Below are 123,811 nucleotides of genomic sequence, written 5' to 3'. Positions count from 1 at the left end.
CTGTGTTCTCTTTGTTAAATGTGAGCCAATAGTTTCAACTATAGTAGAGAGAAGGATTTACTTAAGAGGACAAATAACAAGGCAAAAATCACTGGGAGACATTTTAGAAGCTTCCCATAACATCTAACTTGAATCTGGCAGTTGTCTTCCTGAAATATCCAAAATTTCACAACTTATTGCTTGTATTATAATTGCCTATAATGGGGAAGAGTAGAAAAAAAAAATGAAGCACTAATTTAAGCTCTCAGAATTACTTCAGTGGACAAGGTATTGAGAGAAAAACATCTTAAAACATCATTTAAATATGACTATTGTGCCAAGCTGTTAGTATCTTTGAAATTTTTGTTTTCTTTGGCTGTCAGACCTCATAAAGAGTTGATTTATCTGTGTATTCTGTTCTGCTCAACTCAAACTTGTCAGTGGAAGTGCTAATTGCTTTTGCAGTCTTTGTCTATTTATGTCAGCTTGCATTGCTCTTAATTATCACTCCACATTACTGAGGCAATGCTGTGAATCTTTCCAGGAAAAGGATCATCTACCCTGCAGAGTTTAAAATTCTTGGCTGTAGTTTACAAAAACGTCCAGTTACTACTAACAGATTGGTTTAGGGACATGGCAGTGTTTATCATCACAAACTAGAAAAACTTACTTCAATTGCCCATTCCCCACTTTGTTTTTCTTTGAGAAATCCAGACTTTAATGGATGATGTTTACAATAACATGTTTTTATGAAATATATGTATTATCGGTATATATGAGAATTGAAATAGTTAAAAATTTAAAATGTAAACAAACTAAAGCATTTATTATGTAATTGAAGCAATTTTTTGTAACTAGTGAGATGAAGTGAATTTTAGTTTTTGTTTTTTGTCGTCTTTGAAACACTGGACTCTATGCTGTATTTTCTTTTGTGAGCTGGAATGATTTTCCTTCATATGTTAACTGGTGATAGGAAGTTTCCTTTCACATTTAAAAATTATATGTGATACAAATATTTAATGGAGCAGCTGTATTTGAGTGTGATTGGTACATAGTTGTGGAACACAGTCCCAATTGATACATATGCAAAACATTCCTATACCTAAGGCTCAGACAACATTGCAGGGGATGGGGTGCAGATAGATCCTACGAGCCAGGAAATCAGGGAGTTTGTTGTGAGATTGTGTCTCCTAGTAGTGTCAGAAGCTCTACCCATAAAGCCTCACCAGCATGACTGCCTAAACATGAACTAAAAAGGCCAACACCAATAGATGTGCCACAGTAGACAGGGAAAACTGTTGACGCCTCAACACTACACAAGAACTATAGGCAACTAAAGGATGTTAAGAGGGGTAGAAAGTCTTCTCCAGGGAAGAGCACACCAATACCTTATCTAATACCAGATGGTCATCCATGAAAACATAATGAAAACATATACATTACTACTCTATATGAGTAGTATATAGACTGTGAGCATGTCGTAATTTTGAATATTATATGCATATAACAATGTAAAGATACCATGGATTTGAAAGAGCAAGGAGGGGTATATAGGAGGGTTTGGAGGAAGGAAAATTACATTATCTCATCATAGAAAAATGAGTGTATTTGGTGTTGTGTCCTATAAATTTTGCTCTCTGGAAATGGAGACAGTAGGTCAAGAATTTGAGATCAGGCGCTGGAGAGTTGGCTTGGTGGTTGAAAACACCTACTGCTTCATTTGGTTCCCAGAACCCATATGAAAGATCACAACTGTCTGTTAATTCCAGTTCCATGGATTCTGATGCTGTTTTCTGGCCTCTGCAGGCACTGCATATACATGGTGCATGTAAATACATGCAGGCAAATAAAAACACTGATATATTTAAGAATAAATGAATAAAAACATCAACCCTTAAGACCAACTTGGACTATATAGCAAGTTTCAGGCCAACCCTGTCACAGATGAAAAAGAAAGTTTAGATGATCCACTGTTCATATTATTTTACCTTTAAAAATTAAGCTATGTATCATGGCCTACACCTTCAATCGAAGTACTTAGGAATCTTAAGTTGAAGGATCATGAATTTGAGGCCAGCCTTATCTACCTAGTTAGACTTTTTCTTAAATGAAAAAACTAGAGCTGAGGATGTAGCTCAGTTGGTAGAGCATCTGTCATGCTCGAAGCACCTGTACCCATTATGCAGCACAGTGTAGAAATGAGCATTATCTAAAAACAGGAACTTGGAAGGTAGAGTCTGGAGGATCAAAAGTTCAGGATCACCTTCAGCTCATAGCAAGTTCAAGCCAGTCTGGAACTGTCCCATGCCTCCCCACCCAAAATCAAAGTAACTGTCACCCAAAATATCTACATGTATCTAGTCATAGTTTGAGATTTGTTAACACAAAAGTTATTCTCTGTCTTTCAGTCATCTGTTACTGCACTAAAGCTATTCCAAGGGGTTAGGGGGATGATTTCGTCTGTAAAGTGCTTTCTGTGCTAGCATGAGGACCTGAGTTTGATCTAGAACCCACGTTAAAAAAAAAAAAATGTGCTAGACATGGTGGTGCAAGCCTGTAATCAAGCAATGATGTAGTGGATACAGGAGGATCCCTGAGGCTTGCTGGTTAGCCAGTATAGCTGAACTGGAGAACAAATGAAGATAGCCAGCATCCACCTTTGTCTCCACATGCACGAATGTATATGTGTATCCTGCCACTTCTACAGTTGTTTGTTTTCCATCACTGCAACAAATTTGAGACAACTTATAAACAGAAATAGTTTATTAGTGCTCAAGATTTGGAGATTTTGGTTCATTGTGAGTTGGCTTTCTTCTTTTTCTTCTCTCTCTCTCTCTCTCTCTCTCTCTCTCTCTCTCTCTCTCTCTCTCTCTCTCTCTCTCTCTAGGCTTCTGGTGAGACCGTTCATTGTGGCAGTGTGGCAAAGCCATTTACCTCATGGGTGGTGAGAGAAAGAGAGGGAGGAAGGAGCCAGAATCCCCAAATCCTCTTCAAGGACATGCCTGAAATCACCTAAGACTCTTCACTAGCCCCATCTCGTAAAGCCACTATCTTCTTGTAGTGCCAGCTGCCAGGACTTTATTACATGGATCTTTGTGGGAGACGCTGTGGTACTTGTTTTAGAGCCAGTACTCTGTGAAGGCTCTCCTACTACCCCACCCAGATCAGATAATGAATGCATATTATGTTTTGCTGAGACTGAGAGCCTTTGACAAGAAGAGCTGTGTAGTACTATTGCACAAATTTAATCCATGCAAGCACAGGAAATAGTTGTAAGTTGGTAGTATCCAAATTTTCTTGGTACTTAATCTACATTCAGCTCACTGTTGTTGGTGTACTTCCCATCTTTTGTGACAAGAGGGAAAGCAAGAGAGAGAGGTTGTGACCAGAGAAGGAAGCCTATAATGTAGAGGTCAAAATTGCAAGAAGAATTTTAAGTATGAATGGCAAGTGTATGAAGAACTGAAGATGTTTATAAATGTCTTAAATAAGAACCAGAACTTTGGATAGGAACTTGACACAAAAGGAAAAAATGGGGCCTTTTGTCCAAAAAAGGATTAGGAATTTTAAGGCAGCTGGGCTTGGTGGTGCTAGCCTTTAGTCCCAGCACTTCTGAGGCAGGGGCAGGGTCTCTGTGGATTCTAGGCTAACCCTGTCTTCATACTGAGACACTGTCTCAAAACCAAAACCAAAACCAGAATTTCAAAGCAGTAATATCAAGACTTCAAAATAAAGACCTAAGAAGACATAGAAGACACAATTACACAGGTTATGCAACCTGTGTGGAAAAGATTAACAAGGGGGAATGAAAGGTTGGAAAGTGACTTGAAGCATTTATCTAAATAGTTTTATTATCAATAAAATCTTGGGTCAGTTATTGGGGTAAAAACCAGATAGATCAAGAAAATAGTGGAGGAGCAATCAGCTGATACTCTCTTCTCCATGCGTCTCAGATTGTTAAGGCCCACAAATCATTCCCAGCCCCTCTACTCTTCTAGGTGCCTCTATTGTATTATAACCCGAGTCCTCTAAAATCTCTATGGCTAATTCTGGTCAGCTAGACCAGACTCCACCCCATCTCATGTGCTATGTAGAAGATTGACATGATTTTTAGTGTAAGAGACTGTCAACTAGATGGAGTCACTTTCTCAGAGGGAGTGAATGTTGATCCAAGTGAGGAAGCCAAAGAAAAACACCAGGAACAGATTGCCAAGAGACCTCAGCGTCCTCGCTGAGAACTTCTGAGTCCAGTCAAATATAAGAGCCTTGAAGAGTAAAAAAATTATCAGATCATGGAAGAAAAAAAAAACGTGGTTTTTAAAGTTTAGAAACACAGCTATAAAAATGCATAGATTTGAATATGAAGGATTGCCATGAGTTTTGCAGGACACAACTGTTTCTATTCAACCAATATTTGTTGAGAGCCTGATAGATTCAGTAGACCTTCTCTTTAAGGTGGGAATTACTTGAGCTCACTTTATTTTTGGACATGGCATGCTTATCATTACCTGTGATAGGGAAGGATAGGGAGCAGAATTGGCAGAACCTGAGAAGCAGAACTGAGAGGCAGGTTCAACAAAGCCCAAGAATCATTGGTAGACAAGCTCTTAATGTCTTTGTGCTTGACTGTGGCTCATACTACGAATAAAAAAGTGAAGGACATGAGTGCCTAGGGTTCTCCATAGTTTTTAGTCCTAATAATGTGGGAAAAACATTTTGTACTAGTGAGATATGCATAATTATGAAAAAAAGCAGATCTTTGCCACTCACTGTTTTTAAGGAAACATTTTTAAGAGTAATTAATGAGTCAAAGTCTTAAAAAGCTTGAAGAGATTCCAGGAAATTATGATAATACATTATGTTTGGCACGATAAGGTAATGGGATCCATTTGTACTCCCTGACAAGGGATTACATCTATGTCATTCTCTGTTGTATTTGTATTTGAGAAAAGGGGGTTTCAGAACCCCACAAAGTGCCTGACTTGCACTGTTTTTGAGTGGGATTGCACCTTGCAGCCTTCCTGCTCTGAGGTAGTGGAGTCATAATTGCATTCTGCAGTCAGCCTGCTCCTGAGGCCAGCAATGGGATAGTTGCTTCTTGAAAGTTGGAGATGATAGCTAGAGGAGGTATGAATGTATAGGTTAAAGATTTATGTTTTGAAAACCAATCAGAATTTACTGATCTAAGGAAATGTTGACCATAAAAGTGTCATGAGATTGCAAATATATTCCAAGGGTACAATACTTGTTCAACATTTAATTGCAAACCCCTTTTTGGATAATCCCTTCAGTTGGCTTTTCTAGAGTGTTGTTAGTGAGAAATTAGCTTGAGAATTCTCCACATCAGCTTCTGTATTCACTCTAGCCCTATATTCTCTAGGATTTTTATTATGTAGTCATGTTGGATTTTGCCAATGGCTTCTTCCGTCTATTGAAACTATCATGTGATTGTCTTCTCTTAAATCCATTTATGTTTTTCATTACATTTATTGGCTTGTCTATGTGAAACCATTCCTACATTTCAGGGATAAAGCAACTTGGTAATAGTAGATAATGTTTTGGTGTATGTCTGTACTTTGTTAGCAAGTATTTTATTGAGCATATTTGAGTCTAGTTCATCAGAGACAATTGGCCTGTGGTTTTCTTTTTGTTCTTTCTTCACCTGGTTTTGGTAGTAGAGTGATACTGACTTCATGTGAGTTTTGGAGTGTTCCTTTTTTTCTGTTTTGTTTTGGTTTTTGTTTATTTTTTAATAGTTTATGAGGAGTTGGCTGAAGTCTTCTTTGAGGCATAAAGTAGAATTCTGCTGGCCTATCTGGGTCTGGACCTTTTGTAGCTAGAAGCCTTTTTATTACTATTTCAATCTCTTCATTTATTTTGGATCTATTTAGGTTGACTTCTTTTTGGTTTTGATGGTTTGAATCTAGAAATTTGTTTTAAGTTTTCCAACATAATTGGATACAGGTTTTTAAAGTACTCCCTTAAATTATTCTGAATTTCTTTGGTATCTGTTGTAATGTTTTCTTGTCCATTTCTGATTCTGTTAATTTGGCTCCTCTATTCTTCTTGGTTAGTTGGGTGAAGGGTCTGTCAATCCTGTTCATCTTCTTCAAGAACCAGGCCCTTTGATTTGTTGATTCTTTGTATTAATTTTCTGGTTTGTTCTATTTCATTAATTTATTTTCTAATTTTTATTATTTCTTGTCATCGACTGTGTTTGGATTTGGTTTGTTCTTGTTTTTGTAATTTTTTGAGTCATATCAAAGTCATTTACTTGTGATTTCTGATTTTTTTAATGTAATCATGTAGCACTATAAATTTTCTTGTAGGAGTGTGTTTGTGTCCTAGAGGTTTTGTTGTATTATCTTTTCATTTTCATTTATTTCTAGGAATTTTTTTATTTCTTGATTTTTCTTTGATCCATTCAGTAATGAGTTGCTTAATTTACTTGAGGTTGTGTATTTACTAGAGATTTATTTGCTGTCAGTTTTGTTTTATTGCATTGCAACCAGAAAAAATAAACAGTATTTCAGTCTTTTGGAATTTGTAAAGATTTGTTTTGTATCCCAGGATGTGGTGTTTTTAAGAAAAGCTTCAGTGTGTTGCTAGCTATTCTTTGACCTTTGGGTGGAATATTTTGTAGATATCTGTTCAGTACATCTGATGTACCATGTCAATGAATTCTAATGTTTATTTTTTGTCTTGAAGACCTGTCTATTACAGAAGGTGGGGTATTGAAATCCCTACTAATAATGTGTTGGTATTAATCTGTTTTTTAAAATCCAATAGTACATTTTAAATGAAATTGTACCAGAGTTTGGTGCATATATATTTGTTAGTAATCTCTTCTTAATTAACTGCTACCTTGTTTAGAATGAAGTGTCCCTTTTATTTCTTCTGATTAGTTTTAGTTTGAAGCCGATTGTTGTGTATTAAGATAGGGATGCCTGCTTGCTTCCTGATCCCATTTGATTGGAGTACTTTTGCCCTTCTTTTACTATAAGGTGATACCTATCTTTAGAGCCAAAATGCATTTCTTAGAGAATTTTCTTTCTTGATCCATTCAGTCAGCCTGTGTCTTTTGATTGGGAAATTGAGGCTTTAGATATTTAAAGTTATTGGTGAAATGTTTGTGTGTTCAATGCAGTAATCATGTTGCTGATTTTGAGTGGCATAATTTGTGCACCTAGTGATACCTTATGCTTTAATAAATATGTTCTTGTATTTCTTTCACAGTCTCTTGGCTGTGCTCATTGTTCTCTTCAGCCCAAGATATTGCTTCCTGTATTTTATTTATTTATTTATTTATTTATTTACTTATTTATTTATTTCAAGACAGGGTTTCTTTGTGTAGCTTTGGAGCCTATCCTGGCACTCGCTCTGGAGACCAGGCTGGCCTCGAACTCACAGATCCACCTGCCTCTGCCTCCCAAGTGCTGGGATTAAAGGCATGCACCACCAACACCCAACCGCTTCCTGTATTTTCTTTAGATTTGATTTGTTGGGTGTAATTTTTATTTAAGGCTGTTTTTTTTCATGGAATGTTATATCACTTTATTTCTCCTTCAATTGTGGCAAATAGTTTTGCTGGTTATATTAGTCTAGACTGGTCTTCATGGTCTTTTAGGACTTAGAATGCATTGCTCCAGGCTCTTTGAGATTTCAAGGTTTTCATTGAGAGACCAGCTGTTATTCTGATGAATTTTTCTTTTATATGAGATTTGTATGTTTTTCTCTTGCAGCTTTCAGTACACTTTCTTTGTTCTATATACTTAAGTGTTTTAACTCTGATAGGCTGTGAAGATTTTTTTTCTTATCTTATTTGGCTCTGTGTGTGCTTATTGTTTCTGTATAGGTATGTCCGTCCTTAGTTTGGGGAAGTTTTATTCTATGATCTAGTTTAAGATCTTGAAATTCTTCTCCCTCATCTGTACCTATAATTTGAAAGTTTGGTCTTTTCATGATGTCCCACATTTCCTGAATGTTCCTTTCTTGTGTTTTTAAAATTTGTTATATTGTAGTTTATTTGGTCTTGATACTCTTTGAATCCTGGTGTTCTGTCTTTTGCTTGATGCATTCTACTTGTAAGGCTTACCTTTGTGCTTTCTTGTTATTGGGCTCTCAGATTGAGAGTGACATTGCCCACATTATGTAGTGGGAAGAGTACTTGTTAATTCATCTAGTAATTCTCATTATAATGTAATTTTATGTATTATCACAGTATTCTGTGGACATGGTATGCACTTCAGAGAGCACCCAAGGCTAAGGACTGGAACAACCTAGGAATGCAGATATCACTCACCCCTTGTCATTCTCAGGTAAGATCTCACTGAATAGTATGGGCTAGTTCTAACTCAAGACCCTCCTGCGTCAGCCTGCCAGGTGCTGGAATGAAAGACATGCATCCTCATACCCAATACTGTAATTTCTTATTTATTTTTTCTTGTTATAACTTAGCTCTCATGAGTAAAAAATGAGAAAAGCATGTTTTTGATTTTAAAAAGCCTCATTAGAATAAGAATCCCCTTGTTAATCCCAAACACACACTTTAATTCCTTTCTTGCAATACAGTTATCTCACAATTTTTGGTTGAGTCTATCAGTGTTTTAATTATGATCACTATGTAGTGGTTCATAGCTGAGCTATACAATAAGCTGCAAAAATACTTTTATATAGTTATTCTTTTTTTTTTTTTCCTGAGACAGGGTTTCTCTGTATTGTTTTAGAGCCTGTCCTGGAACTTGCTTTGTAGACCAGGCTGACTTCTAACTCAGAGATCGCCTGCCTCTGCCTCACCTACAATTTACTATTTTTATTTTAAAATTATATTTATTTAAAATTCTTGTGAGTGCATGTTGTGTATGTGTGGGTACACGTGTATCACAGTATGTATGTGGCAAATTGGCTTGTGGAAGTCGATTATCTCCTACCATGTGGGTCTCAGGTATTGAACTCAGGTTGTCAGGCTTGTAGTCCAAGTACCATTGTGCACTGAGCCATTTCACAGATCTTACACGTTAAAGCTTATTTAGCACTAATCCTCCAAACTTTCTGACAAAACAGCAAATCCTTTCCAGTTTCAATGTCTGCCTTTTTTTTTTTTTTTTTTTTTCATTCTTTTGAGCCATCAGTCTAGTCAGCAGTGTTCTCCAATTCTGGGGAATTGAAATTTTTTCACTATTTCTTCCTGTCATTTCTCTCTTTCTAGAACCAGTTGTTGTCAGGTGTTAGTTATACTTCATATCCTTGGTTTTTCTTCTGCACTGTGGTATAAATGTTTACAAAGTGGAGTCAGAAATAGATTGATAACAAGTAGTTTATTAGGGAAAAGTACTCACCCAAGGGAGCCAGTGACCAGGTTTGCACCAGAGCAGGACAGACCCTGAAATGCTTTCTAGTCAGCTCAGCCAGGCGAAAGAGAGCCTCATGAGTGCCTCCCTCCTTCTTAAACCTTTGTTACATAACTCTGATCACGCCCAAGTGGGTATGGTCAGTGGTACCTGTAATCAGGATTTCTCCCTACGTTTTGGAACACTGTGTTAACTTAGATTTCACTTTCCATGTGTTAGACTTCTAAAGGGTCTATTATTCTCTATTCAGGGATATTTCTTAGCATATCATTCTTATTGTATAGGTATGGCCTTTTCCTTATTTTCCTAAGGGCTTTAGTAATAAGTTCATAATTAAATATACTTTGTATTGTATAATGCATCTCCTTTTCCCCACTTATTTTTGTGCAAACGTGGTGGGGGGAATTAAGTCAATTGAGCTTTCTGGGGCTGGGGAAAATTCTAGTAGTCTATATTCTCTGAATTAGCAAATATTGAACCATTTTCCTATGGGGAATACAGGGCTGGGTTCCTCTGGGCCTTAGCTCTGTTTTGTTCTTTAGTGTGGATTTGTTTTCAATTAGTATGCTAGGTAGCAGTGGGACTTTTTTTTATCTAGGAACAAGTGATCTTCATTTCTGGGAATTATATTAGTTCTCTCATGATCTTTCCATTACCTAAATAGTGCACAACCTAGTGTGTTTTGAGTATGTTTCCATTAAAAAATCCTTATTTGTAGTATATTGTTGATTTATCAACACTGAACTCAAGGCTAAATACTATAATTCATGCCTGGATGAACCTTTGTCTAACATCTGCTTCATAAAGACATCCCATAGACTTGTGAATGGTACCTAGCTCGCCAAACTATGCATGTGGTCATTTAAAACATCTACAAATAACCGAAAATACTGTATTCACTTGAGAGTTTACAAATAAATAGTAACAAGTAGGCAAATTTAGAAATAAAAGCCATGAAAAATTATGGTCAGTTGTGCCAAATGGTGTCACAGATTTCTGAACAATGTGGAATTATGCAACATAATTATGCTTATTTTCCATTGATATTCTTTAGATACTTGTAGGCCTCAGCATTCTTGTTTAACAATTTATCTGGCACTTTTTCGTGTCCTACTTTTTTGAAAAAATACATTTAAAGTTTTAATTAAAATATGGTTGTAATACTTTCTCCCTTACCTCTCTTCCCTCCAACCCTTCCCATATTCCTTCTCTAAAACTCTTATCTCCCTACTCCCTCTCAAATTGATGGCCTCATTTTGATTATTATTGTTACATATAATATAAATACATAAACACAGCCTGCTGAGTCTGTTTAGTGTGACCTGTGTGTATATAATTTCAGGGCTGGCCGCTTTGTACAGGATAACTGATGAGGCTGTTCATCTCTGGGAGAGATTCATATTCTCTCTCTCTCTCTCTCTCTCTCTCTCTCTCTCTCTCTCTCTCTCTCTCTCTCTCATTTATTTTGTTTATGGATCTATATTTTCCTGAGAGAATGAAGGCAGATACCTTCTATTGGCTATATCATAACTAGAATTCCCTTCACTACATGTATTAGGGGATAAGTATTAGTTGAATAAAGAAGTGCATTGTACTTTCTGCTATTATTTAGCTTTTCTATGTAGTACATTGTAGCAAGACTAAATATGTTTATGTTTACTATATAAACAACTAAGTCTGTACCCCCCCACCCCGTGTTTTAGGTAATTTCTTCTACATAGTGGAACATTGCCTAAAGAAAATGGGAAGTGGTTTTAAAATAAAAAGCATCAGTCTAGAAAATATACCTTATCTTAAAATGTATGCTGTGTTTCTTCCCTGTTGCACCACAACCTCTTGTCTGGTTTTTATTTCTTTGTGTCATTGATTTTATCAGTTGTCAGAAAAGGTTGCAAAATTGTGGCACTCAAAGGGATCCCACAGATCATTTAATGTGACCTTGGTGTGTAGGAAACAACATCGGATGGCCTTGGTTCTTGGTTCCTATCTTAGTTACTTTTCTACTGCTGTGGTTCAACATCGAGACGGGAAGCAACTTGTAGAGGAAAGGTTTTTTGACATTTGTTTGACATTTCCTGAATCATAGTCCATTCAGGAAATTCAGGACAGGAACTCAAGCAACACAGAAACCTGGAGGCTGGAGCTGATAGCAGGTGCTATGGCAGGTGCCATGGAGGGGTGCTACTTACTGGCTTGCTTCCCATGGCTTGCCCAGCCTGCTTTCTTATAGACCCAGGACCACTAGCCCAGAGATGGTACCACCCACAACAGGTTGGGCCTTCTGCCATTAGTAACTAATGAAGAAAATGCCTTACAGTCTTGCCTACAGCCAGATCTTATACAGGCATTTTCTCAATTGAGGCTCCTCCTTCTCAGATGGTTATAGCTTGTGTCAAGTTGACATAAAATTAGCCAGCACAGCTCCACATTTTGTGCAATTTCTCAACTGTTTTGAATTCCGTTTCTTCAACTGTGCAGTAAGGGTTACTGTCAGGCTCACAGGATCATTGTGAAGATCAAGTGAGGAAATTAAAGATCTTAGTACTGACCCCAGCACATAGCAAGGAGTAATATACTGTTAGTATTCAGCATTAGTGTTGGTAACTAAGCCAGGTTCTTTCTCAGTTCATATGTAGATACACAGTTCTGTTTAGATAGAAATAAGAACTACAAACCTCTTTTCAGAGTTAACTACCATTATCTCTTCCTCCTAGCTCCTTCCTGGCTTGCACATGTCATGGTTGCATATTTCTTTTGTTAAGTTGAGGATACTCAAACCATTTCTTATCCACTGCCACATTTGTCAAGACTTCCCAAATATAAACTTGAAAGTTGAGTAATTTTTTTAAAGTTGTTTATCGCCTCTCAGATTGCTCTTCCTTTAGAGTTGAGTGGTCTAGCAAAAGCCGGCGATTATTTAATTGTGCAGTTACAGTAATGCAACCCATTTCCCAGCACAAGTGGGTAAGTGCCACCCTGGGTTGGGCTGGATTTAAAAGCCAAAGGAAAGCCCTCAGAGAAGCAGAGGAAGCACATATCTTCCTGAGGATAAAGCATATTATCATTGGCTTCCACAACTCCATACCAGCTGGACATTGCAGGGCAACACCCAATCATGAAGGTGAGTGTGAGGACTCATTTGTTGATAGTCAAACTCCCTTTTTCCTGCTATGTATGGGTTTGCTTGCTGACATTATGGGTTGGAACCCATCATTTGGGTCACTTCTGAGACAGCTTTTGACAGTAGACTCCTTTAGAAGGTCATGTTTTTAAAGCTGTGACTAGGAGTCATGGTAGGTGGGTCAAGAGGGAATGGTTGGAAAAATTTTCTTAACAAAATAGATTTAAACTGTAGACTAGGGAAACTTATACCTCAGTGAGTTGGAGCAAAATCCTTGTGGGTATTGAAGTTTTGAAGCAGGAGAGATGAGGGAGAATTAATCATAGAGTTACCAAACAGTTTTACTTGAGAACTTACACTGGGGAGCTTGGATTTGTTTTTGTCCTTCACAGACTGTAAGCATTTTTGTTCAATAAATATTTCAAAAATGTTTATCTCTGATGTTCAATTTGTGTTTCTATGAAGTAGAGGTAATGCCAGCTCTACAGGGATTTGTAGATAATGGTACAATTTATGCAATGTAATTAGCACCCAGTGGGCATCTTTCTGGTGCATTGATGTTGTGTTATTGCCAGTCTAGTTAGAGGATTCTTGCTTGGAACAGCTCACTTCCCAAATGGGTTTATTTACTTTAGGACTGAAGGATATCTGACATCTCTTAATTTCATCCTGGGAAAGCATTCCATACCCTCATATAAAAAGTAAGGGGATCATTACTTACTAAGTTTAAATTGCTAGTATTTGGCTGAGTTTGACTTATGAAAATAGCAATTTTATATAACTTAACCTAAAATATAATAGATAAATATATTTTATACAATTATAAATTTGTAAATAAATATGAAACAAATAAGTTATCTAATTTACTTTAAGGACCTAAGTAAAGATTCCTGTGTAAGTGCTGTATAAAGCTGAGACTATTATTAATAATTTTAGGGTCCAAATCAGCATCTAAAAGAATGAGAGGGGCCAGATGAGGACCTTGGCATCCTGCTCTAACACTGGCTACCACATTCCCTTGAGAAAAGGTTTCTCATTTAATCTGGAGCTGGGTTGGCAGCCCCAAAACCCAGTGATCATCCATCTACCCCAGAGCTGGGAGTTATAGGCACAAATGTGACTATGCCTGGCTTTTTACATGGGTTACAGGGATTTGAACTCAGGTCCTCATGCTTGTGTAGCAACTACTCATAAGCAATGAGTCACTTCTCTTAAACCATCTGTGAAGCCTCACTGCCTGTGGCAAGGGTTGGATGACTCACAGAAAGTGAAGACTGAAACTGGAGACAGTGCTGTTTTTGCAAGCACTGAGTTGGAGCCTCCAGAGACTGACCTCGTGGTTTACTTTTCTTCCAAATTTAAACTTGTTAATTCTATTGGCTGAGAAAGATAGCCTAGGGCTAGGACCTAGAGGAAGGGATTGCAATAAGCATAAGGACAGAGTCTATTGGTGGAGGATGCAAAGTACATGGGGCCTCTTTCATAGGGATGTGTACTATTCACTTCAGGACTAGGGCCCAAAGGATATTGGGGGGATTCAGATGGAGGCAGGCTCCTAATGGAATAGCAAATGTTCTTCCTAGGCATGAGCCTGCCCTTGGTCAGCCAGCTAGAGGACTCAGTTTAGTCTCTCTTTTTTTTTGTTTTATTTTGTTTTGTTTTTGAGACAGGGTTTCTCTGTGTAGCTTTGGAGCCTGTCCTGACACTCACTCTGTAGACCAAGCTGGCTTTGAGACTCAGTTTAGTCTTAATTAGCTTAATAAAGCATCTGTAATTTTCTCATGTGGATTGTTTCTCCTGCAATCCAACTACAAAGATTTTCCATATCTCCCTCTCTGAGATGATATACAGGTCCTTCGCTGAAGTTTTGCATGAACTCAGGCTCTTCTGTTGCCTCCATACACAGAATTTACTGGTTGAAGTCCCTGAGTTTGTTTCTGAACTACTGGGAGAGTAGTTCAGAAGCTCATCTATTAACATTTCCAGCCCACAGACAATTCTTTCTGATGTGGTGTTTTACAGTAAGAATGACAAGTGGAAAAGTCCCTGTGACAAACACACATTAGAATGGGGGCCCTCATCCTGAGGACAGTGCTTGTTGGAGTAGTTACTCTGTGTACTCCCTGCATAGCTATCATCGCCATGGGATATTTAAGATCACAGTCATCCTACAAGGAAACGCAAGATTTTCATCAGTTTTGTGCTCAAACTCTCTGGAGGAATTACAGCATGACAGCCATCAGTAATAGCAGTTCACTCTGGCATTGGTAGCTTGACAAAGTAACTACTCTGGCTGTCCTCCCTATCTTTGTGCCGTGTTAAGAAGCCACAACCCAGCTCTTGGAAGTGGGAGCTGGGCTCTTCTCCCTGTGTGCAATGCTAAATGAATCGAAGAAATCCAGCTGCCAGTGTGTCTAGTTTCTAGAAAGTCACTCTCTTCAACTGTGAGCTCTCCAGCTGTGTCCCTGGCTGTGATATTGCCGTGAGCTTCTTTTTAAACTTTCACAGATAACAGGTAAGTGTTCTCACAATGAAGGAATGAAGTGATATTGGCATTAATTAAAAATATCATATGTCAAACTATTTAGCATAAAATAGCCATAGGTTTAGAAATGAAAATATCTTATTGGTAACAGTTTTAGCTTTATATTATATAGATAATTATTCATTGATTCAGTTATTGGACTGGTATCATCTGTTTTATGTAATTTCCATATCTGGACCTCCCTCCCTTTCTAATAATGCTTTTGAACATGTAGATAAAGTGGGAGTGAAGACTAAAAGACACGTTTTCTCCTAAACTAGAAACAGATTAATATAAATTCTAACAATGAGAAGCAGAAGAATGTTATTGTGCAATGATTATTTTTGTTTCTTTTTATGTTTGTTTTTATCTCTAAATTATTTTATTACATTTGTGTGTGTATGCATATCACAGTGTACCTTTGGAGGTCAGAAGACAGCTTGCAGGGATCAATTCTTTTCTATGTGGAGCTTGGGATCTGAACTTGGATAGTCAGGCTTGGCACCAGATGTCTTTACCCATTAAGCCATCTTGCTGGTCCACATGATAAACTTTTAAAAACTTATCTGTTCTTCATTGGGAAATTAAATGTTTCCCTTGGTGTCCTATACTCATTTATATTCAAGTGGCTACATGTCAAGTGAAGAAATTCTGTAGAGTAGCATTAGGCATTAACTGTTGCTGTTCTACAACCAACAGTCCACGCTTTCATTCATAACGTTTCTGTTCTTCTTACTGTTTTCTCAGTTTTAGGAATTGAGCTTGTTTTTAAACTGTCCTCAAACTTGTTAAGGCGAGTAGATTGGTGGTGAACTCACAATTGAACCTTGACCTCAGCCTCCTGAGTGTTGGGATTACAGGCATGTGTCACCACTCGTGACCATTTTTTATTCCTGTAGGTCCAAGATCTCATTTAGATTGATTAGGTATTTTCATTTAGTAGGCATTTTGGTCGTCTTGTACATAAGAGAATTTTATCCCTGTAGCTTTCTTCAGAAATTTGATTGTTTGTTTGTTTTGTTTAGCACTGTCCCTATGCCACAGATATATCCCATGATCTGTCACAGGAAAATGTAGCATTGTTCATTTCTTCCTGGAATGAGTTATGCTTTTATATTACCTCATCTTTGGAGTTTCCTAGCCCTGAGCTAGCATTTGTTTTATTCCTTATAATCAGCTATGCTACATAAGCAATACTGAATGTCTACCATATAGCAGGCACTGTACTGAATAGGCTTTATTCTTACAGTGCTACCAGGATGTGGGTGAGCCAGCAAGTATGTTCTGAGAACCACTCATGCAGCTCAGTGGATGAGGCTCAAAGGAAGGTTCAGTGGGTGTTCAGGGCGGGCATCCTAGGATAGATTGGTCTTTACACAAGTCTAAAAGTCATTAACTTGCCAGGAATAAGGATGTGGTAGGCAAAACAAAATGCCTTCATTTCTTCTGCTACACCACAGTCATCACAGAATTCTAATAGCAGATGGGTGGAGATGTTTCACATAGCAAACAATTGATTCTGTAGCACCAGATGCCAGAGAAAAGTCGTCTACTGTAATTAAGTTCTGATACTATCTTCCTGGAGATAACATCAGACCCCCCTGGGTGAAGCAGAAACTACCAAGATTCCCTCCCCCAAAAAGCAGTTGCTAGCCTTGGGTCATTTTATTTCTGCTTTTGGAACAATTGACTATAAGTCATTGTTGTTATGACTTCCTCCTTGAATGTGGCTAATTTTTTTGAACAACTCACTGAACCCAGAGAACCAGGCTTATCAGGTGATTATGAAAGGTTATTAGAAAACATACAGATAGAGACGAATAGGAGAAGGTGTGAGGTCGAGGTTTGGAACTTCCACACATCTCCAGAAGCCTCTGCTTCATTTTAATCTTCATTTGTCTCAGGGCTCCAGGAGCCATACATATCCTTTGGGTTTCCCCCATTGTATAGGCTTGATTGCTAGTAGGCTGGATAGAAAAAAACAGCAAGTCTGTGTGTGAAGACTTTCTTCCTCTAGGGAATGGAGTGGGCTCCCTCTGCAATGACAAGAGTTGTGTGACTCTTGATCCTACAGGAGGAGAACAGGTAGATAAAGAGGGTTTGTGTATGCCCAGTAGCCAGATAGAGATGGCAGGAGGAGCTGGTGTGGTTACTCATGCCTGGAATCCTAGCACTTAAGGTAGCTGGGACAGGAAGATTGCTGCTGTGAGTCCAAGGTCAATCTTGGCCACATAAAGCTATTGGGTTACCTTAGTTACAGTGTGAACCCTGTTTCAGCAAAGAAAGCAAGGAAGAAAGAAAGGAAGAAAAGGAAAGAAAGGAGAAATCAGGATTTCTCTTAGTGTCTCTATGACTCATCTCAGGAAAAAGAAACTTCAGTTTCTATGGTCTGCCTTGGGGAAAGAGTTACAAGCCAAGAACTAGGTACAAAAGCAAAGTAATACATAATCTTACATGGGAAAAGGGCCCTGGTAGGCACACACACCACTTGGAGACATGAAATAGAATAGAATTTCTGGGAAGCTCTGGGTGATTGCATTTGGTTCAGAGCTTTGTAACTGAGACAAAGGCTAGAAGCTGGCTTCCAATCTGTATAGATTCGTGGTTATCTTCTGTCTGTCTCAGGCCTGTTCTTGGTGGTCATTTGCTTTGGGTATTGCAGAGTGGCATGCATTGTGGACAAAAGAAAAACATGTTGCCAGTACACATTTTTAAAATTTGGACTGGGGTTGATGTAATAATTATGAAAAGGTCTGTGTTGTGACATACAACCAGTAGGATGGGATAGGGAATGGGATGGGATAGAGGATGGAATGGGGGATAAGATAGGATGGAGGATGGAATGGGGGATGAGAGGGAGGATGGATGGGATGGAGTGGGATGGAAATAAAACTCTGCTTCTTGCCCAAATGCTTAGAATCTGTCACTGGAGTAGTGCTGTTAGAGAGACAGGAAGCAACCTCTCACTTGACTGATGACATTTTGAGCTGTCTCCAGCTGAATTCTGGAACAATGCAGACCTTGGCACTGTGGATGCTCCCTCTACTCTGCAAATTCAGCCTGGCAGGTAGGTCAGCCTTCTAATATCCATGTAATGTGCACTATTACTAGATTTTAGTCCAGTTCATTTAACTCTGGCAGAGTTAAAATGCAGATCCCATTGTTCCAGGTATTGCAGAGGAATAGGAACACCTTATTTTCTGTGATTAAGCTAAATCAAGCAAAAAGTCCCTGTCCACTGAAAAAGAAGTCAGGCAGAAATGCGGAAATAGAGGAGGGGTTAGAAATCCCTTAAATCTTATTAACCCTACTTACTTTCTTCTGGTTTCTTATGTTTTGGGGGGTAAAAACTTCCACTTCCAAAATTCCTGCAGTTCCCTTGTTCTCTCTTCTTCTGATAGTATCTGGGCATTAGAGCAGGTTTTGTACTATAGCAGGGTTGGTAGGGATGGATCCTTCTGCTCCACTGGTCTTCTCTGGACCATCTGGCCCAGTCTTTCCTCTGTTATTCATTGTGGGGCAGGTGGCTTTACCTGTTGGGGCATCATGTTTGTATTTACCCTTAAAGTTCATGACCACATTGTTTGGTCTCTGTTACAATGCTTCTCACTGGTTCTCAAGCGAGGGAATCTGAGGATTGACTAAAGACAAGACAGCGGGTCATTCTTGCAAGAAGAATGCCATTTATTTCAAAGGGGAGTATACTTATATACCAAACAGCCACAGTGGAAAAATACTCCGGTCAAGCAAGGTTCATGCCCGCAAGTGTGTGTGTGTCTCCCCCCCCCCCCCCGCAATGGGTTACCCTTAGTCACGAGATGATCAGCAGACCCCAAAAAGGGTCCCAACAGGTCACCCCTTTTATATATATAAACAAAAAATAAGCATCTGTCTTAGGTTGCCCTGGATGTCAACATCTGTCTTACCCATAAATGAAAAGCCTGCCCAGACCTGGCAGACCCTCTGTCTTAGGTTAAAAGATGTCTCCCAAATCTTACCTGTTATTGATTACTCATTTATCTTGCAGGCTCAGCTAGACCTGTGCTTGAGGGGTAGTCTGCTGTCAAGGAAAGCATGATTTGCTTTGTCCACAAATGACTCTGAACTCATGTGGCAAGGGTAGACTAGGACTGAAAAACGGCGCTGCCCAGGGCTCTTAATCCCGAGGGCTAGCGATCCACTCCATTCCTAAATTGACCTGTCAGTAATAGTCCCCCCCCAAAAAAAGGAGGAGTCTCCCGAAAGGGGAGGCACCCTGGTCTCACAAGTTTAAGTAAATTGAGTAGCCAATTGAGCCGTGTAATTTGGGAAATAAAAGAAAGTTTGCTGATTAAAATTGAAAGTGCCCAATTTTGTGTAGGGAGCAGATATTATTTGGGAGACTTAAGGCAGAGGGAACCTCCCCTGAGAACTATCCAGTGTGCCTGCTGTGGGAAGTGACTGAGAGGCAGCCATTCCTGAAACTATAGTGGCTTTGGCAGTGGCCACAATGGCTGCTTTGATGTCAAAAAATGTCTCTAGTCGTATAAGGATGAGCTGGTTCTTTCCTGGGTGTTCCACTGGCATAGGCATGATACCAGGAACACGGACCACCAAGGCTGATATTTTCCCATTCCAACAGTTTCTTCAGGTGGTATTCCTGGAGGGAACAATTGAGCACTTCTCTTGGGGGAGGGTTACTGAGCATAACAAAAGGGTGGAAGAACACACACTGCAAGTTTTAAATTGGGCAGCAAAGAGACCTCATCTAAGCAGGCATAAAGCCTGTGAAGGAACATGCCGGAAAAAGTTGGCATGACTTCTGGCTTAATTAAGCAGATCTGGCCAACAACTTGGGCCAGGTTGAGGGGAGGGGGTGATCTTAAGGCCAACAATCAGGAAATTTGTTTCTTCTAAATCCTTACTGCTGGCTGCCTTACCCAGGCTAAGGTTGGAGCCGACCATAACCAGCCACGCCTGACTCTGAAGAGCTGCTGGCATCATGACAGGCAGGTTCCTCATTAAGGCCCAATGGGTCATAAGATGGCTGATGCATATCAGCAGGAACTGGGCATACACAATGCTCTGGAACCCAAATTAAGGACTTGTCATCCTGTAGGAAAACACAAACAGACCCCCAGGGCCCACACCAAAACCAGATCTGGCCCTTTCCATAGGCTCAAAGGAAAGTCTCTCCATTAAACCAGAGGTCTTTTCTGTGTAGAGGACCACCAATGACGGTAAGCTGTGGAGTTGCCAGAATCATCCACAATTAAAAAATTTAAGATATATAGGATGAGTGATAGAGTAGAGTGAGGGGAGCCAAGGTGACCCTCAAGGTCCCCCTTCTTTACTTTAAATATGCTTTTAAAGTGTGATGGGCATTTTCCACAATAGCCTGCCCTTGGGGGTTGTAAGGAATACTGTAAGACACCCCCCCCCAAGCTCAGGTCTCCAGTATCTTTTCCCAGGACCTCAGCCACCCCAATCACCATGAGGAGGCGGAAACTTGATGCAAATAGCAAGAGGCTTTAATGAAAGGTGGACGTTTGTACAAACGGGCTCTCTCAGCATGCAGGCTAGAGAGCAGCCCTGTCCCCCAGGCACAGGTGGTTTTTAAAGGCAAAAACCATAAGCTTAGGGAGGGGCGTCAACTCTCTGTCCGTTGAATATGTGACCAGAATATGGGTTCCTAGGAGGCCCTTTGTCTTGAGGGGAGGCCTGGGAATCAGATAGCCTCCTGACCCCACCAGTTGTAAAACCTGCAGACCTCAGGATGTGCTAACTAATGGTAGCTATCTTTGTTTCATAGGGACCTTTAATTGTTAATTATTGACATATTGGCCAGTGGAGCAATCTGTTTCCTTCATGAGCCCCTTGGGGAGGGTGGCCATCTGGGAATTCTTGGTACCCAGTTATCTTATGGCCTTGTAAGGGAGTAATTGCTGGTGGCTGGTAAATTCCAGGCACTAAGTCATAGTAGTAGCCTTGGTCAGTTTCTGGGCTATATTTCTTTGCTAATTTTTAAGTCTTTCAATACCAGTTTTTGGAGTAATTTCAAAATCTTGACAAAATTGATTGAAACCTCTGCTGACATAAGTGGGGCCATTATCAGTCTTAATTTGTTTTGGGACCCCCCATGTAAGCAAAAGCCTGTGGACAGTGGCTTTTAACATCTTTTACCTTTTCACCAGAAAGGGCAGAGGCAAATATTAATCTGGAAAAAGTATCTACAGAAACATGGACAAATTATAATTTACCAAAGGATGGCACATGCATTACATCCATCTGCCATACATGATTGGGCAACACTCCTAAGGGAATAACTCCCAAGTAAGGCACAGGAAGAAATTCTACACAAAGAGGGCAATTTTTAACTATTTGAAAAGCTTGTTCCTTGGTTATCCCAGTATGAAAGCGTAATGGCCCTGCACTGAGATGAAAGCGCTTATGTAAGGATTGTGCTCTAGTGAGCTCTTGTGAAATTGCAATGATTTGAGTGTATCTTTCGGCCATGTGATTTCCTTCACTGAGGGGTCCTGGCAAATGGGTTTGGGCCCTAAGATGTCCCACAAATACAGCTTTGCTCTGTTGCTATAGCACACCCTGTATCTGTAACAAACTCTCTTGTACTCTGGAGACGGGGGCAACATAGGCAGCTGTCTCCAAGGGTTGGACAATTTGAGTTACATATTGACTATCAGTATAGATGTTTAGTGCTTCCCTGGGGAAGAGTTGTAGAGCCATGGCCAAGGCTAAAAAGTTCAGCCATTTGGGCAGAAGCTGTAGCAATTCTGGCTGTCTTACTGACAGGATAAGATACAACTACAGCTGTCCCTTTTGAAGAACCATCTGTGAAAACCACTCACCCCTTGGAAGTAGGCTGAGAGACTATAATATTTGGGAAAATCAAAGGATGCATCTTAAAAAAGGAAACCAGATTATTTTATTGGATGGGTAATGATTATCAAAATCACTCTGGGTAGCAGAGAGAAAAGTGGCCCAATCATAACTATTATTTTGTAGGCACTTTATTTGCTGATGGTACGAAGGTTTTAACAACCTGATCTGGCTCCTTACCCAAAGTCTGTAAAGCAATCTTTTGTGCTTTAAATAGGAGTGCAACTATAGCTTGGGGGTAGGATACCATTAATTTACATGGGGAGGCCTGAGAATGAACCCAAGGAATAGGACTCTCTTGCAAAAAAAAAAAAAAAAACAAACAAACAAACAAACAAAAAAAACTCCTGTAGGAGCATGAGCAGAACAAAACACTAATAATTTTAAAGATTGGGCATAATCTATATAATCCAAATTAGCTCCTTCTAAGGCCTTTTCAATCAAATGGATGCACTCCCATCCTGCTGTAGTAAGGACTTGAGGAGAGTTGGGATCTGAATCACCTTGTAATATATCAAAGAGAGGTTTAAGTTGCCCATAGTAATTTTTAAACTAGGTCTGATCCAATTAATATCACCAAGAAGCCTCTGAAAACCATTTAAAATTTGAAGGGTGTCCAGCCAAAGACTAATCTTTTGAGGGTACACCCCATTATGAAGCAAGTGATGTCCTAGATAATGATATGGAAATTCTTTTTGTATCTTCCCTGTTGCTATTTGTAAACCAGCCAATCCTAAGATGTTCTGAAGATCTCCAAAAGCAGATAGTAATAGCTTTTTTTTGAGCTGCCAATAATAAATCATCCATATAATTAATTATATACAATTGAGGATATTTTTGTCTGGCTGTGTAGCTTGAGAAACAAACTTGACACATGGTAGGGCTATTAGCCATGCCTTGAGGCAAAACTACCCACTGATACCTCTTATAAGGCTCTCTTAAATTTAAATGTGGAACACTGAAAGCAAAGCATTGACAATCAGCAGGGTGCAGAGGAATGTTGAAAAAACAATCCTTTAAATCTATCACAAGCAAGTGCCAGTTTTTTGGGATGGCCACAGGGGTTGGCATCTCTGGATGAGTGATACCTGTGGGCATCATGGTCTTATTAACCTGTCTCAAGTCTTGTAATAGTTTCCATTTACCTGATTTTTTTCTTAACAACAAATATGGGGGTATTCCAGGGAAAGGTAGAAGAGACAGTGTTACTGGCATTGAGTTGTTCCTGGACCAGGGCATGAGCAGCCTTCAACTTTATTTTAGATACGGGCCATTGTTCTACCCAACAGGTTCATCACTTTTCCAGGTGAGAGGAATTGGAGATATATGAGGCTGTGGAACAATGGCCCCCATTAAAAATGTCCCAATCCTCTCCAGTCTCCACAGGCCCTCCACTGGGGTTTATCTGATACAGGCAGGGGGTCGCCCTGTAAATTCTTCCCAATCCCTTTTCCTGGGCAATAGCCTTGCTCTCTAAGCATGTGCTGTACAGGAGGCATGGCCAGTATGACCCCCATGGCTTCTAGGACATTTCTGCCCCACAAATTAATTGGGATGTGAGACAAAATGAAGGCCTGAAATATACCAGAGTGTCCCTCATCATCCTTCCAAGTTAGCAGACAGGAACTTTTACTAGCTCACTTAGCTATGCCTATGGCCCTGTGAACTACTATTTGATTCTTACAGGGGCCAAGTCTTAGGCCAATGGTTGAGGGAAATGACAGACATGTTAGTGCCCTTGTCCAAAAGCCCCTGAAAGGTCCGCCCTTCAATAGTCAGGGTCATCAAGGGTCTGGACTCCAGAGTGGACACCCAGCATGCCATGGGTCCTGTAGATCCAAACCCCCCTTTTCCTGTTAAGGAAAGGGTTATTAGTTGCAAATTTAGGGGACAGAACTAACTGAGCAACTCAAGCACCTTGGGGTATTAACAGCTTCCACCATAATTTTGATCTCTCCTTCAGTATCTTCATCAATCACTCCTGGAATTACCCTAACTCCCTGAAGTAGAGCACTACTTCTTAAAATCAACCCAATTGAGCCCGGTGGTAAAGGGCCTTTGACTCCCATGCTCAAAGCTTGGGGTCCCATCTGAGGAGTCAATACTGCTCTGGTGGAGGAGCAGAGGTCCAGTCCTGCACTTCCTGGGGTACCTCTGACAAGGTCCTGGATACAAAGGGGTTCCTCTGGGGTAGGACCTGAATAGGGCGGGAAACCGGTGTATCCAAGGCTCCATACACCTGGGAGTAAGAGACCCAGAGTGGGCCCCAATCCAGTTTCCTGGAGGTGGCAGAGGGTTACCCTGTACATCAGTCTTTGACTGACATTTACTGTCCCAATGATACCCCTTTTTACAGTGGGAACAAAGACCTGGCCCTGGGTGAGGGGGTGCAGAGTCCTTAGCAGGACAATTTTTCTTGAAGTGACCCGACTGCCTGAATCCAAAGCATGTCTTAGGTCTGGCTTCCTCATTGACTTTCCTATTTTTCTGTATAGCAGAAACAATAACTTGTCCCATAATGTGATGTCCATCTGTATCTCTACAAATGTGAATGTAATTATTGAGGCTTCTGGCCTTGTGAGGACATAAAGCCTCTTTAAAATACTTGTTGGAATTTTCTAAAGCTAGTTGTCTAACTATAGGCTTGGCATTATCAGGATCCCCAAATATATGCACTGCAAGTAGTAGGAGCAATTCCACAAAGTCAGAATAAGATTCAGATGGTCCCTGTAGGACCTTAGAAAGTTGGTCTCCTATGGTCTTGTTATGTAAGGCTTTCCATACATGGTCAGCAGCCGCTGAGATCTGTGCATATACAGCTGAATCATAAAGAATTTGCTGCATAGGTCTGCATAGGCTCCCGTGTCAGTAAGCATTTCTGAATTCCTTTTGGGGAATCCTTCAGCCATGTGCCATTTGGTTACATAGTTCTAAGAAGTCACCTCTCCAAATCAAATAATCTGCCCCGGACAGTGCAGCTTGACATAATTGTTGCCAATCCACTGGGGGTGCAATTCAAGGCCTCAAAGGATTAAAAAACAGCCAGATTAAAAGGGGCATGAGGCCCGTAAGCCATAACCACCTCTTTCAGCTATTTAATATCCTTAAAATTAAGAGGGGTATGCTCTCTCTGATTCTGGCCTTGGGGAATAACTGTCTCTATGACTGGGAACATTACTCTGCCCCTCTGCTCTTTAGGAGAGGCTGAAGGAGACAGCAGACCTGAAGGGCACAATAGGTCACCCTTAGTCATGAGATGATCAGCAGACCCCAAAAGGGTCCCAACAGGTCTGGAAGTTCCTCTGTGTATAGAAAACTCTTCATCCTAATCCTAGGCCTACTTTAGTCTTACAGATCAACCCTCAGCCCACACCAAACCTGAAGCTCAAGAAGAATTCTGAATCTCTGGATGCTATAAGAGGCAGCTCACCTGTTGCTCTAGGCCACCCCTCTACCACTCAGGACGTAGATGCCTTGCTGGATTTGGTGCCAAAATCTCACTTCTTCTAGACTTGCCCACCTTTCAATGCTGAGCCCTGTAAATTAGGGTACCAGCCCAAGATGGTTGATTGGACTCATTTGCATATTTATCTTACCATGCCCTCCTTTCATTCCACTCTCCTCTTTAATTGGTCCTTGCTGGAGGGAGGGATGAGTTGCTACTACCATCAATGTCTCCTCCTCTTCTCTCCTGTAAGAGTGCATGCGTGTGCCTGTGTGTGTGAGTGTGCCTGCCCATGTGTATGTGCATGTGTGTGTGTGTGTGTGTGTGTGTGTGTGTGTGTATGTGCTCATGCAGGTGCTTATACCCATACCAAGGACAGAAGAGGATATTGGGTGTCCTGCTTTTTAATTCTCTGTCTTATTCTCTTCAGGTCTCTTATGGTGAGAATCTGAAGCCAGGCTGGCAGCCAGTAAGATCCAGCAATCCTCCCATTTTCTTCCTCCACAGAGCTGGTTCAAAGCTCATGAGCAGCCTTGTCCAGCTGCTTATGCAAATGCTAGGAAACTGAACCAGGTTCTTAAGCTTCTGTAGAAAGCTCTCTTACCCACTGAGCAGCCTCCCCAACCCAGCCTTTCCTATTCCTTGTCAGATAGAGACTTCCTTTCTAGGATGCTTTAAGGCTTGATTTATTGTGTGATTGTAGGGAGACACAGTAACCATGCCTCCTAAGGGGCAGCTACAGGTATGCCTGACCACGCCTGTCAGGGTGTGGTCAAGGTGACATGGGGAAGGTTTAAGAGTGAAGGGTGCGCACATTGAAGCCCCTTCTTCCTTTTCATCATTGGCTTGGTGCATTTACTCCTTGCCCTACTGGTTGGCTAGGTTGCTCTGTAAGTAAGGCATCTCCCTAATAAATACCCTTATATCTATACCTGACTCTGTATTGGTAAGTCTCTCATTATGTGATCATAAGTTAAGCTGATTTCCTTTCTCAAATATATCATCTCTTTAAATATTTTGTCAAACAGTTGAAAGACATTAGTTGGAGCTTATCAGCTGAACATTGCCCTTAGTATAAAATTGTCCTCAGTTACTGCATTTGTATATATGCAAGAAATCTGTGGTCACCTGATGCAACTGATGAGCCCCCCCTTTTCAAAATAATATGTGTAGATACAAAACAAAAACAAAAGCAAAAAACAACATAAGATCACAAAGGAATCCACATATGTTAGAAGTCAAATTTTCAAAAAAAAATTTATGACACTTATTCTAAATATCTTAGTAAGATTTAATTTATGCCCAATAATAATCAAGTCTAATCACTACCTTAACTTAGAAATTATGACATTGTTATTTTATATTTCATGCTATATACAACTGAAATAAAATATAAAAATTCATGATATTTAAACTAATAAGTCAAAGGTAATGACTGCTTCCACAGTTTGTTGACTGCGTTCATGATGAAAGTAAATTTTAAATTTCACATGGGTTAGTGAGAAATGAAGATGTAATGTCATCGTTTTGGAGGTGGTGGGGCCTGGGAGAATGAAACCAATAAATGAGGTCAACTAAAGTCTCATGCAATAGTCAACTTTATTCAGAGCATCAGACAATTTATACTCTGAAGGTTAAGAGTCACCCAAGTAAAGTGTACAATCACAAGGACAAGCCACACATGGTAAAAACATGTTTTCCCATAGAGGCTTATAAATAACAATAGCCAGTTGTAATGAATAATCTGAAGTAAACTCACTCCTATCTGCTATACCTGGGAGAAGCACAAAAAATGCATTCCAAAAACAATTCCATGTTTTAAAGAAACTGAGGTCACAAGACTCTTGTTTTCTGGAATTTTCTCACAAGCATAGAGGACACAACTCCATTCTTGGACTATGTTCTGACAATGTCATTTATTTCCATTACTGTTTATGAATGTGTAACTTCTACTGTTTAGGACCCCTTATGGCTCTAGACCCCTGTTCAGAGTGAAGCATTTTGTGTTTTTCCTGTTCAGTATGGAGCTACTAGGAGCATCAGCTCTTAAGACTTGTTTCCTTTAGGGAAAAATGCCTGGTGCACAAAGGTATGGCATAGATCAGCATTTTTGAATTTTTCTTAAGTTCATATCACAATCACTTACTCTGAATAGTTCATTTGATGCCTTGCCTAGTAGTTTACCTATTTCTAATGTTTACTTATAATGTAGGTTTTGCTTCTAAGTGCTTATTTTTGTTAGGAACGTAAAAGGTATTTTTTAAGTAGAAATCTAACTCTTCAAAGGGGATATCTGAAGTGTGACAGACTTTCCCTGAGTCTGATTGAAGGCTGCACCTAGCAAATGCCATTTGGAAGGTGTTGATTAAACTATCGAGTGCTAAGGATGGTTCTTGTACACTAAAGTTGTGTTTCTGTGACTTTACCCCAGTCCTGCCAGCTAAGCCTGAGAACATTTCCTGCGTCTTATACTTTGGCAGAAGTTTGACTTGCACTTGGAGTCCAGAGGAGGAAACGGGTGATACCAACTACACTGTGAGGATGACTTAGTAAGTGTGGGAACTGCATGTGCTCTCAACAGGGGGCAGAGACTGTGTGTGTGTGTTCATTCATGAATATGTACATTAAAGAGAAGTCTACTTTATATTTACATAGAGAAAAGAAAAAAAAGAAAAACAGTACAAATCTTCCCCCTGGGGAAGAGGGAGGACATGTGGACTGCCTCATGGCTGTTAGTTTTTAAGTTGTGACATGAGTACCTGCAAACATTAACCACAGTGCTAGCAGCCATCATAGGCCACACTTACTGATTACTCCATTCATAGAGTTACCACATGAGGCTTCACTTACTTCATCCTGCACAGACACCTACTCGGTGCAAACATTATCTCCCTCATTTTACAGAACATTTCAGCACAGAGAGGGGTAGGAACTAGTTGGAGTCACAAGGCTACTGAAAACAAAGCTAGTATTCAAACACAACTCCTCCTAGAGCCTATGCCTGTGCCAAAACACTACCGCAGGAGCCATTTTTGCATGAGAAACCCTCCAGGTCCTCATCCTCAGATTCCACATCTAAGCTCTGCCCCTCCCTAGCACACACTGGCAACTTGCAAACTGAGCCTCCTATTCAGTTCTGCTACATCTCTGCAACTTCAGGACCATATAGGCTATGACTGTGCCCACCTGTGACTGATCTATAGGCCATATGACACCTTGGAAAATGGAGCTGATAAATGAGGCAGAATAAAGTCTCATGCAATAGTAATTTTATTCAGATCCCCAGACAGTTTATACTTAAGCAGGGTCACATGAGTAAAGTTCTCATGAGGTCAAACTGCATACAATCACAAGGACAAGCAGCATGTGTAATCTGAAGTAAACTCATTCCTATCTGCTACATCCAGGAGGAACATGAGAACACATTCCAAGAACAATTCTGAGTTTTGAAGAAACTGAGGTCACGAGACTCTTGTCTTGTTTTCTGGAGTGTTCACACAAGCACTCAGAACTCTCCTCACAAGTCTCTATTCCTGGACTGTGTTCCCACATGTACCCACCCGATTCCTGTTAATGATGTGAGGATTACAGCTTGAGAGGGTCTATCAATCAGCTATCAGTCACTGATCGTTATCTATTATGTATTTATCATCTGCTCTCATCTTCCTGTTCTATTGCTGTGAAGAGACATGGTGACCAAGGCAACTCTTACCAAGAAAACATTTAATTGGGAACTTGATTACAGTTCGGAGGGTCAGTCCATCATTATGGCAGGGAGCATGACAGGCTGGAGCAGTAGCTGAGAACTTTACCCTGATCCACATGTACAGCATACAGAGGTGTGGAGGAGGAGATGAAAGAGGGAGGAGAGAGAGGGGAGAGAGCGCATGGACATGCCCGTGCTCGTGTACACACACACACTCACGCACGCACGCACGCGCGCACGCGCGCGCCGCCTGATGTGGGCCTTTGAAGTCTCAAAGCCCACCTCCAGTGACACATCTCCTCTAATAAGGCCACACCTCCTAATCCTTTCCAAATGATTCATCAACTCGGGACTAAGCATGCAAATATCTGAACCTATGGGGTCATTTTCATTCAAATCCCATCTACCTATCCTCTGTTATCTATCTTTTTATCACCTGTCAATCTCTTATCTGTCATTTATCTGAATGTATAGCTATCTATCTTAATGAGTTTTTAAAATGATTATATAGATGATTAAAAATTTCAGCATGAAACACATGAATGTTTTTAATTGCACCATCAGAAGGCAATAATTTAAATGTTTTTTGAAGAGCTTTCCAGGCATCTCTGACAAATCACATAAATGTATGTTTTTATAAAACTGATCATTCTGTACATGCTATGTATTCTATTAGGAGGTGAGGCATCTTTCCGTACCAGTAACCATGAGTATATTAATAGCTATAATTTTAAATATTATTTATACTTATAATTTATTTAGCAAACCCTCTGATGGTTTCTCTATGCAGCCCTGGCTGTCCTGGAAAACACCCTGTAGACCAAGCTGGCTTGGAACTCACAGAGATCTGCCTACCTTTGCCTCCTGAGTGCTGACATTAAAGGTATGCACCACCACTGCCTGATTTGAAAGGATAAGTTCTTACATTTTTGGTTGTGAGCCTAGCTTTAACAGCTGAGTTATCTCTCCAGCCTGAAAGGATAAGTTCTTAAGGCTCTAGCTTTGATATTCTGATTCTAGTCTGGAATTTGAACCATCTGTAAAAGAGGAATGTGTTCTGACATATTCTACAGGTTTGGTTATAATCTTGACTTCCAGCAATCTGTTGTTTCTGATGGCAGGAATGCATGGTTGTATAGTCTGGCAGGTCTCCAGGTCTGTGGTTTACAGCATCTCAGGCAGGCAGGAAGCAGGTACCCTTGGCAGAGATGGGCACCAAATCCTGGACCATACAATTATCCTGAGAAACACAGAGCAAAACTAACAAATACTGCTTAGTACTTTTAAGTATGATTTTATTTTCCAACATCTTTACTGAACTCATGTTGAATTCTTTTTTCTTTCAAAGCTCCTTTGGAAAAAGCAGTTGCACTAATCACACTACAAAGGCGTCACATTCTTTTCTCCGTCCGTGTATAGTATTACCCCCAGATATCTGCACTGTTGAAGTAGAAGCTCAAAATGGAGATGGGAAAGTGAAATCTGACATCACAAGCTGGAACTTGGACCACATACGTGAGTGGCTGATGATATAGGTGTAGTGAAACTGAATAATTACTCTTGACTTCCTTTTCAGAATAGAGGAATCTTTGAGCTCAAATGCAGACTGAGTTTGAGGGAATAATAGTTATATGCTGTTGGGCCTATAAAAGGTACGTAGTATTAAAGAAGGGAGGGGGGACGAGAGGGAAGGAGAAAGAAAGGGACAAGAGGAGGGAGTAGATGTGCAATTCATTGAGAAAAGAGAATGATAAACAAGGTTTCTGGCTGACCATTGATCTTTTTTGCAGTATGCGACATGAATGGTTCTCAGAGAAATAAACAGGGCCCTCCCCAACATGTCATCACTGCTCATGAAGGAAAAGAGGAACTCTTATTTTTAAAAAGTGACGCCAATTGTCATCTTTCAGGCTTTTTTCAAAAAGTCACTTCTTTACCATATAATTTAAAGTAACTGCTTCATTTAAATATAACTAATATACTATAAATTCAAAGTGTTAAAGTGTGCAATTCAGTGAATTTATTATATACACAAAATTGTGTGAATATTACCACTATTTCAGCAATAGGATTAAATTCAATGTAATAAGAAAAACCACACTTATCAGTAGCAAGTTCCCAATCAGTTATTTACCTTTTCCTCCAACATCTAGCAACCTCAAACATGTTTTTTATCCCTATAAATTTGCCTATTAGGAGCATTTCATATAAATAGAGTCATGTAATATGTGGCCTTTTTTAAAAAAATCTGGCTTCTATAATGTTTTCAAATTTGTCATTTATTAGGACTCTTCCATTTTAATGGTTGAATTGGGATTAAAGGCATGTGTCACCTCTGCCAACGGCTATATTGTGTTTTAAAGTTTCTATTTGGAATAGGTGATTTACACATATTTTCTACCTTTGGATGATCCTTTAAATTTTTTGATGGTGTCTTTTTAGATAACAAAATAACTTTGATGAAATCAACTGTTTCTCTGTTGTTGCTTGTATTTCAGGTATTGCATCTAAGAAAGAAATCATTATCAACGTTAATTTCTTTCCTTTTTTTTTTTTTGGTTTTTCGAGACATGGTTTCTCTGTAGCTTTGGAGGTTGTCCTGGAACTAGCCCCTTGTAGACCAGGCTGGACTCGAGCTCACAGAGATCCGCCTGTCTCTGCCTTCCAAGTGCTGGGACTAAAGGCGTGCAACACTGCCTTCCAGACCAACCTTAATTTATTGCTGTGTTTTCTTCTAAGGTTTTTAAATTGCTACACATTGGTCCCTTCCTAGTAATTGTTTTGTTTGTTTGATTTCCGTGCTTTGGGGCAGTTTGACCTCACACTCTAGAGCTAAGACTAAATTTGAACCCCTGGTTCTCATATCCTTCACCTCTCAGGGGCTAGGATTATAAACCTGGACTACCATGCCCAGCCCATTGAGTTCACTTTTTAAAAGGTGCCTTGTGGTAGAATATTATTTTCAGGTGTGTGGCTTTTGTTTATGCTGCATTTGTTTAACTCTGTGAAGCTGTGTTACTGTGCCTGTCTAAAACACCTGGTGGTCCTAATAAAGAGATGAATGGACAATAGCGAGGATAGGTGGGGCTGGCAGGGAGAGAGGAAGGAAGGAGGAATGAGAGAGAGCAAGGAGAGGAGGACATCAGTGTCGTGACCCAGCATGTCTTAGCCTTAGTCCATGAGGTTCTACCTGAGTGGGGGTGTATGGACCTGGAAGCTTCGAGCAACCCAATGGCGATAAAGACCAAACACAGGCATCTTGTCATCTTCAGAGAGCTTTCAGTTCCATGTTGTGGAACTAGAATCATTTCTTTATTAGCCATCTTTTCTGGTGTCTCTTAACCATCCTGCTAATACTAGGAGGCAACCATTTCTCTCTTTGTTCTCCTCTCTTCACTTCTAACCTTCTGTCCTCAAGTTACTCACAAACCTCTGATCTCCCTGCCCAGGTGCAGGCCTATACAGATGCTTAGGTGCATAGATATGCAAATAAGGAGGCATATTATCCTGAGGCCATGGTAAACAAAAGTAGCCCTGCTGACATTAACAATACAATAGTGGGCCAGAGATTCCTGGTGCCACCGCTGTTGACAGACCCAAAATATTCCATAACAGGGATATTCGGTCCCCCACACATCAGGGGTCAGCCACCCAACCATCCAGCCAGCCATGGAGTAAGAAGGAAAGTAAGATATATAGAAATAAGGAAGTTAAAAGCCCAGAGGGAAAAGGTAGGCAGGTTAATTTAAGAAAAGTTGACTAGCAACAAGCTAAACTAAGGCCAGTAAACCTCTGTGTTTGAGTTATATGGGAGCTGAGTGGTGGGCCCCTCAAAAAGCCAAAAGAGCAACAACAATGCCTTTTATTTAATTTGAAATATGTGTCTCGGTGATGTGGGTGTGTGCACACACATGGGTCCAGGTGCTTTTGGGGCCCCCAGGAGTTGAATCTCCTGGAGCTGAAGGTGACTGTGGGCTGCCTGACACATGTGCTGGGAACTGAGCTTGGGTCCTCTGTGGTAGCACTACCCACTCTGAGCCATGTCTTTAGCCTCCTGGGATAGTTTTTAAACATAGTATTGACAGTATGGATCAGCTTTATGTTACTATAACACATGTCTAGACAATTTATAAAGAGAAAAGACTTGTTTAAAGAGGGCTCAGCCCATGCCAGCTGTCCCCATTGCCTCAAAGCTATTTACTTCATGGCTGGAGAACAACACAGAAGAGAGAAGTAGTAGTCAGGGCTCTGTTGTCCCCTTAAATACCCAATGGCAACCACACCTTAAAATGACACAGCCCTCCAGGACCCATGGGTAAGAACCAAACTCCCAATACAGGGACCTACGGAGAAGCTGGATGACATTCTTTTGGAAAACTAAAAATTTTTTGCTTTGGGATTTTTTTAAAAAGAAAATTGTGTTTGTTATTTAAGCCAAGGTATCAATCAGATACAGAAGTTGTTTGAAGTTGTTTCAATCTTCTTGCCTCAATCTCTCGAATTATGGGACTATGACTGTGAGCTTCTGCACTTGATTAAAACACATATTTTCGAGAAAAGATATTTGGGGCTATGATGTTGTACTGTGCAAGGAAAATGAGTGGCATTTTCTGGTGGCCCTTTTCCATCATCAAGGACCCAGGCCTGCTTGATGCCTATGACATCTCTTCATAAACAGTTCAGTTGTAGTTTATTCTGAGACCCATGTTTTGCTTATGATTGCATCATCATCATTGAATGTATTCTTATGTTTTGCCACTATTATGCCTGGCTTTGAGTAAAGGACTGATTTGCAAAGATTCATAGGATCAATCCTTTTTTGGATGGGCATGCTCTTTCCTTTGGTACAGGGGCTTAGGAGAGTGGCATTCTTTTTCCACTGACTTGCTCATGCATCTGTGTATAATGAACCACAGAATATGGACTGTCCTTGGCTCTCTAGGGTTACTGTGGTCTCAACTCTGGGTGGATATTGTTACTATCTTCTGTTTGTAAATATGAGGATTGTATTTTTTTTCCAGTGAAAACTGAACCACCTATAATTCTAAGTGTGAATCCAATTTCAAACCAAATGTTCCAGATATGGTGGAAACCCTTGGAAAGGCTTCGTTTGTATCATCTAAGGTGCACACTTCGTTTCAGGACTGTTAACAGTACCCACTGGGTAAGTTACAGCATTATGGTATTTCTACTAGAGATCCAAGCAAAGACCCTACTGACAACTTGTGTTCATCTGGAATTGTGTTTTTTACTTTTTACGTGAAAAACAGAAAAAATTAATAGTGACTATTATACTTCCCTATTTTCCATTTGTATTTTTCAGCTTGCAAGCAAATTGTACAATATGCCTTTTGTATTCTGAGCACAGTGACAGCCTGAAAAATTAGAAATTTGCTTTCATATTATACTGTGGTTTGTGAATGGCAGTATTGACCACCAGAAACTATGATTTGGCTACTTTAAATTTTTTTAAAAAATCTTTTATGAAATATATAGCACATTTTAAGTGAACAAAATATACATTGTATCTAAGAAATTGTTATTAAGTCAGCATTCATGTAAAACCCATCCTAATTAGGAACAGAGCATCCACAGTCTGCCAGAGCCTTCTCCTCACCCATTCCTCATGGCCACCTGCCCTTAGAACAGGGGGTCTCAACGTGTGGATCGTGACCTCTTTGGGGGTCAAATGACCCTTTCACAGGGGTTGCATATCAGATATCCTGCATGTCAGGTATTCACATTATGATTCATCAGAGCAGCAAAAGTACATTTGTGAGGTTGCAATGAAATAATTTTATGGTTGGGGATCACCACAACATGAGGAGCTGTTTTAAAGGGTTGCACCATTAGGGGGGTTGAGAACCACTGTCTTAGAGTTAGCTACTTCTTCATGACAATCATCTCTCTGCCTTTTGTTTGTTTGCCTGGATCCCTGAAATGCATCACTTATTAGACATAGAAATAGAATGTACATGGAGTCCATGTGTTCTATCTGTCCTCCTGCCCATTTTCCTTCCCTCCCGCTGGCTTCCCTTTCTTCCTGCTTGCCCTCCCACCCACTCTTTCCCCCTACTTCTTTTCAGCTTTCTGAGGCAGAAGGCTGCCTCATTTTGTAGCCCAAGCAGGAGTCACAGTGATCTGTGCCTTAGTCTCCTGAGTGCTGCATTTACAAGCTGTTTTGTATTTGTGTTTGGCTTTGTTCTTTTAATGTAGTGTTAATGCTGCAGTTCATGTATTTCCATTGCGTGAATGAAAAGGCACCATTGCTGTAACTAGCAGTTACCAGGCTTTTAATGAAACTGCACCAGACTTTTCAAGGTCCATCGGCCATTTAGATTTCTTCTTCAGAGTACAGACTTAAGCCTTTGCATATTTCTGTATTGTGCTGTTTTCTGTTTGAGTTTTTGATTGACTTGTGGGCATTCTTCGTGTATTTAGCATCTTTTTTTTATATGTACATTTCACTATCTTGGCTCTAGTGACGATAAACTCCAATGGACAGAATTTAACACTGTAAGATTTTTATCAGTCTTGGTCTATGGTCTTTGTGTTTTAAGAAATCTTTTTAACCTCAGAGCTGAGAAGACGTACCCCCATGTCCTTCAGTAGAGGTGGAAATGACATCACCTTTCTGTTATGGTGATCCTCTCACACTGCTGATATGGTCAGTAACCAACAATAAGTCAGTTAACTCTCAAAGCCATTTTCCTCATAAGGCTTGCTAGTAAAATGCATTTCACTGTTTCAAAATTTATTGCATCTTAACCAAAATTCAAGTTTTTTTTTTTTTTATTGCCATTAGACTTCTTCATTTTGGTCTCACCCATCATTTCAGCCCCAAATTTATTAACATTTCCCTCTCTACTGTTCAAGACCTTCAGTTTTGAAGTCTCCCAACCAAAAAAAGTACAAGGCCAGATGGTTTCAGTGCAGAATTCTACCAGAAATTCAAAGAAGAGCTAACACCAGTACTCCTCAAATTGTTCCACACAATAGAAGCAGAAGGAACATTGCCAAACTCTTTTTACAAGGCTTCAATATAGTTTTTATAAACAACAGATAACCAGTTTTATTGTTGAAACTTGACTTGATTAGAAACAAAAAGCTAAGTTTTTAGTCTGTCCTAGGGGATTAGAACCAGGGACTTTCAGAGCTTCAGTAATGCAGCATCCTCATTTGACTAGTGAGAAATTGACACTGAGAGAAGGGAATGGACTTGTTGACCTGTCGTCTTCCTAAAAGAGTGTGAATTTATACATCTAGGCTGCCAAGATGTATAGCAGCAGATGGTTAGCAGCTTGCATGGTCACCCAAAGAGCAATGGTTAGAAATGGACCGCCTGGCTAAAGAGAAAGAATCTAAGAGTGAAGAAATCTCTCTCTTGCTGATCACAGACATTGAGGTGTCCAAGGTCACTTAACTATAATATATGGATTAACCGTGATGCCACTTAAGTCTTTTTTACCCTCCCTGAGTTGTGTGAGGCTAAATTTCTGAGTATCAGAGTCACTTTTTAGTTTAGACCAAAGACTGGGTGGCCCCGGGACATTCGGCTCTGTGTTGTACCTCCAAAGACAGTGGACTCTCAGTCACACAAACTTCCAAAAGGAAATGGAGAGCATGACAGTGATTCAGGGTGTGATCCACATTTATATATAAATGTCTCAGCAAGAAAGCACAGAGGCCGGAGTGGAGAAGCAGGAAAATAGAACATGCTGTCTCCATTTCTGCTTAGAGTCCATTCTGTCTTTCAGACAGAAGTCGATTTCGAGGATCATGACTTGGTCTACAACCTCACAGGTCTTCGGGCTTTCACGGAATATGTTATAGCTCTACGATTCAGAACCAGCGAGTCAAGATTTTGGAGCAACTGGAGTAAAGAAAAAACTGGGATGACTATGGAGGAAGGCAAGCTACTCTCCACTATTCCGCGTCTGCTTATTCTAGTGCAGGGTTTCCTAGGTCCATGCATTTTGACACATGCCATGCTTGGGATTCATCTTGGGAAACCAGGTCCTAGAGTGTCTGCAGGTCCCTTCTCCATAAGCACTGATGGCATCCACTGAGCCCCTAGGAGTGAGCCATGCTCCTCAGATGGTATAGTTACTATAGCAGCTTTATGTTTCCAGAAATCTAGGATCTTATGTCTCATACTTTTTAGGAAGTTTTTAAAAAAATATTCATTTTATGTATATGAGTGCTCTATCTGCATGTATACCTTTATGTCAGAAGAGGACATCAGATCCCACTATAGATGGTTGTGAGCCATCATGTGGTTGCTGGGAATTAAACTTAAGACCTCTGGAATAGCAGCCAGTGCTCATATCCTCTGAGCCATCTCTCCAACCCTTCTTAGGAGATTCTTACACTCTAGAAGAATGGTATCATTTCCTCTGAAGACATCCTATAATTTGAAGCTATACATCTTAAACCTTAAAAATGGCTACAAGGGCCAGGTGTTGGTGACACATGCCTTTAATCCCAGCACTTGGGAGGCAGAGGCAGGCGGATCTCTGTGAGTTTGAGGCCAGCCTGGTCTCCAGAGTGAGTGCCAGGATAGGCTCCAAAGCTACATAGAGAAACCCTGTCTCAAAAAACAAACAAAACAAACAAAAAGGCTACTAAGTACATGAATATAGTGATATACAAGACAGTAGGTCACATTTTTAAAGATGTCAAGGGAGGATCTCTGGGATCAATATCTATACTTATGGCCCAGGATTTTTTTTCTTCCTGAACCTGCTTGAGTTTCCATGAGACCAACTTGGAAGTACCGGATATTTACCATATTCAGCCTTTTGGTTAGATTCTGGAACCCATCTGATACCTTCTCATTTGCATTCCCCATCCGAGGTGTTTAGGTTTAGTTTCTAACTTTCTCTTCATGGACATAGCTTCATGCGTCACTTGCAGAATTGTGCCCTTCTTATCTGAGATTCAGTTCTTACATGTTCTGGTAATGTGAGCAAGAGACCATAGAAAATCCAAATCACATGCTTAAGTGTTAGTATCAGGCCTAACATGTCATGATGACTATATTAAAGAAATAAATTTTTGATTAAAATTGTGTGCATTTGGCATATATCCTACAGACATTATCTCTGAATGCTCAAGCAATACAAATAACTATAGGTATAAAACATCACATAAAATGTACAGTAAGAAATGGTCAAATGGTGCTAGAATAATCAGGGCTATGTCCAAGCTGAGCTCTCTCTGTAAAAACATCAGAATGAACCCCATGTGGTTGCCCAAATTGTCCTCTTCCTCAGCAACATCTTCCTCAGCAACTTTTCACCAGGGAATTTGGTGATTAATAATACCCAGAGTGTGGTTGTGGCTTGACCAAATCTCCTTGCTATAGCTACCATTTTTCTTTCATGGTGCTATCAAGGCTCATTCTCAAGCCTAGCCTGCTTTTCAGTTCAATATGTCCTCATGCCACTGTCCCCAACTTATTTTGCTGTCAGCATTATAATTTATTGTTTCTTCTGCTCATTAGTTCAGCTGGCTGCCATTTGCTGACTAAACCACATCAACACTTACATATCATCCCTGGAGAACGTTGGCTCTGAGTGGAGATTTCCTCTGCTTTTGTTTTTCTTCATTCTTTTTTGGGATCTTAGAGAGCTAGATCATTGTATGACCTAAACCCCAGAAATTCTAAGTTCTTGTTTTCCAACTCATAAGCCATCTATTCCTTACTTTACAATGGAATTCTGGTTGTCTAATTCATATAACTTCAAACCTTATAATTGTTTGAAAAGTTCTAAGCCAAATTGAAGTGCTACCTTCCCCCCCCCAACCTATTGATTGTTAGGACTATATCTATTGATTTGCAAGGTTCTGTTTAAATATCTATTCATATGGTACATATCCAGGACTTAAATCCTGGCTGTATTTCTTTAAGAGCTTGTATAATTGGGCACTTCCTTAATTTCTCTATGAGGATTCACTGTCAAATCCCCTCAGTGATGTGGCTGTAAGAGTTACATGTGCTCATCCAGGGGAGACATTTAGTGCAGTGGTACTTGCTGGAAGTTAGCTACTGTCACTGTTGGGCATTAGTAGTTCTACTAGTCTGTTCTGATTGCAGATGGAAGGGCTACTGTAGTAACATACATAGGTGCCAAATCTCAGAGGACATAAGATTTCCACCCATCTTTAGGGGACCAGGTGTATCCCAAAGGAGTGTATTTTACTACCCCCCCTTTACATTATTACTAAGTTATCACACCAAGAGCAGTTTTATTTTGAAATGTGGTCAATTCTAGTCAGCAACAAAATGAAGACCTTGTTGGGTATTGACTCCTTCCTGTCTGCCTTATTTGTCCCCTCAAGCATCTCCTTGCCAAGGGCCCTGCACAGTGGCCCAGTGAATATTGACTGCTACAACCCCCTTCTGTCAGTCATGAGCTTCCTCTTGTTCTTTCCAGTTCCACATATCCTGGACCTGTGGAGAGTCCTGGGACCAGCAGATGTGAATGGAGTGAGGAAGGTGCTATTGCTGTGGAAGGTGACCTCCTTTTGTCACACTTAACTCCCTGGTTAATAACTTTTGATGGTGGCACACACCTTTAACCCTAGCACTTAGGAGGCAGAAGCAGGTGTAGCTCTGTGAGTTCAAGGCCAGCCTGGTCTACAAAGTGAGTTCCAGGACAGCCAGGGCTTCAAAGAGAAACCCTGTCTCTAAAAACTGGAAGAAAAAAAAAAAACCAGAAAACCTTTGGTCTCTTCCCCTTCAAACACTGCGATTCTTGACAGTTTTGAGGAAGCTACCCTGCCTGCCCTGCCCTAGACTACAGTGTAAGATTTTTGCAGCCTCATCCTTATACCCAAGAAGAGCACTGGCTGGAGTCAGCTCACTGGGGCATCGTGTCATCTGATATTGCCAACACATTTGATAAGCATGTTCCTTTACGTACTAGAATAGTGTGGTGTGCAAAGGCCAAAGAGTGGTCACATGATCCTTTCTAGGGTGAAAACCTTGACCCCAGGGAAAAAGGAGAAGGTGATAAGTGATACAGGGAAGAGGGGAAAGGAGGAACTAATAAGAAATGCGGAGGGGAAGGAACAGAAAACAAGAGTGTAAAGGTAAACAGGAAAGGAAGGGCAGTTAGAAGAAAAGCTACAGGAAACAGAAAAGAAAAACGGGAGGTTGGTGGGAACAAGAAAAGATGAGGAGGAAAAAGCTGTTAGAACTCTAATATGTCTCCAGGGCTATCAGGAAGTCGTCTATTTGCTAAAGTTTGGCAACTTAAATCTTTTTAAATGGAGACATCACCCTGCCTTGGTGACATCGGAAACCAATTATTGCAGGGTTGACACTGCTTTGGTCCATCTCCTTGGGACACCCTTAGGTGGCAGAGGCATGGGCACAGGAAAGCACAGCCAGGAATGCTGGGAAATCTTTGATACTAATCTCAGATGCAGTGAAATGTGGTGAGAAATGACTGTTCTCACATCTTAGGGGAGTAAAGTGAACAATGATGCATACCCTTGCAAGGCCTTAGCTATACTGTGGTAGGTAGGAGTCAAGAGGCCAGTCTGGGAAGTGGCCAGACCTTCCTGCCTGCCTCATCCTCCCTCTTGCTAGAGGACTGGTCTTCTCAATGCCTCAGTAGGAGAGGTTTTCTAAGAATTCAACTTATTTAGCAAAGTCTGGTAGTAGAAAAGGTTTTGAGATTTTATGACTGTCTTGAAAAATCATTGACTTGTACACATATAACTCGTGAAGATGATAGGCTCCATGGTGGTCTAGCATTAAGGCTGTGGGCATGATTCCCAGCATTGAAAATGAACAGACAAATAAAACTCAGCAAAGTTATAAAATATGAGCTCATGTCAGCAAAGTATAAAGAGGAATGATAAGGTGTTGTCTTGAGAGACAACATTAGAGAGTTTCTAGCTGGTCTTTTATTGTTGTGGTCAATGAAAGGGAAGTTCCTGGACTGTGATAACGCTGGGTCAAAGTGAATTAAAACACTAGCTGACCACACATCCACTCATTCTGCTCCATGATGTTTGTAATAAGTACCAAAAAACTTGTAGTCCCCATAATTCCCAGGAAATATCCCATATGCTTACTCACAGGAAAATATCTGGTAAGTAGGTCTAAGTTCAAGACTAGAAATAAGAATTTGAGTCAGAGTTTCTGGGCTTGCACTTGGGCTTCCTGCTAAGGGGACTAGCAGGAAAGTCCTGAATATTTTGATCCCTTTAGCTGGATTACCTAGCTGGATGTTTGGTCCAGAACAGCTGTCTTCCCTCTGTAGAAGGGGAACTATGGGAGTAAAAGATAAAGGCATAGCTACCACACTCCCTTGACTTCTGAACTTGATTTTGGCCCAGAAGGGAACGCCTTCACTTTTTAGCATTTATGCCTCTTCCTGTGCATGCCAGAATGAAGGACAGAGAAGAAAGTAGACATGGATGCCTAGTTACCAGTTTGGATCCATGAAACTGAACTCATGTTAAGAGTTGATACCAAGGAACCATTTGGTAAATAATCTCTTCTGGCACTTGAAGGGTTGACATCACCACACAGCAAATATTTGTGTTGGAAAGGTAATGACCTGAACATAGCTTAGCATCTGATGGCTAACATGACATCGCTCTATTTATCACTGTCTTTGTGCCTTTTTCTCTTTCTGGTATTGGCAATCACCTTTTTGTTTCTTTGGATACAGAAGGCAAAAGGAGCCCCAGTCTTGGAGAGAACACTTGGCTATAACATACAGTACTTTCCAGAAAACAGCACCAACCTCACCGAGATAAACAATGTCACTAAGCAGCGGTATGAACTACTTCTGACGGGCCAGGCACACTGTGTGTCTGTGACTTCTTTTAATTCTCTTGGGAAGTCCCAAGAGGCCATCCTGAGGATCCCGGCTGTTCATGAGGAGAGTAAGTACCTCTTCCTCAAGTGTCTAGTTCTATCTAGTTGAAGAAGGAACAGTCTGTATCCTCCGGGTAGTTGTTCCCCTTGAATCAAATTGAGTAGTCAGAGCAACAAAGGCTCTTTAGGTTGTTGTGGGGAAACAGAATCTGCTGATAACTAACCAGCCCTTCCAGCCCAAAATACAGTTCCCTTGGAGCAAAGCCTGTGCTAAGAATTTAGAGTCGCACAGCACAGTGAGAGCCTAGGAGCTCTGCACACAGCTGTGGTTGGCACATAAAACAGTCATATTTGAGACCTATGTCCTCAGTGACTATGATCCTCTCCTGAACTCTCTTCTGTCCCAGCTATGGCTTGGTGCTCACTCTCCTGTTTTCTCTCATTTCTCTTTCCATTTGATGGTCCAGCTAGGAAAACTGCTTATATGTGTATACAGACTTGCCAGTAAGTTGCTTGGTAAAAATTTTTGAGACAAGATCTCACTCAGTAGCTGGCCTCTAACTTACAGACCACTCTGCTTCAGCCTCATGAGTGAAGGCATTGTTGATAACAGCCATCATGCCTGGCATCTACACTTTAGAAGAGTAGTTCTGAACATTTTACCTAACCCAGGCAAAGTGGCAAAGCCTTATTTTCTGTTTTGGAATAAAAAGCCTTGTTCAATTGGGTGTGAGAGAGCGAGCACTCTGCCACATGTGAGTATAGATTCGTGCATGGGTGTGTGTGTGTGTGTGTGTGTGTGTGTGTGTGTGTGTGTGTGTGTGTGTGTGTGTGTGTGTGTGTGTGTGTGTGTGTGTGTGTGTGTGTGTGTGTGTGTGTGTGTGTGTGAGAGAGAGAGAGAAGAGAGAGAGAGAGAGAGAGAGAGAGAGAGAGAGAGAGAGAGAGAGAGAGCATGCGCACATATGAGTGCATGAGTGCACACCACTGTGGAGGCCAGAGGTGGATGCTTTGCTCTATCACTCTCCACCTTATTTTGGGCATAGGCTGTCTCACTAAACACAGAGCTCACCGACTGACTAAATTGCCAGCGGGAAACTCCCTGTGGCCCTTCTGTCTTACTCCCTTGCTCTGAATGCAGAGCCTAACTTTTATGTGGGTACCCAGGATCCAAAACCAGCCCCTCACACTTGAGTAGCAAGCACCCATCAAGTGCTCCCTCTTTCCTCCCAACATTTTCCCCTTCAAGAGGATGCATACCCCATGAGGGCAGTAATTTTTTAAATAATATTTTTATTCTTGAGAATGTCCTATGATGTATTTGACCACATTCATCTCCTTTTCCTACCCCCTAGATCCACCCTCTCCCCTAAAACCTCCTCCCCCATAGAGTTTTCTTCTGTTTCTCCCTCCCCCCCAAGTCTAGTTTGTGTTGCCCAACTACTCCTGAGAGTGGCCCCAGAGGGCAGGGTTTTGTTTGTTCATTTGCCACATTTTGTTTCTTTTATAAAAAATATAATTTCTGACATGCCAAATAACATAGCAGCTGGCATAGACATCTAAGAACTGTTCTCTCTAATTGATACATCTTTTTGCTTAGCCCAGCCTGGTTCATGCATTTGTACAACTAGCTCTAGACTTTTCTGACTATTCTTCCCCCTTCTCTTCTTAAACCTGACCCACTTCTGCCTTCATTTGGTGTTGAGTAAGTGTTTAATAGTATTGAGACAGAGTTTCTCTGTATTGCTCTGGATGTCCTAGAACTCCCTCTGGAGATCAGGCAGCCTCTGCCTGCTGAGTGCTGGGATTAAAGGTGTGTACCACCATGCCCAGTTGGTCCTTCACATCTTTGTTCCAGTGTCTAGGAGTCTAGTGATGTTTCCAACAAATGATGTGTGATTGGAGTATGTATTCTTTATTAAATGGAAGTACTGCCAGAAGTAATTAACCTCAGTTCCCACCATGACTCCATAACAGGACACAGTAGAGAACAGGGGATGGAAGCATGGTCCGTGGACTCTAGCAGCCCTGGGTTCAAATATTTGCTCTTTCACAAGGTTTTATACAATTAGGCAAGCTGTATAACATCTTTAAGATGGGTGTAAACTGGATCTCTTTTAGAACACACCTCTCGCAATAAATAGGATATGTGAAGAACAAATGAGATCCTCCCCGGAAATGTCCAGTGCTGGTCATTACCATCTTCATTTGTGTTTTGACAGGGTTTCATGTAACTGGACTGTCCTCAAACTCACAAAGGAGAGGATGGCCTTGAGTTTCTGACACCTGTGTTCCTTCTTTTCAAGTGTACTACCAAACCAGGTTTATGCTGTGCCAAGGACTGAAACAGGGCTTCAATTGAGTTACATCTCCAGGCCTGTTGCCATTGTTCTCTCTGTATCTCTGTCTCATTTTCTCCCTCTCCAGTGCTGGGGATTAATAACAGGACCCTGTGGGTACTATACAGAAAATCTCTCTACCTCTGAGCCACTGGATTATAGCTCTAACCCACTATCCTCATTCTTAATAAAGTTCTGATTAATTACATTTCTATTAGATATGGATTATCAACTTAAAACTACTATAAAATGCACTTTAAAGTTATGCTAAATTCACTTGGGAGTTTAAAAAATTATATTGAAACTATTGCCTGTAATGGTCCTAGACAAGGTATTGGTCAAATCTGGCTTAACACATTTTTATTTTTTGCAAATGGAGTTTTTGAAATATTGCCATGTGCACTTCATATGTGATCTGTGGCTTCTTTGTCCAACAGTTGTGTAATAGGTAAATGTGAATTATGTAGCCTGTGAACACTAAAATGCTTACTGTCTGGCTCTTATAGGGGAAGTTTGCAGAATGTTGTCATAGACAAGTAGGAAAGCTTAAGTCATCAGTGACCCCTGACAATAGCGATATTTGGTACAGTGCACATGCATGTTAATGGAGACCAGGAAAAGATACTGTCCATCATACCTCTAGCTGCAATAATTTATCACAGAAAACTATGACTTCACAAAATTTTGCTTAATAAAATAAAATCACCTGTGATAGAGTTAATAAGAATTTGATGCTTAACTATCATTGAATTAATATGGTCATCATGTGTTGTACATTAGGCTATGTCAGGCATTGTGATAAGATGGTACAGGTTATCTTAGCCGTGAAATGACCCATGATGCAGATGTTGTTAGATCTATCTTCTACATGATGAAAAGATCCAGGAAGATTTTGTGCAAGATTTTTCTGGTGTGATTCCAGCAAGTCTACATGATGAAATTAGTAAACTGATGAAATTAGTGTTCATGGGGTGATTTTTGGGATTCTGGTCACAGATGCTGTATGAGCCAGGGTGGTTATTAGCCCCTGTGGGACCCATGTTCTCATCTTTAGAATAAATTATTGGCAGAGATAAAGCTTCAGGGTGCCTCTACTTGAATTTTATGTGCCTTTAGGCGCAGGCAGGAGGGGTCTGGTACTGGGTGTGGAAAAGCAAAGCTGCCTGTGGTAAGTTGGCCTGTGGGCAGTGGGACTGCATCAGGGAGAGTTGAGGATGACTCTGAGAATGTTGTTTGCTAGATCTGGGGTGGCTGTCTTCACATGGCTGTCTTCACATCTGTCTTAAGACATCAGTGATGCTCGAAGTCCATTGTCTTCCCTGCTTTCAGGGCTGATTTATCTTCCTCTTACTCTTGAGTGTTTCTATCGGGAGTAGGTGGATCAAGGTGCTCTTGATGAGCAAGAAGGAGCTGGCAATCAGCCTTCATTCCATAGGATGACTTAGAAACTTGTCTCTCAGCACTCCCTAACGAGCCAGGCCTCCCCTCTTGCATGATCCACTCATAGTTTCCGAACTCCTTCCCATGTCTCCTCCTCAGCCTCACACCTGGCACCTTAGACCTGGCTCTCCTGCTCTTTCTGAGTTCCAGGATTGGTGAGCAGGAAGAGTGTGAGGTTTGGAAGCCATGCTCATTCATCTCCAGGGCAGGATGCCTTGCCAACTCACTTGTTAACAAAATGCCTTCAGGAGACCAGAGAGGAAGTGGAAGACAGACTAATTATGCCAAGGGACTACCTTACTCTCTTACCACCAACTGGGCTGCTTAAAACAACAGGAACACATTGTCCCGTGGTTCTGGAGGCTAGGGGTATAAAAGGCAAGTTGTGAACTAGACCATGCTACCCCAGAGCCCCTAGAGATGGACACTCCTTTATCTTTTCTGCTTCTTATGTCCCTAGGCTCTGGCTTGGGGCAGCTCCAATTTCCCTTCCTCCTTCTCTTCCTTCCTTCCTTCCTTCCTTCCTTCCTTCCTTCCTTCCTTCCTTCCTTCCTTCCTCTCTCCCTTCCTTCCTCTCTCCCTCCCTTCCTTTCTTCCCTCCCTCTCTTTTATATGTGTTTTTGTGCATGTTAATTTATGTACACATGTGGAAGCCAGACACAGACATCTTCTTTAATTGCTCTCCACTTTATTTTTTAAGATTGTGTGTGTGTGTGTGTGTGTGTGTGTGTGTTAAAACAGGGTCTCTCTGTCACCTTGGCTATATTGAAATGTTATGTAGACCAAGCAGGCCTCGAAGAAGATCCTCCTGCCTCTGTCTCCCAAGTGCTGGCATTAAAGGCACACACCACCACACCCTTCTAGATTTATTTTTATTATTTTTAATTATGTGTATATGTGTGTGCCTGTATGTGGGTATGCACATGTGAGTGGAGGTGCCCATGGAGGCCAGAGGCATCGGATCCCCCTAGAGCTGAAGTTTCAAGCACTTGTGAACACTCAATGTGGGTGCTGGGAACCCAACTCCAGTCTTCTGCAAGAGTGACATGTTCTCTTTACTGCTCAGCCATCCCAGCAGTGAAGAGACAGGTTCAATCACTGATCTTGGAGCTCCCCAACTTGGCTAGGCCAGCTAAGCAGATAGCTTCAGGGATTCTCCTGTCTCTGGGGAAGGGATTCTCCTGTCTGTTTCTGTCTCCCCAGGTATTAGGGATCAAACTCAGTTTGCCATGCTTATTTCTTAAGCCCTTCACTGATTGAGCCATCTTCCCAGCCTTGCCCTCCCCTAACTCTCCCTTTCCCATAAGGACATCAGTTAACGATGGATTCAGGGCCTACCATCCACATCATATCCCATTTCCACATAAAGTCATTTTCTGCATCGCTGGGGATGTCATTTTGGAGGATACTCATTGACTCATAACGGATGTGGGCAGGGAAAGGCAGGTGAAGGTAGGGGAAATCAGGGAGGCAGGAGGAGGTGGGAAGGTGGAGGAGGCAGGGGAGGAGAAGCAGAAGTCCTGTGGAAGAGGGAGGTGGCAGTGATGTCCAGGCTTTGTGCTTCTCACTCTGGCTCTGCCCCTGCCTCAGCTTCACACCCTCAAGCTTTACTTTTCTGAGAGCAACCCTTACATGTAGACAAATTACTTGACTTACTGGAAATTGGAATCTCAAATACAGAACCAGTTTGGGAAAGGAACCGCATGAGCTTTTAGAGACTAGAATAGGTTTCCACTCCTGCTGGGTGAGGTTTTGGCTTGCTGAGAATGCATGGGGCATAAGGCCTTTCAGGTTCTAGCTCTCTAGTGAGGTCTATTTCTAGAAACTGCTTAGTTTGGGGGGAGGCAAAAGCAGATTAAGAAGTCATTTAATCATCAGAGTTATTTGGTAAAGAAAAGGAAAAAGGATGTAAAAAACGGTAAACGCTACATGGAGATCTTGCAGTGTGGCAGGGACAGGATGCCAGGGTGGCAGCTGTGAATTCATCCTTTCCTCTCTCTTCAGCCATCCAGTGCATCGAAAGCATGCAGGCCTACCTTGCTGAGCCCCTGCTGGTGCTGGAGTGGGAGAGCTCCATTCCAGAGGTGGACACTTGGATGGTGGAGTGGCTCCCAGAAACCACGGAGTCAAAGTTCTCTGCCCTTTCCTGGGAATCCGTGTCTCAGGTCACAAACTGGACCATAGAGCAAGGTATGACTTCCTTGGTGCGGGATTTGGTTTCATTTAAATCAGCTTTTAAATTCTTTTTAAAAGCTGTAAATAGGAAGACAGCCCTGGGGAAGTTGAGTTATTGCCATGGTTCTTATCATTTCCCAGGCAAAGCTGGCACAGAAGTAAACACAATCTTATCCACACCTGTTAATGGAGAAACAGGAAATAAGGATGTTCATTAGCCACCCTGTCAGTGCTAATCATGATTTAACATAGCAAAGGAAGGCTTTTTGAAATAATGTTTTAATTGCGTCTGATAATTTCATGTGAACATACAATGCATTTTGCCCAATCTATCCTAACTCTTCCTTCTGACTCCTCCCAGATCCACTCCCCACTTCCTTCACCCCTCCCAACTTCCTGTTCCTCTCTTTTTTTCCTTTTATTTTTTTAATAACCCACTGAGTCTAATTAGTGCTGCCCATATAGACATGCATTAGACAGAGGTTGACCTACTGGGAGGTGGGGGACATGCCCTTAAAGAAAGCTAACGCTCCCTTGGCTGTCAGCCAAGAACTGTCCATAATGGTGCCTCAGCTAGGGGTGGGTCTCATGGGCTCCTCCCCTCTTCACGATGGAAATGCTGACTGGTGTGATCTTGTGTAAGTAGCCACAGCTGCTGTGAGTTCATGAATGTACTTACCTGAGGAGAGTCCCGATTATCCTGGCGTGACACCAGACTTAGAGTACCATTTATCCAACCTCAGAACTCCATTCTATTTAAGAGTTAGGCTCCTTCCTCAGTGATTGACAGAGTAAATAGGATTTTATTTCAAGAAAGTCCTTTCCCCATGTAAGATATAAGTCAGTCTTTGCCTTTGAAGTCTCGACACTCCAGCTGTTTCCCAGGAAATCTACTAGCCAGGCATGGTGGTTTGTAGCTACAATCCCAGCCCTCTGGAGGAGGCTGATGCAAGTGGAGGATCTTGAATTTAAGGCTAGCCTGAGCTGTATCATGAGAATTTGTCTCCAAAAACAAGCAAAAAGCCTTGTGAAGGAACACAAGCAGGTAGAGGATCTTGAATTTGTTAGCCTGGGCTATATCATGAGAGTTTGTCTCCAAAAACAAGCAAAAAGCCTTATGAAGGAACTCAAGCAGGTAGAGGAGCTAGAATTAGGTATATAGAGTACATGCTGTTGTCAGAGGGCTAAATTTCATTCAACATATGCCTGAATCATATGATGAAGTCAGTAATGGAGAGGAACGACTGGTTTTTCTCCTGATCATGATGGAGCTATAATTTTATTAGAATTGTCCTCTGTTTAGTTAGTTTGGAACAGTTTAGAACAAAAGTAGACATTAGAGACCATCTTACCTAGAAAACAGACTGTCTTCTAACAGGTCCTAGGTCACAGCTCAGTCCTTCATTTTCTCTATTCTGCTATTATGTGTACTTATGCAGCTCTTGTTCTCTCTCTCCATCCCACCCCCCTCACCTCAAGAGAAATTACAGCCTTCCATATGCTATAATATATCAGTGTATCCAGTGTTGGGACAACAAGTGGGACAGCCATATACAGTCCAAGCTTATGCCAAAGAAGAAGGTATGTGTGGACCAATCTTGTCGGGACGTGGGGAGGGTCAGGTTTCTATAATTTCATTTACTGGGTTGTCTTAAAGTCCATTTCTACAATACCTTAATCTTCACCTTCAACTGTGTGTGTTTGACACACTTGGGCCCAGGTTATAGAGTCTAGATTTCAAAGGTGGGTAGATATAAAGAGTTCAACAAATCCAGTCACTTTGCACTTTACAAATGGGAAATGGGACTTCTCAGAGGTGAAACTCCTTGCCTAATGTCACAACAAAACATCAATTAGAGCTGTAATTAAAGTTAACATTAATTAAGATCAGTTCAGAAAGCCTACCAAGTTCATCATACACATGTTAAAAATGATTCTCTATGTGTGCATGTGTATACGTGCATATTGGTCATGTGCATCTTGGTGCATATGTCTGGAGGCCAGATGTCAGTCTCACTTATTCCTTAGGAGCCATCCACCTGTTTTATTTTTTAAGGATGTCTCTCGGGGATCTGGGGCTTGCCTATTAGTCTAGGCTGACTGTCCAGCAGTCCCCAGAGATCTGCCTGACCCACCTCTTCAGCTCTAATAGTATAAGCATAGGTCACCATGGCCAGCTTTGTACATGGACCTCATGCTTGCATGGCAGTCTTGCAGCTGCTTCCCAAATGACTTTTATGAAACAATGAGCATGGACTCATGATACATTACTCAGACTTTATTTCATTTTTTTGAAATTAACATCTTCTAGATTCAACAACTGGAAACGATCTCTTTCTGAATAAAGTTTGACCAAGGAGGTTAGTCTTCAGCTGATCATAGCTAAGCTTTACAGATAGGAATGCGATCTGGGTGCTAATTGGAATGGGGGATCTATAAAAAAAGCACATTTTCTTGGGGTTTTGAAATTCCTTGTCTTACATAAGATGCCTGACTGAAAACAAAACTAAAACAATCTCTACAACTGCCCCCTCCCATTCAACCACCTTATCCTACCCCCAGCATTATGGGTCTTGTTGAACAATGGTAGCAACTCTGGGGCAAGGGTGGTTCTTCCAGGATGTGATTCAGCCTTGGTTTTCCATATCCCTGTCCTCTGAAGTTCCAGTAAGAGGTCCTGAGACCAGGGTGGAGAACATCGGTTTGAAGACAGCCACAATCGTATGGCAAGAGATTCCCAAGAATATTAGAAATGGATTTATCAACAGCTACACTGTATTTTACCAAGCTGAAGGTGGAAAAGAATTCTGTAAGTGTGCTCAAGTTCAGCAAAATCAATTGACCCCTCCCCCCCAGATGATGTGACTAGATCTGACACAGCGGTGGCTTCCAGGGCTGTGACCTGTATGTAGCCTTACACAAATACTTAGCCTCTTTGTACCTCTCTGAAAGTAGAGTCAAGAGCACCACCTCATGAGTTGAAAAAGTTTAAAGGAGAATGTAGGCAAGAGTCCTGAAGAGGGATGGGCGGTGTCGAAGTGATTTCTCCTGCTCCATCATGAAATGGTTTGACCCAACCCCTCAGACTTTGATGACCTTTATTTCTGGCAGGATCTGCCCAACTTAAAGAGTGGGTTCATATGTGAGGACAGACCTTGTTGGGTGGTACTTGCCTTGCTGCATAGCTCTTTAAGCATAAGTTCTACTGCCCACTGCCCTGGATACTTTCTTTATTCTTGAGTCCACAGCATCTCCTGACACCATAAGCTCTGGGCTATGCTTGGATTCCCATTTAGGCTAAATTTGATTTTGTTATGGTAGAGCATACATAATGTAAACTTTAGTACTAAACATTTTAAGGTCTTAACATTTACCATATTGTGTAGCCATCACCTTCCCTCTGTATTCTCTGTATTCTCTAATCGGTCGATTCCTACTCCCCTCCTTCCACAGCTGCTGGTAACTGCCAGACTGTGTCCATTGATTGTCTATTCAGATTATTTCAAAGTTGTGATCAGGGCTGAGGGGGCAGCTTATTCATGCTAAATAAGTCCAAGCCCTTATTTAGCATGCACAAGGCTTTGAGTTCACTGCAAAATAAAATAAGTAAATCTGACAGTATATGGGTCCCAGGTATCTCATTTAGAAAATTGTTTTCCCCTAGTCACTAAAGATACCAAGCAGCCCTCTGTATAGTTGTTGGCCACCTGTCTATCATCTTCAGAGAAATGTCCTCTTAACTTCCTCACCCATTTTAACATTGGGTTTTCTTTGTGGTTTTGAGTTATGAGTTCTTTATATTTTGAATATTAGCTCCTTATCAAATATATAACTTACAAATATTTTCTTCAGTTTTGTAGTTATTTAAGTCTTATATTGTCTTCTGTCTTTTGATGAGCAAAAGCTCTTTAATTTTTTTTGTTTTTGTTTTCGAGATAGGGTTTCTCTGTTTAGCTTTGGAGCCTATCCTGGCACTCGGCTCTGGAGACCAGGCTGGCCTCGAACTCACAGAGATCCGCCTGCCTCTGCCTCCCGAGTGCTGGGATTAAAGACGTGTGCCACCAACACCCAGCTAGCTCTTTAATTTTAATGAAGTTCAGATTAATGTTGTCTTATGTAGTTACTTGAGTTTTGGGTATCTTATTTTAAAAACAATTAGAAGTTGTGGTTCATTTATTTTGGCTTTTGAAGAGTTTTATATTTTTAGCTCTTATATTTAGGTCTTTGGTCCATCTTGGTGGACTTGTTTTAAGCAGAAGTTGAGATAGAGCTGGCTAGACTTGCAGGTCAGGGCTTCTAGGGTCAGTACTGATGCACATTTTCAGTTTGGCTTGCTGTACTGTTCAGCTTCTATTTTTCCCTTCAGCAAAGACAGTTAACTCCCATGTCCTGCAATATGACCTGGAGTCCCTGACACGAAGGACCTCCTATACTGTTTGGGTTGTGGCCAACACTGGAGCTGGGGGAGCCCGTGGGGAAACAATAAACTTCAGGACCTCGTCAATCAGTGAGTACTAGCTTCAGGCCTCGTGGAGTTTACATTGGGTTGGAAATGCCATTTGTCAAGAGCAACGGGGAAGCCTGCAGCATACAGCAGAGTGTGAAGCCTGTGTTCTCTCTGGCTCCATCACCTCCCTGGAAGATGAACAATAAGGATTGCAGAGGAGCAGGCACATTGAGGGCTGAGTTAGACTGGTCATTTCACTCCTCCTTCCTGATAGGCAGCCCCAAATAACCTTTGGGAGAGTAATCAACATCAACTTCAGCCTCAGTCATGAGCAGTTCCATGACAGACTGTCATCCTACCTCACACTCACCAGTTTCTAAATGTCAGAGGTTGTGCAACAGGACCTTGGAAGGAAAAGTTGGTTGATCAAAGGTCACTGATGAACAGGAAGACACTTAATGTTACCATCTGTGGGGTGTGTGTTCAACTTACCAGCTTTTACATTAGAAACATGGAGAGCAAGACAAATTTACTAGATGTAACAAATAATGTAAAATATAATAGTTTCATATGGTGGTTGGCTAAGGAGGATATTTAATGGGAAAGCAGTGTATATGTACTAAATGAAGGGAAAAGCCTGTTATACAGAGCGACTTTCAGGATAGCCAGGGCTACACAGAAGGAACCTGTCTCAAAACACTGGTAAAACAAAAAACAAACAAGTGACACTGTCAAGTTTTGCAATAACTAGTATAAGCCAAAAAAATGTCTTCTTGAAGCATCTCAAAATCCTCTTGTTATTTATATGCTGAGAGGATAAAGTAGACTTGTGGCTCTGAAAACTGAGCAGAACATATGGCTCACACAGAAAACATGTGCTGTTCTGTGGGCTAGCAATGCCTTCTTGGAATTTTCTTTGATATTGTTTTTGAAAAATGTTTTAATCAATCATATTGTATTTTCAGAGCACTGAATACAAGTTAGGACAGGTCATGGAATTTTCCCTCAGGATCAAATTGAAAAGCTAGGATCCTGTGTTGGAACCCAGAATTTCTCTCCTCGGTCTATAGATTAGATTATAGACCACTCTACTTCTGTTCTGAATCCTCTTCAAGCCACCTTTTTTTCCTGAAAGATTATTATTATTATTATTATTATTATTATTATTATTATTATTATTATTATTAATGTGTGTAGTAAGTGAACTTATGTGGACCACATACATGCAAGAGCCTGCATAGGTCTGAAGAGAGTTCACATTGCTTGGAACTGAAGTTACAGAGTTATGAGCAGCCTTGTGGATGCTGAGACCTAGACCTGGATCCTTTGCAAGAGCAGCCAGTGCTCCTAACTCTCTCAGCCCTCTATAACCCACTCAGACACAGCAGCCACAGTTTAAATCTTAGATTCCCCGTGGAAAGCCCACCACTCACTAGCCCACCCCTTACCTCGTTTCCTTTCACTTCTTGCCTCTATTTCTCTAACCTGCTTCCTCTCCAAAGCTGGTGCATCTCCTTGGAGTGCTTTTCTCCATAATTGTACAGGGCAGGCTCTTTCCTGTGATCATATCTAGCCAGGCATGGTGCTGCCCGCTACCCTCAGCACTCAGGAGGCAGAGGCAGGAAGATGTGAAGTGTAAGGCTAGATCAGCCTACACAGAGAGTTCAGGCTAGGTTGGGCTATACAATGAGATCTTCTCCGAAAAATAGTGCAAAATTAAGTTAATATTTGATTTTTGTCAATGAATTGGGTAACTATATTGACAATGGTATTTTGTTCTCTTTGTTGCAAAGGTGTCTTGGAAATTATCCTCTTAACATCTCTGGTTGGAGGAGGCCTTCTTCTACTTAGCATCTTCACAGTGACTTCTGGTCTCAAAAAGCCAAAGTGAGTTTACAATTGACAGTGGATGCCTGAAAAATGAGCAGTAAAAAGCAGTGGAAGGCATTGTGGTGTCAGAGGACACTCCTCCTTGAGGGGGGTTCATTCTTTCATTCATTTGGTCCATCTTTGTGGAAATGATTAAAGGCCACACCCTCAGACTCATCAGGACTCTGACAAACATAAAGACATAGTTGTACAGATCCGTACACCAAGTCTAGTGTCCTCTGAGGCCAAGGAGTACCAATTGCCCCATAGTCTCTGTCTGCCAATGTCCGTTTATCACCTGAAGCTAGAGTGGAGAGGAGACTGATCCCTGGAATTGGAGCTGGGTTCTCACCCAGTTAGCCAGCTTAGGCAGCTCTACACTGCTCCTGTGAGCTTTCTCAGCCTAGCAGCTGTGATTCATTCGTGATCAAGCTAATGTCAGCCTTGATTACCAACAGTATGGAGCAGCCAAGTCACAGCACACATTTTTGTACATCACGCTCTTAAGTAGTCATCTTTAATTTTGGCACATGTCAAAATTGGGTCCCGCCACAAGGGCTTCTGACTCAGAGTTCCGGGATAGAGACTGGGAATCTGGGTTTTGATTAGCTGGTGATGTTGATGCTGAAGCTGGGAACATACTTTGGGAATCACTATGAGGAAGTGTGGGTAGTTAGTGTATTAACTGTTCCCAAGAATATATTTGCCAAGAGTGACTGTAATGCAGTTTCTAACATCAGGACCAGGGTAGAGATACAGGGGTGATGGAGAAAGGAAGGTAAGGATATAATTCCATGAGTCTTCTTTAGTGTTGTTCCACAGACAAATGCTTCATATTTCCTCTCAGGCAAGAGCATGGAAGCTTACTCATACTGAATAGGGAGCTTTACAGTTGCCTTCTATCTTTTATTTTCTATGGCTATGATAAGACAGTATATCAAGGCAACTTATAAACTTTTTATTTAAGACTTAGTTTCAGAGGATTAGAGTTCATGACAGTTATAGTAGGGAACATGGCAGCAAGGCTGGATTGGCTCCAGAGCAGTAGCTGAGTGCTCACATCTTGAGACACAGCCATATGAGACAGAGCTGCATGGGCTTCTGAAACCTCAAGGCCTGCCCCCAGTAACACAGCTCCTTCTACAAGGCCACACACTCCTAGTCATTCCCAAACAGTTCTACCAACTGGGGTCCAGGTATTCAACCATATGAGCCTATGGGGGCCATTCTAATTCAAATAAGCACACTCTTTTTGAATATCGAGTCACACTGTTGCCTTTAGTAAGCTTTGCCCTTAGCTCAGCCCCACACTACGCTGGGACCATGCCCTGAGAAGGGACTTTGAGAGCCCATCCCACTTGAAGGGTTACACTCTGGCCCTGGACACATGGGGAAGGGCCCAGGACCAGCACAGGAAGATTTGGTGGACTTTGCAGAGTGTCTCCCTCCCCAACCCCCCACCCCTGTTGAGGGCCCTACCCTGCCTGGGGAGTGGTGGGTGGATGGGGTGGGGGGTAGGCTGGGGGTTGTGGAGGAGGGATGGGGGTAAGGGGAGGGAGAAGGGCATGTGAAACAAGCTAGTTCCCTAACTAGAACTAATAAATAAATAAATTTAAAAAAACCAAAAAAACCCTCTTCCTCTAAAATCTCATCTTTCAATAGCAGGTTGACTGGTCTGTGTTGTCCTGCTGTTCCCAACCCTGCTGAAAGTAGTTTAGCCACATGGATTGGAGATAATTTCAAGGTACCCACTGCTGGGATTTGCCCTGAAACTCTGGCTGGGGAGGTGGAATGGGTAGATGGGAGTGGGAGAGTTTTTTCTGAACTGAAGTGTGAAAGACTCAGGGAACAACTGAAAGGATGGAATTGGCCTTCCCACTGTGACTTTCACCTTGTACTCTGGACTAGAGAAAGGGAATTAGCAGGGCCTGAGGTGTTCCCAACATAGAATGATAATGGAAGGAGGCCACAGAAGAGGGACTGTTTTACAGACTTGGCTGTGTGATGTGGAGCGAGGGGACCTGACTGTCAACTCTGTGGCCATTTAAAAAAACAGCCAAGAGCAAATTACTCTGGGGGCCATGGATGCTGGGGGAAGTGGCAATCCATAGGCAGCTTTCCATTGACGAGAGGTAGAGTCAGATATTTAATTGGAAGTAGAGTTTCCTGGTGTGTTTTTCCAAGTAGAAATCCTCCTTCTAAGTACGTTTTTAACCAGGAAACTTGAAAAATATCTACATTATGAATTTCCCTCTGAAGTGTAAATCAGCCCAGTGAACTGTAGCTCTTAAATCTTTATTATTAAACATCCTTTTGCAGGTTTTCCGTGATGCAAGAATTTAAAATGTTAGTCTTGTTTATTTCAACTTAGAATTTGTTTTTTAAGGGTGTTTTTGTAATAATAACTATTTTTGCTACCCCCTTTTCTTCACTTGTGTTATATATTGGCCACTTTGCTCTACTGTTTAAATTGGTGAAATGTACTTTGCACAGTGAGCAGGCCAGGCCTCTATAACATGTACTGATTCATTGCAAACTGCATGAGAGCAGCAGGAGACAAAGATGACAGAGCCCCTGTACAATTGTGAGGTGGCCTGAGATGTCCTGGTGGTGTCTGCCTTTATGGTTTTCTCTAAGGGTTCTCACCTGGAGTGTTGTAAATATACTGTTGAAAGCCTTGAGCTCTCTAGGATTGTGGGCCCTCAGTTGCTGCTCCTCAGGAAATGGAGCACTGTTGCCAAATCCCTGAGAAAGTGACAGATCATCATCATCTAGACCAGGGAGGGCAGTGGGGGCTGTATGTGGGGCAGGGCTTATGTGTCCCCAATCTAATGATTCAGTTCTGCCATGTGCATGACTTGCATGACTCCGGGGTGTCCCCTTTCCTTTTGTAGGGGAGATCAAGTCCAAAGGAGTCTGAAAACTCTGGGAACACAGAAGACAGGGCCTTAAAACCATGTTCTGTCCCTGCCGACCTCATTGACAAGTTGGTGGTAAACTTCGAGAATTTTCTGGAAGTTGTTTGCACAGAAGAAGCTAAAAAAGGTCAGGAGAGCATTTTGGGAGGAGAGACAAATGAGTATGTTACCTCTCCGTCTAGGCCTGACTGTCCCCTGGGGGAAAGTTTTAAGGAGTCCCCAGTTTTAACTGAGGTTGCTCCTGGAGACATCCACAACCAGTGTTTGGGAATGACAGAAGAGACATACACAGAATTCAACGAGCAACCTCTGTCTTCCGATCACAGTCCCGAACCAGAGCCTCTCTGTGAGGAGCAAGCTCCAAATCCATATCTGAAGAATTCAGTGACGACCAGGGAGTTTCTTGTGCATGGAAATATCCCGGAGCACAGCAAGAGAGAAATCTAAGTGCTGCTGTGATGTGAGGCCCTCTGAGACTGAGTGGCTCCCTTCCCTAGCAAAGACATCGAGACTTCCAGAAGCCCTCTTTGGCCCCTCCCTGTTCATTTTGCTGCTAAGCTGCCTGGAACTTGGTGACACAGATGTTAACTGGTGCCGAGAAGAAGAGAGTCCTTTACAGGGAAAAGTAGTCATTTTGTTCTGAGCACTCTCACCCGGGCCCCTTGAGATGATGGCTTCGAGAGAAGGACCGAGCTTTGGAGCTTAAGGGACCCCCTGAGATGGACTTGTCTAGTCTTATTCCCAGGAACCGAGTTGCTCCTGCCATTGTCAAAGCTTCCCTCAAGGTTCTTGATTCTCCACCTTTCCCCACCTTGTCCCTGAGCAATTTCTCAGAGGTCAGGAAGTGGAGTGGATTCCTCAAAGTTTGCCAGGCTCCTCAGCCCTTCCTCCCTCTCAAGGGTCTTTATCAGTGCCCTTCCAGGGACTCTTCATCACCAACTTATATTTAGTTTATTTTGCAACACTGGGGGGTTAAACCCAGAGGGTCTTGTTTGTGCTAGGCAACTGCTCTACCCTTCCCATTCACCCCAAGGTTAGTACACATTGACTGCTGGTACATCAAGAAATTTGAGAACTCTCCAGAAAGACACCAGCATGGACTATGGGCTAGGTAACAGATCTGCCTGCTCTGTAAGCCGTTTCCTAGCTCTTGATGCTCTTCTGTCTGTGCTATTCCTGGTAGTAGAAGGCACCAAACATTGTAGTGACTTTTGTTCAGAGACACCGCCCCTCACACTGGCTTGGAGTCCAGGAATGCTTACTGAGTAGACCCTAAAAGGTCTCTTCCAGCCACGCAAATCAGGGCCTGGGAACATGCAGTGCTCAGCGACTCTATTGCTGTGTCCTGAGGACCATTGTGCTTTGCTATAGCCAAGCACAGAACTTGTCACAAGAGAGAGGAGTCACCCTGGTGTATTTGTTTAGTCCTGGGGAACTGTGTGGCTGTGCACAGTGGATCAGGTCACTGGGAAGCTGAGAAAATCACAGTGGGCTAGGTGATGAGTGAGTGGCAGGAGGTACAAAGTCATACACAGCCACCAAGCCTAGAAAAGTTTGAGTAGGCAGTGCTTGGATTGCAGACATAAATTTCATAAACCATCAATTCATGTGTGCAAATGCATTGCTTTACTTTCCTCTAACTAGAAATAATCTCTAGCCCAAGACCCTGACATTTCAAAATAATGAAAGACCAATTCTCCTGTCAAGATTTGGCCTCCCCAGTCCTCCCTGGAACTGAATCTGAGGATGGCCAGGAAGGTAGCACCTGCAGGACTGCACTGGAAGTCTTCTCCAGTCATTTGTTTATCCACATACAGTTTGATCAGTAGACTCTGCCCTGTTGAATCATCAGCCACTTTTCTTGGTTGCAGTTTTACTTTGGGCACAGGAAGTCAAGGCTCTCTCCTTCCATAGGCCATTTAAGATGTGAGTCCCTGTGTCTCAGGGGCTGTAGTTTTCCCCAATCCTGCTCTTTGTCCATGGTTTATACAGTGACTTTTTATAGATTAGGAAATCAGGGAGAGACATGAGGGAGCCAGGACTCTCACTTAAGTCCCTTGTCTTGCTGGATAGTGACTTAACAGAAGGGCTATTTGCCCCCAGGGGGCTGCCCTGTTCCCTCACTGCTGTGTAGCTCTGCCACTCTCCTGGGAATCTCTGACTGGGGAGGGATAACCAGGGACAATCCCACACCTCTTCTCTCAGATCCTGTGGGAGGGAGGTTAGTGGAGCTGGCAGTCCCAAAGGGGTCATGGGAAAAAGACATGGTGAGGCTTTTGAATCTAAAGCCCATGAATGGGGGTGGCATGCACACACACGCACACACACACACACACACGCACGCACGCACGCACGCACGCACGCACGCACGCACATGAGATGCCTTCTGCCTGCCCTGCTCCATTACTGATGGCAGCAGCATCTTGGTGTTTTTTGCCCTGCTGTCCTGCCCCCTCCTCTGTTTCATTTTAGTCTTCCTGGTTTGCCTCCAGTCCACCTTCCCCTCTTTCCAGGCTCTCTGAGCGGCCTCCAACTCTCTATTTCTTTTCACTGCTTTCTTTGCTTCTCAGCCACCTTGTGCCATACCCCATATTTACCTTTGTTGGGCAGGATCATTGAAAGCCCTGTGTTGTTCCAAGTGGGCCTCAGCTCTAGGGACAGTTGGTTTTCCTTTCACACTGAGTTTTTCAGGAGGAATCACAGGATGCAGGTTCAGAAGCCATGCTGGCCTCTCCTGGATCAAAGCACCACATCCATCCACTCTCAGCATCCAGGGGGTTGCCTCCATGAGTAGAGAAGGCCATCTGTGTTTTCTCTTTACTGTCAAAGAAGAAGAATGCCGGGAGGGCTCAGGGAAGTCATTAAGTGGCAAACTCAGTAAGAAATGATGAAATTCATGATAAAGAGCTTTCCAGGACCCTTGGAGCCATGAAACAGCTAGATTAATGCCATCGATGGCCTTCCATTTACAATAATAGAAAACAATAGAAACCAAAAAGTGGTGCATCCCAGGAGGCAGTACCATGAAGAGCTGCAATACTAGACCCCCCAAGGGGTGTGGTGGGGCTTAAGACGGGAGGGGTGAGAAAGGAATTGCAGTAAGGATCCCTCCCAGTGTGTGTGCAGCATGTGCCTAACCACTGGCTCCAGCCCATCATCTTTCCATCAAGCTCTTAGCTATAGCAGATGGCTAGGTAACCTGTAGTCCAAGATTCTCAGACTGCGTCTCTTCCCAGACCAATTTTGGTGCCGTTTGAATAGAGCTATAAGCTAATAGTGATGTTGGCATTTTTAAATGGTTGGAAACAAAAATCAATGGAAGAATATTTTATGATGTGAAAGTATATAAAATTAAATTTTCACTGCTTGCAAATGAAGCTTACTGGAGGAGGGATCTAACTATACTTCATTTACATATCGTCTGCGGCTGCTCCCCCACCCCTTAGTACATGTTGATACACAGTATGAGGACCTGAGTTCAAGTCCCCAGCACCCACATAAAGAGCTGGGTGTCACCATATTTGTCTGTAACCTCAGGGATGCAGGGGCTGGAGACAGGAGGATTCCTAGGGCATGCTAGCCTCCAGACAGGATCCAGTGAGAGATCCTGTCTCAGGGGAATAAAAGAGTGATAAAAGAGGACACCCAATCTCCCTCTCAGACCTCTAGGCACATGCATGGGCACACATGCCTGCATACGTGTGGGCATTCATCACACACATGGTAGATACAAACCCCAAAACAAAATCAGGAAGGATATCTTCCTGGTTTTCGAGGTGAGTGCCTGCCTCCTGGAGAAGGGCACACACTTAGGGTGCCCTAGCTCTTACCACTTCCTGTCTTCTACCCAACCCTGTGGAGAGTTGGCAGCTGTTTGTCATTTGTACTGGTTGTTCTCAACCAGGGTGGGTTTGCCCTTTTGCCTCCAGTGTCAGAGGAGCCATGCCAGGAGATGCTTTGACTGTCATGGCTGGGAGGGGTGCTACTGTCCTCTAGCAATGCTGAAGTCTATCCTACAGGGCACGGCCAGCTTCACCCTCACGGCTAAGGATTGCCAGTTTCCAAATGGCAGCAGCACTGAGGTTGACTGCTTAGAACAGGCACCCCAAACTTCCACATACTTGTATGCTGTGGCCTGTGAGACAGTCCTTAGTCAACGGGCTGGGCTGAACATAGTGACGATGATAACACCTTTGTTCAAAGTGTCTTTTCTTACCTTTGTCCTGTCCACTTGGGGCTGTTTGCAAAGTTGAATTTGCTAATGGTTTTATGATCACATCTTGTTTGATACAATCTCAGAAGGCTACAGTGATTTTCAGTATTACCAGAGGATGTCTGAGGGGTAGTTTGTCCTTTTCCATTAACAGTCCACTGCTTCACTGCTATGAGCTTGATTTTGCTTTTGTTTTATGTGAATGTTAATATAATGCCTATCCATAATCAATTGATGTAGAGGAGGTGTTGGTCTGAGAGAATCAAGCCTAGAAGAGGATAGTCAGAGGATATTCCCTCTGCACACTGGGGTCAGTGGAGAATTTTTGCAGGAGCACAAACAGCATCAGTCCATGGTGGGAGAGCCCAGTGCATTGAGTTCTTCATGCATAGTTCTGAAGCAAGGAACCTGCCCTGAGCTGCTGAGAAGGGTATAGAGGAAGGTCTCAGGAAAAGCTGAGTCAGCAGGGCCTTGCAGCACCCTAGAGAAGGTTGGATGCATTTGCTGTCAATTTCACTTTTAGACATGGGATCTTTTGTCTTTCTCAACTGTAATCCCTTGTGGATGGGATAAAATGGAAGAGAACTGTCCTGAGGCCTAGACTTGAAATGGAAATAAAGATGGAACTGGAAAGGTCACAGAGTTCTAAAAGATTTCAGCAGCAAAGAACACCAGGCCTGTGTCCCTTGAGGCTGGGCATGTCTACTTCTCCACAGATTTATTATGTGTCTAGGTAATTTATGACAAGTGAAAGGCAGTTCTGTGGTGCGGAGTGCAGATAAAAACATGACAATTGCATGGGAGTAGAGTTCCAGGTCCTTGATTGACAACATGTGTAACTTGACCATCCATGTAAGAAATCCATAAGGTCACCTTTATAATTTCTGCACTTCTAAGGTTTCACCTACTTCATTCTTTAATCTGTAAGCTTGGCCAGGTATGATAGTGCAGAGGTGAGGCAGAGGCAGAGGCAGAGGCAGGAGGATTGCTGCAAGTTTGAAGCCAGCATGGTCTACACATAAAGACAGCCATGATTCCAGAGAGCAAGGGCAGCACACGATGAATAGAGCTCAGGGCCTGTGGCAGTTAAGGAACCCCAGGTGACCAGGACTCTCTAGGTCATTGCACTCTGTGTTCCTCCTGCCAGGAATCCCATCTTTCATGAAATCTCTTGTCAGCTGAGTCACTTCATTACTATAGCACATTATCATAAATTTAATTAAGCAAACATAATTATTGTGGAGTTGTATAGGTTTGAAGTCCAGCTTGGTCTCTGCGCCCAAGTTAAAGCTGTGCCATGTTCTGGGGAAGTATGCTGGCCTTTCTAGCTCCTAGAATGTGTCCTCCTGGGGCTGTGACCTCTTCTTCCCTCTACCAAGTCATAAGGGCTGTGTTCTGCTTTCCCACAGTCATGTCTCCTGAGCCGGTTGGGCCTGCGGGCTGCTTGAGGCTTGGAATTCATCACATTGCTGACATGCTGTCTAGATAAACCTACACCCAAAATTAGGCCACTAACACTCCCTAACTCCCACCAGCTCTCAGGCCCAGCTGCACTTCTCTGTCATTCTGTTTTGCAGAGATAGCTCTTCAGCCTTATTTGGGGCACAGAGCAAATGAATGAGCATCATCTGCCAGGCAGGCTCCAAGACCAAAGGAGCTTGGGAAGGCAGGACTAAGCTCATTCATCTCTATTCAGAATTCCAGATGATCCACGGGACACACAGGTCCACACCAACTAATGAAATCTTTGGAGGCCAAGGGGGGCTGAGACAAAGTGGCCAGGTGCGGTGGTATAGACCAGTGATCCCAGCGTAGCACCCGGGAGACAGGTAAGAAAGAGTTTGAAGCCAAGCTAGAGTATGTAGTGGACCCTGTTTCAAAACAGCAAAAGCCAACTAGCAAACCTACCAACCAACCAACTTTTCGTCCATTCATCCACCCATCCATCTATCCAACCAACCAACCAACCAACCACAGCTAGACATGTGGACATCTCTGGTTTCTGTGCTTCAAAACTGCCTTTATAGGAAACAGCTTGAAAGAACATACCAACAGTTTGCTTAGACACTAGGCTGTCCATTTCTCTGTATCAATATGTACTAAGGGGTCTATTTGGCCCCTCCTGAGATATGTTTATCTGCCAGGCTGTGCTGTCCTCCAGGAAATAAATTGGAGTTCCAGGAAAAAATGACAGACTTGCTGGTTTCTACATAAGCCTGGCAACAGCCTCCTAGCTGATGAAATCAGGACATTTCCAGGGAACATTTTTTTAATCCTTTAATGGGAGGGGGTATGCTCCACCCAAGGCAATTGCTCTCAGACCTCCAATATTTCCTTCTCCTTTTCTAGAATAGAGCCTCAACAGTCCTCCCAAAACCCAAATTAAAACCAGAAGCAGCAATGACAACAAAACCCAATACAAAAAAACTTCTATGCAAACTGGAGAACAAGGGATTCCTGCACTATGAGTGTGCTTTGAACACACCCCCCCAACCTCCCCAAGAAGTCCTTGGCTGGGAAAGCTGAGGGAATGAGCCCAGGACAGTCCCCTGAGCAAAGTTTGTGGTACCAGAGGCCCATTGCTGCATAGCAGTATGGATACTTAAGGTCCACAGATGGGCACTGTCCATAAAAGCAGACAGTATGTGAGAGGAGACTTGGTTAACTTGATGTGTGGGAAGAAAGGCAGGCTGGCAGAGCCCAGCAGATCCTATGTGTTTATTCATAGTATGGTATGTGAGTTTGGGTCCAGACCTCATAAAGGGACAGAGGGGAGGAAGTGAGAGTTGGTAGAGCCTTGAGGACATTTACACACTTTGGTCTTTACAATCCCAGTCTACACCATCATTAAATTATGGGCTCAATGACAAAGAATTATCTGACTCATTTTCTGCCTGTAATACTCTATATAATGCAAATAACACAGCCGCCTTCTGTAGCCCCCACCTCCACTCCCATGGCCAACTACTTTCTCTTCTGTCATTGTGGTAGCTGGATCTCCTGAGAGAGATCATCAGGCACAAGCTAGCTAAAGGCTGGGAGCAGTTGCTACCTCATACCCAGCTAATATATTTGTGACTATGGTATTGGGGAGGGGGTGCAGGATGAGAGGGGACAGAATCAAGCTGCACTGAAACTCACATCTTCTCATACGTCCAGGACACTGGTGTTTTTGCACTGTAGATCACTCCTCTGGTCCACACAACCAGTCACTATACCTGTAGCCAAGTTAATAGTTGGTCTCAGCTTTGAGGCTTTCCATGGTGGTTCATGATCTTTACAAGTGTTGGAGAGTCTGGAGTGACTTAGACTAGTATTCAAACATCAAGTTTAGAAAGTACTTTGCAGCAGTTTTTAACCTGTGGGTCCTGACCTTTCACAGGAAAGATATCCTGCATATCTGATATTTATTTACATTACAATTCATAACAGAAGAAAATTATAGTTCTGAAGTAGCAATGAAAATAACTTTATGGTTGGGGGTTCCCACAACATGAGGACCTGTATGAAAGTGCAATAGAGTGGTTAAGAACCACTGTGCTAAAGTAACCAAGGGGGATGAAACAAAATGATACAGGAACCTGTCAGTGTCACTCAGGCATATATGACAAGATTTGTGTCAAGCTGGAGTTCCTAGGGCAAAAATTGACAAAAGTGATTTTGAGTTCCTGGATATTTTCCAGCTACAACTACACAGTCCATCAAAGAGTGGAAGGGGTTCAGGAGATCTCACTGTACCTACTATTTTGGAGGGAGGGAGACCTCATGAGTTTGGAATGGTTTTAAGCTTCCCTAGAGGATGACCAAGGCTGCCTACAGGTGAAGACCATGCAGGGTGACTGATGACCTCACATTGCATTGTGAACTTGTTGGTCTCTTACAAGGTACAGAATATTTGGGCTTGGTTGGACCTGGGGTCCTTGGCTCCTGGAACACCAATAACAGAGGGCATCTGCTAATGGATGTGGAGACGGAGTGGTATAAAGGACTAAGTTTGTCTTGAGCGTGGGCAAGTATGTTCATTTCTCACTTAAAAGAAGCATATTGAGGTAGAGACTGTTCATTCTGCTTGGGGTCCTTGTATCAGATAGGTGTTTGTAACCAATGGAGTCAGGCCTGTGGCAACAATAGCCCAGAACCTTTCTGAACACACCACCACCACCACCACCAAACTGGCTTCCATTAGTAGTGACAGAAGATGATATGAAGGCTTATGGAGGGCAATGGTTGCCAGTGGTCCTACCTTGCTAAGGTGAAGCATGTTGCTCTATCAGTATGCCAGGCAAAATGTGCCCATAGATGTCATTGTGGCATGACTATTAGGGGTGCAACCAGTTACTTTCAGATTAAATTTAAGGCCCGTTTAGCAAGAGGTACCACATTTGATACTGTCAGCCTAGGCAAAAACCTTGTCTGGGGAAATGATAGGCCCCGGGGGGCAAGTGCAGTTGGAGTATTAGGAAGCTCTGTCCTCTGAATATGATGTAGCTGTTCTTGAAACCAGAGCATGGGGTTACCCATACAAGACACACAACTGCCGAGAAGAGGGGGGAAACCAGTGATATTACTGCTGCCTATATGTAAGTTACCTGTGTTTCTAAGTCACTCCTCACTATGCTGCTGTAAATCACAAACTCATTAGCTCATCAAACTGGACTTGGATGGAATCGTTTCTTTGGTCTCTCATTGCCTTCTCTATTTGGGGTGACTATAAATAGACTCCCTAGGAAAATTCTTGAAACATGTAATCATGTCAGAGAGAGTCAACCTTAGACATATCCTTCCTTGACTTCCTTACAGCAGCAGCAGTCTGCTTCACTGTGTGACTGATGTCTGTTTTTAACTTGTTCTTACTGGGAAGCCAGTGAATGTGGGCCCCATATTGAAGGTTTGCTTTGTCTCGTCTCCTAAGGTAGAGGTTTGCTTTGTCTCGTCTCCTAAGGTAGAGGTTTGCTTTGTCTCGTCTCCTAAGGTGGCTTTTCTCCTTAGGGACATGCTAGCACAAGGAAGCCACTCTCCAGGATGGTACAGCCTGCAGTGTCTATTCTCATTTGAGAGTGCTGCAGTCTTCCCAGAGTGCCACTCCAACAGCCCTTCTATAACCTACTGGAGAGTGCAGTGAATTCTGATTTGCTACTGGCCTGTTCATCAGGGTTTTGGATGACTGAGTTATAGCTTGCTGATTAGTGAAAGTGGGTGGATCTGGCTTAGCATGTTTTAAAGGTGGGTCCGCTGAGAGCTGTCCTGTGCCCCAGAGTTCCATATCCTGTAAACAACTCTGAGTTAACCCTGCTTGGTGACACCCACCTTTAATCCTAGGAGGCAGAGGCAGGCAGATCTCTGTGAGTTTGAGGCCAGCCTGGTCTACAGAGTGAGTTCCAGGACAGCCAGGGTTCTGTAGAGAGACCCTGTTTCAAAAAAACAAATCAAAACACTTAACTCACTTTATATTAACTATATATCTTTTGACTATAACTTTTTAAAAAAATGTCAATGAACAAAATATATTAGTAAAAAGAGCAATACATGTGTTATATTTCAAAATCAGGCTCATCTCATAAAATTAGATCAACTTTCCATTTTAACTTGGTTTCTTTATGAGCTCTGGTTTTGATGTAAATAAAATTCATCTAAAGTGATAGTGACAATTCTACCACTTAACTATTTGTATTAAATTGTTCCAACTTGTAATATTCTCAGAAGAACTTTAGTGTGTGTTGAAAAAGATTAAAAAATGTATTATATCTTCCAATGTCATAAAAAGGACCATCCAAATTCTAATCAAGACAGACAACATTTTTTAAAGGTTTTAATGTGTTGTTTTTGAAAGTATTGGGTGGGTCTCTAACTAGGAAGGGTTGAAAGTATTTATGACTTCTTAGGAATCACTCACTTGTTAATGCTTTTTTGGAGACAGTTCATACTGCTAAACTTGCCATGAACTTGCTATCCTCTGCTGTTTGTGTTGTGTCTCTTGTGATTACAGGTGTATACGACCAAACTGGCACAGGACTCCTGTCAATTAACAAAACAACCATCAATTCTAATCACATTTGCAAATGTTTTACAAATGAATAACACTTTTATAAATTCCAAGAGAATGATGCTGACATTGTGTTTTATTACACATTTAATGAGACATTCCTTTATTTCAATTTAGTAATTTTTTTCTTGGCTTGCTGACAAGAGCTCTTTTATTTAGGTTAAGTATATTTTTTGTAGGTCCCTGAAGAACTCAGTAGCCTTGGATCTGGCCTCTCGTGCAGATGTACAGGTGGATGCTAAGTGTTAAAATGGACATAACCAACTAACATTTAACCTGAAATCACTTTGGTCACCACCATCACTCAGATAATGGTCCATGAAACAAAAGCAGGAGTTGGGGGAGGGATTGCTATTCCCTTGGAGGCAGCTGGCTTCAGGTGGAAGGCATGAGTCAGGGTTCAGCTGTGTGAGGTATAGAAGCAGGAAGGGAGCTTCCAGGTTCACAGGATCCTGGCCAGTTTTCCAAATGGAGCCAGTGGCCCGATAGGTGTTAAATGTGACACCTAAACAGGCATTCCCATGAGCCCTGAAGTTTGGTGAACTGGGATTCAATAAGTCTATCACTGTGGATGATTCCACAACTAACCATCACCCGGATCCCTCCTTTTGCTCACCTGACCACTCCACAGGATGGTCACAAATCAGAATGCTGCTTTTGTACACAAGTAAGGGCAGGGATGGTATCTAAGTACTCTAGAAACAAATCAGGAGACAAAAACAGGTGCAGTGACTTAAAGACCCACCCCCAGGTGGAACTGGTAAGGGAGCGAGAGAAGCTGGGTAGGGTGGAGAGACCCCTGAAGAAGGAAAGCTCCTGCCTGATCCATGGAAGCCCCTAAAGGTAAGTGATGTGCTCCTCCGAGCATGTCCACCCTAGGCAATGGGCTGGATGTCCACACTGCCAACTGCTCAGCCATTGCTTGGGCCCATCCCCATGGGATAGTACGCTCGAGCCAGCATCTCTACGATAGAGATGCTGAACAGGAACACTGGGGCAGGCCTGCCAGCGTCAACTGAGTGCATCATAGTACCTTTTCAGAGATTGTTTTACCAATCCTTGTCCCGGCTCTGGTTGGTTGCTCCCCAGTGTTAATGCAGAACATAGTTGCTTGGAGCAAATGTTGAGGTTTCATCCATATTTGAGCCTTAAATTTGTGCCTACTCACCTATGGCTTGATAATTTTCTAAGCCCTGTTGCTTTAATCTGTAAAGTGGAGAAACGGTGTAATAACTCTTTGACTAGGAGGTTAAACCAAGTGTTGACAGTCCTGTGCTGGGTTCGGGATGCAGCAGGTGCTCTGTGAACAATGGATGTTTTTGTTGTCACCTCAAGGAAGAGAGTCTAAGAGGCTGCACCAAGTTCTCCAAAGCACCAACTCTAAGCATGGCTTTGTACTGTTTTTAGCTTCAGGATGGATCTCTGACTGGAAGGGGTTGAACTCATGAAGGTGTGGACTAGTTGTTGCTGGGAACACATTTTCCTGTCCTGCCCCCTCTTGGGGTGTGTGTGTGTGTGTGTGTGTAATTGCAATTTCCCTGAAAGGAAGCAGGCTATTTTTCAGCCCCTTGCCATCAGAGGTTGAGTGAAGACACCCTGACCAGGGCACATATTATGGTCTTTGCCATTGGCTCTTGAGCTCTTATAGACAGCCTTGTCGGGCCTCGGTACTGCTCTGGGGAGAAGGATACTGGGTTTACTGGACCCAGAGATAGGGGCTCCTTACTTGACAGTGGGAGAGCTGTTTAGATGTGTTCACGGTCTCAGAAATGGGGCTCAACTCTTTTGCCCCGTCCCCAGTTGGTTGCCTTTCCTTTTCCCACAAGTTGTGGTCTGTCAGTTATACTGCTTGATGTCTTTGTAGTTCCATTTTTCTGTTGCTCTCAGCCACTTGACTTTGTCCAAATCAAAGAAACGTTCCCAAATGGCTCCCAATTTCCAACTTTATCTCCTTTGTCGATCTTCCCCTTAAATGCTAGAATGTCCTTTTCAGAGTCAATAACTTGGAGAACCTAAAATACCTCCCACTCTCCTGTGGTGATAGAAAGCCCAACCAAAAGCCTACACCTGTACTAAGCCCTCTGTATGGAAGAGCACACATAGTTTGTGGAAGGATTTTCATATATTCCTATAAGAAAAATAAAAACCAACAGGAAGGTAAGCAACTCTCAGTAAGATAAGGATTTCCCTCTAGGGAAACAATGGTCCTTCTGAAAGCACGAAGGATTTTTACCCAGAGAAGGCAGGCAGTTCCTCTAGGACCTGTATTAAATGTGGGTTTTTGTATAAATTTCAATACATATTTGGAGTGAAGTTTACTTCTTGGCTAATTTGTAGGTTTTGACCCAAGTAGTTGGGACCTTTGCTTATACTTGCTGACTTAGCTTCATGTAAGAGGCAAATGTGGAGACTGCATCAGCACAGATGAGTCACAAGGTGGCGCAGCATGTCTATATTTGGTCCCTGAGTAAATTCATAGGGGATCATCCACTGAGAGGGAAGATGCTAGAATTTCAGAATTTATAGTAAATCTGTAACTGACTGTCATGTCTTCTGTTACTGAGGTCAATGTGGTGTATCAGTTTAACTCCCATTCCATTATGCCAAAATAGCATTTAAAAAGTCGTAGACCTCTCATCAAACATCTACCAAGACCCGTTTTAACTAACACCAGTACTGATAAATACCAAATCATGCATGGCAGTCAGACAGTGGTGACCACACACAGAAAAGACAACAATTTCTTTCTTAAATTTACTTAAAGGATTAGAGCTGATAAAGTAAGACATTGATGGTAAAGTCAATATAAAAATGATAGCTTTGGTTATACTTAGCACATGCAACTCACTACAGAGGTAATACACGCACAAGCTTTCCAAATGGAGCTACATGGGTGGTGTGGTGGTGGTGGGGTGCTAAAACAGTGGGCAAACTTGAAAGAACTGTGCTCACATGAAGTTCAGCTAAGCACAAAGACAAAGAAAGGAGACATACTTAATGCCTACTGCTGCACTGGGCTAGCAAAGTGCACTTGCTTTTGGAGTATATTACACACAAACATTAAGGCTAGTTTTCAAATACTCACCTCTGTAACATCCCTGTTTCTGACACATCACATTTCACTATTCATGAGCAGCATTTGTAGCCTTTATTTACCTGACCACGATGGTGAAAACAGGACTAAAAGTCTCTACTGAACCTAGTGCATTTTCATCCAGATCCACAGCTGGTTAATAAGAAACTAACCAGTTGGTGGGGCTTACAAGTGGCAAAAAGCCCCAAAAAAGTAAAGAACAAATGAGTAACACTTCAGCGCTCAACCTGGAGCTGTTTCCTTTTTATCTCTGATGCAGTGAGCAGATGCTAATCTATGTGTGACAGGAAAACAAAACATGAATCCAAGAGATAGTGCATCTGGCTTGAGAAAATTTTGTCTTGACATACGAATTGCTTATGAATAACCTGGAAAGAAAATGGTACCCGGGCCCCAGAATGGGCAGGTGTGGGCCTGCTAGTTTATATCTTTGAAGTCTGCAGTGCCCCACTTTATGCTAGCCCTAAATAGTTTGCCATTTTATGGCTGTGTTTTCTAATTTATAGGAAGGCACATTTTCAAAAAAGTAATTTTACCTGGGCAAAATAACCCAACAGTAATACCAGCTATAGAAAGCTATAGAAAGCCTAATAGGCTACTTTTAATAAATGATCTTTACATTTTTTTTTGCAGCTTAATGATCCTACTCATCTCCCTAAAATCTTTATACTAAACAGATGGGTTAAGAACTTGCTTTTAAAACAAATCCAGTAACATGGAACAGAAGAACGAACATAACAGAACAGTCTCCTGGCTTGTTCTACTTCATTAATATATGTCTATAGCACACACTGAGGAATCCCATGATTGTTAGGTCTAAATTTATGACACTTTTCCTAATTATGTGGGTAGAAAAAAAGACAGCCTTAAAAATAGGATTTAACATCTGAAGGTACTTGAGCTGTACTGCTTTAAACATGAGCTTTAACAGTATTTCCATAAACACTTCTGTTTCATTAACCTTGAACTTGACTGTAAGAACTACGGTCTACTGGATGAGCTGATAAGGAACTCTGCAGAAACTGAATGAACCAAATACACAAAGAACCAGGAGAGGTTACACTCTTCTCGTTGCTTGTGTTCCTGAATACTGACTCACGACTTTTAAAAGGATTAGATTTTTTTGTTTGAGTAAGTAAAAGGTTGAAATTCTACAGTTTTGTAAAAGTGATTCAGAATTAAACCTTTATGAGATGATGGTGGGATGTGTAACTTCTCTGAATCCCGAGGCAACTACATTAGAAGCAGTGAATTAGTTTTGGCCACAAGAGAGGCTGTTTTCTGATGTGCCTTAAACTAAACTTTTATACACAAAAGAATTAAAGAGTAACTACACAACTAGCTTTATTACACTGGTTTTACATAAAGAAGCCAGAATTAGTTTCTTTGCCTACCTAAAACACATGCATCTAGATTATTCTAAAACATGCTGTAGAAAAGTCTATATTTAAGACAAGATTTATGACTGGTTTTCTCTCTCAGGACAAAACTGATTCATTATATACTCTCTGAGTTTTCATGTTGTAGCCACACAACCATCTCTGTTGGTGGGGGCACTGGCTCACTGGGATTCAACATGCAAACTTGCTTCATTGAGGTTCTTCCTTCAATGATCTCTCATGCTCATTCATGAACTCACATTAGATAATTGCCCCTACCCCAGTGTATACTTCACACTACAAAGTTCACAGCACCACTATTTGATAGGAGGAAAGTTACAGCTAAACATGAATACAGTAACATGACTAGACTACCTTCTGTGAGAAAATGAAAAACTTTAGCAAGTGTTAATCTCTTGACTTACATAGAAAATTCAGTCCTGAGCAGACCAAGCTTTGATGTCCAGCTCAAGGGTGGTGATGCCATTGCATGTAGTGTGAATTCTGGTCTTTGACCGCACCTAACCTCTGAGCCTGATTCAATTCTGCCATTTTCCCAGTTTCAGGTTGGTTTTGCAAAGTGGACAACTGGATATGAGGACAGAACTGTCTACTGTCTCACAAGGATATACATGTGAAAGAACTCAGAAAGTATTAGCTGTTATAAAAATATAAATGATATGTTCAGCAAGTGTAATATAAAACTGCATCCACCCCAATGAGTACTGACCCTTCTTAGCCTTTTGTTTGGTAACTCTAGGAAGTATTTAAGTGTGCCCATGCTCTGACACTTCAGAGCTTTTCCTGTGAGCACATTTAGTGGTAATCGGCCACTAACGGAGAAGCCACTTCTACTTCAGCCCCTGCCTCCATGTCACACTGGGAAGTTAGGCACAAATACATTAATGGCTTTAGTGCTAAACCCTGCATACCTGGATTGTTCCTTTAACAAAGCAACCAGGACTAGGTTTAAATATTCCTAAGTCACATGTAAAACTCTACCTCAGAAATGGCAGATATCAAAAATACCATCTTTTGTTGGGTGTGACAGCACATACCCAAAGTCCCAGATCCTCAGGAAGCTGGGACAGGAGGATCACTTGAGCCTAAACAACAGAATGAGATGTGTGGGTGGGTAGCTCAGTGGTAGAGTGAATGTCTAGCATGTACAAGGCCATGGGTTCAATCCCCACTCAGCAAACTTTACAAAACCCTTACGGCTTCTTCAGCTCTGTACAACATGGACCTCCACCATGGGCGGTTACTGAGATCAGTGTGTGTTTGGGGTGCTGCTTGTGGCTGTGGCGAATGCTGCCCTTCAATAAACACCTCCTTACTATTCTTGGAAATAAAAACAAGATGGAGCCAATTAAAACAATTTTAAGCTGAAGACATACTGTATAAAGTGCCTCCTCATCCAACTTTTGGGATCATCTGTCCTGGTGTTTGTGTTCAGAAAACACAGCTTAAACAGCAATTTTTAAATGCTTGACATAGTTTCCAGTGTCCACTGCTGGCCCCGTCAGCGCTCTCTACAGGGTTGGTGAAACTGAATTTGAAAGAGGTTTGTCATGACCCATTTGGTCCCCCACAGAGGTTATCAATAATGACCAGATTTCTATGAAGTTTTGGGTAATATTAAGAAAATGGGAACGTCTACATTGCTCATTTTTCAAGTTCATCCCTTTCTTAAGTAACAACTAGCAATGTTGATAAAAAACAGCAGGGAGCAAGCCAAATATTCTCTAACTGGTAGAACCAGAAATGAACCTGCCCTCACTACTTCTTTTGCCAGATGACAAAATCTGGACAGTCTGACCTATAGCACTTTTAAATGATGCTGTTGGCTGAGAATGGGCTAGGACTTTGCACCTGGCATCTAGATGACTGGTCTTATTAAAATCAGTACAGCTGTACTACGCCACAGCTCATTTGAATTCCCTTTTCTGTGCAGCAAAACAAAAAGCTTTATAAAGCTTTGTAAATCTCAGACACACATTTTCTTCAGTGCAAACATCCAAACAGCACAGAGTACTTCAGCCATTTAGAGGACAGAGTCAGTTCATGTAGTGCTTGAAGGAGGATCCCAGACACTCTGGAATGGAGATGGCCCAGTTGTGACTTTGTCCTTAAGGGCAATGACTATCTTCAGGGAGTAAAGATGACTTTCCATCTTAAGTCACAGATGAGTGTTTTAGCTTTCCTTTATAGGTCCCACTAAAGCTTTGCAGGAGCCAGAATTTCACTGCGGCATGTAGCCACCTTGTCTTACAGTCTGTGGCAAGTAACTTTTAGGAATTTCTTCATCCATCGCAGTCTCCATTCCAACTGATTCAAACTGCTCTACTTGTCCATCAGTGCCTGCGCCAAGAGCACCTGTGGCAGGACCTTCCTCAAACAGTCTCTGCTGCTCAGAGCCACAGGGCTGTGAGATGTGATCTGAAACCTGCTGCTGTTTCAGTCTGACAAAATCCTCCTCACTGCCCGATGAAACTTGGTTTGACCTTTCAAAATGTGAAATATCTGGATTGGCTTCAGGTTGACTACAGTTCTGTTTGAAATACTGTTGCCTGGGCAAAATCTCATCACTGCTGTCTACATTATCTGCCAATTGCAGATCCTCTGGCCTCTCTTCGGAGTCTAACAGGGGCTGGGTGGACTCGGACCTTGAGAAGACTTGGACTGAGGGGACCTGGTGCCTGTAGCCACTGTGCACCACAGTGGAGTACTGGACAGTGCTCGCGGTGTTCTGAGCAGACTCATTCTCCTCATTGCTGGAGATGCTGGGCCTGGAAGATGACATGCATGAAGATCCCCCAATGCCACTGCTGTGACCTTCTGTACTTATTTTTTCCTTCTTGAATAGGTCCAATGATTTCAGATCATCTGGACAAGGCTTTTTGTTGTTTGCTTCTATTTCCACAACACTCACATCAGTGAAATTGCCATCTGAATACATTTGATCTTTGGAGTTAAAATTGTGCTTGAAAAGAAGAAAAATGAAATGATTACTTTGAGCATATTCCAACTTTTTTACCCACTGAGCCATCTCTCCAGGCCCTCTATTATTCTAAGAGTTGGTGCATCTTTGAAACTTTTCAGTGGCTTTCTGGGGCGGAATCATCCTTCTTGGCAAGTCTCTGTAACCAACTGAACAAGTGCAGATAAATTGGATAAAAACCGAACAAGACTGGATAAAAGTCCAAATCAGTCTGTATGTCCAGTTTCCAAATTAATATTGTTTTAAGCTATAAGTAGGTTATAAATAGTACTGAGTGTTTCATACTTACAGTAGGCCTAGAATAAGAAAAAAAAAAAAAAAACACTGCGGAAACATTAAATATTCAAATTTGAATAACTTCGGTTTTATAAACTATAAAATTTTACAGGTATAATTTGTTAAAATTAAGTTCAAGGATTACTAGGGGATAACAGGAAGGACTACCCTGTAGGGTGTGTGTTAAGCGTGTTGTCTAGTACAGTTCCCAGAACTCATCTGCTCAGTGTGAAGATGGCAGACATTAGCCAGCACTTACATCCAGTCCCAGATCCCTGTGTAACAGGTTCTCAGTTTCCATTTTCAACAAAGTATTTGTTGTGTTTACTGAACACTGTGAGGAATGCTGGCACAAACATGCTATAGTAAATGCTGTGCTAGAATGAGTAGGGATTATTCATGATTTTGACAACTGCTATTTAAGAACTAATTTATTTTCATCAGGTATGAATATCTTTTGGTTAAACTCTCTAAATATCCTAATAAATAAGCCTGCATGCTAGAAACAATAAGAAGATAATCTCTTACCCTTGGGGGAGTGTGAGGTGACCACTGAGCAATATGACTCTTTGAAGGATCTGGAACATTAGGCCAGATGTGTTTTTTAATTCTGAAGAGAAAAGAAGCAAGGCATTTATAAAATCACATGTAACAATGAGAAGCTTTTTTCTGTTAACCAACAAAAATAATCTGTTATCCTAAAGTCAAAAAAAGATACTGCTAAAAACAGATACAGATTGTCTGTATTCCTAATGGAAAATGGTTATCAAGGCTAATTATCAGCATTCAATTAAAAAAAAAATCTCTGATCAGAGCCTCTAATAAACTCAATCAAGAACTTTTTAGGTCCTAACAGGTTGTGATGTGTCCCATCAGAAACAAATGCAAAGACAATTAACTTTCAATGAAAAGTATCCAGTCAGAAAATAAAATGGTTTCCTGACATTAAGTAAAATATGGTAAACTTGTTTTTTCCCAAAGACAAGACATTGTGGAGCAGACATACAAAGTGACAGTGGTAGCACATTCATGTTATAAACCCAACACTCAGAAGCCACAATCAGCAAGAACAGGCATTCAAGGCTGATCTGGGCTATATAAAACCCAATCTCAAAACATAAAAAATTAAAAAAGAATAAACATAGTTTGGGGGAACAGAAATGAGAGTCTAGAAGTAAATATGAACTTACAGAAACAACTGATTTTTGGCATAGGAACAAACACATTTACTTAAAAAAAGAGCTATTTTCAAAATCAGTAGAACTAGATTGAGGGAAAGGGACCTAACTCTGACCCACAGCATGCCCCAAAATTAATCCAGATGGATTATAGATGCTAGAGCTAAAACGAGTGAACGTCTAGAAGAAAACATATAACACTGGGCTAGACAGTTTTCTTAAAAAGGTTATAAAATGCAAGAATCAGAGGAGAAAGCCTGGGAAAGGAACTTCAAAATTAAAAACTTCTGCTTTCCCAAAGTCATAGTTAAACAAAATACACAAACTGGGACAAAATTTGCAAAACATGTATTTGTCAAAAATTTTTGTTCTCAAACAAAAAGAACATTTATAACTCAGTATTTGCAAAACAACCCAACTTAAAATTGGACAAGACTTCAATAGACACACCATAATCAAGCAGATGACTCATGAAAAGAGCCACTGGTAGTCAGGAAAATGGATATGAAACACAGTGAATACTTCGCTCACACTACACTTTCAGGAACAACCAACTGAACACCTCAGTACCAAATGCTAGTGATGGTATAACACTTGCAAGATGGTGGAAGCACTGAGAAAGCTTGGGGCTGTTTCTTTATTCTTTCCTGGAATTGAACCTGGAGCCTTGCACATGTCATCTGAATGCTCTACCACAGAGTTACATTCCTGGTTCTAGCAGCTTTTTATAAAGTTAGTTATCTGAGATCCATGAAAACATGTACCCAAATGGAGTTTGGAATGTGGACATTCACAGCAGTATTACAACCATAGGCAAGCATTGGGGATCTCTAAACTCTCTTACATAGCACACTACAAATCATGATGCAGCAGCAGCACTGAGGAGAAAAATTAACATAAACAACAGCATGAACGGGCTCACAATTAGCTATATGTGAGACTTACAGAAGACTGCAAGCCACTTGGTTGCATGCACATGAAATTCTAACTAAGGCAAAGTTACCACTGGGAACTGTGTGGGGCAGTGGCTGAGAAGGCAGGCTAGGAATGAGCGAGGAAGCTTTGTAGGAGTGGGGATACATGGTGGTGATGCATCTGTGCACAATCAATTCAACTGTAGACGTCAAACAGTTAAATACTATTATGTAAATGTGAGAACTGGTACTTACAGATCTCGTTTATTAAAGCAGAACAAGACTCCCAGAAGCGTTGTCAAGAGGAATGCTAAGCACACAGGTACCACTATGGCTTCTATTTCTCCTTGAGCTAAAAACCAAAGAGTAAATGAGAAGTAACTGTTAACACATACAAAAAGAGGAAAAAAATATAATGTCCTCATTGGACACTGCTTGATTTCTGTTTATGAAGACAGTGTCTCACAATGGGCCCAGACTGACCCAGGCTCTCCTGTCTTTCAAGTGCCTGTACTGCAGATTATCAACAAAGTATACACTCCTTTAGCCCACCCTGTTGGTTTTGGTAGCTTTTCTTCCCCCTCTCTGTCTATGGTTAATCCCAGCCATTTGTCCTTACATTGCAAACCTGGCTATATAGTAAGCATAAAATACACACTGGCTGGGAGAACAAGTTCAGCTTACTGGGTAATAATTATCAACATAATACACATCTACTATAGGTCCAAGAATTTAAGGAGGGATGCTCAGGAAGCATGAGGGTGGCACAAGTAGACAATTCATCTAAAGAGCAGCAACCCTGAGTGGGCATAGTGGTGCTTGCCTATAGTGTCAAGTATGCAGGAGATAGAGGCACAGAGGATTGGGAGTTTGAGGCCAGATTTGAGCCTTGGCTGTATCACTAGAGACACTCTCAAAAACAAATAAAATATTTAAAGACACAAATAAATCTGAAATTCCTAGATACCACACAAGTCTCTCTATGTTTTAAAAGAGGACTTCAATAAATGAGTCATTGAAGGAGAAATGTTGTGGTAGGTTCCTGGTTAACTCCTCCAGTTATCTCCACCTGCCCTTTTCCCTGGTGCTGAGAACTGAACTTGACCTGCCATATGCTAAGCTTGTACTCTATCATGGATCTAAAGCCTTTTCATTAATCTTTTCTAGGAAAAAAATTATATATATATATATATATATATATATATATATATATATATATCCCTAAATAAATATATATTCCTAAAACAAACAAAAGAGTAACCCTTCAGAAATACAGTTTAGTTTTATTTTCCTATCACACATATCCCCTTTATAAGTAACTCTACATCCCATGAAGTCCAGTATAAAAAAAAAAAAAATCAGACCAACACTGGGAATAAACTATTGGCTGCCTTTTTTGTCTCCATATGCAGCCCAGGATGACTTTAACTTGTGATCCTCCTGTCTCACCCCTCCCCCAGTACTGTTGGACATACACTATCATAGTCACTCAAATGTGAGTGCTTGAGTGCTAAGGATCTCATGTGCAGATTGACTGACTACTTAACTTAGGTATAGCTGCTCTCATAACTGCTGCTAAGCCAAGTTCTGTGTCTCTCGTTTGCCTGTCCTGGGCCCTGTGCATGCTGTTCTCAAGATGCCTTCTTCGTTCTATTTTTCCCATCAAATCTACAGCTTTGTCTTCTCCAAGAACCTTCTTTAAAGGTGAAACACCCTCTGCTGATGGCTTTAGACTTGTATTGTTTATGAGTTAAAATGTCCAAACAGCTCTGTTTTAATTACTTTTGGTGGTATCTCTTCAACTAAGCTAAAGTCTTTTGGGGCAAGACTCCCATGCCATTTGAGGAAGCTGTAATAGAAACTGCAGATAGGTTACTATCACCAGAACATCATCAAATTATAGTTTTAGTATTACTGATCCATTTAAAAAATGTAAATAGAGAAGAGACAATGCTAGGTTATTTTTGAGAATGGAATTTGAGTAAATTCCTATTCCCTTTTATAATGTATTGTAAAAATTTCCTATAGTGAATATGGCTTTTGCAACTAGGGAAATGTAGGGAGACACTGTAGCCACACCTCCTAGAAGCTAGCTACAGGTGTGGTCAGGGGAGGTTCAGGATGATGTGTGGGGAGTTCTTAAGGGGCGGCAGACACGTGGGGAGCCCCTCTCTCTAGCCTCCCTAGCCTGCTGCCTCTGGGCACGCTCTGGCTTGTGCTTGGCAGGTATTACTTAAATAAAGATATCCTAACCTGTAACCAACTCGTAATAGGGAAATACTTTTAAAGTTTTACTAATTTTTTTTCAGTGTTTGTTTCAAGTATTAAATATTATGGATTTATTAATGTGTCATCACATACATTATCTTTACCTTCAACCTAATGGACATTACTATAGACCATTCCTCTGGTGGCATTTGGGGTCGATAAAATAAGAGAAAGTCTATAATGATTGAAAAAAAGAATGCATTGTAAGTCTTCAGGAAAGCTACAGAACAGCCAAACAAGAGGGTAAGGATGTAAACAAGGACAGTTCACTTAGACAGGATGAGGTTAAGACAGTAATGAACCTCTGGTAAAAGGGGCAAGATTCCAACAGGGAACAAAGCAAAAGCAACCCAACTTTCTTCGATTACTCGAGGGGAAAATGGTTTTCACAAATAGTTGGATGGTTGTGGCAGGAAGAAGGTAGCTGAAGCCATGTAGGGAGTCTAAATGGGCACATAAGGAAATTGGACCAATAACAGAGCTCTGCAGTATATGGAACTTGTAAAACTGCAGTGCAAGCAAGAAAACAAAAACATGGCTGTAAGAACCAGGGACACCAGGGAGTTAAAGCATGGAAAGGCCAACATATTCCATGCTGAAGACTAGAAAAAAAGGTAAAGTTAAAAGTCAGCACTGGATAGGACTTGGATCGTCGATGAGTGACACAGACAGCCTCCCCAGGAGTGGTAGGGCTGGAAACCGACTTCAGCAGGTCAGTCAGTGAGCCAGACTAGTTTCTCAAGCAATCTGTCAGTAAGCAGAAAGGACCAAGTATAGGAAAGATGGAGAGTTGACACAAACAACCCTGTGAATAAATAAGGGAACCCACAGAGAATGGTCAGTAAGCTCCTGGGATTCATAGTACAGGTGGCTCTGCCACCACAGTTAAGCGGGAGGAATTCTATAAAGCAGCAACCTAAACCAGATGAAAAGCATAAGCGTCCTAATGTCTACACTCCATTCTATGACCCTTACCCTTCCCACACACACTGCCAGGACTTTGATGATGTTAAGCACTCTATCACTGGACTGCGCCTGATCCTCCAATGGTGCACTTTTAGACAATATTTTAGCATAGCAAATCCATTTCTAGTCTAATTAAACTTGAAATAGATGAAAGATCATGACTTCTTACCAAACTTTGGTGTTGTAAACGTGAACTCTGGACCATCCTTTCCACCTTCATCTGTGTACGCTGCCATTCGTACCATGTACAGTGTATCACTACTCAAAGGGGACAGTGTATATTCTGTGTGGGAAGAATCCACATTCACAACTGGAAGGAAAAATGATGTTTCTTTTATCCAATGTTTTTGATTTATCTGTCATATATTTGGCATTGTGAAGTATTCAAAAGGAATAAAAATACTTGACCAGCAAACATTTGTAACTAAAAACACTTTAAGGACAAAACAATATATATTTAAAACTTAAAGTTGCAAAATCACTTAAAGTTATTTACTCAGAGAGAGAGACACAGAGAGAGAGAGAGAGAGAGAGAGAGAGAGAGAGAGAGAGAGAGAGAGATGATGTATTCGTGTGAAGGTCAGAGAACTTCTAAGAATCAATGATTCTCAATTTGCTCCCCTCACTCTCCACCATGTAAGGCCTGGGGGTTGGACTGAGGTCATTAGGCTTGGTGGCAAGTGCCTTTACCTGCTGAGCCATACTATCAGCCCATAATACAGTATTTCAAAAAACAGAGTCATAAACACAACTGTAAGAGACATCTGCAAATGTCTGCTATGGATGCTATATACTGTAAGACACATTATATGAGAAACTAGTATTTAAAAGCTTAAGAAAAAGTTTTAGTAACATATTCTTAATAATTGCTACAATTTTATTACCAATTTCATTTCCAATACTGGTTCTGTAAGATATAGAGTAGTTTCTAATAAATCCATTCTGGTCATCAACAGGAAGTTGGTCCCATTCTAAGACAGCTTCATTCTTCCCCACTTTCTTTGTCCGAACAGTAGGTCCTCTAGAAGGTGCTGTAAGATAGTAAATGCATCTGATAACTGAAAAGCATTACAATTTAGGAAATAACACACATTAGTAAAGAGTCTATTGATAAAATTATTTGAACATAATAAGGATTCTTATTTAAAAGTGATCAATGTTAAAAGCATTTTTCAAAGCAAGTAAGGGTGTACTCACCGGCTTGTTTGAGGTAGGCCTTTACCGACTCAGAGCTCCCGGGCCCACTGGTAAACACCGGCGTCACAGTGATCAAATAGCATTTGCTCTCCAGGAGGCTTCCTACAAGAACAGAGAAAGAAACCCCCCCCCCATAAGAAATTTAAATTCCATGATTTTTATCTTATAATTCATGATTTTCCTTTTTTCTAAAAACTGCAGTTTTATATATAAAATTGTCTGTTGTATACCAAATGCAAACTTAATATAGTAAAATGTTTGCTGTGTAAGCCTAGCATTCAGATGGCTGAGGTGGGAGGAAGATAATGGGCTGGAAGCTATTCTGGACTAAACTATGAGGTTCAAGATATGATGAGCTATCTGGGTGATAAAAAAAAAAAAAAACCTAAAAGGCTACTTTTATTGTCAATACAATGAATCAAAAAGTATAAATAGTATTTATGCTGTTAATAGAAGTAGACTAACTTTATGTTCAGGACAAGTAAAGCACCTCAAATTATTCTGTGACAGCTTAGGTGTTTTAGCTAATTTTGAGACCTGCCAAGTTTCCAATAGTAAGACTGTAATTCCATGGGAGGAGCACTAATGCAAAGCTGTGGGTGGCCAGGGGTGTCAGGAAAACAACTGTTAAGGCTGCTTCTTGAATATAGTACTTTGTTTATTTCCAATCCTTCCAAATGAGCAAAGTAGTTTTAGCAGGCAACTAAAGTATGGTTTAGTGGCAACACTTCAAATGGTCTTCTATAAAACATGTCTCAAACATCCCCCAAAATAAAGTGGTTACTAGACTGTTTATACCTTTAACATGAATTTCTATTTCTCTCACTAACATCCATAAAATTATACAAACCTTTGTCTTCTTAAAAAGAGCAATTGTAAGGGGCCGTTTCCTGCATTATAATGGTGCCTGAAGACACCAAGATGTAAATTACTTCACAGGCGCTGGGTAATCTCCATTCCTTTGATCTCTGCCTATCCTGTGGCTCATTTTGGCCTGAGGAGCTGAAGCCATTCATAGGGTAACACGTCCCAGGCGGCTGGCCAGCCTTTATAAGGGATGGTTTTCTTGGTTCAATGTCTCCGCTCTGGTAAGATGCATTAAAGCTTGTCTGCAGAAGGATCCGAGTGTCCTGCGTGTATTTCTTGCCGGCCGAGAAATACAGAGCGCGCGGGACAAGCAATTTTACCTTTTCTTGATACCTATTACCAAAAACTGAGCCACTTCTAAATTTTGCTCTCACAACAATGCTTCCAGGGTACTGGGCCTTGAATCCTTGTCTCTAGGAGATGACCCTATGCTCTTTTTTTTTTTTTCTTCTTCTTCTTCTTTTTTGTTTTTTTTTTTTTGAGACAGGGTTTCTCTGTGTAGCTTTGGAGCCTGTCCTGGAACTAGCTCTTGTGGACCAGGCTGGTCTTGAACTCAGAGAGATCTGCCTGCCTCTGCCTCTGCCTCTGAAGTGCTGGTTAAGATTAAAGGGGTGTGCCACCACTGTCCAGCTGACCCTATGCTCTTTAAGCTCCATGGTTTTTATATGGTAAGTCTGACAAAAGATATACCCAAGCTTGTTAACACTGAACAGTAGGTTGGTAAGAGCCAAACATGCCACTTTACAAGTAAAGTACAGGTAGTTTACAGCAGCCACCCCTGCTTAGGGTCACCATTCTTTATGAGTAAAAGGACATACATGGAGTGGTCTATTTTTTCCTTAAAGCTATTATATGACTTCACAACCACATAGTAGGTAGCAGCTACAATCATACAGAAGAGTGCTTTTTGAACCCTGCAATATCATTACTACTCTATGGTAGAACTTGAAAGCATAGGGAAGCCTGTGTTCTGGTTGGGCTCCGTGTACTCGATGGCCCTACTAAGTTAAACTAGGGAACTATATCTGGAGGATTAGGGAATTAGCTGAGTTGAGCACAGGTAATAACCAACAATAGGCAGGGAAGGCTGGACTTGATTCTCTACTAGTTTTGTGAGTGTCCAGAAAAGCATTAGCCCTTTTCTCCACACAGAGACCCTACAGTTCAGAGGCTAAGTGTTAAGCGTAACTCACCAAGAGCCACACAACTAATCTCTACTGCAGCTCTGTCTTTAAAACCAGAACAAAAGCATTGAAAGGCAACTGTCTCAAGGAGTTAGACAAAAGGTATCTACTTAAACAGTTAGGGAGGTATACCTCTTAAGTAGGTTTGTGTCACACTGCCACCTTCTTGCTGCCAATCTGGGACACAGGGTGAGTTATCCGACAGCACACACCACTCGATAATGTATTTCTTCACAGGTTTATGTGGAGCAGTCCATTCTACCCTGAGTTTATTATCTTTTGGGAATGCTTTAAGATCCACTACAGGGTGAGAAGCTTTAAAACAAAGTTTAATGTGGATAAAATCAGTTAACACTCATAGATCTGATATTTCAATATTTTTCTGTCATATCCAAAGTATGTGGCTTATAAACCTCCAAAATAAAAAACACTTACACATAGGTAGTCAATTTATTTTTAAATTCTTTCTTTGCCCAAATCTCCAAAGGTTTTATGTATTTAAGTTTATAACTGTGTCTTTGTCCTCAACAGAGGCAAACAATATATTTATGTCACATGCAAAGACAGCTCTGAGGACCTTGAGACGTATTTCAAACAAACAAACAAATCACCAGGAAGCACTTGTGGAATCAGTAAAGAAGCCACAAAGTTGGAAGCAAGCTGCACAGGGTTGGCCATACTTCCTAAGTCCTGATGGACAGAGCCTGTTGATCTCAACCTGTGGTCACTGCCACTGAGTGCAGAGAGCAGCCTCTCTTCGATGCTTTCCAGGACCCTGTCCACACTTAACACAGACACCCACAAATGAGGCTCTACCTTATACACACCTTTGAAGTGGGAGCTGGGGATGGTGAGGACAGCCGTATCTGATTTGCCAACTACATTTCTTGCTGCTAGCGATGCTATATAGTGATTATTTGTGAGATTTACTATCAATTCTGTACCATTAACGGTGTAATTTTGTGAAAATGATTTCCACTGTGTAAGAATCACTTCATAATCCAAGATTTTTCCATTGGCTTCAGAAAGAGGTAATTCCTATAATAAAATGTTACCAAAAATTATTTTATGAATCCCAAATAACCATTTTTTTTTCACATCCACAAATTCTGCCAGTATGTCAAATATTTAATTGGAAAAGTCAAACTCATTTAAAAAAATATTTATGTTTATGTGTATTAATGTTTTGCCTGCATGTCTGTACATTCCTGGTGCCCGTGGAGGCCAGGAGAATGCTAGATCCCTGACCTGGAGTTATAGACAGTTGTGACCTACCATGTGGGCACTAGAAACCAAACCTGGATCCTCTAGAAGAGCAAACAGTGCTCATAACTGCTGAGCTGTCTCTTCAGCCTGAGCTCACTCTGAATTTAGTACTACTCACTAAGAAAGAATATAAACAAACAAACAGGGAAAAAAAAAAAAAACAAAAAAACAAAACAAAAACCTTTAACTGAACCGGAGCTGTAGCATGGTCAAGATCCTGGTCCCGTATTGTTCTGCACAGCTGAGATGTTGGTCTACGTTATTTATGCTTCAGCATTTTTCCCCTCTACCTTTTAAAGTATGATGTGTTGAATCAGCACTTGCATGGCCTCATCAGCCCACATTCTGCTGTTTCCAAGCCTCTCTCAGTTTCTTCCCAGGAGGCTCCCCTAGTAAGTTCAGAACACAGGCTTTGTTCTTAGAGAAGTTACCCTTTTTATAAACTGTGCTGAACTCCCAAATGAGGGATCAGCTAAGTTCGTGAACTTGGTTGGCTTCTTCATTAGCTGTATAAGGCTTTGTGTTTCTATATAATAACATTATTAAATGCCTGGAGGAAATTAAGATGCATAGAATAAAAATTTAAGTGTTAAAAACTTAAAATAACATTTAAATGCATTTATATGGGATAAGGGTATAAATTTGTTGTTGTTTAAGTTTTTTACCTTCCATATGAGCCGTGCAGATCTAGATTCCTGAGTATGGGATGGATTTATCTTATACCAGAAACTTGGTGGTTTGGATGGTCCTAAAGAAAACACACACTTCATAAAATAAAATGCTTTTATCATAACAATACAGTAAAATTCTGAAGTGATGCTTTTTGTTCTTAATGGTCTTGTCCTTCAATCACAGTATTTCTCTTTCCAGCAGCAGGCCCACTGTAGTATAATGTTCTTGGGTCTTTCATTAGGTAAGTGACAGCTGGTAATTTAGATCATCATCATCTATTTCTCTGAGTTGGGGTTTTGCTATAGCTACCCAGGGTTGGTCAGAACTTCTAGGCTCAAATGATTCTCCTGCCTCAGCTTCCTGAACAGCTGTGTCATGGTGCTTGGCAGTGGATTACAATAGAATTCTTTTCTAATCTTAATGGTATAGAGATAAAAGTATATTCTAATAAATAGACAAGAAAACATTACTATTTGTTTCTTGTGTTTGCATGCTTTCTTCTGCATGGGTGCGTCACTGTATTCAGACACACACCTTCACCTTGAAAAGCAGCCTCCTCAGTTCTCTAGTCTTTTCCTTTGCCTGTTCTAATTGCTTCTTCATAGTCAGCAAACCCACTACTTATATTTATGCAAATCTCTTATTCTATTGATTAGTGTATCTTCAATTATATTTAACAGTAGTTCTTTCTTGAAAAACAAACGGGATCCTGTGACTGGCCAAGCTGGGCCTGAAGCTGTGATATTCCAACCTCAGTTTCTCAGACAGCTGTGATTCCAAGAACATGCTATCACACCTAATTTAATAGGTCTGAGCAATCAGTTGATAGTACTGATTTAAAAACAAAAAAAAATTTATCCTTTTTATCCTATGGCTTGTAAGGTTTTGGCTCTGAGAACTCTGAATGTACACTTAACAAGATTTTGCTTACATTCTGAGATGTTTCAGGAACTTGTACAAATGGATCCACAACCCTCTAAAAATCCAGTTAATAACCAGGCATGGTGACTCATGTCTATAATCCTAACACTTGGAAGGCTGAGACAGGAGGATTGCTAAGAGTCTAGGACCAGTCTGTATTATAAAATAGGAATTCCCCTGAAAAAAAAAAAAAAAATTCTGGCAAGCCAAAGGAACTTATTTGATTGAACATGTTCCAACTGGCCATAGTAAGACTACTTTCTTCACTGTGTTTATGAGAGTGAGAGAAAATCCTTATAGAATGGGGGGACATTCTTAGTTCACAGAGAGACCTAAACCTCTAGCAAGATAGTATGAAGGAATGGGGTTTGTAGGCTAAAGCATTGCTTCTTGGTGGCTACACAGGAGATCAATAATGCTAGCAGCTCTGTGAAGAGAGTCTTAGGTAGATGGAGTTTTTGTCCTACTCTCTATGATTAGCTAGTGGCAAGCTCCATTCTCTGACCTTCAGACAGACTTTATTTGTACAAGCAAGATAATCAGCACAGTCTTATTTCTTCAGATGTATTTGTTTTAATTTTATGAGTGTTTTACCTGCATGTATGTCTAGGCACTATAGTATTCAGTGTCTGGAGTTACACATTATGAGCTGACATGTGGGTGTTGGAAATTGAACCCCAGGCCTCTAAAACAGCAACAAGTGCTCTTACTCACTAAGCCATCTCACCAGACCCAGAGAGACCCTTTTTTAGACTTTTACACCTTTTTGTGCTTTTGTATTCTGTAGAGCATATGTAATTCTAATATAATCAATGATGAAAAAAGTAAAATTAAAGCAAACCAACCCAAACTCCCAATCAGTCCTTTTCCAAGGTCTTATCAAATGGTGGTAGGAAGAATAAAAATGCCTAACACTGTATATCACTGACTAGCTTGGAACTCAAACTCACAGAGACCTTCCTCCTTTGCCTCACCAATGCTGTGATTAAAAGCATGCACCACCACACCCAGCTTTGACAGTGTGATTTTTAATGAGTTAGGAAACAACTCTCTAGTCAGAGGTGTCTTGGGACCAACTTTTTTTTAACAAAGTGAATGATTTTTTAATGACAACTAAAATACCCTTCCATAATAATGTAACCTAATTAGGTATCAAATGGATTTATCAATAATACATATCAAGTTTTATTGTGTGATGTCCTTACAAATAAAAGAATAAAACACCACAGTTTGACTAAAATGGTCATATCTAAGCATCAGGAGGCTTTTTACTTACTGTCTTCATATGTGATTCCACTTGCTTCCTCACTCCAGTCACTCCAGTAGCCTTTGCCATCCTCCTTGATGGTGCGAATCCTGAACACATATTCTGTAAAAGGTTTAAGGTCCTGGACAGTGAAGGATGTTCGGGGAGACTCTGTATCTTCAAGAGGGACCTGAAAAGAAAGCACACTGAGTAACAACATCAACACCCCAAATGTATAAGGTCTCCTACACTGAATACATTTGAGAAATCAATTCATATAAGATCAATAAATTCAACCTCTGGAGAGAAAGAAATGAAGGTAAAAATATGACAATCTATAGCTTATATCTATCTGTTCTTTCTTTTTTCTATGAGACCTGCAATACTCAGGATTTTCAACTTGAAAGAGGTGATACGTGCTTGTAATATCAGGCAGGAGGATTTATGCTAATGAAGATAGGATTTAAGCGAGATCCTGTCCCAAACCAAGCAAATAAAGGAACCAACTAAACACAAACTTATGTAAACAAAAAACAAAACGAACAAACAAGAACAAAACACTTCAAGGAGGCATAGTAAAAAGATATGAGCAAGAATATATACATATATTGGAGGAGACGCAGTTCATCCTGATGGGGAAGGCTGTGTCTCCTCCAAATGTCAGCAGAAATAAACTCTTCTTTCTTTAAAATGCTCTTGCTAGGTATTTTGTCAAAGGAATGAGAATATTCCATATAATCCAAATGGCAACTGGTGTTTGAATGTCACTGCTTCTCAAGGTAAAATGAATCTCCATCTCCTTTGCAATGTAGCAAACCCTTGAAGCAAAATAATAGTAATTTACGTGACCTTCATGCTATAGGACCACTTAAATTTTGTTAAAAAGGTCCATTTCCTTGAATTTTACTTAATCTATTAAGCCACAGTTCCCATGTTCTAGTGCATTTGCATGCTTGATTACATTTTTAATCTTAATTTATTATTATTATTATTATTATTGGTTTTGGTTTTTCAAGACAGGGTTTCTCTGTGGCTTTGGAGGCTGTCCTGGAACTAGCTCTTGTAGACCAGGCTGGTCTCGAACTCACAGAGATCCGCCTGCTTCTGCCTCCCGAGTGCTAGGATTAAAGGCGTGCGCCACCACCGCCTGGCTCTCATTTTATTATTTTTATAAATGATTTGTGTTTACATTCTTAAGCTTGATGGAATCAAGTGTTGTTTTTGTTACTAATAAAATACTTTAGCATTTGTATGTATCAAAACCATGTAAAACGAATCTCTAGTTTTCAGCATATATATATTAGTATACTAGAAATTGTACTGTTACCAACTAACTGTCCAAAGGGTCAGAGCCTGAACGAGGAGTCAGAGGTGGCAGCACTGATAGGAACAGCCTTAGAGAGACAGCTTACTCCATAGAAGGAAGAAAAAAACATGTTCTTATTTCTATCCCTCTTCTTTCTCATCAAGCCCCTTCCATGCATTAACCCATGGGAAGGCAGATGGTAAGGGAACCTACAGTGACCTCATATAGGCCAGCATACCATGACAAGAGCAGTGTGAACAAGAAAGGATATGCCATTGTTAGGGGAAAGGAGGCTATCCAACCCCATCAAGGAAATAAAGCTAGGGCTGGCAAGATGGCTCAGATGGTGAAGGTGGCTGCCCCTAGCATGACAACATGAATTCTGGGAACCCACAAAGAAAGGAGAAAATGCCTTCTGTAAGTTGTTATGACTCCCACAAATATGTTGTGATATGTATGCATGCGCATACACACACACACACAGAGATAGATAGATAGATAGATAGATAGATAGATAGATAGATAGATAGCTGTTGAAAAAAAAGAAAAGAAAACCAGAAGCTAGCCTAATAAATAAAACTTGTCTTTTATTTGGGCGTGGGGAGATCAAATATACAAAATTACTATTTTTTTCTTCCACTTTTGAGATTTCAGTACTAGATACAAAACTAGATGTTCTGTCTGGTAGGGTTTTTTGTTGTACTACTGAATTATGATTCTATGATATTACAATATATATTGAAGAACTTTAGGCACAAGTCCTCTCTATACAGTTTAAGTCATGAACCCAATTCTGTTTTGTTGATTGTGATTGCACTCCGAGCCGCAGAAAGTAGTACCAAGGTTTTGGGCTCAATATCCTTATAAGTTCATAATGCAACCAGGGCAGTAAAATAAATGAATGGACCAATCAATTAAAGCAAAAGTGGGCTATTAGTGATAATGGAACTGCAGCAAAAAGTAACACAGGCAGTCAATGAAGTGCTGGCCTTGAGACAGGTTCAAGTACTTCCTTCGATGAGAGCATCAGTTTTGGGCATGTCATCCCTTCCTTTCCAATCCTGAAATTCCCATTAATCCTGTATTAGGAGTTGGCAAACCTTCTATCAAGGGCTACAGGGTAAGGATTGTGGGCTATGGGCCAGAAAATCTGTTACAACTATATAATTCTTCCACTCTATCCCCCCAAACAAAAACAACAAACATGTTGTTCCAGTAAAATTTATAAAAGCTGGTGGCAGCTTTTAGCCCACTGTAGCAAAGATGGTCTGAACTATGTATGCCAAGCCCCGCTGAGGCTTAAAATCTCTGTATCAACCTGCATGCCTTTCATTTCCATCAAAAATGCTCTTCCTAAGAACTTTGCATTACTTTCTTAAATGTCCCTGTGTGTTTCTACATTTTTAATCTAAGAGAACTTCATTTTAGAATTTTATGCTATGTCTTTATTGACCCTTCACTAAAAATTATCTATTTCTTGTGTGATTTCAGAATAGCAGCCCCACCTCATCCATAAAGACATGTTTCAGGATGCCCTGAAGATGCCAGAAACATTTGGGTAATAAGTAAATCCTAGGTATAACTATGGTTTTTCTGTCAAATGAAATGTTTCACATAATCAGAAACTTAAGACATTGAGAAAAGAGGTAAAACTTTATACTAGGGTAAAAAAAAAAAAAAAACCCAAAAACCCCAAAACCAAAACATTATTAGAATAAACAGCAACTTTCAATTTACCTGGATCCAAGTTGAAGCATCTTTGGTCCTATATTGAATGTCAGATTTCAGCCTTAAGGTACCTGAATTGTTCCATGTTAGCTTTAATATACTGGACAATTCCTCTGAGTTGCTCACTGATAAATTATATGGTGGGATGTGTTTCACTGAAGAATAAAACAAGTACTAATGTTGGTCAAGCTTTACTTTTATAATTTCATATACAAAGTCAACAAACCATGTTCTTCTTTATAAGATTATTCTTACCGCATGAAACTTCTCTAGAAATGATACTCGGCTATATAATGGAAAAAGATGCTTAGGACACTTTTCCTTGGCTGTTCAGTATATTTGCTAATTTTCAGATGCTGGTAGAAAAAAATACTGAAAATATTTTTAACAAATGATATTTTTAAAAGAAAATAAAAATAGAACAAGAAAGTCACTGTGATTGCCAATGGTATGAGATGTTGGAAAACTGAACGGATACAAAAGGTAACATTTGGAGGGTCAGTTCAATGTTAGCCTCAGATACAGAATCAGTTTAAAAATCAGCCTGGGCTACTTGACACCTAGACTCAAAAACAAAACAAATAGAAATGATAAAACATTTCAAAAGCACACTGAAAATGGCTATGAGTGTGGCTGGACAGCTATTTTTCTGTTTCCAAATTACATTTAATAATATTATTAAAAGACTATAAAAATTACTATACTACTAATAAGCATTTCTACGTTAGCTAAAGTCTGAAAAGTAATTTACAAACCATCAAGTAGCCTGATAAACTCTCAAATTCAGGCTTATAGGTACCTTTATCCACGGGATCAAAATTGATAGCCTCTGATGAGACCTTCCCGAGGGCATTTTCTGCTTCCACCCAGACTTCAATGTTGACAAAATAGATAGGAGAAAAGCTAACCATGCATGAGGTGCCATGTTTTGAGTGACAATCAGCGAACTTCTCTGTTGGCCTAAAAATAAAATTGGAAGAATCAGCCATTAAAAATAAACTTGAAAATATAAAGGTGAAAAAAGTTACTTGAAAAAAATTTGGGTATGACCCAAAGTGCTGCAGCGAAGTTTGCAATAAATGTTGGTTACCAAGGACAGATCACATACTTTTAAAATTGTACTTGATTTATATTTATGTTTTTTTTTTTGCTTTTCGAGACAGGGTTTCTCTGTGCAGCTTTGGAGCCTATTATCCTGGCACTCGATCTGGAGACCAGGCTGGCCTCCAACTCACAGAGATCCATCTGCCTCTGCCTCCCGAGTGCTGGGATTAAAGGCATGCGCCACCAACCCCTGGTTTATGGTCTTATTTCTACATTTTTAATCTAAGAGAACTTCATTTTAGAATTTTATGCTATGTCTTTATTTACCCTTCACTAAAAATTATCTATTTCTTGTGTGATTTCAGAATAGCAGCCCCACCTCATCCATAAAGACATGTTTCAGGATCCCCTGAAGATTCCTGAAACATTTGGGTAATAAGCAAATCCTAGGTATAATGATGTATTTAATGTCTAAATTAAACATGGTAGATGAACAACTCTAACGTAACAGTTAAGTGAATACAGTCTCTCCCTAAATACTGTATTGTACTCACTCTTTCTTGTTACATTGCATAAAAGATGATTTGAATTGAGGTGAATGATATCAGTCCTGAGACACAATGTTGGAGTTGGGACTCTACTGACCTGACAATAATTCAGAAAGGGGCCTGTGGTGTTACAGTAAGAATGACCCCCAGAGGCTCATATATTTGAGTGACGCTACTTGAGAAGAAAAGGGGCTGTAGCCTTGTTGGAGGAAGTGTGTCACTGGGGGTGGGCTTTGAGGTTTCAAAAGCCCAAGCCAGGCCCAGTGTCTCTCTCTCCCTGCTGCCTGTGGATCCAGATGTAGAACCCTCAGCTACTTCTCTAGTACTAAACCTGCCTGCCAGTCACCATGCTCCCTGGCTAGATGATAATGGACTCACCTCTGAAACTGTAAGCAAGCCCCCAGTTAAATGTCTTCTTTTATAAGAGTTGCCTTGGTCATGGTGTCTGTTCTCAGCAATAGAACACTAAGACAAGGACTATCTTTTTCAGGTATCCTAGATAAAGCCATGATGCCATTTGGGGCAGATTTTGTCCATGGTTGGTGACCCTATTGTTTAAAGTGTTTTGCTGCAAGCTTCTATAAGAACACTGTAAGTGCAATTTACCTGTCTTTAACTCATTGAAGGATTGCTCAGGAAGGCTGTGATCTGCCTGTGATCAGAAGCACACTTTTATGTTGTATTTCTCTAGGGACTATGGTCCTTACTTTTGTTCTTCAGTGTCTGTATAAATTCAAGCACTCTTCAGATTCCCTGAGTTCTCAAATTTTTGTTCTACAAGGTTGTTTTTATAATGTGTTCATTGCTGGTTATACTTCAGTTTCCTCTTCATCTTCTTCTGTAGTGACTCAACAAGATGGACCATTCCTCATTCACTAGTACTTCTCAATGGCCTTCAATGCTGTTCCACATGTCAACAAATCGTTCTCTAGCAATGTATCTGCCATGTGAACGATTTTCCTGTCTTCTCTGTAAACCTTTGAAAAGCATTCACTACACTCTATAAACTTACCAGCAGGCAATTACACGTAGTTTCTAGTTTGAATTTACCCACTGCATCTATGACTGTTACCATCCCAGAAACAGTGAATCATCTACAGCACTGCATATGTACAAACTAGTGTCTCCACCAGTTGCTGGTTGAACACAATCAATACCAGGCAGGCACAAGTGGCCTCTGTCAGCCATCCAAGGCTGTAGTAAGAGGTAAAACACTACCCTGATAACAGTCTTTGCACCATCTACTGCTAGTAGGACTTTAAATCATCTTAAACCCTTCTTCTAAGGGTTTTTCCCCTTCTTGGATAAAGCACTGATGGAACCACCCACACAGAAGGGGTGTGTCACCTCCACATTGTAATTATGCTACCAGAACACAGGCAGATAAACATGTAAGTCTGCACTTTGTACACTACACCAGGCTTAATTGTACGACTGAACCAGGACCACACAGTAACAGAGTAAATCTATGCTTTATGGGTATGATACCACCACTGCACTTTAATGACTGTATACTCTACTGGGCACCTGCAAATGTAAAGACAGTTTCTTCAGTAGGTTATATATGTTTCAATTCAAACCTACTTCTGAATATACATAACCATCCCTTTCTTACAGTAAGTGGCTTGGTTTCACTTCCCTCAGGAATTACCTGCAGGCCCAGTGCTTCCTAGAGCAATGTCTTTCACTCATTTGGAGCATGGTTTGTGTTCATGTCATCCAGACACAGATTTAATGCCTTTCTATCTAAGTAAGTATCACATACTATGGTGGTAACTAAGATGTGAATAGCATCATTTTTTCTTCTTTATAGTATCACAAGTAGTAAATTTGTCCTTGCTGCAGATTAAAATAAGCAAAGCAAGTGATTATTCTCTTTCCTTGCTCAAGAACTTTCTGTCTTTCACTTAAGAAAACTACTACATCATTTCTCTTTGTATATACAATGCTATGCTTTGGGACCACTACTAAGTAAAACTGGCTTTTCTTTTTAAACATGGCACTGTGCTATAACAGCAATCAATCTAGTAACCAAGGTGATTACTAAGTAACTAACAGTAGGCAGTATGGAAATGTGGGACCAAAGGCAGGACTGAGAGGGATGTGAGATTCCATCAGTGCAGACAGGAGAACAATTGCTCAGGAATGCTTATTTCTGGAACTGTTCATTTAACACTTTTAGACTGAAACAACAGATTAAGGGGACTGTTGTAGTTTTTCTCCTTGAAACAGAATCCCTACAAAGCCAGCAATGTCTTTCTTTGTCATAATATGCTAGGTGACAAAAGATTAGATGAAGGAAGTTTATCAAGCCCCCAAATTTCTTCAACCTTAACAGTCAAATCAGGGTGTTGCTTTCTGATTGCCATCACCATAGAAAGTTTACATTATTCACAAAGTTATAACTCAGTTTAAAACATTCACATAAAATATGCCTTAAAAAATTAAAAGGTAAAGCAAACTGTTTCTCTGGAAGAGCAGCAGTCGTCTTTCCAGCCCCAATTTCAAATGTTCTAAAACAATGACTTGACCATACATATTTGTGGAGAAAATCAACCTTAAAACTGCTTTTAGAAACAGCATTACCAGTGCTAAAACTGGAATGTGTTTGGAATTACATTCCTGTTTATTGTGGGAAACTGTAACAAACATATGTTAGTACTGTAGGGAACTAGCGTTTTCAGTGCAGAAGAAAAGAGAATGCGGTATAACTATAGTCCCCCTTTTCAAAGATGAAAATATCAACATAAACTCAATACACATTATCTTTTTGTGTGAGAACATTCAAGTAACTCTGAAACTAGAGGTCTAGCTCAAATACAAAGTATCTGCTGAGTATCTGAGATGCACTTGTTTTGGTACCAAGAACTACAAAATAAAATACATAAATGAAACAAAGGAGAATGCTATAATTTTATGACTCAGCAATAATGATCACTGACAAATGCTCAAACATCAGAAAGCAAATGGGAGGTGAGCTGGTTCAATCTTACTGGCTGCCTCATAGGTTGGGGTGGGGACTAGAATTAACTGAGGAGAAACACTAGAAAACTTCAGGGAACATCTGAGTTCTATAGGTGTATGTACTTGTCAAAACTTACTACATAATAAATTCATTTTAGATCTGTGCTCTCACTATATGCCAAGTTCAGGATACTTAAATACTGATCTAATCATGTAAACATTGAAGTATTCAAATGTAAATTGTTCTAATGCTTACAACTCACTTTGAAATTCATTAAAGAAAGAAACTGACTGCTGGGGAGGAGGACGCATATGCACGGGATAAAGCAAATCTAGTAAAATGTAACTGTAGAATCTAGGTAGCAGGTGTGTATAGGTAACTACTGTTCTTTTAGCTTTTGTGTGTATCAAAAAATGATTTTTAATTTGCCTAAGGCTGGCAATACTAGAAATCAATGTTCAGTATGTGTGTATGTGTGCACAATCCCACTGCACTGTACTTACTAAAGACAGTGTCACATTGAGGCTGAAGCTCAATGACTCAGGCTGGCTGGCCAGTAAGCTCCAGCCTCTCTCTGTCTGTCTGTCTATCTATCTATTGGCCTGATATGTGGGTGCTAGGCATCTGAACTCAGAGCCTCAGGCCTGTGTACTTTACTGATTCAGGGTTCCCCCCAGCCCTCAACTTAATGCTAGGAAAACCATGCAATGAAGAACACAACATCCCTGTGAGTGAAATTTTGGGGAAAAGAAACCCAACCCAAATTTGGCCAAATATATAGACAACAGTCTTTAAGAAATAAAAGGACAAGAGAATATGTTACACAATATCCAACAAGTAACTCAATTACATGGAAAGGAAACAGAAATAGGTAGAATGTGTCATTTAAGAAAGAGAAAAATTTATCAACTTAAAAGGTAGGGAGGTTTTTTGTTTTGTTTTTTTTTTAAATCTCAGTTCAAAGAATATTTTTATAAGAAAACATTTTTATGAGCGAAATGAGGAAATACTAGTTGAAAGGTTGGTATTAAAATATTTCAGCTTGTTGGGGCTGAAATATAGTTTGGTGGTTTGAATAGGAATGCTCCCCACAGACTCATATATTTGAATGCTTGGCATTAGGGTGTAGCACTATTAGGAGGTGTGTCTTGTTTGGGTAAGTGTGGCTTTGTTGAGGAAGTGTGTAGCTAGGGGTAGACTTTGGGGTTTCAAATGTTCAAGCCATACCCAGTGTCCCTTCCTGCTAACTGCTGATCTGGATGTAGAAATCTCAGCTACCCTCTCCATCATCATATCATGTCTGTCTGCTTGATACTATGCTTACCACCATTCTGATAATGGACTAAACCTTCTAATGTAAGCCAGCCCCAATTAAATATGTTCCTTTGTAAGAGTTGCCATGGTCATGGTGTCTCTTCAGAGCAATAGAACATTGACAAAGACTTTAAATAGCATGTGAATGTGTTTGGAAGTCATCACTTAGAGCTATGCACTGTGATATCTATGGACAGGCCATGGCTAGGCTTCTCTTGAAGGTAGCATGGGGCAGAGTACATACACTGCTCAATGCTGACAGAGGCACAGAAAGAGCACATTAACTCTACTGTCAGAGGATATGAAATATTCACCAAATACCACTACTGACAAAGCGAAAGTCCCAGCAACAGTGGCTGATAATCCAGCAGAGGGCATATCTGGAGTAACTTACCACTCCGATTTCAAAGTGTAGTTTGTTTCCAGGTATGTCTCCCTTCCTGGGTCCCAATGACACAGCATATTCTTCCCTTCATTCACAATGCAACTCAAATTTGTAGGTATATCTGGGGGAACTAAAAGGAAATATGCATTTATTTATTATTAAAAAGAACCCTTATATACACAAATATTATCCAACTTACATAACCCCTAAGATCCACCTCAATTAGACAAACCCAAGATAAAGATATGGGCAAACAAGAAACAGATGTTAATATTTTTTTCTTCAAACTCTTAAATACTTTTTAGGTCATTATATATATTTTCAAGTGTAACTGTCAATTTATTGCTTTCACTTTAGTTTTCTATATAAAAATAAATTTTTAGGCCGGGCGTTGGTGGCACACGCCTTTAATCCCAGCACTCGGGAGGCAGAGGCAGGTGGATCTCTGTGAGTTTGAGACCAGCCTGGTCTACAAGAACTAGTTCCAGGATAGCCTCCAAAGCCACAGAGAAACCTGGTCTCGAAAAACCAAAAAAAAAAAAAAAAAAAAAAAAAAAAAAAAAAAAAAAAAAAATTTATAACCAGATGAATGATCAATAATGTCTCCATCAAGTGTTTTAAAACTAATCATACATTATAAATAATGAAAGGCATTATAGAAGCAAAAATGATTCACATATACTTTATTTTACTTTTTTATTTTTGGACAGGGTCCTACTATGTAGCCCAGGCTGGCCTCAAACTCTCAATCTTCTTGTTCTACATGCCAGGTGCTGGGATTTCTGACATACACCATCATACCTGGCTGCTGAACTCTGACCTTATTGCTTTCTGACACTGGAGTGGAAGCAATGTAAACACTGAAACTGTAACTCCTAGCTGATCCCCATCTGTCTGTATCACCAGTTCCACTTCTTTTAAAGAATATTTTTTTTTCTTTAGCAAGTCACTCTATTCTAGAAGCTGATGTAGAAGCAGCTGTGCTTCAGCAAATATCTTCTCAGTTCACAGAAAGATGAATCCCAAAGTAGCTCATACAGTAGAACTCTGCCAACCCAGTATTCTTCTAGTTTATAGTGACTCCTAGGTGTAACTGGCCACTGTGAGATCATGAATGGGCAGATAGGAAGAGAAGGTGTGTAAGAGATAACCATCTTCAGAAGGCCTTCTCTCGGCAGTCAGGAACATTGCACATATAAAACTGACGTCACCACTACCAGTGAGAGTGACTGAACAGTAATATCCTCTAATTTTGCTTCCTTGTTTTCACAACACTTTGCCAATATACTCAGGGTCTAATGGAATCCAATATGGGACCAAGAGCTTAAACTTTTCCCCCAAAAGAATCAGACCCAGTCTTCATCCATGGGCATTTTTCTTCTTTCTGTTAAGTCACCTGCTAGTTCTCCCAGTTTGTGCAAGGTAAAGCTTCATCCTCCTCCTCTGGGGATGCTTCTTTAATTCTTCTTAGCGCTTCATGGATGCTCCTTGTCAAAGGGTCTGTGTCGGGCAGGAGTGTGAAGGATTGTCTCAAAACCTCCTTCTGAACCTTCTTCAATTTCACCCCTTTCCTTATCTGTGCCAAGATATTATTACTATCACCTTCATCAGGAAAAGGAGGCAGAGTCCACTGTTCAACCTTTTTCAGATGAAAACTACCATGCTTCAAGGATGCTAACACCTCATCCATGGGTGAACTCACTCTCCTCCTCTGTAAACCTTCAGCAGTCTTTCTAAGGTTCTTCTGCACACTGACCAGCTGGTTGCTATCAAAGAGCTGTGCTGATGGGGCGCTGGCCAACTTTGGGATCCTCTTCTCACTGCCCTCCTAAGTGTATCTTTCTTCAGTGTCTCTGAAATGGTGGTGGCACCATTGTCCTTTGCAACAGGAAGAGATGAGGGAGAGGGTGGGGGAGGGGGAGGGGAGGGGGAGTTGTTAGAGGAAGAGGGGGTTGGGGTGGACCCATTGTAGCAGAACACGGTTTGAGGTCATTACTAGTCAAAAGTGGAAGCGAGGAGGGAGGCAGTTCAGAGGTAACAGCATTGGGAGGTAATGAAGTGGCTTCAAGTTGTACTGACAAGTGTCTTCAAGATGGACAAGGCTCCAGGGCTTTGCTGTCTCTGAAGACTCGAGATGGCTTCTTTCTTCCCCATCCTCTGTCTTCTCTCCTTGGAGTACTCCTGCTAGAGAGGCACACTGCTGGTCACAGGGCACAGGACTCGCTGGACTTCTTCTGGCATGAGCTGCTCTTAGTCTGGTTGATTTAAGGGTGACCTGCCCAGGGTACCTCTGCTTAAATGTTCGAAGTCTATCCAGGGTCCTTTGTCTCTCTTGGCTAACCCAGGCACTTTCTCTTTAGTTGTGCTGTGTGATGGGCTCTATACTCATCTTCACTCTGAAAATGCTGCTGGAACTTTTCATTGTGTTTTGCAATACATATTTCCTTTTAATTTCTGAGGTAGGCTTTCTTGGCTGAGACACGCCCCCTTCTTGCTTCCAGCTGCCATGCCTTCTGCTACAGTTTCTAGAGCTCCTCCTCTGTGTATGCACAGATGCCACCATCTCTTCTCCAGCATGGCTTCCATGCTTTCGTAAGTGTCATAGTACACCACTTCATCTCTCTTTTTCTGATATAAGTCTTTTGATGCTCTCCAGTTGTGCAGGCGATAGTAATTCTTCACAGATTTCAAACTGTACTTCACACAACTGAAGCTGCAGATCATAGTAATCAGCCTCTTGCTGATCCAACTGAGCTATAGCTTCTGTATCGCCCTGTAAACTTTGCATCTCTTCCTTCAGTGCATGTTTCTTCTGTTCCAGACAAATTTCTTTAGCTCTCATCATCTGCAAAGTTTCCTTAAAAACTGCATACTGGAGTTTTTCCATGTGTTCTGCAGCTGCTGCCCATGATGCTTTGCCAAATTTCTTCTGATCTGCTCGCATCCGATCATACACAGCTTTCTGAGCTTTACCTGTTATTTCAAAATATTTGACAGTGAGATACTGAATAGACAACACAGCCATGTGAACTTTCCACTGCCAGTCAGCATGTTCTTTTTGTGGACTTTCAATTCTTGGAAGTCCCAGATAATCATTCTCCATGGAAATCTTGACCTGCTGTCTTCGAAGTATGGCAAGCTCTCGCATGTCTTGGAATGGCTGTAGTAAATACTGGTAGTTCAGTTATAGCCTCTGCACTTTTTAAAGAATATTTTAAGATTATACTTACGTCATTTCTCCTTCCTTCTCCTCCCTCTAAGCCCTCCCATATACCCCATCCTTGCTCTCTTCAAACACACAGCCTCTTTTTTTCAGTGTTTCTCCATTTTCTTCATTCATGGACCTGTTAACCTGAGCCTTTCTCAGTAATGAGGAGACAGAAGGCTGATATCAACAGAAGCTCTGCAAATCAATAATACTCTGACCAAAGCATTTCTCAAAGAATCTGACAAATGTTTGTCTTTTAGCAAAGAGATGGCAGCCATGTTACTCTTTTGCATTTGTGGGTAATGGTGAAAACATACGTAGTACTTCTAAATATTTTTATAACAAAAGTATATCCAAAAGCTACAGAACCAAGCAACTGTCCTTGGGAAGGCTAACAGAAACTATTAAAAATGTAGTTTTAGAGTCTGACAAAGTTACAAAGAAGACACAGATCTTACAGCCTGAAAGTACGGTGGTTCCATACACGTTCTGCTCGATCTGCCCAAATGACAGGACATTGCAGGTGAGTTGCACCGTCTGGAGGACCATGTCTGTGAAGGTGACACTAGACGTGGTTCTGTTGATGACAGTGACCTGCTCCTTGGGAACAGCAACATGGTTTGTCTTCCACACGATGTAACTTGCATTCACATAGTACTGCTGAAGACACTTTTCCTTTAGCACACAAATGGCAGTGAAGTTAGAGCCACGCTGTACAACCGGAAATTCGGGGTAGATATAACCGCATGGTTCCACAAGTTGACCTGAAAAAGAACAATGGACTGTGCTAAGTGTCCTGAGCTTGCCTAGCACATGTAATGTTTTGGTTCAATGCCTGGCACTGTGACAGAAACAAGGCAATAGAACAAAGACTGAATATTTCCAGTACAAAATGGTGTCTGGATAGCAGCACTCAGTATAGACTCCACAAATTCATTATAAAAATGATCTGAAGAAAAACAAAATATAAGACTGAAAAATTGTGGTCTGAATGTAATGCCTAAATTTGTAAAGAAATACACAAACTATAATGTCAAAGTACAAAAATTACTGATCCCATGGTTCAATATTCTGATTTTCCTTAGAAAACAGACTACTTTTCTAGCACACTCCCTGACTCAGACAGCTTAAACTAAACTCCAGAAAACAGGTGAGCTGTCTTCCCCTCCAGTCCTGAATGGCGGTGGAGGCAAGGCTACAGAAAGAGAGATGTACATACTGTCTATATATAGAATTCAGAATGCAGCAAGACAGCAGCCCAAACCAGAAAGACTAGAAAATATGGGCAAATGTATTATGTTTTAACAAAGTACAGAGGATATGATTTTCTGAGAAAACAACTGGACTAGTTTTAGCAATAAATGAGTTTTATCTATCAATACATGGAATAAAATTTTCTATTTAAAATAGGAGGAAAAGAAAAGAACCAGATAGGATCAAAAAATAAAACCCAATTATATAGTTGAACTGTCACAAGTGAGATCATGTGGTATTTGTCTTTCAGTGTCTGGCTTATTTCACTTAACATGTTTTCAGTTCTATTTATGTTGTCCCAAATGAAAGATTTCACCATTTTTTAAGATGGAATAGTATTCCATTATGAACACACACACACACACACACACTCATTTCCATTATCCACTTATGTATTTCTTGGCTATTGTAAGTAGTGCTGCAATAAAAACAGGAATGCAGGTCTTATTTTGACATGCCGATTTAATTTCTTTTCTAATATTTACCAAATAGTGAGGATGCATTTGACAGGATTCAGACTTGCCTAGGAGATAAACTTCTAGGCATGTCCATGAGGGAGGTTTTTAGATTGGGTTAACTGAGGAGGAAGACACACTCTAAATGCATGGGCTGGGATCTTGGAGTGAATAAAAGGATAAGGCAAGCTATGCACTAACAATCATCTGTTTCATGTGACCCTGCTGTCATGCCTTCCCCCAGCCCGATGGGACTATCCACTCAAGTCCGACCTTCCTCAAGTTGCTTGTCAAGTATTTTGTCATAGCAATGAGAAAAGTTAACTGTTTCAATCTGCTAGTGGAACTGCCTTTTCTTTAAGAGCCTCTGTATTAGTTTTGAAAATAGCTGTACAATAAAATCCCATCAAAATCATGTTTGGTTTCCTTTTCTCTACATTGCTGCCAGCATATACTTTAGGTTTTTGTGCTAACAGTCTCTCTAGCAGGTCATTCCTTACTACGACTTCCCTGATGATCAGTGCTGAGCATGTTTCCATGAAATTACTAGCTGTTTGCATGTCTTCTCTTAAGAAATGTCCACCTAGGTCCACTACACCTTTAAAAATCATTTAATTTTTCTACTAATTCTGTCTGAATTCCTTGCATGATCACTATTAGTCCCTTATCAAGTGTATGCTTTGGAATATTCCCCTATATGATGAGTGTCTTTTTACTTGGTAGATTTTCCTTGCTACACAGAAGTTTAAGTGTGATACACTCTAATTTGTCTACTCTTGTTTTATTCCTATGCTTCGGGATTCCTAGTGAGAAACTCCTCACCTGTTCCAGTATCTTAAAGCATTTCCCCTACATTTTCTTCTAGTGACTTCATTTTAGGTCTTGTATTAAAGTCTTTAATCCAGTTGGTTGTGGGGTGCACAACTTCAATTCTAGCACTTGGGAGGCAAAGGCCGGCAGATCTTTGCAAATTCAAGGTCAACCTAGTGTACATAGTGAGTTCCAGGGTGGCCAGAGTTATAGAAGGAGACCATGTCTCAAAAGAAAACAAAATAAGCCTCTAATCTGTTTTGAGTTGATTTTTCAAACTGTTGACAAATAGAAAAAAAACTGGATATCCAATTATCCCACATATTGATCTGAAGAGACTGTACTTTAATATCTTAGCACCCTTATAAAATTTTGGTAGCTATATATACATAATGAATTTACTTCTATGATCTCTAGTCTTTTCTACTGCTCTGTTTTTATGCCCACACAATGCGATTTTAATTACTGTAGATTTCTAAAATATTTTGAAGTCAGGTAGTATAATGTCTCCATTTTTTATTTTTCTCAAGAGTATTTTGGTTATTTGGGTGTTTTGTGGTTCCATATGAATTTTAGGAATATTTTTTCTAATTCTGTAGACTGCTTTGAAAAGTACAGAAATTTTAACAATATTCATTCTTTTAATTAATGCACATGGATTATCTTTTCATGTTTTGTGTCCTTTTCAAAAATTATTTCACTGAGTGTGGTGATATAATATTTATGATTTATTAAAGCTTGCCTGAAGACAAGAGAAGCAAAGCAGCCAAGCCAGTAGATCTTACCTCTACCCAGCTGAAATGGCAATCCTGACTCCACGAATCCTCAGAGGCAAATAGTTCTCAGTTCCTGTCTCCTCCTGCCTTTTATTTCTTTTTCTGCCCAGTCATATCACTCCTGTCTCCACCTCCCTAGTGCTAAGATTAAAGGCATGTAATCTCAGGTGCTGAGATCACCTTTGTGTGAGCTGTTTCTTTTAGGACTGGATCAATTTCATGTAGTCAGTGTGGCCTTGAACTAACAGAGATCCATCTGCCTCTTAATCCTGATTAGGATTAAAGTTGTGTATCATCACTGCCTGACCTCTATAGCCTGAGGCTGACTATGTTTTCTAAATCCTCAGGCTTTAATAAATCATTAATAATATATCGCCACAATTAGGTTTAATAATTTATATTTTAGAGATACTTTGACTAAATTTACTTGTATTTATTTTTGGAGCTATTGTAAATAAGATTGCTTTTTCAGATATTTTTCCATTAGCATATGGAAATGCTATTGATCAATGTATATTAACGTTTTTACCCAGCAACTTTTCTTAATTCATTGATTAGTTCTGTTTTTAAACTATTTCTTTTTTCTTTTTTTCTTTTTCTTTCTTTTTTAATTTATTATGTATACAGTGTTTTGTTTGCATGTGTCCCTGCAGGCCAGAGGAAGGGACCAGATCTCATTACGGATGGTTGTGAGCCATCATGTGGTTGCTGGGAATTGAACTCAGGACCTCTGGAAGAGCAGTCAGTGCTCATAACCTCTGAGCCATCTCTCCAGTCCCCTAGTTCTGTTTTTTAGTAGATTCTTTGGGGTTTCCCCTATATAAGACCATGTCATCTACATGAGACAATCTGACATCTTCTTTTCCAACCAGGATGTCTTTTATATTTTTTTCTTTTGCCTGATTAATTGCTCTAGCTAAGTCTTTGTCTTAGTTATGTAATCTATTGCTTCAATGACATGCCATGACCAAAATGCAAATTGGGGGAGGAAAAGGTTTATTTGGATTACACTTCACCATTGCTGTTCATCACTGAAGGAAGTCAGGAAAGGAATGTAACAGGGCAGGATGCTGGAGGCAGGAACTGATGCAGAGGCCATGGAGGGATGCTGCTTACTGGCTTGCTTCCCATGGCTTGCTCAGTCTACCTTCTTATAGAACCCAGACCAAAAGCCCAGGGATGGCACCACCCACCATGGACTGGGCCCTCCCCCATTAGTTACTAAGTGAGAAAATGCCTTACAGCTAGATCTCATGGACACATTTCCTGAATTGAGGCTCCTTCCTCTCTGATGACTCTAGCTTTTGTCAAGTTGACACACAAAACCAGGCAGTACTGTCTTCAAATATCATATTTAGTAGGAGTGGTTAGAAATAAAGGTAGTGAAAATAGCCTCTATCTTAGAGAAAAAGGTTTCAGTTTCTATCCATTCAGCATGTTAGGGGTGTGTGTGTGTGTAAAATTTTATTATGCTGAAATGTTCCTCCTATACCTAATTTATTACTGTAAGTTATGAAATGTTTTACATTAAAATTTATCAAATGCATCTAAGGCGATTATACAGTCCTTCCATATGTCAATCTCATTTACTCATTTGTATATGGTAGTCTTGTACCTCTGCAATGAATGTATTTAATCAGAGTAAATAATGTGATGTTGAATCCTGTTCCTAGTTTTTTACCAAGATTTTCTGCATCTATGTTCATCAGGATATTGGCATATAGCTATCTAGATATGTGTGTTGTCTGGTTTTGGTATAAGACAATGTTGGCTTGGTGTTTTCAAGTAATGATACAGGGTCTTGCTATATGGCCTTGAACTTGAAATCCTCCTGCCTCAGTTTTCTGAATACTAAGATTACAGATACATATTAGCGTGCTTAGCTCAAGCTTACTACTTCTGCTTATTTCTCTACCTCCCTCCACTTATTCAGGCCAGATGCCTTGGAGTAGCCTTCCACATCTCTCTGTAGTTTCAGCGTCTATGAGCTTAAGGATGCTTTTCTGCCAATGCTTGCCAGTGGTTTTCTGTCACTGGAAACTGTTCAAAGTGGAGCCAAACTCCTCCATGTGAAGAGAACTGACCTAAAGCAGTGCTTTTCAAATTGTCTGGGACAGAGGTCAGGTGTCTTCTTCCAACCTGCATAGATTTGTGTTATTGTTTGCTGACCCCACTGACAATATGCTTGGTTGTCATAGTTTGTCAAACTGTTTCTAGGGGCTAGAGAGATGGCTCAGTGACTAAGAACACTTACTGATCTTGTAGAGGACTGGAGTTTGATTCCCAGCACCCACAAAGCTACTCACAATCTGTAATTCCAGTCCCCAGGGATTTGACATGCTCATTTGGCCTTCCCAGGCACCAGGAATTTATGTGGTGCATGAAACGACATACATGCAGGCAAAATACCCATACAGGTAAACTGTTTAAAAGTTTTCTGCATATATATTCTTAATTCTTCATTCATCTCACTTTAGACTACCAGATGGTCATAAGGTTAGTATTAATGGTACAGCTTCCAACACCCCTTCGTCTTGGTATGCAACCAAACTGCTTGATGACTTTTGAATAATTAAGGAGAAAAAAGTGCTAAGAATTAACAGATTTTTCTCCTATTCCTTTATTTAAAAACATTTTTGTACATCACCAACCTTAATATTACTGAAATATAGCTAATTTGCATTCAGTATTTATGAAACTCAAATAAATGATATAAAACAAATTATCAGGTATATTTGTACTAATGATATTTCTCCCAATAATGACCCTAGAAAATATATATAAGCACAATTATATAACTATTAAACATGAGCCTAATTATATAGTATATAAGATATATAAGCCGAATTTGTGTAGTTGGGACATTTCATGAACCTTACCTATAGATTCAGTGATGAGGAAAATAAACAAAGCTTGCGTTAGCCAAATTCTCAGTGTTGACATCTTGAATGGATGTTCCTATAAAAGACATAATGTGAAATTTTAAAAACTGTTCTTTACACACAAGCTCAAACAGAGGCTTGTTTCTACTGTGCAGCTATTTTTTTGAAAGGAGATAAAATACCCATGTGAATGCAGAAAGGGAATTTTTTTTCTCTGTTCACTAAAGTTATGGCTGCACAAAACTGCTAGATGACATCAATAGTTAAGGACCAATCCCACTTTTTTATGATGTGAAATCAGAACAACATATGTCCACACAAAAACATACTTAAATGTTTAATGAGAAAAATCTCAAACTGGAAACAACCCAAATATCTATCAATTGGTGAATGGATAAAGAAAATCAGCTCAGGGCATATTTTCAAAACAGAATAGCAATAAATGGGAACAAACTAATGATATATCAAGCACAAGGAAAAATCCCCCACAGAAGTGTGTGGAATGAAAGGTTCCAGTCACAACAGGTTGCAGAGTCAAGTAAGTGAGCCATAGCAATTAGCAAGAAGAATGTACAAATATGTACAGCATGGTTAACACTCACATGCAATACAGAACTAGAGCAGGGTAGGTTTGTGACTGGGCAGTACCATGAGGAAATGGAAAAGCCTTTCACTGTAATGACTTGAAGTATTACTTCCTAATTTTTAAAACTGTCACTGAGATGTGAGGAAGGAGTGTCTATATTAAAGTGCCTGACATCAAAGTACAAATGTGTTCTGTGTTGTATCCTGTACAACTAACTTCGCTTGTGGTTTAGTTTAACATGGACAGTATTCTGCTAAATTTTTCTTTTGATTCTGCTGACAGCAAACATTCAAATTAAAGGTGTATTAAATGTTCCTCTTACTCCACAGCTCTTGCAGAATATGCACATATTGCAAAAATGCTGCATACAATGACTTCCTTGAATTTGTAAAAGCTTTCTAGGAAGCTTTTACAAAACGAAAAAGACATGACTACTAACTGTATGTGCTAGAAAGGTTTATTTCAGAATGGAGTGGCTCTTCTGTATTGGTAATTCCTAGATTCTGGCCAGCCAACACTAGTGTGCTGAAGGGTATGTCACAAGTGACTTCTTCGAATAATGCTCGTCACACAGATTATGAATGGTTTGCTTGAGAACTCAGGATGCAGTAACTGCGTTACTATTTGTTTTTTCATTTCTCGGCTTTTCTCAAGTGGGAAAAAGGCAATGTAATTGTGACTGATTAATATTTAATAACTATGCTACTTTATTTTTATTGCCTACACTGAGATTTTTATATTATTTCCATTTTAAAAAATCTAACCTAGGGACAAAATGAAGAATGAATAAGGACTGCATTCACTGAGAAAGATATCAGTATAAACTGTTACTATGGCAAGGTAAATGTTATAACTGCAGAACCTTGTATGAAGCCCAGCTGTCCGAAATAAAGTAAATTGTGTTCACTGGTGAGCTAGGTAGGGATCGGGATGATCTTTACAGAACATGTTACTCTGAATCCATCTGCTATAACTACATAAAATTGAGCTAAATAACTTTCCAGTCATCCACCCTTTACTCCTTTCCAGCTCATGCTAACAGAAACTGGACTGTTTTTTTTTTTTTTTTTTTCACACAGAAGGAACACAGAAGAAAAACAAAAATTCAGACACAAATCACTTACTCAACTCACAAAATTAGCAAACGCAAAGGCATGAATCTGAAGCAAGTCCACTGCCTCCAAATGTCATGTTTCTTCTGTCGGTCTCCCTGTGAAGATAGAGAGCCTTGTTCAGAATGATGACTTGGTAAGTGTTGTACACTTGCTTCTTTACTAGAATCTTTGAGAACTTCATATACACACACATTATATTTTGTTCAGATTCAGCCCTACTCCTTCTCTAGCTCCTGGATCCACCTGTACATGTGTTCTTTAAACCCTTCACTGGTATGTTTTTGGGTTTGCACCAAGCAGCACATGTTACGGAACTTCAGAATAAAATAATCCCACAAATACTTGGGTGAGGGTATTTAATAATCCAGTGGTTATTAATATGTCTTTATTTCCCCTTTGAGACAAGGTTTTGCTATGTTGTCCTGGTTGGCCATTAACTACTGAGTTAAAGTAATCTTCCTGCCTCAAGTCTTTGGAAACATTAGGGCCTAGAGTTATGTTTAATAGTGATTCTCAACCTGAGGGTCGCCAACTCCTTGGGGGTCAAATGACTCTTTCACAAGGAGTTACCTATGACCATCACAAAACATAGATATTTATGTTATGGTTCCTAATAGTTAGCAAAATTACAGTTATGAAATAGCAATAAAAATATTTTTATGGTTGGGAGTCACTACAACATGAAGTACTGTTTAGAGCAGTTTGAGAACCGCTGATTTAATATATAGTTGCAACTATTAAAGTCACCAACACCTAATTCAACCCTCTTGATGTCTATGTAATATAACAAGGGCATCTTGTTGTCCTTAGCAGAAGGTTGATACCTTTTGTTCTCGACTGGCACTTAATTAAAACTGCTGACTCCTCAACTGTCCAACTATGCTCAGTACTATATTAAATTGAGAAGCAGTAGTTATTGTTTTAAATAACTTAAAACTTAGGCAAAGAATTGAGTCCTGTATTGCCATGTTCTTTGATATGATACAAAAACAAGGAATTAAATTTGTAACAGTTTTAAAATTTCAAATGAAAAAAAAGGGGGGGTACAGTGCAGGTATGTAAAGTCTCTATAATTTCACCAAGAAAAATAGCAAGTGAAAATGTTGCTGGACAGTCTTGCAAAATTCTACACCTAAACTTCATATTGTGTAAGTAAATATATATTTCTTACTTTAGAAGTCAGGTTCACACATGTGATGAGAGTTGTAACTCTATAAGCACTACATAGGTTTAGTTTTTGCAGCCTTTGCACTCCCTCCTTCTCACTGAGGTCTTTCTTGGCTTCTCTGAACTGCTTCTACAACCCTGCTCTCCTGGTTTCTGTTTTCTCCTTCATAACATTTGAGACATCTGTAACAGACTGGCAAATATTTTATGTAAAGAGCCAGATAAATGTTTAGACTTTCTTTACAAAAAGACTGCAAGCCAGATTTGGTCTGCAGGCCATTGTTTTTGTCAAGCCCAATTCTAAAATGCCACATAAATTTCTTATTTTGCTCACTGTTTGTTCAAGGTTGAACTATGTCCCCTACAAAAGATGCACTCAAATCCTAACTCCTAGAACCTCAAAATAGGATCCTCTTTGGAAACAGGACCACTGCTGATGTAATTAGCAAAGAAGCCCTAGTGGACTTGGGTAAGACATTAGAACAATATGACTTTTATAAGAGAGACACAAATGCCATATGACAGAAGGCAGAGACTGGAGTGACACAGCTATAAGCTAAAAAAACAAAAACAAACAAACAAACAAAAAACCCAAAATGTCAACACATGGCTACTACTGTAGGCTAGGGAGAGCCACAGATTCTTTCCAGTCTCAGAAGGACTTCTGGCTTCTGGAGAAAATAACAGTTCTGTAATTTCATTTATTTGTTTGGTTGTGTTTTTTTTTTTTTTCAGACAGACTTTCTCTGTGTAGCCCTGGCTGTGCTGGAACTCAGAGATCTACCTGCCTCTGCCTCCCGAGTGCTAGGACTAAAGTTATGCACCACCACTGCCCGGCATTTTAAATCACCTGATTTATGATGCTGTTACATTAGTTCTAAGAAATGAACACAGTGTGTATATTACCCAAACAGACTGTAAGCAAAGGAGGCAATTTTGTGTTCTTGACATATCTCTAGAATTCAAAACCATGCTTTGCATATGATATGATTATTAGATAAACAATATTCAAATGTGTACATGACATATGACACTGCAACTTTTTTTTTTCTTCCCCAAGACAGGGTTTCTCTGTTTAGCCCTGGCTGTCTGGCAACTCACTCTATAGACCAGGCTGGCCTCTAACTCAAAGAGATCCAGAGATCCAGAGATCCAGAGTGCTGGAATTAAAGGCATGCGCCACCACTAGCTGGGCTATAATACTGCAATTTAACTAGTGGCTTGGGCCATGTAGGCGTTATGTTTAGCTATAGAGCTTCCTGGACAGTATAACCACTTCAATTATTATGCTAATTTTTAATTAGATTTGTTTCATTAGTATTAGTTTTGACAGTTTTGAACATATATTCTGGGTATAAGACCTTTGTTAGAAATTTGATTTCTACATAATTGTTCTGCAGTATGTGGCCTATAGTTTTATTTAAAACTTTTTAAGAGCTCGTCTGCCTCTTAGCGATAGGTGGACTCCAGATCTGTCCGGTGGAGGACGGCAGACAGCATGGACCTCGCCAGCCTTTCCCCCCAAGTCTCTGAATAAAGTGTTTTGACGCCCCCCAAAAAACTTTTTAAGACCTTTTTTAGTCTATGCATGTATTATATTCTCATAATACTTAATAAAACAAACAAACAACAAAAAAAAAACTAAGAGGTGGGCTATAATTTACCTCCCATCTATTTGCTTATTCTTACGCAATGTTTTCACTGTTGTGGTTTTGAAATATGTAGCTGCTACAAGTCAAAAATAAAATGTTAAACTAGTAAGACTCCTAGACTTCTAATGTAGTGTTTGAATAAATGATTATTTAAAAAAATAGCACTCCTGCACATCGGTAATAACCAACCAACATAATAGAAAAAATACTACTCATAATAGCACCAAAGCAACATTAGAATAGGAGAAATCTAGTCAGAACTACATAAGAATTTCACAATATAAAAATGGAGCACGACTTTAACCCAAATAGCAAAGTAGTTTATTATAGAAATTTACACATCAATTAAAACTTCACATTAAAAATTAGAGACTAAGGGCCAATTTTCAAACAACAAAAAGAAGATTTGATGTAATACCATTCAGACACACTATAAAGATTAAAATATGCATGGACACGGAAGAATAGACAAGTCAACAGCATGAAATAAAAGAAACTCAAGTGTATGTAACTGCTTTTAGGACTTAGATATAGCTCAGGGGTACACAGCATACCTTCATGTGTATGACTCTGTTTTGCCCCCCTGGCATCACAAAACAAAACAAAAACCCCAGATAAATAATAAAGAATTTACAAGCCAGGTATGCACACACCTGTAAATCTCAGCTGGGGGGGGGGGCGCTAAGCAAGGAAAACCAATTGACCTAAGACTTGGTGACTAGCCTGGGCAATATAGGGAGAGCATACAAAACAAAATATCAAAAAAATACATATATATGGCATCTCATATATTATTAAGAGATATACTTTGCAACAACTGGTCCTATGAAGAAAAACAGAAAAAGATATTTTTATTACACAAACATATTCCTGAGTTAATAAAGAAATAAGTGCAAAAGTCAGATTATATGCATACTGAGAAATGAAACACTTATGACCTTTGAAAACAAAAATCTTTTATAAATTATCTTGCCTATTTTAGTCAAATGAGAGTTTCATGAGTACTCTGATAAAGATCCGTGTTCTCACCATCACTTAAGACATAAAACATTGCAAATACAATTGATGCCAAACAGTTCTTGACTACAGGAAGCTCAAAGCTAACGAGGAAAATATGTGCAAAGTGCTTCAGGAACAGAACATCCTATTTAGGGATCAGGAACACTCAGCTATAAAGTAAAATCAGAGTTTCAAGAATGAGAAGACAGTGTGTGTATGGTTGAAGACCACCAATGGGAAGACCAACCAACCAACTATCTGAAATACAGCTCTTATGAGCTCCACTTGTACTAGGGGGTGTAGTTGCAGGGGATGTATGTAGAGAGGACATCCAAATAAGAAAGGACGGTGCAGAAGACAGCACCATGTAATCCACTATTTATAAGTAATAATTCTTCCTTAAAGCAAAGGACAGAATGACTACTAAAGAGAATCTGAAATTTTGGAGGCAGGATGACATTCAGCTTTTAACAGGGCAACTCATCGTGCTCTGGATATGAGTACAGGCAGCTTTAATGCAACAATCTAATATCTCACCATACATTAACAGCTCTCTGATTTTGGATAGGAGAAACTCACAAAATCACTCTAAAATATACCAGCTAGCCACAGAATGAAAAAGTCCTGGTAGCCCTGTGACACCACAAGTCTATTTATCCCAGTTTTTAAAATTCCTCATGGCTAGCTTCTGGTTTCAGATGCAACCATCTGGTGCAGTTGGTTCTTTCCATTATCCACTTTTTTGGTATTTTCTGCTAGTTTTTGCTTTTATCTCCTGGCCATGAATATACCCAAAAATAAAGTACTTTGAAGACATGTAACCTCAACTATTATCTTACCTTCAAACCAAATTTCAAGAATTTTGGCTTGAATCTTCAATTCTAGTTATGTATCATCTTAGATATTCTGTATCTGATGAAAATCAATTTAATAAATCTCCCCTCAAAAGTACCTACAAATGCACATGTCTATGTACACATACAACATAATGTACCAACACTTAGCAGGGTTTTTTTTTTTTTCTTTTTTTAAATCACAGAAGCTTATCTCCCCACACCCCTATAACCAACTCATCATTTTCAGTTGTCTAGGTCAGTAATGCCTGTTATTCTCTGATCTACTCTTATAATGTGACTTCTCAGTTACACATCTTACTCAGACTTCTTTATGAATACCTCACTTGCCTCTCTTTATCGATAACTGGACCTGGACCTGACCAAAGCACTTACAATGGTCCCAGCCACTCCTCTACCACAACTTCCTCCTACTCTGATCACAGCACTTGCAATATTCCATCTATTGGAGAACCTACAAACTGGTTTCATCTACCTGCACTATCAATTGACCCCCAGCTTCAGTTGTATTTTAAAATAACAGTAATAGAGGAGGCTGGGGTACAGTCCAATGTGGAAAGGTCCTGGTTCAACCCCCAGCCCTCTACATATATAAAACCCTTTCCTTAGATGTCTTTCTCTCAAACTATCATGTTATAATCCTGGAATGAATTGCAAGCAATCTGGCTTTTTACTCCAATTATGCTGAAATTATTCTTTTAATTTTCCAACTGCAAAGCAAATATTTAAGCCTCAGCAAATTGGTCTCAACTTTCATCATTTCCATGTCAGCCACACCTAGATGGTAAGCTCAAGTTAGAACAAACTTCTAGACTTCCTCTAAAACACCTTCTTGAATCTGTGCTTGGACATGCACTAAAGTTTGATTCTACAATGCCAGTGCCCTGCTGACTCTGCCCTGTTCCATTGTTTATAACACAAATGAACATCTCTTCTGTGGAATCTCCCCCACATTCACAAACTTCTGTGCCCCCACTGCACTTACAGAGTTCCCTAAAAGGATTCAAAATGTAGCATAGTAATTACACAACTTTATATGCTAAGAACCTTGAAGTGTTTAGTGAAGAGCTAAAAGAATGGTTAGTTTATGAATGTGTGTACATATGTAAGCGGTACTGATGGAGAATACATGCATGTATGCAGTGCTGAGGATTGGACCCAGGGCTGGCACATGCTAAGCAAACACTACTGGCTACATTTCCAGCCTAATAATGAGTTTTAAAAGACCTGGTATAACCATTTTACTCTGTCACTCGTGTAGACAATATGAAAAAGTAACATGTATTTCAGTTACCAGTTCAGCCTGAACTCAGGATATCCAAGTATAAATATAGAATCTGACGATAATGTCTGTGTTTGGGGGCTTGCCTTTATGTAGAAGAGGCTAATAAAACCTACTTCAATAAGGCTATGTTCAAATAGAGACTGACATACAATACTGCATAAGTTACTGGTTATTAAATTGGATATACTGTAGTAACAGCACATGGCAGTCCTTTACGAAGTTCTAGTCTCCATTCTGCCCTTCGTTCTATATTAGGAGAAGGATCTCTCTAATTTCCCCTTTATCCAAACCTTATCCAGGTCTCAAGGCTGACCTCTAGGAAACACACTATTTCAATTCCAATCCTTAAAGACCCACAGCACTTTCTACATCACTTGAAACTGCTCTGTATCCGGTAACTTTTCATACACCAGTTTGTCAACACAATTTGGCAAACTTTCAAGCACCTAGATGCTATCTCAGGCATTTTTATTAATTCCACAGCAGGCTGAGCGCTTAGTAAAATAATCTCAACAGAAACTTCTTCACCTGTGATCAAACCACTTTTGCAATCAAAGACATGGAGAAAGCTGTGAGAACTTCCATGTTTCAGCAAATATATCAGGGCCAGGTGATCTGTAGCAAAAATGAAGTCTGAAACCACATCTAGGGAAAACCCCTTCCTGCTACTGCAGTGCTGTGGGCAACACTCAAACTTCCCAGATCAAATTATACTAATGAATTTTCTATAAGATATCTGCCAATAGGGTAGTTTGTGAGCACAGGATTTGGAGTCGTATATTTTTTGAGTCTGTTTCCATTTCTAAGGAGGAGATACTGTAACACCTACTTCATAGGAATATAATAAACAGCATTCATTGTAATATTTAACTGAAATGTCACATTCTCTTAAATATTTTTAAATGAAAACACAAAGTCATAAATAAAATAGAACAAAATGTCCAGCTATAGAAGAATGCTGATTAAATTAGCAGGTAGCAGTATTTATAATATTCCAAATCACCGATGTCAACAACACAGATGAGAAGAATGAAAAAAAAATTCTACTCTAAAGTTTATCCTCCTATGACATTTCCCACTTACATTTTTTTTTCCTTTCACTTGTCAGTAAAAGCAAACGGGCACAATTATTCCCCAAAAGAAATCTCTGGAAAACACAACTTAATCTAGTCAGATTAGTCCTACAAATATAGCATTCCAGTTTAGAGTTCAAAAATATGAACATAAACTTAGGAAGTTAAGACGATGGCGATCATCCCTTCTGATACTGAGTCAGTAACTTCAAATTAAGAGTTGTTCCAACTGGAAGCTGGCAGTCACACATGGTCTAAAAGGGTTTGTTTACAGCACTGACAAGACCAAACAGCTTAATCTTTCGGAGGATTCACCCTGACATTCCGGGATCAACTGACTACTTTGAAGCAGTACAGCTGCTGAGACGTTCAATAACTACACAAATTAAGCCCAAATGAGTTTCCTTTTAATGGAAAAATAACAAAAACAACAGAAAGCAGTGGGCCAAGTCTTTGATATTTTTGTTTGGAGTTATGAATTAAAACGTCGTTCACTCAGGAAAGAAGAAAGCCCCCTGCTACTTGGGGGTGGGGTGAGCATTACACTTAGGAGAGAAGACGAAAATTTATAAAGACAGATTGGCTTGCTCTCGGGATGCAAAGGCACGCGGGATTTATTAGGAAGGGTGCCTAGAATGAACCAAAGGGAATGTTAATACTTGTAACGCCAAAACGTTACTTCTGGGTGAAAAGTTCGCTCGGATTAAGAGAAATCAAGAGCAGGGAGTAGAGTCAAGTCTGGGGCGGGAGGCATTTCGGGGAACACCGAAGGCTACACTTTTTGGAGCCATGTCCATAGTTGGTTCGGGGGACAAGCCACGGGAACTGGGAGAACGCGGGACGCGGTCACCCAGGGCGCGCGATCCCGAGGGAACTTCGGGGTGGGGGATCCGGAACTGTGGGTCAGGAACGCGGCTGAAGAAGACGAGTGACAGCGCCAGAGAGGTGGGAGCCGAGAGTGGGGACGGAAGGAATGCGGGGATTCCCAAGCCGGCCTGACGGGCTCCGGGCGTGCGTGCGCGCGCTCCAGCCCGGCCCCTCAGGGCCCCGGGTGCCAGGTGGCGGCCGCGCCAGGCAGCCCGCACCCTCCCGCGCCAGGGCCCTGCGGTCCTCACCTCAGGCCACGAGCCTCGCCGCTGCTGTGCGTCCCTCAGCCTCACAGACCCGGGACCACTCCGCCGACCCCTCAGCAGAACCGCAGCCCGGCTAACTCGAAACTCTGGCCTCCCGACGGCACACGCCGCCCTCCGCCCGCCGCCGCAGCTGCTGCCTCCGCCGCCGCCGCCGACCAAGGCTCTCCTGGCCCCGCCCCTTACGACCCCGCCCCCTAATGACGGAGCCCTGGATCTGATTGGCTCTGATCAGTCCCGGAGCGCGTGGCCATTGGTTCGGGGTCGCAGAAGACGAAGGGGCGGGACTGCGTGCCTCTGTGATTCCCGTAACGCGGCTCCTGGCATCCCGGATTCCGGTGGCTGAGCCCCGTCTCCTCTCTCAGTTGAGATCGAAGGCTTCCCCGCTGTTCCTCCGCGGGTGGCCAGGGCGGAAGGTTCCATTTTCCCCAGGGAAATGAGGTCGCGGACCGCAGCCCGTCTGTCGCTCGCGATCTTTCGCTCAGCCTCGGCTGCCTCCCTGGGCGGCCTTCCCCAGGGCCCGCGAGCCTCCGGAGACCGCGGGAGGCCCTTGGGACTCTGGAGGCGAGGGAGCTCCCTGGGGACAGGGCAGGGCTTAGTGGCCGTGACTGCACACGCCAGTGGTGACTGATTCAATTCTAGGCTTAAGTAAACGAACCTTGCTAGTGTGCCATTTTTTTTTGTTGTCAGTAAATGAGTTTGGGTGTGATTGATTGATCAGTGAGTCCCAGAAATGGTGACCTGCCAAGAAACTCGTGTTTTTGTGGTTTGCATCTCCTGATCTGTGATTAGAAATACCGCGGAAAAACTAATTTCATTGTAATTCACCACCCTCCTAGCCTGGAAAATGAACCTAAAGACGTACGTGTGTGTGTGTATGTGTGTGTGTAAACCCCCACCACCACATACTCACACACAAAGCAAGATGAGAAGCTTAAAAGATAAGGGATATCAGTCTCTGAAGAAACACTCAATTTGTGTTGCTCAGTCTGCCCTGGAGTGTGGTTGATATAATCAGTGTAACTCCAGTGAAGAAAACTGATTCTCTTTCCCAACACCTATCTTTTCTTTTTGTTTTTGTTTTATTCTAAAGGAGAGAACAGAGAGTTGGATAGATGGACGGGTGTGTGGGAAGAGTTGGGGACAGCAAATAATGTGGTAAAAATATACTGTATAAAATTCTCAAAATGTTTTTTAAAAGATTAAAAGTGAAGAAATGATCCAAAAAGAGAGGGGCCATGGGCAAGGGAGTTTTGGAAAAATGGTAGGCTACGATAATGATTTAAGGAGCAAATCATACCCATAAATAGTAATTTTAAAGTCCTTTGTTATGTTGAAGATTCAGCTGGAATAAAATGGATCAAAGTGCAATATCTTTCTCCCTGCCCCCCTCTCCTTCTCTCCCTCTACTGTATATCTCTATACCCCCAACTCTAAATTATGACCCCTTAGCTGTTGGTGAGATACTTTGAAGAGACACTGTAAAGGGTCCCAGACACACTTGAGGTTAATTCTTCAACTAAAGATGTGTTCAGCTCTTATGGCTGCTGCCTGCTAACCCTTCAGAGTGTGACAAGATAGGGGTGGAAAGGGTGTGGCTAACATGGCTTTGGGGCAATGCATAGCAGTTCAGTGGTGCTTCTGCTTCCAGACCATCTAAGTGCAGATCCTAGCACTGATAGTTTCCATTGTTATGACCCTAGAAAAGTCTTGAGTTTCTTTGTCTGCAACATGAGGATAAAACACAGAAATGGTTTGACACCTGGTAGGTGTTCAGGAAATATCAGCTATCCTTTATTGTCTCTTATGCCATTGCTTCTCATACCTTTCTGCATTGCAGCATTTATTTAAAAGTCTGTTTCTCTGGGGCGATCATGGGTGGAAGGAGGTCAGTATCTTATAACACATTCATTCACCTGCCTTGACCCACTGATGGAGCATACAAAAGTCTATGCAGCCCCTCACACTTATATACCTTATCACTCAGGCCTTGATACTCTTCAAAGTATTTCACCAACAGCTAAGGGGTCATAATTTAGAGTTGGGGGTATAGAGATATACAGTAGAGGGAGAGAAAGAGAGGGGGGCAGGGAGAAAGATATTGCATTTTGATCCATTTTATTCCAGCTGAATCTTCAACATAACAAAGGACTTTAAAATTTTGTGAGGGTAATTAAATCCTGAGCAAAGGGGCCAGAGAGATGGTTCAGCAGTTAAAACACTTGATGCTCTTGCAGAGGATCCAGGTTCAATTCCCGGCACCCATATCAGGTGGCTCACAGACACTGTAAGTTCAGTTCCAGGGGGATTTAATACCCTCTTCTGACCTCCAAGGACACCTGCATATACTTGGTGCACATAAACTCAAAGGACACATACATTACAAGAAAATAAAACAACCTTGATAAACAATCCTAAACAGAAAAGATTAATCAATGTTGGACAAAGAACTCCAGAATTGCAAGATACTAGGAAACACCCACTCTGGTGGAGGTTGCTTGATGTTCCAGACCCCTCTGTAGAACGCTGATCCTGAAATGACCACTTTCTGGTTAAAAATTTGTCATTAGACAGCCCTGTCAAACCTTCCAACGTGCACTCTTTTTTCAGTTGTAACATCTGGTTTGTGGAAGGGTGAATGGGAAAAAGACTGGGTAGAGGAGTGTCAAATGACCCACCCTCCAACTGTGTTTGGGATAGGTGAACAAAGCTAATGACATATGCTATAGGATGGATGAAGGTGACAAATGTTGAAGACAAACTTAACCTGCTTCTGTTTACCTAAGTCTGGACCTGACTAGGATATAAGTATAGTTCCTTGTCTATGCCCCATAATGTTTCTGAAACTCTGTGTCAGTCCTGCAGCCAGTCACACACCCTGTTACCTAATGATTTCAGTATCCTTGTTGATGATTCAGTGACTGCTCTGAGCTCACAAATTGTCATCCTTTTCCAGTGATCATTGCCTTCATTTTATATGCAAGCAGCTCATGGGTAAAGCCACACCTTCATCCTAGTCATTTAATGAAATTAATCCATCTCCCAAACTTGGGGCTGTGTTTCATTCTCAGTATACTTAGCCATCTACATCTATACCTCCCTTTTGTGCTCCCTCCCATAGAATCTGCAATTTGTCTTTAGTGTGTCCTCCAGGCTTTGTTCTCAGAGCTTATGAGTTATTTCCTACCTGTTCTTATCTTCCTAAGCAATGAGAAACTTTTTAATCAGCCATTTTAGCCATACTTTCACTTGTATCTTCAGTTCTCTTGCTCTTCATCATATTTGCCTTGTCAACCTAGTTGCAAACAATTTCCCCTTTCCTTAGACTGTACCCAAGGCTTATCTTAGTATAGAAATACATCTCATTAGTCTTGGGAAAGAGCAGGTCTATCACTTGTGAACATTTTTTACTTACTTTTTCAATTTAGGATTCAACTACTGTAGACATGCATGTGAGTGAGGCCCATCTTGGAAATTTTAGATCAACTCAGCCATGAGATGAATAAGTGACCCCAACCAATGACACTAAGGCAGAATTGTCTAGATGAACCCTGTCCAAATCTCCAGGCCAGAAATTATAGTACATGTTAAAATGTAACAGTAAATCACTGTTCTGTTAAGAGCAGTAAATAAAATAAGAACCCTCATACTAGTCATGCAAAATAATGAAAATCTGGCCATCTTACTCCCCTGCAGCTATGAGCAGCTCTTATTACCTAAGCCTCTCCCCCTAGCCTTATCTCCTAATGTGACCTCCATCTGTAGGTGCTCTAAGGGCTCATATTACCTATTTGTTAATGGTTCCTGGGCCAAGATCCAATATACTGTTTCCTGCTTCCATGCCAAGAAGAAGATAGCTTATGTTGTTCTCATGGCCTGTTGTGGCCTAACTTGCTTGCCAGTTTTCAATATTCATCTAAGGACTTGTTTTCATCCCAGAAGTTGCCTCTAGGCCATGAGAAACTCACAGCAAAAAAATTCAAATAATTTCAAATGAATGACCTTTCAGCTTAGAAAAGGAATTGAGGAGGTTGGAGACTTCTGGCCACAGGGAAAAAAGGGGAGTTGGAGTAAAAGAGAGACTGTGATTTGGGTGTGATATTGATTGAGTGTGGCTCCCCCAAGATTTGGTCATCAGTGTGGTGATGTTGAGAGGAGATGGTACCTTTAAAAGTTGGTGTCTAGTGGAAGGTAGTCATGTTTCAGAGGCAATACCTCAGAGTGAATTACTGTTGATCTCATTAGAGAAGGTTGTTGTGGAGCTAGCCCCTCGTGCATGGCCTCATTGACACATGGCATTTCTTCCTACTGCCATGCCATCTTGTGATGCAGCCAGGATACCTTTACCAGAAGCCAGACAGATGCAGTCACTCCATCTTGGACTTTCAGCCTTCAAGAATGAGCTTCTCTTTATAAAACAAAACAAAACAAAACAAACAAAAACAAAACAACCAACATCTGGTATTGCGTTATAGCAACACAAATAAATACACCTTATTACATGGCAAACTAGGAAATTTATGAATCGTGTGTGTGTGTGTGTGTGTGTGTGTGTGTGTGTGTGTGTGTGTGTGTGTTTGGATGCATGTGGGTGTGTCTGTGTGCATATGGAAGCCAGAGGCCAGAAGTCTACAGTGGATATGTTTCCCTATTGCTTCTCACCTTGATTTTGAGACAGGGACTCTCACTGGACCTGAAGTTACTGCTTTGGTTAGACTGGCTAGCTAGCAAGCAGTCAGGATCTACCTCTCCATCTCCCTAGTGCTGGAGTTAGAGACAGGTGCTGGTGCACTTGGCTTTCATGTGGATTATGGGGACCCAAACTCAGGTCTTCACACTTGGATAGCAAGAACTTTGTCCACTGAGCCATCTCTCAGTACCTGAAGCAAGTTCTTGAAAAATGAACTCAACAATTGAGAACTCAGAGGGAGGTAGTTCCAAGAAGAGGGATCAGCAAGACAACACAATAAGACCATGAAAAGACAAAAGTATCAGGTGATGAGAGCAGGGCAGTCTAGGGGGTGAGAAAATAAAAAGGGCACAAGAAGGAGACGGCATGCCTGACTCTCTACATGTAAAAACACTGTTAGAAAGAAAAAAAAAACCTAAAAAAATGTGCTGACATGGTAATACCCCAGCCATAAGATGTATGTATCATTTATATCACAAATTATATAAATGCACACAACAAAAAACACACACATGCACACACACAATCATGATAAAATTTAAAAAGGAAATCAGAATGGTGATAATGATGTTCACGTCTGTGCTTTGTATCAGGATAGTTAGCTCTTCCAACAATGAAACAGCCAGCATTTCACTGTTGGTATAATACAGAGACAAAGTAAGTGACTGTCAGAGTAGGAAGGCAGTGTCTACAGACTCTGGAATTTGACTCTTGTACTCTTAAACACTGTGGAAATAGTATGCACTAACTACAGAGTAGACAGTACTTTCACAATTTAGAGTTCGTCGTCGTAAAGATCTATGTATCAGTGAGAATTCCTTAACATTTCTGAGAAGTCCACAGGCCTCAGATAAGTTTTGATCCACATTGCTGAAGAGGACCAGTCAGAACTCTCTTTATCTGTCCATTCAGCCTTGACAATATGGCTGGAGCCTCGGTTTCTACTCCGTGGTTGCCTGAGTCATTTTCGGGTTTTCACACCGTGGTAACTAAATGACTACAGCAGTTTCAAGCCTCCCGCTGCCACACCATTCCAGCAGAAGTGTGAACTCTTGTCTTTCCTCGAAGCTCAAGAAAACTCCCAGCGTCTCATTAGATTACGTGTCCATACACAATGGACATAGGATGATTGCCTTCAGTTCATTGGATCCCCTTTCTGTAACTCATCCCCACCCCACTTCTAGGAGTGAAAGGGGGGTGTTTCCCAAAAGCAAGTACAGGCTTCTTGGAGGAAATATACACTGGCAAGAAGAGGCAGCAGTCAACTCCACTGTGCTCTTCTGACTTCAGGGTATTGCCATGTTGATGCATTTGTTAGTTTTTGTTTTTTTTTTTCCTAACTGTTTTTACATGGATTTACTTTGTTTCTTTTGTTGCCCCTATGGCCTAAATAATTCCCTATCTTGTTTGTAAACTCATTTTACTGACTGCACTCATGACATTTTTATTAGCTCAGTGAAATTTCCCTGTAGAGCCTGCACATATATCAGCAGTAGCCCAGCTGACAGCTATGTTACCTTCAGATTATCCTGAGTTAAGGTCCTGGAAGAAACAGCTGCCCTATTGTTCCCCTATTAGTCTTTACCTCTGCCACAGTCAAGCTTTGGGAGTCCCTTCTCTGTGTGGCTTCTGAGGCTTGGCTGGGGAGGGGAGAAGATGGAGAGAAGGTTGATTTGAATATCAGGTCCACATTGTGGTCCCTTTGCCTGTCACCACCATTTCCTAATAACAAAAACGCTAGACACCAATTCACACTTCCTCATAGCTTAAGACACTTTCCATCTTATGTGAAAACACCTCAAAGTGGGAGAAATCATTGCTAGGGTTCTGGAGATCCTAGGTGGAAGGAGCTAGCATCAAATGACCCTGAAAACCATCAGCATTCCCTGGCACTGATCTCTTAAGAAACACAGGAACACCTCTGTGAAATGTGGTTTTCATTTGGGTTGCACTTTTTGTGGCTAAGAAGGCCAATTTCTTTAGGCTTTTCCCAGAATGTTTCAGATCCTAAATTTGTGAGCCCAAACTTATGTGTTTATATTCTTAAGCAAAATAGTCAAGTTGAGCTTGGGAATTAATAGTTGACAGTGTGCCAACCAAAATATTTATCTTCTTTGATACAACTAGTGAGTTCCAGTATTTTTCACGAGCCTTTCTTATATAAGGAAACTTCATTACAACTGCCTGGAGGAAATTATATGATAGCCTTTGTAAAAACAATGTTCTAGAAAGGGGGGATGGGACAATTTTGATATTGGGAGAATGATGGGCTGCATTTTGTGACTTTGGCAGGCTTGATGCTGTGTGTGTTGCCAAAGTAACCATATTGTAAGCAAAGGGGGAGGTTCTGGTAAGGGTTGAGAGGCAGCTGGCTCTGTTTGCTACTCTGCTGGGCCTTGGTAGCAGCAATCCTTGAAGAGAGAAAGCCAGGCACCGTCTCTTGCATCTTACCAAAGTACAACAGATCTTGCATCATACAGAAGTAGTAATCTTTGCTATTTCTGATGATGAATCTAGGAGGAATGTCTAGATGTGGAGATAGAAGACTAGGATGCTTTGTCATGGAGACACGGAAGCTTGGTTTCCTTCTCTGTGAAATGGGAATGCAGTCTCTTCCACCAAACAATTGCAAAATTGAAAGAATGTCATCTATGTAAAAATTATTTTTCCATAACTTTCAGGTATATTATTGTCATTGTTTTTACCTTAATGCTTGCTTGTGAAGACTTACAATTTGGCTGGTAGACTATGATAGTTTAAGTTGGAATTTGTGGTTTATGATCTCAAAGTAACAATGAAAACACAAGTGGCAGATTCTTAACACACACAGACATGGACACACATTCTCTCTCTCTCTCTCTCTCTCTCTC

The 123,811-nt window shown here is 40.9% G+C and overlaps 2 protein-coding genes and 1 pseudogene across 7 annotated transcripts; 1 reads left to right on the top strand and 2 right to left on the bottom strand.

Moving 5' to 3' along the window:
- The first annotated feature begins 13,790 nt into the window (after positions 1–13,790).
- Il31ra (interleukin 31 receptor A) lies at positions 13,791–60,407 on the top strand. 3 transcript variants are annotated; one of them, XM_027401474.2, is made up of 15 exons: positions 13,791–14,965; positions 17,892–18,041; positions 27,730–27,847; positions 30,353–30,519; positions 34,026–34,168; positions 36,762–36,915; positions 39,444–39,523; positions 41,697–41,913; positions 47,626–47,811; positions 49,276–49,377; positions 50,459–50,605; positions 52,163–52,303; positions 54,037–54,130; positions 55,778–55,856; positions 57,007–60,407. In XM_027401474.2, exons 2-15 carry the CDS (start codon positions 17,987–17,989, stop codon positions 57,475–57,477), a joined length of 2,154 nt encoding a protein of 717 aa, XP_027257275.1. In that variant the 5' UTR covers positions 13,791–14,965; positions 17,892–17,986; the 3' UTR covers positions 57,478–60,407. The 3 variants fall into 3 exon arrangements, with proteins under 3 accessions (XP_027257275.1, XP_027257274.1, XP_027257276.1); XM_027401473.2 differs by having other exon boundaries at positions 13,793–14,965; positions 55,775–55,856; XM_027401475.2 differs by lacking the exons at positions 13,791–14,965; positions 17,892–18,041; positions 27,730–27,847; positions 30,353–30,519 and adding an exon at positions 30,527–30,656 and having other exon boundaries at positions 55,775–55,856.
- An 11,292-nt stretch (positions 60,408–71,699) lies between these two features.
- On the bottom strand, positions 71,700–116,410 carry Il6st (interleukin 6 signal transducer). 4 transcript variants are annotated; one of them, XM_027401477.2, is made up of 17 exons: positions 116,237–116,410; positions 108,110–108,186; positions 106,388–106,466; positions 100,672–100,977; positions 97,015–97,135; positions 91,549–91,709; positions 90,759–90,904; positions 87,746–87,905; positions 85,542–85,624; positions 84,438–84,648; positions 83,743–83,925; positions 81,560–81,661; positions 81,247–81,393; positions 80,532–80,672; positions 77,384–77,480; positions 75,565–75,646; positions 71,700–74,742 (listed from the first exon to the last, which is right to left on the bottom strand). In XM_027401477.2, exons 3-17 carry the CDS (start codon positions 106,449–106,451, stop codon positions 74,002–74,004), a joined length of 2,745 nt encoding a protein of 914 aa, XP_027257278.1. In that variant the 5' UTR covers positions 106,452–106,466; positions 108,110–108,186; positions 116,237–116,410; the 3' UTR covers positions 71,700–74,001. The 4 variants fall into 4 exon arrangements, with proteins under 4 accessions (XP_027257278.1, XP_027257277.1, XP_027257279.1 ...); XM_027401476.2 differs by having other exon boundaries at positions 108,101–108,186; positions 116,237–116,409; XM_035440569.1 differs by lacking the exons at positions 71,700–74,742; positions 75,565–75,646; positions 77,384–77,480; ... (3 more) ...; positions 83,743–83,925; positions 84,438–84,648 and adding an exon at positions 85,036–85,426 and having other exon boundaries at positions 108,101–108,186; positions 116,237–116,409.
- Positions 97,674–100,189, bottom strand: LOC113834143 (annotated as a pseudogene).
- Positions 116,411–123,811: the final 7,401 nt, after the last annotated feature.

Source organism: Cricetulus griseus, chromosome 2 (assembly GCF_003668045.3).
Source record: "Cricetulus griseus strain 17A/GY chromosome 2, alternate assembly CriGri-PICRH-1.0, whole genome shotgun sequence".
Classification (NCBI taxonomy): Eukaryota; Metazoa; Chordata; class Mammalia; order Rodentia; family Cricetidae; genus Cricetulus; species Cricetulus griseus.
The sequence above is the reverse complement of the archived record's forward strand: the minus strand, read 5'-3'. Positions and strand labels throughout refer to the sequence as shown.

Excerpts from the sequence above, each read along its gene's own strand:
- Il31ra (XM_027401473.2), top strand. The coding sequence starts at position 17,987 with ATGCAGACCTTGGCACTGTGGATGCTCCCTCTACTCTGCAAATTCAGC. Across the intron at positions 54,131-55,774 it reads TCTGGTCTCAAAAAGCCAAA|CAGGTTGACTGGTCTGTGTT; the intron begins GTGAGTTTACAA and ends ATCTTTCAATAG. Across the intron at positions 55,857-57,006 it reads GGATTGGAGATAATTTCAAG|GGGAGATCAAGTCCAAAGGA; the intron begins GTACCCACTGCT and ends TTCCTTTTGTAG.
- Il6st (XM_027401477.2), bottom strand. The coding sequence starts at position 106,451 with ATGTCAACACTGAGAATTTGGCTAACGCAAGCTTTGTTTATTTTCCTC. Across the intron at positions 84,649-85,541 it reads CTGCACGGCTCATATGGAAG|GAATTACCTCTTTCTGAAGC; the intron begins GTAAAAAACTTA and ends ATTTTATTATAG. Across the intron at positions 83,926-84,437 it reads CCCCAGCTCCCACTTCAAAG|CTTCTCACCCTGTAGTGGAT; the intron begins GTGTGTATAAGG and ends TTTGTTTTAAAG.